This window comes from Pagrus major, chromosome 13, assembly GCF_040436345.1.
Source record: "Pagrus major chromosome 13, Pma_NU_1.0".
Classification (NCBI taxonomy): Eukaryota; Metazoa; Chordata; class Actinopteri; order Spariformes; family Sparidae; genus Pagrus; species Pagrus major.
The window spans coordinates 2,699,330-2,843,508 of record NC_133227.1 but is presented as its reverse complement, the minus strand read 5'-3'; the positions used below and the strand labels follow the sequence as shown (position 1 = coordinate 2,843,508).

Genomic DNA, 144,179 nt, shown 5'->3' with positions numbered 1-144,179 from the left:
CTGCCTCTCACCAAGCCCAAACCCAAGATGAAAAAAATGTCACTACAGATAGGCACCAGCTGACTCAAAATGGCCCGAAACGCGCTCCTAAACACCTCCTGGAGGAACATTTGAAAAATTTTGCCTCTGAGACTTTGTCAAATTTCCCCTCTGATCCATCCCATTCACTTTGCAAGCCTGCCTCTCACCAAGCCCAAACCCAAGATGAAAAAAATGTCACTACAGATAGGCACCAGCTGACTCAAAATGGCCCGAAACGCGCTCCTAAACACCTCCTGGAGGAACATTTGAAAAATTTTGCCCCTGACACTTAGTCAAATTTACCCTCTGATCCATCCCATTCACTTTGCAAGCCTGCCTCTCACCAAGCCCAAAACCAAGATGAAAAAAATGTCACTACAGATAGGCACCAGCCGACTCAAAATGGCCCGAAACGCGCTCCTAAACACCTCCTGGAGGAACATTTGAAAAATTTTGCCCCTGACACTTAGTCAAATTTACCCTCTGATCCATCCCATTCTCACAAGCCTGCCTCTCACCAAGCCCAAAACCAAGATGAAAAAAATGTCACTACAGATAGGCACCAGCCGACTCAAAATGGCCCGAAACGCGCTCCTAAACACCTCCTGGAGGAACATTTGAAAAAATTTGCCCCTGACACTTAGTCAAATTTACCCTCTGATCCATCCCATTCTCACAAGCCTGCCTCTCACCAAGCCCAAAACCAAGATGAAAAAAATGTCACTACAGATAGGCACCAGCCGACTCAAAATGGCCCGAAACGCGCTCCTAAACACCTCCTGGAGGAACATTTGAAAAATTTTGCCCCTGACACTTAGTCAAATTTACCCTCTGATCCCCCCCATTCTCACAAGCCTGCCTCTCACCAAGCCCAAAACCAAGATGAAAAAAATGTCACTACAGATAGGCACCAGCCGACTCAAAATGGCCCGAAACGCGCTCCTAAACACCTCCTGGAGGAACATTTGAAAAATTTTGCCCCTGACACTTAGTCAAATTTACCCTCTGATCCATCCCATTCACTTTGCAAGCCTGCCTCTCACCAAACCCAAACCCCAGATGAAAAAAAATGTCACTACAGATAGGCACCAGCCGACTCAAAATGGGCCGAAACGCGCTCCTAAACACCTCCTGGAGGAACATTTGAAAAATTTTGCCCCTGACACTTAGTCAAATTTCCCCTCTGATCCATCCCATTCACTTTGCAAGCCTGCCTCTCACCAAGCCCAAAACCAAGATGAAAAAAATGTCACTACAGATAGGCACCAGCCGACTCAAAATGGCCCGAAACGCGCTCCTAAACACCTCCTGGAGGAACATTTGAACAATTTTGCCCCTGACACTTAGTCAAATTTACCCTCTGATCCATCCCATTCACTTTGCAAGCCTGCCTCTCACCAAACCCAAACCCCAGATGAAAAAAAATGTCACTACAGATAGGCACCAGCCGACTCAAAATGGCCCGAAACGCGCTCCTAAACACCTCCTGGAGGAACATTTGAAAAATTTTGCCCCTGACACTTAGTCAAATTTACCCTCTGATCCATCCCATTCTCACAAGCCTGCCTCTCACCAAGCCCAAAACCAAGATGAAAAAAATGTCACTACAGATAGGCACCAGCCGACTCAAAATGGCCCGAAACGCGCTCCTAAACACCTCCTGGAGGAACATTTGAAAAATTTTGCCCCTGACACTTACTCAAATTTACCCTCTGATCCATCCCATTCACTTTGCAAGCCTGCCTCTCACCAAGCCCAAAACCAAGATGAAAAAAATGTCACTACAGATAGGCACCAGCCGACTCAAAATGGCCCGAAACGCGCTCCTAAACACCTCCTGGAGGAACATTTGAAAAATTTTGCCCCTGACACTTAGTCAAATTTACCCTCTGATCCATCCCATTCTCACAAGCCTGCCTCTCACCAAGCCCAAAACCAAGATGAAAAAAATGTCACTACAGATAGGCACCAGCCGACTCAAAATGGCCCGAAACGCGCTCCTAAACACCTCCTGGAGGAACATTTGAAAAAATTTGCCCCTGACACTTAGTCAAATTTACCCTCTGATCCATCCCATTCTCACAAGCCTGCCTCTCACCAAGCCCAAAACCAAGATGAAAAAAATGTCACTACAGATAGGCACCAGCCGACTCAAAATGGCCCGAAACGCGCTCCTAAACACCTCCTGGAGGAACATTTGAAAAATTTTGCCCCTGACACTTAGTCAAATTTACCCTCTGATCCCCCCCATTCTCACAAGCCTGCCTCTCACCAAGCCCAAAACCAAGATGAAAAAAATGTCACTACAGATAGGCACCAGCCGACTCAAAATGGCCCGAAACGCGCTCCTAAACACCTCCTGGAGGAACATTTGAAAAATTTTGCCCCTGACACTTAGTCAAATTTACCCTCTGATCCATCCCATTCACTTTGCAAGCCTGCCTCTCACCAAACCCAAACCCCAGATGAAAAAAAATGTCACTACAGATAGGCACCAGCCGACTCAAAATGGGCCGAAACGCGCTCCTAAACACCTCCTGGAGGAACATTTGAAAAATTTTGCCCCTGACACTTAGTCAAATTTCCCCTCTGATCCATCCCATTCACTTTGCAAGCCTGCCTCTCACCAAGCCCAAAACCAAGATGAAAAAAATGTCACTACAGATAGGCACCAGCCGACTCAAAATGGCCCGAAACGCGCTCCTAAACACCTCCTGGAGGAACATTTGAACAATTTTGCCCCTGACACTTAGTCAAATTTACCCTCTGATCCATCCCATTCACTTTGCAAGCCTGCCTCTCACCAAACCCAAACCCCAGATGAAAAAAAATGTCACTACAGATAGGCACCAGCCGACTCAAAATGGCCCGAAACGCGCTCCTAAACACCTCCTGGAGGAACATTTGAAAAATTTTGCCCCTGACACTTAGTCAAATTTACCCTCTGATCCATCCCATTCTCACAAGCCTGCCTCTCACCAAGCCCAAAACCAAGATGAAAAAAATGTCACTACAGATAGGCACCAGCCGACTCAAAATGGCCCGAAACGCGCTCCTAAACACCTCCTGGAGGAACATTTGAAAAAATTTGCCCCTGACACTTAGTCAAATTTACCCTCTGATCCATCCCATTCTCACAAGCCTGCCTCTCACCAAGCCCAAAACCAAGATGAAAAAAATGTCACTACAGATAGGCACCAGCCGACTCAAAATGGCCCGAAACGCGCTCCTAAACACCTCCTGGAGGAACATTTGAAAAATTTTGCCCCTGACACTTAGTCAAATTTACCCTCTGATCCCCCCCATTCTCACAAGCCTGCCTCTCACCAAGCCCAAAACCAAGATGAAAAAAATGTCACTACAGATAGGCACCAGCCGACTCAAAATGGCCCGAAACGCGCTCCTAAACACCTCCTGGAGGAACATTTGAAAAATTTCGCCCCTGACACTTAGTCAAATTTACCCTCTGATCCATCCCATTCACTTTGCAAGCCTGCCTCTCACCAAGCCCAAAACCAAGATGAAAAAAATGTCACTACAGATAGGCACCAGCCGACTCAAAATGGCCCGAAACGCGCTCCTAAACACCTCCTGGAGGAACATTTGAAAAATTTCGCCCCTGACACTTAGTCAAATTTACCCTCTGATCCATCCCATTCACTTTGCAAGCCTGCCTCTCACCAAACCCAAACCCCAGATGAAAAAAAATGTCACTACAGATAGGCACCAGCCGACTCAAAATGGCCCGAAACGCGCTCCTAAACACCTCCTGGAGGAACATTTGAAAAAATTTGCCCCTGACACTTAGTCAAATTTACCCTCTGATCCATCCCATTCTCACAAGCCTGCCTCTCTCCAAGCCCAAAACCAAGATGAAAAAAATGTCACTACAGATAGGCACCAGCCGACTCAAAATGGCCCGAAACGCGCTCCTAAACACCTCCTGGAGGAACATTTGAAAAATTTTGCCCCTGACACTTAGTCAAATTTACCCTCTGATCCATCCCATTCTCACAAGCCTGCCTCTCACCAAGCCCAAAACCAAGATGAAAAAAATGTCACTACAGATAGGCACCAGCCGACTCAAAATGGCCCGAAACGCGCTCCTAAACACCTCCTGGAGGAACATTTGAAAAATTTTGCCCCTGACACTTAGTCAAATTTACCCTCTGATCCATCCCATTCACTTTGCAAGCCTGCCTCTCACCAAGCCCAAACCCAAGATGAAAAAAATGTCACTACAGATAGGCACCAGCTGACTCAAAATGGCCCGAAACGCGCTCCTAAACACCTCCTGGAGGAACATTTGAAAAATTTTGCCCCTGACACTTAGTCAAATTTACCCTCTGATCCATCCCATTCACTTTGCAAGCCTGCCTCTCACCAAGCCCAAAACCAAGATGAAAAAAATGTCACTACAGATAGGCACCAGCCGACTCAAAATGGCCCGAAACGCGCTCCTAAACACCTCCTGGAGGAACATTTGAAAAATTTTGCCCCTGACACTTAGTCAAATTTACCCTCTGATCCATCCCATTCACTTTGCAAGCCTGCCTCTCACCAAGCCCAAAACCAAGATGAAAAAAATGTCACTACAGATAGGCACCAGCCGACTCAAAATGGCCCGAAACGCGCTCCTAAACACCTCCTGGAGGAACATTTGAAAAAATTTGCCCCTGACACTTAGTCAAATTTACCCTCTGATCCATCCCATTCTCACAAGCCTGCCTCTCACCAAGCCCAAAACCAAGATGAAAAAAATGTCACTACAGATAGGCACCAGCCGACTCAAAATGGCCCGAAACGCGCTCCTAAACACCTCCTGGAGGAACATTTGAAAAATTTCGCCCCTGACACTTAGTCAAATTTACCCTCTGATCCATCCCATTCACTTTGCAAGCCTGCCTCTCACCAAGCCCAAACCCAAGATGAAAAAAATGTCACTACAGATAGGCACCAGCCGACTCAAAATGGCCCGAAACGCGCTCCTAAACACCTCCTGGAGGAACATTTGAAAAATTTTGCCCCTGACACTTAGTCAAATTTACCCTCTGATCCATCCCATTCACTTTGCAAGCCTGCCTCTCACCAAGCCCAAACCCAAGATGAAAAAAATGTCACTACAGATAGGCACCAGCTGACTCAAAATGGCCCGAAACGCGCTCCTAAACACCTCCTGGAGGAACATTTGAAAAATTTTGCCTCTGAGACTTAGTCAAATTTCCCCTCTGATCCATCCCATTCACTTTGCAAGCCTGCCTCTCACCAAGCCCAAACCCAAGATGAAAAAAATGTCACTACAGATAGGCACCAGCTGACTCAAAATGGCCCGAAACGCGCTCCTAAACACCTCCTGGAGGAACATTTGAAAAATTTTGCCCCTGACACTTAGTCAAATTTACCCTCTGATCCATCCCATTCACTTTGCAAGCCTGCCTCTCACCAAGCCCAAAACCAAGATGAAAAAAATGTCACTACAGATAGGCACCAGCCGACTCAAAATGGCCCGAAACGCGCTCCTAAACACCTCCTGGAGGAACATTTGAAAAATGTTGCCCCTGACACTTAGTCAAATTTACCCTCTGATCCATCCCATTCTCACAAGCCTGCCTCTCACCAAGCCCAAAACCAAGATGAAAAAAATGTCACTACAGATAGGCACCAGCCGACTCAAAATGGCCCGAAACGCGCTCCTAAACACCTCCTGGAGGAACATTTGAAAAAATTTGCCCCTGACACTTAGTCAAATTTACCCTCTGATCCATCCCATTCTCACAAGCCTGCCTCTCACCAAGCCCAAAACCAAGATGAAAAAAATGTCACTACAGATAGGCACCAGCCGACTCAAAATGGCCCGAAACGCGCTCCTAAACACCTCCTGGAGGAACATTTGAAAAATTTTGCCCCTGACACTTAGTCAAATTTACCCTCTGATCCCCCCCATTCTCACAAGCCTGCCTCTCACCAAGCCCAAAACCAAGATGAAAAAAATGTCACTACAGATAGGCACCAGCCGACTCAAAATGGCCCGAAACGCGCTCCTAAACACCTCCTGGAGGAACATTTGAAAAATTTCGCCCCTGACACTTAGTCAAATTTACCCTCTGATCCATCCCATTCACTTTGCAAGCCTGCCTCTCACCAAGCCCAAAACCAAGATGAAAAAAATGTCACTACAGATAGGCACCAGCCGACTCAAAATGGCCCGAAACGCGCTCCTAAACACCTCCTGGAGGAACATTTGAAAAATTTCGCCCCTGACACTTAGTCAAATTTACCCTCTGATCCATCCCATTCACTTTGCAAGCCTGCCTCTCACCAAACCCAAACCCCAGATGAAAAAAAATGTCACTACAGATAGGCACCAGCCGACTCAAAATGGCCCGAAACGCGCTCCTAAACACCTCCTGGAGGAACATTTGAAAAAATTTGCCCCTGACACTTAGTCAAATTTACCCTCTGATCCATCCCATTCTCACAAGCCTGCCTCTCTCCAAGCCCAAAACCAAGATGAAAAAAATGTCACTACAGATAGGCACCAGCCGACTCAAAATGGCCCGAAACGCGCTCCTAAACACCTCCTGGAGGAACATTTGAAAAATTTTGCCCCTGACACTTAGCCAAATTTACCCTCTGATCCATCCCATTCTCACAAGCCTGCCTCTCACCAAGCCCAAAACCAAGATGAAAAAAATGTCACTACAGATAGGCACCAGCCGACTCAAAATGGCCCGAAACGCGCTCCTAAACACCTCCTGGAGGAACATTTGAAAAATTTTGCCCCTGACACTTAGTCAAATTTACCCTCTGATCCATCCCATTCACTTTGCAAGCCTGCCTCTCACCAAGCCCAAACCCAAGATGAAAAAAATGTCACTACAGATAGGCACCAGCTGACTCAAAATGGCCCGAAACGCGCTCCTAAACACCTCCTGGAGGAACATTTGAAAAATTTTGCCTCTGAGACTTTGTCAAATTTCCCCTCTGATCCATCCCATTCACTTTGCAAGCCTGCCTCTCACCAAGCCCAAACCCAAGATGAAAAAAATGTCACTACAGATAGGCACCAGCTGACTCAAAATGGCCCGAAACGCGCTCCTAAACACCTCCTGGAGGAACATTTGAAAAATTTTGCCCCTGACACTTAGTCAAATTTACCCTCTGATCCATCCCATTCACTTTGCAAGCCTGCCTCTCACCAAGCCCAAAACCAAGATGAAAAAAATGTCACTACAGATAGGCACCAGCCGACTCAAAATGGCCCGAAACGCGCTCCTAAACACCTCCTGGAGGAACATTTGAAAAAATTTGCCCCTGACACTTAGTCAAATTTACCCTCTGATCCATCCCATTCTCACAAGCCTGCCTCTCACCAAGCCCAAAACCAAGATGAAAAAAATGTCACTACAGATAGGCACCAGCCGACTCAAAATGGCCCGAAACGCGCTCCTAAACACCTCCTGGAGGAACATTTGAAAAAATTTGCCCCTGACACTTAGTCAAATTTACCCTCTGATCCATCCCATTCTCACAAGCCTGCCTCTCACCAAGCCCAAAACCAAGATGAAAAAAATGTCACTACAGATAGGCACCAGCCGACTCAAAATGGCCCGAAACGCGCTCCTAAACACCTCCTGGAGGAACATTTGAAAAATTTTGCCCCTGACACTTAGTCAAATTTACCCTCTGATCCATCCCATTCTCACAAGCCTGCCTCTCACCAAGCCCAAAACCAAGATGAAAAAAATGTCACTACAGATAGGCACCAGCCGACTCAAAATGGCCCGAAACGCGCTCCTAAACACCTCCTGGAGGAACATTTGAAAAATTTTGCCCCTGACACTTAGTCAAATTTACCCTCTGATCCATCCCATTCACTTTGCAAGCCTGCCTCTCACCAAGCCCAAACCCAAGATGAAAAAAATGTCACTACAGATAGGCACCAGCTGACTCAAAATGGCCCGAAACGCGCTCCTAAACACCTCCTGGAGGAACATTTGAAAAATTTTGCCTCTGAGACTTTGTCAAATTTCCCCTCTGATCCATCCCATTCACTTTGCAAGCCTGCCTCTCACCAAGCCCAAACCCAAGATGAAAAAAATGTCACTACAGATAGGCACCAGCTGACTCAAAATGGCCCGAAACGCGCTCCTAAACACCTCCTGGAGGAACATTTGAAAAATTTTGCCCCTGACACTTAGTCAAATTTACCCTCTGATCCATCCCATTCACTTTGCAAGCCTGCCTCTCACCAAGCCCAAAACCAAGATGAAAAAAATGTCACTACAGATAGGCACCAGCCGACTCAAAATGGCCCGAAACGCGCTCCTAAACACCTCCTGGAGGAACATTTGAAAAATTTTGCCCCTGACACTTAGTCAAATTTACCCTCTGATCCATCCCATTCTCACAAGCCTGCCTCTCACCAAGCCCAAAACCAAGATGAAAAAAATGTCACTACAGATAGGCACCAGCCGACTCAAAATGGCCCGAAACGCGCTCCTAAACACCTCCTGGAGGAACATTTGAAAAAATTTGCCCCTGACACTTAGTCAAATTTACCCTCTGATCCCCCCCATTCTCACAAGCCTGCCTCTCACCAAGCCCAAAACCAAGATGAAAAAAATGTCACTACAGATAGGCACCAGCCGACTCAAAATGGCCCGAAACGCGCTCCTAAACACCTCCTGGAGGAACATTTGAAAAATTTCGCCCCTGACACTTAGTCAAATTTACCCTCTGATCCATCCCATTCTCACAAGCCTGCCTCTCACCAAGCCCAAAACCAAGATGAAAAAAATGTCACTACAGATAGGCACCAGCCGACTCAAAATGGCCCGAAACGCGCTCCTAAACACCTCCTGGAGGAACATTTGAAAAATTTTGCCCCTGACACTTAGTCAAATTTACCCTCTGATCCCCCCCATTCTCACAAGCCTGCCTCTCACCAAGCCCAAAACCAAGATGAAAAAAATGTCACTACAGATAGGCACCAGCCGACTCAAAATGGCCCGAAACGCGCTCCTAAACACCTCCTGGAGGAACATTTGAAAAATTTTGCCCCTGACACTTAGTCAAATTTACCCTCTGATCCATCCCATTCTCACAAGCCTGCCTCTCACCAAGCCCAAAACCAAGATGAAAAAAATGTCACTACAGATAGGCACCAGCCGACTCAAAATGGCCCGAAACGCGCTCCTAAACACCTCCTGGAGGAACATTTGAAAAATTTCGCCCCTGACACTTAGTCAAATTTACCCTCTGATCCATCCCATTCACTTTGCAAGCCTGCCTCTCACCAAGCCCAAACCCAAGATGAAAAAAATGTCACTACAGATAGGCACCAGCTGATTCAAAATGGCCCGAAACGCGCTCCTAAACACCTCCTGGAGGAACATTTGAAAAATTTTGCCTCTGAGACTTAGTCAAATTTCCCCTCTGATCCATCCCATTCACTTTGCAAGCCTGCCTCTCACCAAGCCCAAACCCAAGATGAAAGAAATGTCACTACAGATAGGCACCAGCCGACTCAAAATGGCCCGAAACGCGCTCCTAAACACCTCCTGGAGGAACATTTGAAAAATTTTGCCTCTGACACTTAGTCAAATTTACCCTCTGATCCATCCCATTCTCACAAGCCTGCCTCTCACCAAGCCCAAAACCAAGATGAAAAAAATGTCACTACAGATAGGCACCAGCCGACTCAAAATGGCCCGAAACGCGCTCCTAAACACCTCCTGGAGGAACATTTGAAAAATTTCGCCCCTGACACTTAGTCAAATTTACCCTCTGATCCATCCCATTCTCACAAGCCTGCCTCTCACCAAGCCCAAAACCCAAGATGAAAAAAATGTCACTACAGATAGGCACCAGCTGACTCAAAATGGCCCGAAACGCGCTCCTAAACACCTCCTGGAGGAACATTTGAAAAATTTTGCCCCTGACACTTACTCAAATTTACCCTCTGATCCATCCCATTCACTTTGCAAGCCTGCCTCTCACCAAGCCCAAAACCAAGATGAAAAAAATGTCACTACAGATAGGCACCAGCCGACTCAAAATGGCCCGAAACGCGCTCCTAAACACCTCCTGGAGGAACATTTGAAAAATTTTGCCTCTGACACTTAGTAAAATTTACCCTCTGATCCCCCCCATTCTCACAAGCCTGCCTCTCACCAAGCCCAAAACCAAGATGAAAAAAATGTCACTACAGATAGGCACCAGCCGACTCAAAATGGCCCGAAACGCGCTCCTAAACACCTCCTGGAGGAACATTTGAAAAATTTCGCCCCTGACACTTAGTCAAATTTACCCTCTGATCCATCCCATTCACTTTGCAAGCCTGCCTCTCACCAAGCCCAAAACCAAGATGAAAAAAATGTCACTACAGATAGGCACCAGCCGACTCAAAATGGCCCGAAACGCGCTCCTAAACACCTCCTGGAGGAACATTTGAAAAATTTTGCCCCTGACACTTAGTCAAATTTACCCTCTGATCCATCCCATTCACTTTGCAAGCCTGCCTCTCACCAAGCCCAAACCCAAGATGAAAAAAATGTCACTACAGATAGGCACCAGCCGACTCAAAATGGCCCGAAACGCGCTCCTAAACACCTCCTGGAGGAACATTTGAAAAATTTCGCCCCTGACACTTAGTCAAATTTACCCTCTGATCCATCCCATTCTCACAAGCCTGCCTCTCACCAAGCCCAAAACCAAGATGAAAAAAATGTCACTACAGATAGGCACCAGCCGACTCAAAATGGCCCGAAACGCGCTCCTAAACACCTCCTGGAGGAACATTTGAAAAATTTCGCCCCTGACACTTAGTCAAATTTACCCTCTGATCCATCCCATTCTCACAAGCCTGCCTCTCACCAAGCCCAAAACCCAAGATGAAAAAAATGTCACTACAGATAGGCACCAGCTGACTCAAAATGGCCCGAAACGCGCTCCTAAACACCTCCTGGAGGAACATTTGAAAAATTTTGCCCCTGACACTTACTCAAATTTACCCTCTGATCCATCCCATTCACTTTGCAAGCCTGCCTCTCACCAAGCCCAAAACCAAGATGAAAAAAATGTCACTACAGATAGGCACCAGCCGACTCAAAATGGCCCGAAACGCGCTCCTAAACACCTCCTGGAGGAACATTTGAAAAATTTTGCCTCTGACACTTAGTAAAATTTACCCTCTGATCCCCCCCATTCTCACAAGCCTGCCTCTCACCAAGCCCAAAACCAAGATGAAAAAAATGTCACTACAGATAGGCACCAGCCGACTCAAAATGGCCCGAAACGCGCTCCTAAACACCTCCTGGAGGAACATTTGAAAAATTTCGCCCCTGACACTTAGTCAAATTTACCCTCTGATCCCCCCCATTCTCACAAGCCTGCCTCTCACCAAGCCCAAAACCAAGATGAAAAAAATGTCACTACAGATAGGCACCAGCCGACTCAAAATGGCCCGAAACGCGCTCCTAAACACCTCCTGGAGGAACATTTGAAAAATTTCGCCCCTGACACTTAGTCAAATTTACCCTCTGATCCATCCCATTCTCACAAGCCTGCCTCTCACCAAGCCCAAAACCAAGATGAAAAAAATGTCACTACAGATAGGCACCAGCCGACTCAAAATGGCCCGAAACGCGCTCCTAAACACCTCCTGGAGGAACATTTGAAAAATTTCGCCCCTGACACTTAGTCAAATTTACCCTCTGATCCATCCCATTCACTTTGCAAGCCTGCCTCTCACCAAGCCCAAACCCAAGATGAAAAAAATGTCACTACAGATAGGCACCAGCTGATTCAAAATGGCCCGAAACGCGCTCCTAAACACCTCCTGGAGGAACATTTGAAAAATTTTGCCTCTGAGACTTAGTCAAATTTCCCCTCTGATCCATCCCATTCACTTTGCAAGCCTGCCTCTCACCAAGCCCAAACCCAAGATGAAAGAAATGTCACTACAGATAGGCACCAGCCGACTCAAAATGGCCCGAAACGCGCTCCTAAACACCTCCTGGAGGAACATTTGAAAAATTTTGCCTCTGACACTTAGTCAAATTTACCCTCTGATCCATCCCATTCTCACAAGCCTGCCTCTCACCAAGCCCAAAACCACGATGAAAAAAATGTCACTACAGATAGGCACCAGCCGACTCAAAATGGCCCGAAACGCGCTCCTAAACACCTCCTGGAGGAACATTTGAAAAATTTCGCCCCTGACACTTAGTCAAATTTACCCTCTGATCCATCCCATTCTCACAAGCCTGCCTCTCACCAAGCCCAAAACCCAAGATGAAAAAAATGTCACTACAGATAGGCACCAGCTGACTCAAAATGGCCCGAAACGCGCTCCTAAACACCTCCTGGAGGAACATTTGAAAAATTTTGCCCCTGACACTTACTCAAATTTACCCTCTGATCCATCCCATTCACTTTGCAAGCCTGCCTCTCACCAAGCCCAAAACCAAGATGAAAAAAATGTCACTACAGATAGGCACCAGCCGACTCAAAATGGCCCGAAACGCGCTCCTAAACACCTCCTGGAGGAACATTTGAAAAATTTCGCCCCTGACACTTAGTCAAATTTACCCTCTGATCCATCCCATTCACTTTGCAAGCCTGCCTCTCACCAAGCCCAAACCCAAGATGAAAAAAATGTCACTACAGATAGGCACCAGCTGATTCAAAATGGCCCGAAACGCGCTCCTAAACACCTCCTGGAGGAACATTTGAAAAATTTTGCCTCTGAGACTTAGTCAAATTTCCCCTCTGATCCATCCCATTCACTTTGCAAGCCTGCCTCTCACCAAGCCCAAACCCAAGATGAAAGAAATGTCACTACAGATAGGCACCAGCCGACTCAAAATGGCCCGAAACGCGCTCCTAAACACCTCCTGGAGGAACATTTGAAAAATTTCGCCCCTGACACTTAGTCAAATTTACCCTCTGATCCATCCCATTCTCACAAGCCTGCCTCTCACCAAGCCCAAAACCAAGATGAAAAAAATGTCACTACAGATAGGCACCAGCCGACTCAAAATGGCCCGAAACGCGCTCCTAAACACCTCCTGGAGGAACATTTGAAAAATTTCGCCCCTGACACTTAGTCAAATTTACCCTCTGATCCATCCCATTCTCACAAGCCTGCCTCTCACCAAGCCCAAAACCCAAGATGAAAAAAATGTCACTACAGATAGGCACCAGCTGACTCAAAATGGCCCGAAACGCGCTCCTAAACACCTCCTGGAGGAACATTTGAAAAATTTTGCCCCTGACACTTACTCAAATTTACCCTCTGATCCATCCCATTCACTTTGCAAGCCTGCCTCTCACCAAGCCCAAAACCAAGATGAAAAAAATGTCACTACAGATAGGCACCAGCCGACTCAAAATGGCCCGAAACGCGCTCCTAAACACCTCCTGGAGGAACATTTGAAAAATTTTGCCTCTGACACTTAGTAAAATTTACCCTCTGATCCCCCCCATTCTCACAAGCCTGCCTCTCACCAAGCCCAAAACCAAGATGAAAAAAATGTCACTACAGATAGGCACCAGCCGACTCAAAATGGCCCGAAACGCGCTCCTAAACACCTCCTGGAGGAACATTTGAAAAATTTCGCCCCTGACACTTAGTCAAATTTACCCTCTGATCCCCCCCATTCTCACAAGCCTGCCTCTCACCAAGCCCAAAACCAAGATGAAAAAAATGTCACTACAGATAGGCACCAGCCGACTCAAAATGGCCCGAAACGCGCTCCTAAACACCTCCTGGAGGAACATTTGAAAAATTTCGCCCCTGACACTTAGTCAAATTTACCCTCTGATCCATCCCATTCTCACAAGCCTGCCTCTCACCAAGCCCAAAACCAAGATGAAAAAAATGTCACTACAGATAGGCACCAGCCGACTCAAAATGGCCCGAAACGCGCTCCTAAACACCTCCTGGAGGAACATTTGAAAAATTTCGCCCCTGACACTTAGTCAAATTTACCCTCTGATCCATCCCATTCACTTTGCAAGCCTGCCTCTCACCAAGCCCAAACCCAAGATGAAAAAAATGTCACTACAGATAGGCACCAGCTGATTCAAAATGGCCCGAAACGCGCTCCTAAACACCTCCTGGAGGAACATTTGAAAAATTTTGCCTCTGAGACTTAGTCAAATTTCCCCTCTGATCCATCCCATTCACTTTGCAAGCCTGCCTCTCACCAAGCCCAAACCCAAGATGAAAGAAATGTCACTACAGATAGGCACCAGCCGACTCAAAATGGCCCGAAACGCGCTCCTAAACACCTCCTGGAGGAACATTTGAAAAATTTTGCCTCTGACACTTAGTCAAATTTACCCTCTGATCCATCCCATTCTCACAAGCCTGCCTCTCACCAAGCCCAAAACCAAGATGAAAAAAATGTCACTACAGATAGGCACCAGCCGACTCAAAATGGCCCGAAACGCGCTCCTAAACACCTCCTGGAGGAACATTTGAAAAATTTCGCCCCTGACACTTAGTCAAATTTACCCTCTGATCCATCCCATTCTCACAAGCCTGCCTCTCACCAAGCCCAAAACCCAAGATGAAAAAAATGTCACTACAGATAGGCACCAGCTGACTCAAAATGGCCCGAAACGCGCTCCTAAACACCTCCTGGAGGAACATTTGAAAAATTTTGCCCCTGACACTTACTCAAATTTACCCTCTGATCCATCCCATTCACTTTGCAAGCCTGCCTCTCACCAAGCCCAAAACCAAGATGAAAAAAATGTCACTACAGATAGGCACCAGCCGACTCAAAATGGCCCGAAACGCGCTCCTAAACACCTCCTGGAGGAACATTTGAAAAATTTCGCCCCTGACACTTAGTCAAATTTACCCTCTGATCCATCCCATTCACTTTGCAAGCCTGCCTCTCACCAAGCCCAAACCCAAGATGAAAAAAATGTCACTACAGATAGGCACCAGCTGATTCAAAATGGCCCGAAACGCGCTCCTAAACACCTCCTGGAGGAACATTTGAAAAATTTTGCCTCTGAGACTTAGTCAAATTTCCCCTCTGATCCATCCCATTCACTTTGCAAGCCTGCCTCTCACCAAGCCCAAACCCAAGATGAAAGAAATGTCACTACAGATAGGCACCAGCCGACTCAAAATGGCCCGAAACGCGCTCCTAAACACCTCCTGGAGGAACATTTGAAAAATTTTGCCTCTGACACTTAGTCAAATTTACCCTCTGATCCATCCCATTCTCACAAGCCTGCCTCTCACCAAGCCCAAAACCAAGATGAAAAAAATGTCACTACAGATAGGCACCAGCCGACTCAAAATGGCCCGAAACGCGCTCCTAAACACCTCCTGGAGGAACATTTGAAAAATTTCGCCCCTGACACTTAGTCAAATTTACCCTCTGATCCATCCCATTCTCACAAGCCTGCCTCTCACCAAGCCCAAAACCCAAGATGAAAAAAATGTCACTACAGATAGGCACCAGCTGACTCAAAATGGCCCGAAACGCGCTCCTAAACACCTCCTGGAGGAACATTTGAAAAATTTTGCCCCTGACACTTACTCAAATTTACCCTCTGATCCATCCCATTCACTTTGCAAGCCTGCCTCTCACCAAGCCCAAAACCAAGATGAAAAAAATGTCACTACAGATAGGCACCAGCCGACTCAAAATGGCCCGAAACGCGCTCCTAAACACCTCCTGGAGGAACATTTGAAAAATTTTGCCTCTGACACTTAGTAAAATTTACCCTCTGATCCCCCCCATTCTCACAAGCCTGCCTCTCACCAAGCCCAAAACCAAGATGAAAAAAATGTCACTACAGATAGGCACCAGCCGACTCAAAATGGCCCGAAACGCGCTCCTAAACACCTCCTGGAGGAACATTTGAAAAATTTCGCCCCTGACACTTAGTCAAATTTACCCTCTGATCCATCCCATTCACTTTGCAAGCCTGCCTCTCACCAAGCCCAAAACCAAGATGAAAAAAATGTCACTACAGATAGGCACCAGCCGACTCAAAATGGCCCGAAACGCGCTCCTAAACACCTCCTGGAGGAACATTTGAAAAATTTTGCCCCTGACACTTAGTCAAATTTACCCTCTGATCCATCCCATTCACTTTGCAAGCCTGCCTCTCACCAAGCCCAAACCCAAGATGAAAAAAATGTCACTACAGATAGGCACCAGCCGACTCAAAATGGCCCGAAACGCGCTCCTAAACACCTCCTGGAGGAACATTTGAAAAATTTCGCCCCTGACACTTAGTCAAATTTACCCTCTGATCCATCCCATTCTCACAAGCCTGCCTCTCACCAAGCCCAAAACCAAGATGAAAAAAATGTCACTACAGATAGGCACCAGCCGACTCAAAATGGCCCGAAACGCGCTCCTAAACACCTCCTGGAGGAACATTTGAAAAATTTCGCCCCTGACACTTAGTCAAATTTACCCTCTGATCCATCCCATTCTCACAAGCCTGCCTCTCACCAAGCCCAAAACCCAAGATGAAAAAAATGTCACTACAGATAGGCACCAGCTGACTCAAAATGGCCCGAAACGCGCTCCTAAACACCTCCTGGAGGAACATTTGAAAAATTTTGCCCCTGACACTTACTCAAATTTACCCTCTGATCCATCCCATTCACTTTGCAAGCCTGCCTCTCACCAAGCCCAAAACCAAGATGAAAAAAATGTCACTACAGATAGGCACCAGCCGACTCAAAATGGCCCGAAACGCGCTCCTAAACACCTCCTGGAGGAACATTTGAAAAATTTTGCCTCTGACACTTAGTAAAATTTACCCTCTGATCCCCCCCATTCTCACAAGCCTGCCTCTCACCAAGCCCAAAACCAAGATGAAAAAAATGTCACTACAGATAGGCACCAGCCGACTCAAAATGGCCCGAAACGCGCTCCTAAACACCTCCTGGAGGAACATTTGAAAAATTTCGCCCCTGACACTTAGTCAAATTTACCCTCTGATCCATCCCATTCACTTTGCAAGCCTGCCTCTCACCAAGCCCAAAACCAAGATGAAAAAAATGTCACTACAGATAGGCACCAGCCGACTCAAAATGGCCCGAAACGCGCTCCTAAACACCTCCTGGAGGAACATTTGAAAAATTTTGCCCCTGACACTTAGTCAAATTTCCCCTCTGATCCATCCCATTCACTTTGCAAGCCTGCCTCTCACCAAGCCCAAAACCAAGATGAAAAAAATGTCACTACAGATAGGCACCAGCCGACTCAAAATGGCCCGAAACGCGCTCCTAAACACCTCCTGGAGGAACATTTGAAAAATTTCGCCCCTGACACTTAGTCAAATTTACCCTCTGATCCATCCCATTCACTTTGCAAGCCTGCCTCTCACCAAGCCCAAACCCAAGATGAAAAAAATGTCACTACAGATAGGCACCAGCCGACTCAAAATGGCCCGAAACGCGCTCCTAAACACCTCCTGGAGGAACATTTGAAAAATTTCGCCCCTGACACTTAGTCAAATTTACCCTCTGATCCATCCCATTCTCACAAGCCTGCCTCTCACCAAGCCCAAAACCAAGATGAAAAAAATGTCACTACAGATAGGCACCAGCCGACTCAAAATGGCCCAAAACGCGCTCCTAAACACCTCCTGGAGGAACATTTGAAAAATTTTGCCCCTGACACTTAGTCAAATTTACCCTCTGATCCATCCCATTCTCACAAGCCTGCCTCTCACCAAGCCCAAAACCAAGATGAAAAAAATGTCACTACAGATAGGCACCAGCCGACTCAAAATGGCCCAAAACGCGCTCCTAAACACCTCCTGGAGGAACATTTGAAAAATTTTGCCCCTGACACTTACTCAAATTTACCCTCTGATCCATCCCATTCACTTTGCAAGCCTGCCTCTCACCAAGCCCAAAACCAAGATGAAAAAAATGTCACTACAGATAGGCACCAGCCGACTCAAAATGGCCCGAAACGCGCTCCTAAACACCTCCTGGAGGAACATTTGAAAAATTTTGCCCCTGACACTTAGTCAAATTTACCCTCTGATCCATCCCATTCTCACAAGCCTGCCTCTCACCAAGCCCAAAACCAAGATGAAAAAAATGTCACTACAGATAGGCACCAGCCGACTCAAAATGGCCCAAAACGCGCTCCTAAACACCTCCTGGAGGAACATTTGAAAAATTTTGCCCCTGACACTTAGTCAAATTTACCCTCTGATCCATCCCATTCTCACAAGCCTGCCTCTCACCAAGCCCAAAACCAAGATGAAAAAAATGTCACTACAGATAGGCACCAGCCGACTCAAAATGGCCCAAAACGCGCTCCTAAACACCTCCTGGAGGAACATTTGAAAAATTTTGCCCCTGACACTTACTCAAATTTACCCTCTGATCCATCCCATTCACTTTGCAAGCCTGCCTCTCACCAAGCCCAAAACCAAGATGAAAAAAATGTCACTACAGATAGGCACCAGCCGACTCAAAATGGCCCGAAACGCGCTCCTAAACACCTCCTGGAGGAACATTTGAAAAATTTTGCCCCTGACACTTACTCAAATTTACCCTCTGATCCATCCCATTCACTTTGCAAGCCTGCCTCTCACCAAGCCCAAAACCAAGATGAAAAAAATGTCACTACAGATAGGCACCAGCCGACTCAAAATGGCCCGAAACGCGCTCCTAAACACCTCCTGGAGGAACATTTGAAAAATTTTGCCTCTGACACTTAGTAAAATTTACCCTCTGATCCCCCCCATTCTCACAAGCCTGCCTCTCACCAAGCCCAAAACCAAGATGAAAAAAATGTCACTACAGATAGGCACCAGCCGACTCAAAATGGCCCGAAACGCGCTCCTAAACACCTCCTGGAGGAACATTTGAAAAATTTCGCCCCTGACACTTAGTCAAATTTACCCTCTGATCCATCCCATTCACTTTGCAAGCCTGCCTCTCACCAAGCCCAAAACCAAGATGAAAAAAATGTCACTACAGATAGGCACCAGCCGACTCAAAATGGCCCGAAACGCGCTCCTAAACACCTCCTGGAGGAACATTTGAAAAATTTCGCCCCTGACACTTAGTCAAATTTACCCTCTGATCCATCCCATTCACTTTGCAAGCCTGCCTCTCACCAAGCCCAAACCCAAGATGAAAAAAATGTCACTACAGATAGGCACCAGCTGACTCAAAATGGCCCGAAACGCGCTCCTAAACACCTCCTGGAGGAACATTTGAAAAATTTCGCCCCTGACACTTAGTCAAATTTACCCTCTGATCCATCCCATTCACTTTGCAAGCCTGCCTCTCACCAAGCCCAAACCCAAGATGAAAAAAATGTCACTACAGATAGGCACCAGCTGACTCAAAATGGCCCGAAACGCGCTCCTAAACACCTCCTGGAGGAACATTTGAAAAATTTTGCCTCTGACACTTCGTCAAATTTACCCTCTGATCCATCCCATTCTCACAAGCCTGCCTCTCACCAAGCCCAAAACCAAGATGAAAAAAATGTCACTACAGATAGGCACCAGCCGACTCAAAATGGCCCGAAACGCGCTCCTAAACACCTCCTGGAGGAACATTTGAAAAATTTCGCCCCTGACACTTAGTCAAATTTACCCTCTGATCCATCCCATTCTCACAAGCCTGCCTCTCACCAAGCCCAAAACCAAGATGAAAAAAATGTCACTACAGATAGGCACCAGCCGACTCAAAATGGCCCGAAACGCGCTCCTAAACACCTCCTGGAGGAACATTTGAAAAATTTCGCCCCTGACACTTAGTCAAATTTACCCTCTGATCCATCCCATTCTCACAAGCCTGCCTCTCACCAAGCCCAAAACCCAAGATGAAAAAAATGTCACTACAGATAGGCACCAGCTGACTCAAAATGGCCCGAAACGCGCTCCTAAACACCTCCTGGAGGAACATTTGAAAAATTTTGCCCCTGACACTTACTCAAATTTCCCCTCTGATCCATCCCATTCACTTTGCAAGCCTGCCTCTCACCAAGCCCAAAACCAAGATGAAAAAAATGTCACTACAGATAGGCACCAGCCGACTCAAAATGGCCCGAAACGCGCTCCTAAACACCTCCTGGAGGAACATTTGAAAAATTTCGCCCCTGACACTTAGTCAAATTTACCCTCTGATCCATCCCATTCACTTTGCAAGCCTGCCTCTCACCAAGCCCAAACCCAAGATGAAAAAAATGTCACTACAGATAGGCACCAGCCGACTCAAAATGGCCCGAAACGCGCTCCTAAACACCTCCTGGAGGAACATTTGAAAAATTTCGCCCCTGACACTTAGTCAAATTTACCCTCTGATCCATCCCATTCTCACAAGCCTGCCTCTCACCAAGCCCAAAACCAAGATGAAAAAAATGTCACTACAGATAGGCACCAGCCGACTCAAAATGGCCCAAAACGCGCTCCTAAACACCTCCTGGAGGAACATTTGAAAAATTTTGCCCCTGACACTTAGTCAAATTTACCCTCTGATCCATCCCATTCTCACAAGCCTGCCTCTCACCAAGCCCAAAACCAAGATGAAAAAAATGTCACTACAGATAGGCACCAGCCGACTCAAAATGGCCCAAAACGCGCTCCTAAACACCTCCTGGAGGAACATTTGAAAAATTTTGCCCCTGACACTTACTCAAATTTACCCTCTGATCCATCCCATTCACTTTGCAAGCCTGCCTCTCACCAAGCCCAAAACCAAGATGAAAAAAATGTCACTACAGATAGGCACCAGCCGACTCAAAATGGCCCGAAACGCGCTCCTAAACACCTCCTGGAGGAACATTTGAAAAATTTTGCCCCTGACACTTAGTCAAATTTACCCTCTGATCCATCCCATTCTCACAAGCCTGCCTCTCACCAAGCCCAAAACCAAGATGAAAAAAATGTCACTACAGATAGGCACCAGCCGACTCAAAATGGCCCAAAACGCGCTCCTAAACACCTCCTGGAGGAACATTTGAAAAATTTTGCCCCTGACACTTAGTCAAATTTACCCTCTGATCCATCCCATTCTCACAAGCCTGCCTCTCACCAAGCCCAAAACCAAGATGAAAAAAATGTCACTACAGATAGGCACCAGCCGACTCAAAATGGCCCAAAACGCGCTCCTAAACACCTCCTGGAGGAACATTTGAAAAATTTTGCCCCTGACACTTACTCAAATTTACCCTCTGATCCATCCCATTCACTTTGCAAGCCTGCCTCTCACCAAGCCCAAAACCAAGATGAAAAAAATGTCACTACAGATAGGCACCAGCCGACTCAAAATGGCCCGAAACGCGCTCCTAAACACCTCCTGGAGGAACATTTGAAAAATTTTGCCCCTGACACTTACTCAAATTTACCCTCTGATCCATCCCATTCACTTTGCAAGCCTGCCTCTCACCAAGCCCAAAACCAAGATGAAAAAAATGTCACTACAGATAGGCACCAGCCGACTCAAAATGGCCCGAAACGCGCTCCTAAACACCTCCTGGAGGAACATTTGAAAAATTTTGCCTCTGACACTTAGTAAAATTTACCCTCTGATCCCCCCCATTCTCACAAGCCTGCCTCTCACCAAGCCCAAAACCAAGATGAAAAAAATGTCACTACAGATAGGCACCAGCCGACTCAAAATGGCCCGAAACGCGCTCCTAAACACCTCCTGGAGGAACATTTGAAAAATTTCGCCCCTGACACTTAGTCAAATTTACCCTCTGATCCATCCCATTCACTTTGCAAGCCTGCCTCTCACCAAGCCCAAAACCAAGATGAAAAAAATGTCACTACAGATAGGCACCAGCCGACTCAAAATGGCCCGAAACGCGCTCCTAAACACCTCCTGGAGGAACATTTGAAAAATTTCGCCCCTGACACTTAGTCAAATTTACCCTCTGATCCATCCCATTCACTTTGCAAGCCTGCCTCTCACCAAGCCCAAACCCAAGATGAAAAAAATGTCACTACAGATAGGCACCAGCTGACTCAAAATGGCCCGAAACGCGCTCCTAAACACCTCCTGGAGGAACATTTGAAAAATTTCGCCCCTGACACTTAGTCAAATTTACCCTCTGATCCATCCCATTCACTTTGCAAGCCTGCCTCTCACCAAGCCCAAACCCAAGATGAAAAAAATGTCACTACAGATAGGCACCAGCTGACTCAAAATGGCCCGAAACGCGCTCCTAAACACCTCCTGGAGGAACATTTGAAAAATTTTGCCTCTGACACTTCGTCAAATTTACCCTCTGATCCATCCCATTCTCACAAGCCTGCCTCTCACCAAGCCCAAAACCAAGATGAAAAAAATGTCACTACAGATAGGCACCAGCCGACTCAAAATGGCCCGAAACGCGCTCCTAAACACCTCCTGGAGGAACATTTGAAAAATTTCGCCCCTGACACTTAGTCAAATTTACCCTCTGATCCATCCCATTCTCACAAGCCTGCCTCTCACCAAGCCCAAAACCAAGATGAAAAAAATGTCACTACAGATAGGCACCAGCCGACTCAAAATGGCCCGAAACGCGCTCCTAAACACCTCCTGGAGGAACATTTGAAAAATTTCGCCCCTGACACTTAGTCAAATTTACCCTCTGATCCATCCCATTCTCACAAGCCTGCCTCTCACCAAGCCCAAAACCCAAGATGAAAAAAATGTCACTACAGATAGGCACCAGCTGACTCAAAATGGCCCGAAACGCGCTCCTAAACACCTCCTGGAGGAACATTTGAAAAATTTTGCCCCTGACACTTACTCAAATTTACCCTCTGATCCATCCCATTCACTTTGCAAGCCTGCCTCTCACCAAGCCCAAAACCAAGATGAAAAAAATGTCACTACAGATAGGCACCAGCCGACTCAAAATGGCCCGAAACGCGCTCCTAAACACCTCCTGGAGGAACATTTGAAAAATTTCGCCCCTGACACTTAGTCAAATTTACCCTCTGATCCATCCCATTCTCACAAGCCTGCCTCTCACCAAGCCCAAAACCAAGATGAAAAAAATGTCACTACAGATAGGCACCAGCCGACTCAAAATGGCCCAAAACGCGCTCCTAAACACCTCCTGGAGGAACATTTGAAAAATTTTGCCCCTGACACTTAGTCAAATTTACCCTCTGATCCATCCCATTCTCACAAGCCTGCCTCTCACCAAGCCCAAAACCAAGATGAAAAAAATGTCACTACAGATAGGCACCAGCCGACTCAAAATGGCCCAAAACGCGCTCCTAAACACCTCCTGGAGGAACATTTGAAAAATTTTGCCCCTGACACTTAGTCAAATTTACCCTCTGATCCATCCCATTCACTTTGCAAGCCTGCCTCTCACCAAGCCCAAACCCAAGATGAAAAAAATGTCACTACAGATAGGCACCAGCTGACTCAAAATGGCCCGAAACGCGCTCCTAAACACCTCCTGGAGGAACATTTGAAAAATTTTGCCTCTGAGACTTAGTCAAATTTACCCTCTGATCCATCCCATTCACTTTGCAAGCCTGCCTCTCACCAAGCCCAAACCCAAGATGAAAAAAATGTCACTACAGATAGGCACCAGCTGACTCAAAATGGCCCGAAACGCGCTCCTAAACACCTCCTGGAGGAACATTTGAAAAATTTTGCCCCTGACACTTAGTCAAATTTACCCTCTGATCCATCCCATTCACTTTGCAAGCCTGCCTCTCACCAAGCCCAAAACCAAGATGAAAAAAATGTCACTACAGATAGGCACCAGCCGACTCAAAATGGCCCGAAACGCGCTCCTAAACACCTCCTGGAGGAACATTTGAAAAATTTCGCCCCTGACACTTAGTCAAATTTACCCTCTGATCCATCCCATTCACTTTGCAAGCCTGCCTCTCACCAAGCCCAAAACCAAGATGAAAAAAATGTCACTACAGATAGGCACCAGCCGACTCAAAATGGCCCAAAACGCGCTCCTAAACACCTCCTGGAGGAACATTTGAAAAATTTCGCCCCTGACACTTAGTCAAATTTACCCTCTGATCCATCCCATTCTCACAAGCCTGCCTCTCACCAAGCCCAAAACCAAGATGAAAAAAATGTCACTACAGATAGGCACCAGCCGACTCAAAATGGCCCAAAACGCGCTCCTAAACACCTCCTGGAGGAACATTTGAAAAATTTTGCCCCTGACACTTAGTCAAATTTACCCTCTGATCCATCCCATTCTCACAAGCCTGCCTCTCACCAATCCCAAAACCAAGATGAAAAAAATGTCACTACAGATAGGCACCAGCCGACTCAAAATGGCCCAAAACGCGCTCCTAAACACCTCCTGGAGGAACATTTGAAAAATTTTGCCCCTGACACTTAGTCAAATTTACCCTCTGATCCATCCCATTCACTTTGCAAGCCTGCCTCTCACCAAGCCCAAACCCAAGATGAAAAAAATGTCACTACAGATAGGCACCAGCTGACTCAAAATGGCCCGAAACGCGCTCCTAAACACCTCCTGGAGGAACATTTGAAAAATTTTGCCTCTGACAGTCAAATTTACCCTCTGATCCCCCCCATTCTCACAAGCCTGCCTCTCACCAAGCCCAAAACCAAGATGAAAAAAATGTCACTACAGATAGGCACCAGCCGACTCAAAATGGCCCGAAACGCGCTCCTAAACACCTCCTGGAGGAACATTTGAAAAATTTCGCCCCTGACACTTAGTCAAATTTACCCTCTGATCCATCCCATTCTCACAAGCCTGCCTCTCACCAAGCCCAAAACCAAGATGAAAAAAATGTCACTACAGATAGGCACCAGCCGACTCAAAATGGCCCAAAACGCGCTCCTAAACACCTCCTGGAGGAACATTTGAAAAATTTTGCCCCTGACACTTAGTCAAATTTACCCTCTGATCCATCCCATTCTCACAAGCCTGCCTCTCACCAAGCCCAAAACCAAGATGAAAAAAATGTCACTACAGATAGGCACCAGCCGACTCAAAATGGCCCAAAACGCGCTCCTAAACACCTCCTGGAGGAACATTTGAAAAATTTTGCCCCTGACACTTAGTCAAATTTACCCTCTGATCCATCCCATTCACTTTGCAAGCCTGCCTCTCACCAAGCCCAAACCCAAGATGAAAAAAATGTCACTACAGATAGGCACCAGCTGACTCAAAATGGCCCGAAACGCGCTCCTAAACACCTCCTGGAGGAACATTTGAAAAATTTTGCCTCTGACAGTCAAATTTACCCTCTGATCCCCCCCATTCTCACAAGCCTGCCTCTCACCAAGCCCAAAACCAAGATGAAAAAAATGTCACTACAGATAGGCACCAGCCGACTCAAAATGGCCCGAAACGCGCTCCTAAACACCTCCTGGAGGAACATTTGAAAAATTTCGCCCCTGACACTTAGTCAAATTTACCCTCTGATCCATCCCATTCTCACAAGCCTGCCTCTCACCAAGCCCAAAACCCAAGATGAAAAAAATGTCACTACAGATAGGCACCAGCTGACTCAAAATGGCCCGATACGCGCTCCTAAACACCTCCTGGAGGAACATTTGAAAAATTTTGCCCCTGACACTTACTCAAATTTACCCTCTGATCCATCCCATTCACTTTGCAAGCCTGCCTCTCACCAAGCCCAAAACCAAGATGAAAAAAATGTCACTACAGATAGGCACCAGCCGACTCAAAATGGCCCGAAACGCGCTCCTAAACACCTCCTGGAGGAACATTTGAAAAATTTCGCCCCTGACACTTAGTCAAATTTACCCTCTGATCCATCCCATTCTCACAAGCCTGCCTCTCACCAAGCCCAAAACCAAGATGAAAAAAATGTCACTACAGATAGGCACCAGCCGACTCAAAATGGCCCAAAACGCGCTCCTAAACACCTCCTGGAGGAACATTTGAAAAATTTTGCCCCTGACACTTAGTCAAATTTACCCTCTGATCCATCCCATTCTCACAAGCCTGCCTCTCACCAAGCCCAAAACCAAGATGAAAAAAATGTCACTACAGATAGGCACCAGCCGACTCAAAATGGCCCAAAACGCGCTCCTAAACACCTCCTGGAGGAACATTTGAAAAATTTTGCCCCTGACACTTAGTCAAATTTACCCTCTGATCCATCCCATTCACTTTGCAAGCCTGCCTCTCACCAAGCCCAAACCCAAGATGAAAAAAATGTCACTACAGATAGGCACCAGCTGACTCAAAATGGCCCGAAACGCGCTCCTAAACACCTCCTGGAGGAACATTTGAAAAATTTTGCCTCTGAGACTTAGTCAAATTTACCCTCTGATCCATCCCATTCACTTTGCAAGCCTGCCTCTCACCAAGCCCAAACCCAAGATGAAAAAAATATCACTACAGATAGGCACCAGCTGACTCAAAATGGCCCGAAACGCGCTCCTAAACACCTCCTGGAGGAACATTTGAAAAATTTTGCCCCTGACACTTAGTCAAATTTACCCTCTGATCCATCCCATTCACTTTGCAAGCCTGCCTCTCACCAAGCCCAAAACCAAGATGAAAAAAATGTCACTACAGATAGGCACCAGCCGACTCAAAATGGCCCGAAACGCGCTCCTAAACACCTCCTGGAGGAACATTTGAAAAATTTCGCCCCTGACACTTAGTCAAATTTACCCTATGATCCATCCCATTCACTTTGCAAGCCTGCCTCTCACCAAGCCCAAAACCAAGATGAAAAAAATGTCACTACAGATAGGCACCAGCCGACTCAAAATGGCCCGAAACGCGCTCCTAAACACCTCCTGGAGGAACATTTGAAAAATTTCGCCCCTGACACTTAGTCAAATTTACCCTCTGATCCATCCCATTCTCACAAGCCTGCCTCTCACCAAGCCCAAAACCAAGATGAAAAAAATGTCACTACAGATAGGCACCAGCCGACTCAAAATGGCCCAAAACGCGCTCCTAAACACCTCCTGGAGGAACATTTGAAAAATTTTGCCCCTGACACTTAGTCAAATTTACCCTCTGATCCATCCCATTCTCACAAGCCTGCCTCTCACCAAGCCCAAAACCAAGATGAAAAAAATGTCACTACAGATAGGCACCAGCCGACTCAAAATGGCCCAAAACGCGCTCCTAAACACCTCCTGGAGGAACATTTGAAAAATTTTGCCCCTGACACTTAGTCAAATTTACCCTCTGATCCATCCCATTCACTTTGCAAGCCTGCCTCTCACCAAGCCCAAACCCAAGATGAAAAAAATGTCACTACAGATAGGCACCAGCTGACTCAAAATGGCCCGAAACGCGCTCCTAAACACCTCCTGGAGGAACATTTGAAAAATTTTGCCTCTGACAGTCAAATTTACCCTCTGATCCCCCCCATTCTCACAAGCCTGCCTCTCACCAAGCCCAAAACCAAGATGAAAAAAATGTCACTACAGATAGGCACCAGCCGACTCAAAATGGCCCGAAACGCGCTCCTAAACACCTCCTGGAGGAACATTTGAAAAATTTCGCCCCTGACACTTAGTCAAATTTACCCTCTGATCCATCCCATTCACTTTGCAAGCCTGCCTCTCACCAAGCCCAAAACCAAGATGAAAAAAATGTCACTACAGATAGGCACCAGCCGACTCAAAATGGCCCGAAACGCGCTCCTAAACACCTCCTGGAGGAACATTTGAAAAATTTCGCCCCTGACACTTAGTCAAATTTACCCTCTGATCCATCCCATTCTCACAAGCCTGCCTCTCACCAAGCCCAAAACCAAGATGAAAAAAATGTCACTACAGATAGGCACCAGCCGACTCAAAATGGCCCAAAACGCGCTCCTAAACACCTCCTGGAGGAACATTTGAAAAATTTTGCCCCTGACACTTAGTCAAATTTACCCTCTGATCCATCCCATTCTCACAAGCCTGCCTCTCACCAAGCCCAAAACCAAGATGAAAAAAATGTCACTACAGATAGGCACCAGCCGACTCAAAATGGCCCAAAACGCGCTCCTAAACACCTCCTGGAGGAACATTTGAAAAATTTTGCCCCTGACACTTAGTCAAATTTACCCTCTGATCCATCCCATTCACTTTGCAAGCCTGCCTCTCACCAAGCCCAAACCCAAGATGAAAAAAATGTCACTACAGATAGGCACCAGCTGACTCAAAATGGCCCGAAACGCGCTCCTAAACACCTCCTGGAGGAACATTTGAAAAATTTTGCCTCTGAGACTTAGTCAAATTTACCCTCTGATCCATCCCATTCACTTTGCAAGCCTGCCTCTCACCAAGCCCAAACCCAAGATGAAAAAAATGTCACTACAGATAGGCACCAGCTGACTCAAAATGGCCCGAAACGCGCTCCTAAACACCTCCTGGAGGAACATTTGAAAAATTTTGCCCCTGACACTTAGTCAAATTTACCCTCTGATCCATCCCATTCACTTTGCAAGCCTGCCTCTCACCAAGCCCAAAACCAAGATGAAAAAAATGTCACTACAGATAGGCACCAGCCGACTCAAAATGGCCCGAAACGCGCTCCTAAACACCTCCTGGAGGAACATTTGAAAAATTTCGCCCCTGACACTTAGTCAAATTTACCCTCTGATCCATCCCATTCACTTTGCAAGCCTGCCTCTCACCAAGCCCAAAACCAAGATGAAAAAAATGTCACTACAGATAGGCACCAGCCGACTCAAAATGGCCCGAAACGCGCTCCTAAACACCTCCTGGAGGAACATTTGAAAAATTTCGCCCCTGACACTTAGTCAAATTTACCCTCTGATCCATCCCATTCTCACAAGCCTGCCTCTCACCAAGCCCAAAACCAAGATGAAAAAAATGTCACTACAGATAGGCACCAGCCGACTCAAAATGGCCCAAAACGCGCTCCTAAACACCTCCTGGAGGAACATTTGAAAAATTTTGCCCCTGACACTTAGTCAAATTTACCCTCTGATCCATCCCATTCTCACAAGCCTGCCTCTCACCAAGCCCAAAACCAAGATGAAAAAAATGTCACTACAGATAGGCACCAGTCGACTCAAAATGGCCCAAAACGCGCTCCTAAACACCTCCTGGAGGAACATTTGAAAAATTTTGCCCCTGACACTTAGTCAAATTTACCCTCTGATCCATCCCATTCACTTTGCAAGCCTGCCTCTCACCAAGCCCAAACCCAAGATGAAAAAAATGTCACTACAGATAGGCACCAGCTGACTCAAAATGGCCCGAAACGCGCTCCTAAACACCTCCTGGAGGAACATTTGAAAAATTTCGCCCCTGACAGTCAAATTTCCCCTCTGATCCATCCCATTCTCACAAGCCTGCCTCTCACCAAGCCCAAACCCAAGATGAAAAAAATGTCACTACAGATAGGCACCAGTCGACTCAAAATGGCCCGAAACGCGCTCCTAAACACCTCCTGGAGGAACATTTGAAAAATTTTGCCTCTGACACTTAGTCAAATTTACCCTCACTTTAACCCAGCCTAAACTATTTGAGTTTCTATGGTCATAGATTCCTCTGAATGATTTGTGAATTTTACTTTACATTTGACAGTTTTTGATTAGATGTATTATGTTCTTGTATAGGTTATAATATCCTTTCTCATCTATTTTTAGCCTTTAAATAGACGCATGCTTTGTGTTATCCAGCCCTTCTCTAATTAGTTCAGTCTCACTGTAGATCGCAACCACCTGAGTGATGAATGTGTTTATGTCTATACTGTATATTACTTGACTCTATTCTCTAATGGTTGTTTGACAATGCCTGATAAAGATATCTGCTTGATGGAAACATTGTTCTCTTAAATAAAATGTTCTGGGAGTTACACTGTGTTGATCTTCTGTCTTACTTCTGCCAGAAGCTGTCTTTAAGAAATAGAATCACACTGGATCAATAAAGTCAGAACAACCCAGGAAAAATAATACATCATCATTGTGTTTTAAAATCACATGTATCTGGCTGCTTTCTAATATGTTTAACACTGATTTACTGAATCTCTGAAGGGTTTGAATAAGACGAAGATAACTGTCTAGGTACAGGTGACAATATGGATATTTTACCTACTGAAAAAGAATATTTTATTCCTTCAGCTATGTGTCTTTGTTGCTAAAACCAATTTAATATATCATTTAAAAAAGAAAAGATTGACATTTATAGAAAGGATGCTTAATTTAGAAACACTGTTGAAAATATAATGAGTATATGAGTATGAGGTGAGTGTATAAGAGGGATTTCCAAATTCCAAAATGGACTTTGGTGTGTAAATGTAAAGAATGTGTCAGACAGACTCATAGGCACGTTGAGGAGAAATCGTTTTCACATACACATTTTATTTTGCATCAAAGGATTGAAAAACGGCCCTACTGTATGTGGCTGTGTATTCCTGAGGGCAAACCAATCTGGCAGGTAAAGATTCTTCAAAGGGAGAGAGCCGTTACCGGAACAATGATCAGAACAAAACCATCCAAACAAGTGTAAAGACATGGCATCATGAATCTCATTGGCAGAAAATGCTAATTGGAAAGCTGGAAAATGTTTTTAAATGATCTTAAAATTTGGCAGTCGTTCTAGGTTATACATCTTCGTAAGGTGATAGTGCCAATCTCTAACCACTCAACAGTGTAATACATAAGAACAAATCTAGTATAATTTATTTGATGTTTAACATCATATATAGTTAAACTCTGCATCTCATTTGTCTTGAGGTGACATCAGGACATTTTGGCCTGTGGCTTCCACTGACATTTCCCTTTACTGTCATATTGCCCTTTCAATATTGCACTGTCATTATGTCACTGTATGTAATTGGAAAAAAATTACCAAAAACAATATATAGACATTTTTTATTAACATACTCTTTTTGGGAATGGCAGAGAAGTGACACATGCCTATTTTCCTTTGTCTTTGCTTTGGATATCACAACTGATGTGTTGCCTTGTTACCATAAAAGTGTTCTGGTAACGATCACTGAGAACCATCGCTAGTATAATGCATAATAGGATCCCCAGTAGAATGAAACACAGTTTGTTATATTGGCATATCATTCTCAAGTAATTAACTGTGTTTTTCTCCGTGTAACTCTCAATATATGAGTATTTGTCAAAACAATTACAGCACAGCCAAGTATATATCTTCTGTTTAGGTTCTGTTTAACATAGACGTCCCTCTTTGCCATTATTGATTCTCCTCCTCAGCTCAGCTGACAATGGGTTTGTGCTTATTTTTACCAAAACGCTCTGTGCAAAGTACAACAATACAGTAGCTTCATCAAAATAAGCTAACAGTTTGAGCATTAATGAAAAATGATTCACAGTAATAAATCACAAAAGAGACGACATTGGGTTTGGCTTGCATAGCAAAGCAAAAGAAAGAGAAAAACATTAAAAAATATATTTACAAATTATGCAAGTCCTTTTTCTTTTTAATTAGTCATTTTGTTGTGATTTTCTTCTTCTTCTTCTTCTTCTCCACAGTGTGAATCTTTGTACAGCGTGTGACAGAAAATAGAAGCGGACATATAACATACTGTTTACTCTTTTGAAGAGGGGGGATGAAAATAACACTGTGTGTGAGACTGGTGTCTGTGTCTGTACATGACATTTACAGCTCTGCATTTTTATCTCGCACTCTGCTTCTTTGTCTCCATTCTGTCTCCTCTCCGTCTTCCAGACATCATTCTGTGTCACTCGCAGAGAGAAAATCTCATAGCGCTTACAAACAAGGTGTCCTGGGACAGGCAGCAACTGCAGGGAATGATGCTTCACAAAGACTCTGGAAGAGAGACACAGCAACAACAACAATGTAAAATCTTGCCGATTTTGAACACTTCATTCTCAATATCTCCATCTCAATTTCACAGTCTCAGAGTGTATCTCAGTTTGGGTGCAAGTTTAAAATTGAAGGGATTCCAACTTTCATTCTTATTAAAATAGTGGAGGATAATTCTTCTAAATCTACAATTATGTCAGAGTGACAGTCGAAATTGAGAAACATTTTAGGAGTTTTTCCTCTGTAAAATATGCTAGTTTGGGGAAAATTAAACTTTATTCTCTTTTGTTATTTTTTGTCAAATCAAAAATCATGGATATAAAGGATAAATAGACAGTTTCAGTTAAACCTGCATATTATATCTCTCTGCAGACAGATCGCATTGGATTGCATCCATCCTGTGTACTGTTACCGATACGTCCTCATGAGGATTGACACTTACAGTGTTCCCTTTTCTCTGTGCTGTTTGTGGAAGGATGCCCGTTGTGGGAGGGATCTGTGCCAGGTCTCTTGTGGGATCCCCTGGTCAGGGTGGCCCGGTTGGATGTTGTCGTGCCGCTCCAGGAAGCCATATGCTGCCGTTCCAGCGTCGACACAGTCACCATGCACTCCTCAGAGGGGTCTGAGGCTGCAGCTGCCCACGAGCTGTGCATGCGGGAACCCACACTGTGCAGGGACTTCATGACCGGTGTGTGGGCTGTGGAGTGGATGGTAGATGAGGGTGTTTGGCAAAGGATGCAAATGAGGCACCGTGATAGAGGCACTCCTCGTTGAGTTTACAGTAATCGAGGAGTCTCTGATAAATAATGTCTGAGGGTGTAAAAGACTTACCGTCTGTGTTGGTGTCTCTTCGTCTGGGCAGAGTCCCGACCTTGTCTGTCTGCGGTTTGAGGCCAGTCAGTGGTGCCATCTTGTGGCCAAGGCTATGTGTACCCTGTGCACCGTGGTCTGGTGTCCCAGAGCTGTCTGAGCGACAGTGCTGCGAGCTTTTACCTACAATGAACAACAAAGAGTTCACGAAGATAAAGATTTTGTCTGAACAAGTATCAGGCTCACATAAAGTGGATTGCGACAGTGAAGTGTGGATATTTATGTAAATAAAATTGAACTACTTCGTACTTACTACTTAATTTACAGTCTTCAAGTTTCTAAAGGCCTTAAAACCATTTTTCTTCAAAACTTACAGCAGCGTTTGAATGTTTTATGTCAAACAGACCTCATGGAAATGTGTATTAAGAGACGTGCCATTCAAAGCATAAACCACAACTGCAATATGGAACCCCCTGTGGAAATACTGCCACCACACTGGTTTGTTGAAGATATTTTCTCAAAGTTTCCCCTTGAACGCACTTCTGATACGACTCACAATATGTGACAGCTAAACATGAGACAATAAAATGTTTGCATTGCTAATTGTTTGTAAATATTTTTAGTCACACTGGCCTGTGTTTTGGCCTGGTTATCAGAAGTACTGAAAAACACATATTCTCAATGCACAAGTCAATCTCTTAACCTATCAAACAATGGAGTCTAAAAATGGTACACTTCTGTCCCTGTGGGAGAAGCCTTCAAGTGTCTCTCTAAAGAAATGCTTTCAGACAGAAACCCTATTTATAAATGCATCAAATCTTAAATGTAAGACGTGTGACTTCTCGCTACAGCACTACTAAAGTTTGTAAAATATTCTATGTTATGGTTTTGATGTCTAGGCAAGAACGTCTTCAAATAACTTTCAACACACTGTCTGGATATCTCTTTGACAAAGAGAAGTGAAAAAAGGGTGCCCATGATTTAGACGAGGATATCGGAATATTCTGGAGCTGATCAAGGAGTTTTACTTCTCACTAATTAGGGTTTCTACAACACCTTTGAGTGTCAATCACCGTCCCTGCTGACTACATAAACATGTCCCTGATCTGCTATGTAATACCCTAAAAGACAACCACTAGATTACTAGCATGTGGAGGCTTGTGTGTGTGTGATTAAATAGGCTATTGTATGCCTTGTTCTTTGTTCTGTGCAGTGTGTCTGTAGGTGATAGTTCAGCCAGCCAACAGACTGTGTTTTGTGCCTCAGTGGCCCAAACCCTATTGGCAGCCAGAACGTAAATATTGGTCAATTGTGCAAAACCCTGGTTTGTGGTAAAAGATTGCATTTTGAACATTCAATGCTAAACTTTTTTTTTTTTTACACTATTTACTCCTAGAATATCTGTGCATGGGGACTAAACACATTCACAAGGGAAAGCTTGTAGTTATGGTAAAAAAAAAGAAGCCAACATTGTTGGTCAATAACACACAATCACTGCATTCACTACCCTGACCGCCACACTTTCCCTTTTATAACTCTATATATACACAAACACACACACTTCTTCCTGCACTGACACCAAACATTGTCAAGAGAGTTAAATTGCCAACTGCAAAATCATCCAATATGAACAAAATTCCTAGGGGTACCAAGCTGAGTGGCTGCAGCCTCTTCAGCTACATGGGGGAGGCAAAAAAAGGATTGTGTCTGCACTTTTTTAATGTTCTGTCCACAGCTATTTTACACAAATGCATGACAAATTCTGATAAAACATACATTTATTTGTTTATATTCTTACATCTGTATCTTTAGGGATATGTTTTGAACACATGCTCCATTTGTTAGTGATAATCGGACGATAAAAGAATCCATTTTGCTGCACAGGGATCAATAAATATGTCCAAATCTGCATATTCTGTGGTGCAGTGAAGAATATTGTAAATACATCCTTAGATAAAAAGCTTTGTCCTTTTAAATAACAATGAATCAAATTATGTGTAACATTTTTAGATATACTCATACATCTGTCATCCATTACAATTTTTTGTTTTATACATTTATAATCATATTCTATTGTTGAAATGTATTGGCGTATGTATTAGTGTATGTTAATAAGTAATGCGGGCCTTATAAATCCATGTGACATGCTTGTAATAAACATTAATAAGACTATATAAGTGTTAATAACAGCATAATAAACGTTTATGTTTATTGTTAGACTACAAGACATTATAAGCACTTGTAAGATACTTGTCAACAGTGTATAGGTGCAGAATTTCTTATAATTGTTTGTTATAGCATTACAAACGCAATTGAGTTTAACTCAATAAAATTCTTAATAAGTGCATAATAAAAGATTTATTAAGCTTAATAAGGCATTGTTCTCGCTTGAGCTCCAGTGGCTGCAAATGTCTGGTTAACTGCTAATACATGTAAAACAGAGTATGTAGTAATGTTAATAAAAAAACATAAACGCTCAGTAAAGGTAGTTAAGTGAGTTGAACTCAAATGTTTTTATAATTCTATTATAAATAAGTATAAGTATAACAAATAGGGCTTTGATTGATGTTCTTAAGCAGTTTATAAACTGTAATAATGATCCAATAACTTATAAATGTGTTAATTGTGCTATTATTAGCACTTAAGCATCTCATAAGGGTTAGGGTAACCCTAACCCCCTAACCTATTATAACTATAACTAACGCTTACTACAAGGACCTTAATATAAACCTTTACCAATATATTTAAACAGTAACATTTTCTATGAAGCCCATGTCTATAATGCATTATATCACATTAAGAACATACTTATAAAACATTATAATGCACCTGCAGCGCCGTGTAATTGTAGTTATACCCTTATCTGTTATGCTTTTTATCTATCTACAGTTATCTGCAGCTGCATTGTCCAAATTTCAAGCTATCTTGTGCAGCAGAAACGATGTGGTGATGCAGCCAGTTAACTGTCGGCGTGCCTTTTCTACTGTCCATGACCCGTTGGTCTATTCACATAAAAGCATTGATTTCAGTCAAATTACCACATGCAAAACATACCTGAGCCATCAAGGTTGTCCACGCTGTGACCAGGTGTGTATTCAAAGCCACACAAATTCTTTGACACCACAGCGTATCTTTCCTCCTCCTCCTCCTCGTCTTCTTCAGAAAGGAGAGTGGCTCCCAAGTCAGAGCCCAGTGTACCAGACATGAAGTCCATCGGAGGGATAGGGGTGTTGGACACATTTGGACTGCTCTTCATGTGCCTAATTAATTGTAGGGAAATACGGTATATTAATGAACAAAATACATACGAAAAAGCAACGGAGGTCAGATAATGAGCAGGGAAAATACTGCAAAACAAGTTTCAGAATGCAGAATCAGTGTATATTCAGAAAGGTAGCAAAGCAGAGACTGTGAATGCCTGCAGTGATTTCACTGATTACTTTCTCAGCGCTGCTGTGTGTTGTGCTAACACAATGGAGTTGTAATTGGACTGGATAAAGGATATCTGGATGGGCAGGGCTGTCACCAACATGCCTGTTATCTCCCCCACAGCTGTCCTCCGTGATGGCTCACATCCCGCCATAGAGGAGATGCATGCATAATTACCAACTCTATTTACTGATGTCAGAACAGCATGTTAGACTAAACCCAGTCATTACCCTCCAACACGTGTCGCCACTGACTTGTCAAGTTTTCCAATGCTCCATCAAAGGTGTAATCAATGGAGAGCTGTTTTTATCGCTTGCAAGAAACATAGACTGCAGGTTGGGGGGTGACACATGTAAATACCAGCATTATAAGATGCTCAAACATCGGTCATTGATATGCAAAACCCAAACTATCAACAGAATGAAATGAATAAAATTACAGGTATCTCTCCTACTCTGCCACGCAAATGTATTTGAGCAAAATCGTGATGCATACACACAGTATAACCAGAAAAGACATCAAATTATAGAAGGAAGGTCTTAAAAACTAGTTAACTGGAGCTTTAAAGCAACATCAGGCAAGAATTGTTCATTTTTGCAATGTGACACCTCCACAGGCTCAGATTGCAATTCAGTGTTGGGGGTACAGTTACTACATCCAGCAATGCATTACCACCCTATTGCCAATACACTACCACCATTTATTGATGTTTTATCCACACCACAAAATATGTATATAGGTATACTGCCATTACTTTGAGGACAACAATCATTATCTTTCCAGATTCATTATTAATCAGCTTGATCCTTTGTCTGCCTGCACATGGCTGTTTGTTTATTTAAAAGGTCTAGGCTATATACTTGTTATATATCATCATCACAATATTGAAATATAAGCAGATGATTTTAATCCACGGCATGTGAACGCATGAACGGAGAGAGAGAGAGAGAGAGAGAGCCTTAATTAGGCTATACAATATGACCAACTACTGGATTTGTAATGAAAAGCAATAAGCTTGAGCTTCTGTGCTTTGATTACCCGCTATGAAACAATATTACCCTCTTCCATTTTATAATGCATAGCTGTTATGTATCAGTAACGCATTGCTCTCCACAGACAGAAATACTGTCAGGTAACTTAATACTTTCAAATGAAAGTAACTAGTTATATGTAATACCTAAAATTTTGGAAGTAACTCGCCCAACACTTTACACTAGTGTAAATATGGACAGCTATATATGTGCGTTTTTATGACATTATCTCTGATCAAAAAGTGAGTCAACAAATTGCTAACAAACATAGAGCAAGAGCAAAAACACAAGACACAGCAAGCCAGCTAGTAATAGCACAAAGCTAGTGGTGCAAACACCAACAATCCCCTGATGCTTCATGCTCCCAGTCTAGCCTGACCAGAGTCTGCTAGTTGCACGGCTAACTGAGCTAACTAGCAAACAGCAGCTACAGTAAACAGCAGTAAGTGGTTACTTAAGCAACAAGTAGCGCTTACTGTCCATCAGGAAACGTCGTAAATCACTGATTGTTGAGGAAGATCTGCTGGAAGACGTTTTCTCCATAAAATATCACTTTTTTCACTGATATAGTTGGTGGTGTGTGACAAAGTGCTATCAAGTGTAAGGCGCTTCTCATCTGAGATTGAACCCAAGTCGCATAGTGCATGAACAAGCGGTTGATTCACAAATTGGGAATCAACCGCTTGTTCAAGCCACCTCTTGAATTCCTACTCAACTGTAGCTGCCGTTAGCTAGTTAGCTTTGTTCGCCTGGCAGTAAGCAGTCTGGACTGGAAGCTCGAAGCGGTTTTATGAGAAAGGACAGGCTGGGGCTAGCTGCTTAGCATGCTAACTTCAATAGATATCTCTGTAACACAATACATAGATATCTTTGACATAACGTCAAAACTATTATTTCTTCATAAGTTAAAAAATGTTGTTAATCTTTTAACTAAGATTCTTACATAATCCACCTTTAAGGGAAAAAGTTACATAATATTGCTTTAAAAGATCCTTACCATGCCTGCTTGGCCACCTCATATTGGTAAGCTCTGGTCAGCTCATCCAAGTGGGCTTGTAAAATGGATTGCATTTCCTCGTGGTGGGCAGAGCTAAGGGAGGAAGATGAGGGCTGTCCGAAGGGAGCTGCTGCTGGCGAGGAGGATCTACCTCTCAGGGGAGGAGTGGGACCCCTCTCCTCCTCCACCCCGTTGTCCAGATTCTGGTGGCGGTAGGTCTGGACAGACATAGGCGGGGCCCAACTGTTGCTGTCATATCTGGCATTTGGGCAAAATGATTCTGAATTAATCGTCACATTGCCTGACTGCATTTAGGTTGAAGACAACAGGATATATGTAAGGATCTAAAAATACAAAAAATGTTCTTATCACTTACAATTCTTACGATCATTTTATGATAAAGATAAGAAAAATCTGACCAAACTGATCCTTGACTGATCTTACTCTAATCTAAATTGAATGTTTTTCTTCCACTGGCAATTTAATATTAGTCTGTTTTTCTATATTAGGAAAGTAGGCAGCTGGAGGTCTATTGAAGCGTTATGTGAACTGAGGCTCTTGACCAAGCTCTTCGATAGAAAAACACACAAACACACACAGAGTCTGGCCACAGGTGCAGGATATTGTGACCTCTGTGTTTCCATGTGTTTCTTCTCTCGACGTGTGCTTTTGTGTTTGTGTGCATCTCTTCCGGGGCCGAGATTGATGAGATATGAATGTATCTTACCCTCCTCCGTGGTTTTCCTGAGGGTAACGGTCAAGGTCAACCTCGGTACCAGGGAGAGGGTGCATGGGTGGTGGAGGCAGGGGCATGTTAGCCCAACATGTCCCATTTGATTTAGAGGCCTTTGTTCCACCCTTCACCTTCTTTTTCTTCCCAACCTTTGCACCTGGGGGTAGGCAAAGAGCGAGGGAAGTTAAGTCTTCTCTACACGATACTAAGAAATCCCTGTACGCTTTACACACAAACATTATTCTACACTGAATTTACACACACTGCCCTTAAAGCTATCTTCTATCTGTCTCTGCTATCTGAACGTTTTTAGAACCGTCTCCCACCCAGTGTTCATTATTTCTCCTTTTTGTGTGCTGACAGCGCATTAGGACTTTTTCTAAATGTTGACATTTCTTAAAGAGGCATCAAAACCTGCGGCAAACCACTTTAAGTTGCTTTCGTACAGCTTCCGCACTTGCTCTACTTTATCTCTGACATTTAGCTCTAGCACACAGCCTATTGTGCAGACAGAAATGCCTCCATGACTTCACTAAATGTATATACGCTGCATAAATAACACTGAACACTGAGGGATTTTTCTGCCTCTGCTAATCAAGTTCACCCAAAGAAATGCGTCATGATTGTGTGACATTTCTGGGCTAGATAAGCTCTCAGGGTAGAATTGTGATGAAGATAGAAGAGTAATTAAGAACATTATCCTAAGGGTCCGTTTTCAGTGAATATGTAAATAAATTAACTCTTTTATTTTGCTCTTATTTTCCAACCCCTTTGTAGTATTTTTCCTCCTACCTGAAATTTTTTTTGGCAAAATTTTGCTTTAACTGGGCATTCAAGCACTGCTGCAGCCCACAGACACACAAGATACGTTCACATGAGTGCAAACATCACACAAAAATACAAAAACAGAATTGAGGTCTATTTTCATCACGGCTCGTACCACTGCCAGGGCGTCTGTCAGTTAGCGAGTAGCCCAGGTTTGCTATCTCCTGCTGGGCTTGGAGAGACGCCTTCCAGCGGGGATCTGGCCGGTCCACAGCCAGCTCGTGGAAGCTGTTGGACTGGAGTATCTGAGTGGTGGCGTAGGGAGTGGGCTGACTGCCTCGCGCTGGGCTGCTGTAGCCTGCCTTCCCCATGAAGTCAATACTGCTGTAGATGGCACCATCAGACAGCATGGTGCCCGTCTTCTCCACCGCAGCGGACGGCAAAACATCTGCGATGAGAGAGGATAGTGACGGAACGGGGGAGGGAAAAGGGAGAAGGGATCATGGAGAGATGCGCTGGCATGAAGTTAACGATCTTTAAGGTCATTAACACTCCCTGCTGCTCTGGCACTCTGTATTAGTTAAATACAGGTCTCAAATGGACTTGATATAAATGAAAGTGATTATCTACAACCATAATTAGCATGCAACACGCTGTGGGAGCCCGGTGGAGTGTTCACAAGAGGGATATTCAAACAGCGCTAACCTTCAGCTCTACTGTCTTGCACACATAAAGCCTGCAGCTCATCGGGGTTCCAATGGGCTGAGGGAACATGCAAACACACAAATACACAACACATACACATACTTGAACTATTTATCTCATACAAACTTGAAAAAATACACAATGGCAGGGCATCAGAAAGAACGACAGGGAAAAAGTATATGCAAATACCACAACTTAAGCCAAATATCAGGCTTGTCAAATCACATTAGTAAAGCAAAGCCCTCAAAGGCTCTTTTAATTTGTGTGTGTGTGTGTGTTTGTGTGTGTGTTACGTCCTGTCACTGTGCTTCCCAATGGATGAGCATCAAAAGTGTCTGACCAGGCTACGCTAAAGCTTTATTTTCCATCACCCCAGCCTGTTTATGTTTCTTACCTCCCCGGCCAAAGTTGCTGCTGCCCTTCGGACTCCCTAAGCCGCCGTTAGCTGGGAGGCTCGTGGAGGGCCAGGAGTCAGCCAACCAGGGGAGGCCTGGGTCACCAGCTTTCAGCAGCCCTGGCCGGCTGAGAGACAAAGAGAGGTGAGACAGAGAGCCGTTGACATGGTTAAACATCCAGCCTGCATCGTAACACTATCGCTCATTTTCTCCCTGCTGCATCAACAACAAATTGATGTGAAAACTCATTCAGCATATTCTCGCCCGTGGAGCAGCTCAGCGCACAGGCGACAATAAACAACAGAGAGACATAAAATGGCAAGTCTATAAATCAGACTTCTGCCTCCCCTTAACTCCACCACCCCTAACTCTCCCCGGAGATACAAGGCAGGCCTAAATACACACTAAATCCACTTTAGAGCCTTAGCACAACAGAAATTTACATTTTAAATTGAGAATCATGGACAGCCTCTGGCAGATCAGCTACCCTGGTGCACTGTCTCCATAGCAACAGAGACAGCAAAAGCCCATTAGGTGGTTTAGGAAAAGCTACCGTGTCATTTTGTCTTAGTGAAATACAACGGTCATGAATACAGGCTTTGACTTCAAGGTAGGAAAGTTGTGGGCAGCAATTCACGGAGGGAAAAAAAAGCAATTTACAACCTCTTCGTATCAGCTGCTGTAAAAATGGCACAACATTCACGTGCCTCATGCATCCTGTTGGCATATGTTTACCTAATGTGCAGCCACACAGTGAATTTTTCAACTGAGCCTGAATGTGTCAAGGGAATTGTTCACAGCTGACTTGGTGATGGCTCAAAGGTGTTCAAACAATTACGTCAATAATTTCCATTTTAAAATAAATACGCACACACATGCATTTACATACATTTACTTAGAAACACGTGCCAACAGCAACACAATGGCGCGTATGTGAGTTGGAAGAAGAACGCTCATGCACACAGAGGAGTTAGGCAAGAAACTGTTTATTTTTAGTCCATTATTTGCATCATTTGTTCTAGCCCTGGGCTTATCTGCTTGTTTAGGTGTGACAAAAAGGAACGAGGGAATGAATAGGAATAAAAAAGGCGATCCCTTTTCTCTTTTTGCAAAGCAAAATTTGCCATTTTCCCTTGTCGTTTCTGCACACTTTGAAATTCAGTGGCTACAAAGGACGGCTGCACTTGGGCGTTTTGGAGCAGGCCGGAGATTCTCATGGCCACCGAGTGGAGTCTCAAGGTCCAAAGCTTTGTTGTTGCGTCCCCACACACGAGCCATCACAGAATACTGTACGCCAACCTTTTTAAGCAGCAACATTCATCACCTCTCCCCTCCTCCCACGACCTCTCGCTCTGCCAACAACCTCACATGAACCGAGCGGGAGCCAGTGAACAAAAACAGCGGCCCACCTGCATTAATTGGTAGCACTCACTTCAAAGGAGTGATTAATGATTTCATCAAGTGTACATCAGTGCAAATCATACACTGATATGAGCAGGCGAGGGGGTGGGGGGTAGTATTGGAACGTGTATGCAAATTGCATTCATCATGAAAGAACTCTTCATTACAGGTTATACAATAGGCTCGTGTCAGACCCCACACTACATTGCGTGGCAGTCATGTGTCAAATGTCAGGCTCTACGGTAGGGTTTCTTGGTTTTTAAAAAGTTAATTTACATTCTCACCTTCCATTTCTGATCAGGCCTCTGTCTCTTTGGAATGTAACTTGGAGAGAAAAGAGGGAGGACAGAGGAAAAGCATTCCATTACAATTATTCTGTCTAAAAATGTACCACCATCAATTTGAACGACTGATCCATTACTGCTGTCAAGAGGCAGGCAGGTAGGCAGATATTTCAGTATACTATAATGCACGAATGCAGAGACATACCTGCACGAGTGAAGGTGAAGGACTGAACTGCAATTCAAAAGACAGGGAAATTGTTTAGAAGGCAGCACGTGTCATGATGAAAACATATGAAAGGAGACCTATTATGCCTTTTCATTTTCTCATTTTTATATGTATGTGCAATTAAAAGGTCTTGAATGTTAAAAAGGTCAAAGTCCACACCTACAGAAGCTCCTTTCTCCCACAGAAAACACTGCTCCTGAAACACCTCATCAGTAGTCCCGACTTTACATCACACTACGTCACCATGTCACGCATTTGTATAATTTATGCATAGAGGCTAGTTTGGCATGTAAGAAAAGATTTAGCACAGCTATTCTGGTGTTACTAGCGGTGCTGGGTCAGGCGTGTGTGAGCTGACCAATCATAGCAGACTGGCTATTTTGGAGGGGGGGCTTTAAAGAGACAGGAGCTAAAACAGAGCGTTTCAGATAGTATGAGAAAACTGATGTGTTTTTTGAGCACTAAAGCTTTCTAGTAGCAACCCAAAATAAAGCTACGAACCTGAAAATGAGCATAATATGTCTCCTTTAAAATCAAAAAGATGCAGCCATATGAAACAAACAAAACATTCATGAAATCAGGTGTGGAAATGAGAACCGAGGCCTTTCATCTTTGCTTTGTTTGTACATTTATCACTGGCGGTATGTCAGCACCGATCGCATTTTAATGAAACTCGCGGGTAGTAATGAATCCAACTACTGCGTGCCAGTAGCAGTTTCTGAATTATGCTGATTGCCCTGAGGGATAAAGTTCAAATGAAGGTGACACATTTGACCCCCTTTGCCCTGGGGCGTCTGCATCAATTTATTGAATTATTACTTCAATTCTACAAATTGGAGAGAGGAATGAGAGGTTTATTCTGAAATTAATTTCTTATCTGACAAATGCGACACTTCAAAACAAAGCAAAGAACAGGTAACGCTGCCTTCAAGTGTTTGATATAACTGTAATATAACTGAAGTTAGTTCAAGGAAATCATATGATATTTTATATTTGAACCATTCCTGTGAGAATTTGCAATATTTTTTCTCTAAACATGGAAATGCGGTGTTTTGGAATTAAACTCTTCAATTTGTTTTGAGAGAAGGGATCAGAGAAGCAGCACTCAATCATGTAAATCCCTATTGAATTAGGAAATCACAGCACTCTCCTCCCCAAGTCACTACTATGAAAGCTCCAATACACATTATGATAATGGCACAAGGCTATATGCTTGACTCACAGAGGGATACGAATATTTCAGACGTAAACCTAGACGCGCCTCGTGTTAATGTGCAAACAACACCAGCCATGGTCTGATAATGGAAGGGGATGTTAAATTACTTATCTCGCATGAATGTTGAGGTGCGGTGCTGATGGAACTCAGCACAGTTGATGCACATCAGTGCACAGTGAATTAAAGTCAATAGGGCCTATTTCCATCTGCGCTGAATATATTTCCTTTGTTCTGCATTTTAGCCAGCTCAAATGGAGTCGCATCTGTGATGACATCAGTTTTCATTGGAGGGAGAGACCTAGCGTGCTTTGAGATTCTGTGTCGATGCAGAACCATGTAAATTGATTTTTTTTTACCTGCATAGTTGCTGAGTCCCTTCCTCTTTTTTCTCCTCCAGTACAGCCAGGCACTGAAGCCCATGAGGACAATCCAGCAGGCCCCTCCCAAACCAGCAATGAAGGCCGGCTGCTTCACCACGTCTGAGATGCTATTGTTGCCCTCCGATCCCGTCATTATGTCCCTCAGCTCTGCACCTGGGGGCACCCGCACACACAGGAGAGAGACAAGTGAATGGCTGAATGTCAATTTCACTACATCAGGATGAACAAATGATTATATTTCAATAGTTGTTATGAATGAAAATCATTTGGAATAAAAAATAAATAAAGCCGAAAATCAATTCCATCTCCATTGTGGTACAGAACATGTCTTAAATGTGAACCAAACAAACAAAGAGAAAAACCCCAAAATGAATAAAAAATGTGACAAAAGAGGACAATGTGAATAAAAAAACTAATAAAACCAAAAAAACAATTACCAGGGTATTTGTCTAAGTGCGTCTACGGGTTCATTTTATGGGATTACTCACCTAGGGCTCAGTTAAGGGAAAAGGGATAACTAACAAAAAGCAAAAGATCAATTGTTCAGCTCAAATAATGGATTTTGAAGTGAATCAAGACAGCATATATCAAACACAAAGACATGTGGACCACAGGAACAGACAAAAGATGAGGGTGCAACTGTGTTACAAGCAAAAAAAACCCAAAAAAAACCAGCATCAGTATATCCAATATGTAGGCAGAGTAAATCAATTCAGCAGTGCACTTATCAACTTGAGCTGCAAGACACGAGATTGACAGAGCAGCTCTGACAGAGTTTGATTTTCTGTTGTGGCTACTGTGCTGTGAAATTAGATTCACAGTCTCCTGCAGGAACACCCCACAGCACCCCCCCATCATTAAGCCCCAGTCCACAGGCCTGTGTTTCCCTTTCCCCAGCGCGTTAAGGGTGTTATTATATATCAGTCAAAAGTCACAGATGAAGAGCATCTGGCCTGGGCTCCGATATTGATTCTGGGCTTATATACTCTGGGCATCCTTTAGCTATTTGATAAGATGTGATAGTCTGATAAGCTCCTACAAAAACACTGTCTACTTTGTTAGCGCCAGCTGCCCACATATTGAAGAGGATTATTGATATGGCTAACAGTACTTGGCACAGTGTTACCAGACACTACACTTAATGAAACGCTATTGATTTCTCAGTAGACGTCTGCGTTGTAAAGCGCAATCTTCTTTCTTCAAGTGCAATAAATTGATAAATCATTTTTCTTAGACCCCCCCAATCTGTGATGGAGACCCAGGTCCCCCATTATGAGGTCATTTCATTTGACTCAAGGTTCGGTGTGTGTGAGAGTGGATTACCTAAAATGATGAGCTGGGGTTTGCTCTTGACCCCCACCCCTGCGCTGGTGCCCGCAGCCACCTCCACGCGGTACTGCACTCCAGCCTGCAGGCCCCCAACCACCACGGAACGGATGGTTGCGTCCACAGACTTATTGACATGAAAGCGGGTTTCGTTGGCCAAACACCAGATCTGACAAAGACAGACACGCCAGAGAGAATTCATTGTCAGGTTGTACAGTTCATTACTAAAATATTCAGTTTGTTTCAGTGTATCAGGTGCAAGAGTTTGATCCTACCTTGTACTCCTGGATGATGCCGTTCTGTTGGTCGGAGGGAGGTGGGTCCCATGACACGCTGATGGATGTGCTGTTATGGCTCCCGACTGTCAACACTGTCACTTGCTGCGGAGGCGCGCCGGGTGCTGATGGGTCAGAGGGGGGTTAAAAGATTAAAGAAACAAAGGCGATACATAAGACAAAGGAGTAAAATAATTCAGAATATTGTTTTTAACAGAAAAGTGAACATCTCCTGTTTTTTTATCATGTGAAAAAAGGATTTGTCTCACTCACTACCTCACTTCATATTCATACAGCACGCTATACAACAAGGTATTTTCTAAGCCAGCGTGGCAGATGGCTACCAGAGCACTTCATCTCAATTTCTCAATATTAACGGTAGGATTTTTTTTGTATAACTTGGAAGTACTGGGACTTGAAAAATACACCATTCTTCCATTATATTTCCAGAGTTTAAGATTCTGTTATCTTACTGGCATCATAACGTATAGACCAAGTCCAAATTGTACTTAACTAATCTCACAAATGATAGCCGTTCCAAGCAGATGAGCAAGCTTAGATATGAGTGGAATTTCCTCTGCCAAGAAAAAATGGCTGAGCTCAGTAGCTGACATCACTTCCATAATGGATTAGAACCATTAAGGCCACGTGTAAAGGCTTCCAAAGTAGCTGTATCTCATTTTGCATATCTCATCTGAATCAAAACGGTCAATGTCCATGTCCCATAATGAGGATGCTGAGATGGTTTGTCAACAGAAATGTGGCGCTATGCTTCACGTTGCCAAATTTAAAGCTCCTCCGTAATGGGTCATTTTAAATGTACCAGGCCCGTCTGATAACCTGCGCGGACAGATCGGCCATTTAAAGAGACTGCAGGCAGCAGGAGGCAAACACCATGTCTACGCAACTGAGCAAATCATCATCTCTTACTGAACAGACTACATGACTGCTCTGAGTGCGTACTTTCTCATGATTCCCATTAAAACCATCATTATGTTCTGACTGAGTGGATGAAATAACTACTCTGAACCCAATTAAGGAGCTACAAAATAATAATGCTATCTGCAGTGTAATGTAAGCAAGGCTCTGAATGCCACACCGGTGCAGAGAGGCCAGAGCAGGTGGGCTATGACGGTTTTGTCTTGTTTGCCACCTGGCCAGAGAGCAACATGGTTACTGTGACTTAAAGTCTCCAGATGGGATTGGTTCAGTGAATTGCTGGAGAGAAATGCGATGAACATGACCACGGTGTGTCGGTGCAGAGTGGAGAGTGCACAGTGCTTGTACTGGTAGATCGGAGTAATAAAGCCTGTGCCAGTCTTGAGACTGACCTCTGCCGTCTATGTGACATCTGGACATCTGGCTCAGTCACTCTTAAAGTAAATAAAAGCAAAACCAAAGATTTTTTTGAACTGGAAAGATGAAACAAACCCTGTGTGATTTAACTCGTGCTTAAAAGAGAGGCTCTAAACAGATATGGCATGTCGGCAAAATATCTGACAGCCTGCCAGCACAAAGGAATTAAATCTGCCATTTGAGAAGCCGTCTATTTCTATTACATTTAACAAATCGACTCAACCCAGTTTGAGGATATCTATATTCAGCCATTTAAACTGTATTGACTTTCTGATGTAATTGCTGTTAAACCAACTTGCACAGATGTACTATCACAGTATAGTGACAACTAGACTGCTTGGAAAGTAAATGACTTATTAATAACAGGCTAACCAAATATAAAAGAAATGACCCTACACTTCTGATGTCTTACCGTACCATCTGGCATGGACACAAATCATTTTAAAGGAGACTTATTTTTCTTTTTCATTTCCTTCAGTGTGTTCTTGTGTATGTAAAAGATCTTGAAAGTCCACACCAGCAGAAGCTCCTCTCGCCCACAGAAAACACTGCTCCTGAAACGCCTCGTCATTAGTCTTGCCTTTACTTCCGTGACTTTGTGACATCACACTACGCTACAGAGTCACACATTTGTATAATTTATGCCTTGCGGCTAGCTTGACACATAAGAATTGATTTAGCACAGCTGCTCTGTTATTGTTGTTGTTAGCGGTGCTGGGTCAAGCATGTGTGAGCTGATCAATCAGAGGACACTGGGTATGGGGGGGGGCTCTTCTGATAAACAGACTCTTCTGATAAACAGCATCAATGCTGACATACCATTTGGCAAGGACACAATAATCTTAACTCTTTGCAAACAAACATTAACCAGTTAAAATGCAAGTGGACTGAAGTGGAAGGAAGTCAACTCTAAATCATCTGGGATTTCCAATCAAAATTCTGAAAAAAACAAGACCTTCTATGTGGCTCCTTGGCTCATAATTTCGAGCAATCCATCAGTTTTTGTCGTCCAAATTTCACAAAATTAAATCATCATCATCACAAATCTGTTGATGGAAAAAAACAAACAAAAACATCCAGTGGGCTGCCACCCATGTTGGAGCCTTCTCGAGTTAACGGAACCTCAGCCAGGAACAGTTTATTCAACATTTGTCTTTTTGATTCAATTTCCTGACCAAACTAGTACATGGACACAAAGCCGTTCAGTAGCCGAGCTGCAATATCCAGATGTTGGACTTTTGCACGAGCACATGGACACAGAATAATAGCTATGGTTTGAAATAACTAAATGTTCAATTGTGGCAAAGCTAGACAGCTGGAATGTCACCACAATTGGTGGGTTTGGGCCAGAAGCTAGCTGTCTGCAGTTTTTTTCAAATACCTTTCAAAAAAACACAACTAATATCAGTATTGGCAGTTAAATCTCATAATCACTTGGGGTTATATGGCATTTTAGTTATTATTTCAAAGATTTTTAACTTCCTTTTGTCAAAACACTGTCATGAATAGTGCTCGCTGCTGCAAACAGTCCCAGCAAGAAAGCAGTGAATGTACATCCCGATTACCTCTTCATAGCTGCTTCATACAATTCCCAATAGACAGCTGTAAGCATAGAATATCAGCAACTGTTACACAGTGTTTGTGTAAATGAGTGGAATGAACAATAAAGAAAATAGGACGACAGCAAAATGGGAGAGGAGACTGACAGAAATCTCGATGGAAAAGAGGAGATTTAAATATAAGTAACTATAAATACATATTTTTCGGAAGCTATTGTGAAAGCATTATCAACCGTGCAAGCTCCACATTTCCAAATGTCATTCCAGTGTTGCTGTTTCAGCAAACTGATGGAGCTTGCCCAGTCAGTCAGAGGTTTACATCAGGAGAAGACAGGAACCATTAAGTGTAGTTCTGCAATTTCCGCATGTACGAGAACAATCCCAGAGGATGAATAATGGCTACAATACCAGTAATGACTCAGGATAACATTACAATAAATGGTCACAACAGCAGAAAAAGGTCAAAGAGCATGCTCTTAATAATGTGACTAATACTGATATTTGGACTGATGAACACAGTAGCTGGAGAGTAATTTTGAGCAATTAATGCTTCCAGTGACTGAGGGAACATTTTCGTTTTTTACTCACAGCTGTGCAATTAAAAAAAGGCACTTAAGCTGCTTAATGTCCCAGTATACAGGGTATAAAGTGGTAGACATAACCTGTAATGCAAATGAGTGCATCAATTAAGCTAATTCATTCATGAATTAGTAAACATTTTCGTGTCAACATACCTGTCCGTATATGACAAACGTGTAATGTAAATGTATATCTAGTAGGATCAGGGAGCACTGTTCTGCACGGGATGGCCTTGTCTTGTCTCTTCACTGACCCTCCTGCTGTCCTCTCATAATATCAGTGTATCATCTTAACAGCTATATCTGCCTGGGACTTTAGCACACCATAGCATTTCCTCTGATTTGCCATCAGCACTACTAGGATCCTATGGATGACAGTGATGATGGTGACGTCAAACAGCCTACTGCCTCTGGCCACATCGCTCTCAGCGACAACTCAGTGCAGGGTTGTGAGGATCATTAATCTTAACACACAATTTGCCCCCGTATGCAGTGGGACACATCAGCTGTTTTGACCTCCGAGGCCCCAAAGACGCCCTCTGCTAGGGCACCTTCCAAACCTGCCTTTGATGGATATCCAATGTTTTCTCTTGTAATTCTGCACATCAGCACATTTCAGGGCTCTAGAGTAATCTGTAGATCAAGCCAATTTTTCCTCAACCATGATGCCTTGTTTCCAGGATCCAAGTAACTAGAAAACTGTGCACCAGTCCGCAAAGACCTCTGGCAATCCTGTGTGACCATTTTAATTGGGCTACGGTGAGGTGAGTTTCTCTGTTCCTCCACCAGCTCTATCCCCTGTCCATAGCCTGTTCAGAGTCCATATCTTCCTACTGGGAGGAAGATGCATTAATGACCCCAGCATGACTTGCTCCCAGTAGAGGCCATGTTCCACACAGTCCAGCTGATGCAGCAGTTGAAACTACATGAAAATGTCTGCCTAATCAGTGAACAAAACACAACTTTTTTGTGCAAGCATGCAATTTCATTCTTGCCATCGGAAACACAAGTCTGACAAAACAATCTTAATTCTGGCGCCGCTGACTAGCTTTTTTCTGAGCTTTCAACCTTAGCACATGTTCCTCATCTGTGGAGGGAGTTTGCTCAGTTGTTACGGAGATGCATCCGTTACCGTCATCCAGACCTTATCTACACGGCGGCCGTTTTCCTCTGATGTCACGTTCAGGGTGGGAAGCTCAAATGATGGGATAATATTATGCTATTGTGTTCCAGGTTTGAAGTCATATAAATGCAGGGAATCTGACAGATTGTTATCATTTCACCACTTCTCAAATGATCACAAACTAAAGAGAAAATCTGGAGGGAGCCAAATTTCAAGACAAAATTTGAATGTAATAACCCTTCAGCTACCGTTAGCAATCAGCTGATCAATTGACCTGCAGGGCAGGAGGAAAAGTGTTATCACTAATAAAACTCATTGGAGATTGAGACTGTGTGTGTGTGTGTGTGTGTTGGTTAAGGCGAATCATATCACGCAGGTCTGCTTGGTGTGTGACGGAGACATGGCAGCAGGGGTCCACAGAGGAGCAGTGAGAGAGTTGAGCTTATGTCAAAAGAGACAGTTCCTGCCCTCCCCCTTTGCCCACCAACCCACAGAGGCACAGGCTTGTCAAAGACCCCCACTGCGCTGTCTGGGAGACCTGTTTTCACACACTGGGGACATGGCACTGCAGCACTGTGCGTGTGTGGGTGGGTGTACTTGAAATGCCATTATCCATTACTATCTAGCCATGAAGCCATTACTAGCGGCAACTAAATATAAAAGTAGGTAGAATCATTTACACAAGAGCGTCTGCTCATGCATAAGTAACTGAATCTTACATTTCTTGCAACATAAAGTAAGCTGAGAAATGGATTTTTGGTGGGAAATGGGAATTAATTTGTCGCTTACCTTCTTCCATAGTGCGTGCTGTCATGGATTCACTGTCTGCACCCTGGAACTCATTGAAGTATGGCCGCACTTTAATCTCATAGACGATGCCTTTCTTGAGACCAGAGAGAGTTATGTCCCTCTCGGAGGCAACCTTCAAGTCCTGTATCTGCCATGGCCCTGGGGAGGGGAGACCTGACGTCTGCCGGAACAGGACACGGTAGCCTTGAATAAACTGGGATGGATTCTCCACCTGAGAGACGAGGAGAAGGAGAGAGAGTGGGATGAAGACATGCTTTATGGTAATGATGTGGGAGGTTTCATACATCTGTGCCTGAACTGCTTTGGAGCTTCTGGATCAGCATTCAGTTTGTGTCCTCTGTCAGAGACAATGCACGCTTAGTTAATCATACAGTTTAATTAGCAGCAGAGAAACAAGAAAACCACATGAAGAGTGTTGTGGTGTGTTTCCTAAAGCTGAACAGTAATCCTGAGTCAGAGACCTTCAGCAGAATATGAGCACTGAGTCCTGGATCAAAATACTGAATTTTTTTCTCTTTGCGCGGTAAAATATGTAACAGATACAACTCATAGTAATGGCTTGTTAACAAGGACAGAAGCAAGAAAATGCTTTTACAAGTGATATAAAGTGGCTGTTTATTATCAGACCAGTCCAAATATGTTAGGATGGATCCCTTTTTCTTCTCTCTCTCTTACTTCTAAAAAGAATTTACATGTTTGAAGTCGTGTATCAAAATAAATTACCCTCCCCTGTGTTCACTTTCTCACTGTCTTAGAAGAGAGCTGCAGAAAGAATAAAGACTGTCAAACAGAGTGGCGAAATCTTGCATGAAGTTTCTGTAACATGAAACTGCAAACATACAGTATATCTTACAAATATACCTGCAGACGACATTAACAATTTAAATGTATAGTTGTTTAAGTTGTTTGATTCTGCTGCTGGACTGTGGATTTCTTTGTGAAGGACTCAGTTCGGATTTTCTGCGAAAGTCCAAAGGATGTGACTTTATGTATGTTCTGGAGTGCTGCGTCCTAGTGCCTCTCTCCGATCGTAGTAGCTACTGTTAGTTTAGAAATGGAGTCCGCTTATATAAACTTACAAATGGCTTCCAGGACAGCACGGAAGTTCCACAGAGCCCTTTTAATCGGCAGATAGGAAGCAAGAAATGGTTTGGCTTGGGTCTTGTGGACTTGTGGCATTTATTCACTAACAACCAGCCTAAACACACTGCACTGCTACGTTGACCTAGGTAAAGTTACTGCAAACTTCCTACCAGGGCTGTCAGGGTACCAGGTTTTCACTACACGATTATCAGGGCCAAACAAATTCATGATTACAATATTCTCACAATATCAATAGAAATTTGAAAAAAAAAAGAAATGCTGGCAATCAAATGTATCTTTAACTTTGTTCACTGTGTGTTTTGTGTCTTTTTTGGCAAACACATTACTCTAAAAACACGTGTAGGGAGGTGGAGAGAGAGTCTGTAACCATGACTGTAAAAAACAATTGTACAAAAAGAACAATCACTCTCAATTACTTGTTAAAAGACAACCAGATGAACTGATAAGCAGAAGATGCACAAGGCTGATCTGCTGATGTAGATCTTTTAATATTGTGGCTATTGTGAATATCGCAACATTGCAACACCCTCAGGGTCACACATCAGCTCTCCATTTCTCACTCTCTTGGTAATGTTATGCACACGACTTACACGCTGAGTTATTTGTAAGAGGATTTTTTAGTTCGAAAAACAACTTAAAAATTCATTTGAAAAAGACTCCACGACACTTAGGCTCAGCATGCCTCCAGTCTTACAATACACTGGCGTAAACCCTGAGTGTGTGTGTCGACTTGCTGCCCTAATGAAGAGAGAGCGAGAAAGAGCAGCTGGTACCTGCTCATCGATAGTGCAGAAAATGAGTCCTGAAACCATTTCAAATATTCAGAATCAATATGTATTGAAAAGTACTCCAAGTACTCCATGTTTGGGTCAAAGATGAAATCTAGAATGTGGGTTATTGTTACACCTAAGCAACTGTCTGTGGCTGTGTTCCCACCTAACATTAGCTAGTAACAGATTGTCCAATTAAAGTTTACTGAAATATTTACGCTGGTCCAACTGTTCCCACAGGGCAACAAACACTCCAGACCAAATCCAACAGTGCACACAAACAACGTTAATACAGCAACCTTTGCTTGACATCGGGTAATAAATGAATGTTTTCTGGCGAATGGAGCCTGGTTCAGATCGACCCCAAACAAGTTTATCCTGTCACTGTGTCAGTCTGCAGGCAGCATTACAGTACACGGTTGTCGTACTGACAAGCATGAAATAACAGACTAGTGTAAGCCCATCCTAGGTGTGTCATTAACCTACAGCAGCAGGCAATAGGGACACCTTGCCAACAGACAGAAATAACATTTCCCAGATAAAGGGCTGACTGCAAACTCCCTCCAGAAGTGACACATGTACCTCCTAATGGTGATATATTTTTCCCGAATAGAAACATTAGTCTTGATTCCTGCATCACCTCAAACCATTCTAAATTGATGGAGCACCAGCTGTTCAGACTATGAATCCCACAGTGTTTACTTTGTGTGTGTGCCAACAAATCCAAACCGTAGCGACATGCCAAGTATAAAGTTCTCAAACGAGCTTAGACATGGCTGTTTGAGAGTTGTTTGCTGCTCTGAGGGTAAAAGAACCACAACTTCCATGAACCACTGTCAATTTTGCAAATGTTGTAAGTACTCACAGTCCACGTGACCTGCACTGAAGTGGAGCTAAGCACCACAGGGTTATGCATGCTGACCACCACATCGCCCAACTCCTTCTGCACGCGACGATGGTCCACTCCCTGAGCAGTGGGACTGATGTCTGGAGAGAGAAAGAAATGCAGGCATGTAGAGTGGAACAGTGATGCTTCTCACTATAAGCCATTACAATCCATTCTTATTTATGTACCTTGGGTCCGGACAGGCTCAGACATGGGGCTGGGGTCCCCGAGCCCTTGAGCATTGACTGCCCTGATGATAAATAGGTAGACAGTGTTGGGTCGTAGGTCCTTGACTGTGAACTCGGTGGTCTTCACATGGTCTGCAACCGTCTGCCAGCTGTTACTCACTGACTGACTGTAGAAAGAGCATGATGAATTCTTACTTATTAGGAAGAATCTTTTCATTTCTATAGAAATAACCTAGGCACGCTCCTACAGCAAAAATCACATGTCACACAGTGATGACATGCCATACTCATTTGTGAAATCTTTTGAAATACTTCCTGTCATCATTAAAAAGAATAATTAGAATAACAATCATCTATGTCTTTGCAGTCCTTTTAGTCAAGTATTTGTTAAGGAAAGCAAAAAGCTAATTCTTACATGCCAATCATTTTCTGCTTGAAGTGAACCAGATAATTAGCATTCAAATTTAAATAGCAGAACATTCTTCTCTCTTGTAAAACTGTACGAGATAAACCATCCTGAATATTCTGTGTGAAACTGTTCTAGCTTGATTGAATTGCCCACAGAAACACCCCACATCTGTTACTGCCATGAAAAGTTCGGGGTCACTAAATGTGGCTCGAGGCCATAGGTCACAGACATACCCAAAGGCCTCAATGACATAGGAGGACACTGGGGAGCCGGCCTCTGGCCCCGGTTCCCATGACAACGAGATACTGCTCTTGGTAACATCCGTGACCTCAGGCTTGGAGGGCGGCCCTGGGAGGGCAGTTGCATTGTGAGACATGAAGTCTATGAGGTCAGTGGAGTCTGATGAAGGAGAAAAAGTAGAGACACAAAATGAATACCTGCAAAAGCTATGTTATGCTTGATATGCATAGAATTGCGTTCATTTTTCATAGTTCAGTTGAGTTATTTCTACTGAAGCAGACCTCTGACATCCAAGTAGGCACTCCAGGATGTTTCTCCACTCGAGCTGGTAGCAACACAGGTGTACAACCCGAAGTCGGACAGCTAAGGAAAACAGATTATAATGTTATCGTTAATGTTCAAACAAGCTCCCATTTAAAAGTCCCACATTATGCTCAGTTTCAGGTTCATAAGTTAATTTTGGAAAAAAAATGTTTAATGCTTTCGTGTCAGAAAACACATCATTTTCTCATACCATCCATTGCTGCAGCATCTCTATTCACCCTCTGACTGAATGCTCTGTTTTAATACCTGTTTAAGAACCCCCTGCCCAAAAGGCCAATCTGCTCTGATTGGTCAGCTCACACAGGCCTGAGCAAGTACCATCCACTTGGCATCAGCTCTGGGCACAACGGGACTTGTGCATTTCACCATGGATTGAGAGTTTTAATACTCTCACAGTATTTATACAGGACCTGGAATTTATAATTAAAAAAAGACATGGAAATCTCACATTCTACAATATGGGACCCATTTACAGTTGGGTTGATTTCATAGTTGTAAAACAAACCAAATTCAACACTCAAAACCAAATACCCATAAAGTTTTCCTCTGCTCATTGCAAACGATACAGCTTTCAGTCTGTGCTGTGTTGCTGCGTTAGAGTGAATCCAATAGCTTTTGTAGCTCTGATCCCTGATGGTTTCTACAAGCTCTTGCGTCAGTCTGGGCTTTTGAAGGAGGTTCACAGCTAGTTGTACAGTAAAAATGCATTAACCTCCACTGGCCTGCATTTGGCTCGAGAAAAGCCGGAGAGTGGATGAGTGGAAACTTTAACACCGGCCAATGAAAAAAAAAGAGCCCAGTAAGAGCTTACATTAATTTTCTTAATTGATTTCCTCCAATAATAGTCACCCCCCATTCCCAGAGCCATCAACATTATCATCATCAGTGCTGACACAGGAAATAAGTGATATCACAATCTATTCTATACAGCAATGCCTTAGGAGCCACTGATGACTAGCTATCAGTCTCAAGAGAGAGTAGAAGTGAGAGTGACATGGAGAGAGCACTTTGACACTGCGACAGGACACTGTATATTGCCCTTCCTCCACTGTATTAGCCCCGTTAAGACTCCTCTCACAGGTCCCTGTCCTTGAGTCCTTGAGTCTAACTGCGGCCTCTGAGAATCAGAATAAAATAGAAGCATTTAACAACTTATAAAAATCAATACAAGCTATTCATCTTTTAAAAGCAACCCGACTGCACTTGTCCATTTGAATTACATTCAGCTGACATCAGCTGGCAGATAAGAGAATCTCTATTGTTTTTAACATGCAATAGAAGGATGTGATGTGCAGTGCAAACAAGACTTCAGAAGGAGTCCTTTCCCCTGAAGAAGAACAGTTTCATTGCACTGTATCTATGTATAGACCTGCAGGTAAGAGGAATGTGAAATGTGTGCACAGTTTGATTATTTTCAGGAACACATCTAAAAGGTGTTTCAACTGATATGGTGCTTAGTGGAAAACAACTATTTCCATTCTGGGTTAAACATTCTCTTAAAGATCAATTAACAATCCTTTGTTTTTATTAATTAATCCTCAGGTCCTGATGGAGCCATTCCAAGAGAAACTTGCAAAAAAAACAAGCTGCAATTGCCGGAACAACTCAGGTAGAGCAGGGAATCTTGGTTAAAGATTATGTCCTTCAGCAGAATGCTTGTTATCACGCATTTAAGCTCAGAATCAGTTAGCTTAACTGATAATTCTGGCTTATTAAAACTTCATGATTTTGGTAGTTTGGGCCATTATTTCTATCAGTAATAATAAGATTGGAAGTTCATTTTTGAGATCCTGAGACAAACTCTGACAGGGCAACAAACAGGTTTAAAACACACAGGCTTGTTTACAACCTATCAATTTGTCTAACTGACCTTCTCAATTGGACTTCATTGTAGCAACAACAAGAATACAGCCTGGGATCCAGAGGATTCCACCAAGCTCATTTGTTCTTGAAGATGTGTCTGGTCCCCTTGCCATTCTGACAGATTTACATCCATTCTGGTCCGTATTGGGCCAATCACAACCATTTATCTAATATTTGCCGGGTTTAATATGATGGCTGACATTACTGGTCCAGATTTGCACATTTTTGATGCTCTCATTGGGTCTAGGGCTTTCCAGTGGCATGTGAATGAAGATTCTGTAACTGCATTGCCTATTTCTCACCTGTAGGTTTTCAGAAATAAATGTGTAAAAAACTGTGTACTTTTTAGCTGAAATACAAGATCTCTTGTGACCAGGCTGCCATTTTTTTATGCTTAAAACTGGACCAACTTACCTTACCAACCATAACCCCAACAGGAACCCTAACCCTTGGACTCAACAATAACTCACATGTTTCACTGGTCCGATTGGATGTGGATCACAATTCATTACTCTGATAAGTTGCAGGTCTATCCAATTGTGTCCTAACGCATTCTGGTCAGCGTCCTTGGAAATCAAAATACTTTGAGAAGGCCAGACTAATACAAATTTGCCAACTACTCTGGTGATGCCAGGCTAACAAAAATAAGACATTGCATTAATTGGAGTTGTCCTTAAATTCACTATATAACTAGTAGTCTAGTAGTTGTGCCACATAATGCTACGGGTACAATGCTAACTCCTATGTATATCACTGTGATCACCCACCCTGGTATTCTGGATCTGAAGGCTGCCGTGCTCCAGCAGGGAAAACCGCGGGTCCTTTCCAAGCAGACTGACCCCATTCTTTCTCCAGGTGACCGTAGGCTCTGGGTCCCCTGACGCCTGACACCTCAGTAGGGACACACCTCCCAACGCCTGCGTTTGGTTGGACGGGCCCTGCCGGATGATGGGTGGTGGGCGGTCCTTCAGGGCTAAGGATAATAATCAAGGAACAGGTGTTACTATTCACATACAATAGCAGCACTGTAATTTGGATGTCATGGTCTCCGCATAGAACAATGAGTCTCTGTTCTCACTGGTTTGATGTGGCTTGATTTGTGAAAAAATAAAGACATGACCTTATCACAAGGTGTTAATTTGTGATCGCAGTAATTGCATTAGTGGTTGCAGACCCAAGATGTTAGGGTTCAATCTGTTGGGTTTGTTGTGAGAGGAAGTGACTGTTTTGTGAGCCTTTTCCGCAGTAGGGCAGTGCGCTCATGGCACTGCATCACACCTTTGAGCTTTAATTACTAGGTGAGGATTAACGATGCTTCACCCGTGGTGCTAATTACCATACCTTCTTTATAACACCTCTCAACACATTCATGCCTGTCCTCTCTCTTCCTACTGTGACTCATGAATGCAGCCCACCTTCCCCTCCCCAACACAGACACACACGGCCATACACACGAAACTAAACTATGAATTAGCATGCCAAGCAGAACAACAATTCATCTCTTTTAAAGCTTTTTAAAGCATGTTATATCATCCAGAAAACAGCCTCTGCACTCTGCAACAGTAATTTCTGCAGTGTTGAAGCTCTCGAGGCCTTGTAACTACCCCCCCGCTTCCAATTTCCTCACTGCTGCTCTCCACTGTTATCAGGTCTGTCTCCATTCGCACAAGTGTTTACAGCTGGTTCCCCCTGCCTTATCTTTCATCACACCTCCTTCAGCACAATGAGGAACACGGCAACTCAAGCAGAATAGCCGAGAAATCAGGTACAACTACGAGCAGGGATGGTTAGAAGAACCACATGTAATACAGCCAGTTATTATGGAGGCTGAATTGTTTGCATTTATATGAAGACAGAAAATGCTATGAACACAAAATAAATGCTTCACTGACCAGGCCTTCATGTGGAACACTTTTAGGAAAACATATATCTTCTTTTCAGCAAGCTATCATTACCCAAGTGATTAGAGAGCCAACAACATCATAACACTGTTCCTAATTTAGCTGTGAAAAGAAATCCAAAAGTTGCTTTTCAAGATTGTTTATCACTTATCACAACCAGCGGCTATTCACTCTGCAAAATATAATGAATAATTTCACAGAAGTTTTGCAGATAAAGCAAAGCTGGGAGACCTAATTATTAGCTGTGTGCCTGCTACTGAGAGAATGCTGATTATTAAAACATTTATTAGATGAGTATCTAATCTGAGCATCAACTTCTACAAATACCCCTCTACCGCTGCTAAAAACTAGAGTTGAAACTCTCAGGGTCCTGGTGTGGACTCAAACAATTCACCTCAAGGCATCCTCAGTATCAGTAGGAATCTGTCAGACATATGTGAAGTGATACTACACTCAAATCTGGTATCAGACACTCAACCCCCAAAGGCTTGAAATATGGCTTTTGAAAAAAGTGTAGCTTGCAACTGTGTGGAGGGCAGTGGCTATGGTCAGTTTGGACTCTAATGGTGACCCAGTTTCACCTTCTATAGAAAATTGGCAAAATCTCTTGCATCACTGCAGTATCTCAACTGTCCATTTATATGTTCAGCAAAAAAACGCTAAAACAATGTCTTCCTCAGCTTGAAAGCTAGTGTATACAGCGGTGTGTGCGCATTAAAATGCGTGACTGCAGTTCTTACAGTGGTCAGAGGAAGTATGCTGAACTTGCTTATTCTACACAAGCACAGCTTCACTTCCAAGTTGCAGCACATATAGTGTGTCATGTCCAACTGGATAATTAATAAACCGTCAGTCACACATCCAAGGCAACGTCAAGGTTGGAGCACTACTCCATATGTGAAGCCTCAGAAAATGTTGTGCAGGCTTCAAACACTTAACTTGGTATCATGGCAACTATTTGCTTACAGCCATCAATCAAGTACATTTCTCTCGTCCCCCATACTCTGCACCAAACATTTGGATATTGATCCATCTCCTCTGAGTGACAGAACAAGAGTCATTTCCTCTCCAAAAAACACTTCAACAGATGTTAATTTAATAATGTGTGGGAGAAAAAGCCAAGAAACAAATGGAGAGAAGGGCATAAACAGCTCCCAGCTGGCAGCGGCTCAGCACTTAATGCTGACATTAAAGCTTTGTCAAAAAAGTGTAAAGTGTCTCTCCATCAAGGAGAGGTTTATTTTACATCATTTCAGTCTTTTCAGATTATTCAGACTTAGCACAGTGAGGTGATAATGAAAAGGATGATTGTCGTTGATTGGCTTTTAGAACATACTGTAGAGACGTATCTTTATAAGTGTGGGCAGAAAAACAACCTTTGATATGCTGGTATTCAATGTTTTATAAGGTCTGGACAAAGCTTATGTGTGTATTTTTTGTATGATTTATGCATAACAACGTCACACTGAAAAATGCACTAAATCACATACAGACTACTATTGACAAAGCTCTAAAATTATAATGCATGTTGTAGGATGCTGTCCTAGTTTGAACAGCATTGCTAAAACAATGTGACTTCAGGAAGCTGAGTGAAATATGTTGGATGATCATATAAAAGTGGGTATTAGGCATCAAAAATTCTTCAAATCAAGTTCAACAAGGAGTTTACTGTGTGTATGCTGTAAGTACAAACTGCCATCATTACGTTTGAGTATACCTCCCCCTTTTACATTTAATTGCATCAGAAAAGCAGTGGTGTTTCTGTCATCTACCAGCTATTTGGAGAAATCCCTCCAGATGATACCATGTGGGAAAGAAAGTAATGGCTCCATTCAGGTGAAATTACCTGCGTATTGAGCCATGCAATCATGCAATAGTGTTTTAAACATTCACTAATACTGTGCATGTAACTCCCTGATGCATAATATAGCCAACAGGGTGTAACAACAGAAGGCAAGTAGAAAATGTTTATACAGAATTGTTGTTAGTGCATGTTGGTGCTGTTAAATCCAATAACTAAAAACGGTAGCTTGCATATGTTAGCACACTGTATAGATAATCATTTGCTGTCAGTCTCTGTGTGTGTGTGTGTGTGTGTGTGTGTGTGTGTGTGTGTGTGTGTGTGTGTGTGTGTGTGTGTTGCCTTACCATCTGATACCTCAAGCTGGGCCTTGGCCATGATGCTGCCTGCTACAGTGAGCGCCTGGCAGATATAATACCCTGCATCGGAGCGTTGAACAGATGAAATGGTCAACTCCCCGTTCACGGACACCGAGACACGGCTATCTCCTTTTGTCGGCTGGCTGGGAAACAGAAGATCCTACAGGGAGTGAAAGTGGGAGGTAATGTAAACAAAATCGGATTGGTATTCTTGCAGCAAGCCAAAAATGTATAAGCTGGAACATCCTTAAAATAAGTAGTTGTTTTTATCTTTCTTATTGATGACATATTTTCCATCTAAATGTGAAAAATTCCTGGCCTTCTTCTTCAGTGATCTTAATATTGTTCACAATGTATTTGAGGAGTTTTGAAAGGATACACTATCTTTATAAAACCTCATAAACTAGATATTGTGTCCCACACAAACTTCTCCACTGCTTTAAATATTTTCGCTTATTATTGTACTTGTGCATATTTTCATTTTATGCAGATGACACTCATTTCTATCTTCCTGTCACATAGTGACTTAAGCTTTTTTCTAAGTAATTACTTTGCCAAATTAATCGTCGATTTTCATTGAAAACTGAATTTATTGTATTTTATGTATTTTAACTTCACATCATAGGCCAAGTGACTTTAAAAAATCTGCCCAAAATATGCTGACATATTCAAACAAATGTACATTTCAGTTAGAAAACTGGGTCAGTGTCGCTTTCCTACTTTGTCTGAATGGCAGTTTACCCCCAGAGTGATAATCCTGCTGTGATAACCTGCAGTCATGGCCACGAAATTGAGGCATCAGCGTTGTCTGTTTCTGCACCCGAAGCAGACAGGCTGATGGGCAGGAAAGGACATTAGCTAGCTTTCATTATGTCTAATGACTCTAATGCAGCACATGACATTGTTTCTTGCTCAGTGAATTGGCCGGTCGGACTGGTGCAGATTGATGATAAATGACCACTTCATTATCTGTATGTGGAACAGAACCACACTCTGCTGTCCCCTGGTTTGATCCTTTTAGTCAGCTCATTAGCTATTTTTTATACTTTAGATACTTTATTTTGGATGTTGCTGCTAAATTTATTTCAAGGTTGGCCTAAAAGAAAAATAATAAATTCTGCATCATGCACAGATACACACAGGTACATTCTGTCAAAATTGGTATCCTCACCTGGCTACCTTCTCGCTGCCAGAAGACAGTGGGCTGAGGTTTACCCCTGGTCTCGCAGGGAAAGGTAGCTGTTCGCCCTTGCGTGACAATCTGGTCACGGGGTCGCACCACAAACTGGGGCGCCTCTGAGGTTAAAGGTAAAATAAACCATAACACAATAGCAACACATTTGTTCAGACTTCCAAAGTGTGTATTACTGGGAAACTAGCTTGAAGAGAAAAATGCTTGACTGAAGTTCCAGCTACAAACTAAAATATTCATGCATTAGGTCTTTAATCATTAAGTAACTATTTCTTGACTATGCCATTCATTCTGCTGCCAGGACATCAGAATGAATGATATCTAATGAACATCCTAATCAATTCAAGTTCTTGAACTTAGGCATATCAACCAAACTGCATCTAGACCCCCATTTAGAAAGAAGTGTGGTGATAAATCCACTGTTTCTTCAAAAACCTGCCAGGGGAAGTCAGGAGTTGATAGTAACAATGTAGATATGCATGTCCAATATTAGTTTGATGAATGCGTTTGTGGAATGCCACAACAGTCCATGCATACATGTGTGTGATCAAAAACAGAAAAATAGCAATGCATGCACAATGGGATCAGCTCTTACTTACCAACGGGCCGAGCTGGTGACACAACAATGGTGTGGGTGAGATCAACACACAACAAAGAGAGAAGGACAGCAGAGGAGTAGAACAGAGGGACAGAAAAAAAAAGAATGAAAATCAGAAATGAATGAGGTGAAGTCGGGTTTCCATCCATGAAGTTGAGGGGGGAGGAGGGGGGAGCTCAGTCACCAAAAGCAGGTGATGGCATGGGCCTCAAGGAAATAGCACCTTGGCAACATTAGGGGGAATGATAAATGCCAAAAAAACACTGGCTGAGCAATTTATCTGTAACACTTAACCAGCTGAGTCGTCACAATAAAATGTTGGCATTGTACGTATCATACATGTCATATCAACATTTACATTGCATGAAACCACTGGGTCATGTTAATGAGAGACCACTGTTCGAGACTGCAATTTAACATTTGTAACAAGACGTTTAGACATTTTCCTGCTTTGTTAGTGGCAACAAAATATTTTTAATGAGATGTCAGAACAATTTCCAGCTGTGTTAGTGGCATCTGAACTAGGCAAGCCAAAACATAGATTATTTCTAACCATAATCAAGTGTTTTTTGTGGCTTAACAGACCATAAGGACAGAGATGTCACAACATAAAATTGAAAATTTAATGTAAGGAAATGTCAAAATTAACCAATATTGGTGTTTTGCAGAAACGTACATTGCCAACATTTATTCTGGGGATTAGGTTGACCTTACTTTATGTTTCAAGAATAAAACATTCACACAGTTTACAGATCTGATTTATATCAAGTGCCTCATCCAAATGAAACAAACCTTTGTCAAAGGCAGGTTTACAATAGAATTAAATTAAAATGATTAAATAGCCAATTCTCATTATTAAGCAATTTTAATTATTGATATCTGGCTGACTTTCTTTTTGTTTTGCTATGTTTATCTTCAATATCAGTCTAATTATAACTTTAAAAAGGGAAAATATTGCAAAACACATCGAAACCGACAAGTAAAAATAAAACAAAATTAAGTGATACAATTCCATTAGGATCTAGTTTTCCTTCCCTCGAAATAATCACTTCTTTTTTTTTTTTTTTAAATGGACAGCCTTTGTACAGATTTTGTAATAGTGGTCTGTGTTAACTCACTATATACGTATGACCTATAGTATTTATTTTACTTAAACCCAAGCATAAATCTGGCTTAATATAAGGGACATATTGCTCTAAATATTTGTTGTTTGACTTTAACGCCAAACCAAACCAGGTCTTTAGATTGGATCTGGATTGTTTTGAAGATATGACGATTCATGCATGATGGGTAATAGGAACAAGAATAAGAATCCAGTATATGAGTTATATAATAAAGAAGGAATGAACAGTCCATGTAATGAGATTTTTGATGTAGAGTATGTATGACGATGTATGATATACTTATTAAGGTGTAACGGATGTGTTATTGGTTGGTTCCAAGTAAAATGTTACTTATCTTAATGGTTTCACAGACATAGTTATAATGGCAGTTTAAAGAGCAGAAAGCAGAGGGGAGCTGACTCCCCCAAAAAAGCATTATTTGTATTTTTACAATATCAACCTTTACTATGAAATACTGTAGCTTCCTCTGATTGATATTGTGTAAATATGGAGTTAGAGGGCTGGATGGAGAATAAGCCCCTCAGGAGAAGTCATAAGAGGTGGTTGGATTGTTCATATCTGGAGCCTAGCTGGAGATCTGAAACAATCAACTACATCAGCCTGCTTTATGAAAGAAAGGCTGAGGCCAGGCAGAGCCTTTCAGCAGGGGGGCAATAATGCTCGTAAAGTGGGCAATAAAGGACTGATTGTCCTGTGGCCTGCTTTGGGAGATACAAAAAATATCAGGGATGGGTTATGAGCTTTGCCCCAAGTGAGTCCAAAGGCAGTTACCCACCTCTGATAGTAAGGTAGGCAGAGGCCTCCACTTTACCCACACGGTTCTCTGCTAGGCAGGTGAAGGTTCCCTGATCGCTGACTGACGCTTTCTTTATCCTCAGCAGGAAGTCCTCTTTTTCATATCTGATGTCATACCTGGTGACAGAGAGGAGCAGTGACAACAAGTTAAGGTTGACTTCATGAAATGGGAAGATCAATACAATTATATGCATATTGAAATGCCCTTTTTAATCAAGCAAATACAATCAACAAACAATGAAATGAAATCAGGGTTGTGTAAACCTCTGTGATGCTTTAGATGGAAGCTTTTATAAAGGATGTGTCATTTTTGATAGAATAAAGACAGACTTTCTAAGGCAATTAAGACTCCCTGCTGCATACACTCTGCTACAGAGGCAGAAAAAAGGGGAGCAATTATGCTGAGATGAAGGCATGGCAAAATGAAAGGTGCTTTCAGCTGGAACCCTAGCTGTTCCACTATTTCAATATTTATAAAGACGAGCCACCCACTGTGGTGTGGGCTATGCAGTATGCTATGCTATGTGTGTGTGTGTGTGTGTATTTGTGTGGGAGAGAGAGAGGAAAAGAAAGGGAGACAGAGACAGAAGGAGAGACAGACAAACAGTCTGAGAGTAAGGGAGTGGCACAGTCTGACAAACTGAATCTGATGAATGAGCAGAGCAGTAAGAAATGACTAATTCATAGATATGTTCCATGCATCAGTGTGTATCCTCCAGTGCAGCATACTGTAAGGCTGCAGTGGTGCAGTTAGAGCGAGAGAAACATCTCAACGACTAGAGTTTAGATAAGCGCCTCAGAGGGGCTACACACAGAATGAGTCGAGGAGCAAGGAGTCGGGCTCTCCCTCTCTGGGGTCCCTTTTGGCGTGAGAGATCCTGTGAAATTGTCTAGCCAGCCATACTGATTCAGAGATGGGAGGCAAGTCAGGCAGAGAAATGGCACAAGGGGTGAGAAAAAGTCACATCTGAAATAGATGTTCCAAAGGGTGTGGGCAGAATATCGATGGGGGTGGTGGGGTCTGTCCGGAGTCTGCTGAGGACTCCATTCACAGCACATCTCTGACCCAGATACAGACTTCCCAGGAGGCTGACGGGTTTAGGAGAAGAATGAAAGAAGTGGAAGGAGGGAAGTGAGGCGAGGCGGGTCTGAAAGTAGGACATGTTTCTGGAGTCAAGGGGTGCGGTGGTAGAGGGTACAACTCAGGTAGGCAGACAGAGAGACAGACAGTTAATATAGTCTACCTCACAATATATTCTTACACCGTGACACACCAAAGAGGGTACCATTTTGTTTTATATAGCATTAATGGCTAACAGGTGTTTCTCTGTTTTCAGGGGATGAAAGGCTTTTAGAACTCTAATTGAAAGCTGAATAAACAATTTAACATAGTCGATTCACAAGGTTTTGAAGATCACAGACTTAATTTACCTTAGTTTTCTCTGCTGTTAAATCTGGGGTTGGTAAGATTGGAGAAACCAGCGAGAGCAAGCTAAATTTTCAAGCTAAGAACTTCTTTGCCAGCTGCTAGCTACGTTCAACAAACTCTCTTAGCTTTATTAGTCTGAAATATTCACAAACAACTCTATTAATTGCCAAAATCATATAAGCACAAGCAAAACAGCTGTCACGAATGTACCTCAGTCCGAAAAGGCCACCTGGCATGACAGTTACTGCTCTGCTGTGGGTGTGTGCTAGCGTTACTGGGTTAGCCTCTGAACCAGTCTGTCAGGGGCAGTGCATCGTTATCATCGCGAACCACATCCAGCTACCTTATGTCTCATTCACATGTAAGAAAACAGCAAACTTTATCGTAATAAACATGTGCAACAACATGGCTATTGCCATTACTCACTGCTTTCAAGCTAGCATGTTAGTATTGGGAAATTTCAGCTGCACATCTGCCGTTCTTGTGCGGCTAGCTCGCTATTAGCTTTAGCAACATATTCACCTAGCCTCGTGGCAGACACTGGCCCGGTGTCAAAGAGTCACACTGGATTTTTATTTTTATTTTGTCAGAGCATGATTTATTGATTTTCGTTGGGATGCTAAGAGATTTTCTACGACTATAATACGCATAATACTAACACTAATAAAATACTTTAATACTAAACTAATAAAACCTTATTACCTTATTTTATATTTCTAAAATAACTTACCAACCGTAGCTTTAATACCCTGGTATTTGATTTATTGATAGCAATTCTAGTAGTAATTGAATACATATCCAAGAACATGATCTTTAATTAGCTTTAGATGTTAAATTTCCATCAATCACAAGTAGGAGAGCAGTTAAAAGCGATGAATGAATCAGTCCGATTATAAAACTACATGTAAATGCACTACTTCAGCTGCCTGAAACATCAAATATACGGACTGCTTAAACCTAGCCGTTAAATTCAAAGGTTTTGATAGATGGCCAGATTGTATAATGAGACGTGCTGTAATTAAAAGCATAAAGCGCTGAGCATTAACTATTAAGACCCACATGACAGGCTGATAATGACTTGTAAAAATAAGTGTTCTTAATGGGATTGCAATGCAATTAATGTGTGCTTATGATGTGGGTGGACAAAGGTGAACAAAACCACAGGAACATCTTATAATATGATGCAAACTACCAACTATTATTAGCTGTGCTTCAACATTTATCCATTATGACTTTTATTGTAAAAATTCACACACACAAACGTATGCACGCATACCACAGAGCACTAGAGCACTCCACACATCCACACACATCCCTCACCTGCCACGGGGAATATCAACGTCCTCCTTTTTCCAGCGCAGTGTAGGCTGCGGGTCACCATGGACCTGACACCTGAACTCTACGCTCTCGTCAACTAAGACCACCTGGTTCACAGGCCGTTGCACAAACACTGGTCTTTCTGGATGTGGGCAGTAAACATAACATAGATGCTCAGTATACTTCCGACTGAGCGATAAATACTGCATGTGCTAGTGTGCAGTAAATACATGAGAGAAAAAGTCATGTTTCATTCCTTTTGAGCCAGGGAGTGTCTTACCAAACACCGAGAGCTGAGCTTTTTCACTTTCTCTTTCTCCGACCATGTTGGCCGCCACACACACATATATCCCCCCATCAGTCTTCTTGGTATTTGAGATGGTCAGCTTTCCTCCACGAACCTGGCAAAAAAAAATGCATGATTTTACGATGAACCAGTTTATAAAAGAATGATTTCCGCTGTAACAGTTCCAGATAAATGTGAATGGTTGAATCTTAAGGTAAGCGTATAGGTTTCATGTATATTGCAGAAGAGAGCTCCCTAGGGGGGTAACTCACCGTGATTCTGTCATCCTTGAGGTCAAGACGAGCTTTATCTTTCCTCCAGAAGGTCGTGGGTTCAGGATGCCCACGTGGAGCCTGACACTCAAGACTGGCAGTCTCCCCGACCGCCACCACCACATCCTGTGGGTTCAGTCTGAAGTCATCGCGTAACACTACGAGACAAAATAAAGGGAACGGGGGCCGTTACTTTGACTGCAACAAAGGCTTATTCAGTTGATTAGCTTGAAATTTAATCAGATTCCATTATGTGAAGCAGGGAGTCGCTCTGAGACTGAGATGTCTCAGGTTAACTGACCTCCAGGACCTTTTTCTAATGTGAGAATCCAAAGACAATTTTATCAAGACCGCCTCACAGAATCTTCGGCCGTCTCTCAGTATTTAATAATACAGCTGTCCCCCTGAGGGGGAAGGGGCTCTTCTTTGATCTCACTGGCTAAATATAAGACCGTGTTAAGCCAGGTAGGTAGGATTAACAGTACAATATACTGTACATATAGGAAAGACACCTAGCAGGAGAGAGGAGAACATTAAAGAAAGGGGAAATTCAGAAGCAACACAATAAGGGAGGTCTAGAAGATTAAGCAAAAGCAAAATTTGTAGAGCTCTATAATGGCGTCCAGTTTTTCCCACACATTGATTTTACTTGGGTGGGTTGCTACCTTCACCATCTCCCTTCGCTCTACGCTTCCCGTCTATTGACATTCGCACATGATCTGCAGGGACCAGCCCAGAGATGTTCTCTGGTACAATGTCACTCCTGCAAATGCACTTATTGTGCGTTCTTATGCCGCCGTTTCATAAAAGCTTGTAAGCGCACTCGGTTGTTGCTATGTCAGTCTGTATCATGTCGGCTTTGACAATTCACCTGCCCTTGTGAAAACGCTATCATGGGTGAAAAAATCCAACACACAAGTAGTTTTTTAGCCGACTTGTGTGATTTTATAGGTTCATTCTCGTCGTCAAATATCAACATTTTGGGTCGGTCCTCCCAACCATTCTCGCACACACCACCACCACCGCCTGCCACAGGTGGGAAACCCTGGACATCTAAACACAAAGTTCCTGACCTCCGACAAAGTGATAGTGAAGGATGGAAGGAATAACTTTCTGATAATGCTCTTAAGACCATGACCCACATTAAAATGCCAGAGTTGCACAGAGGTGGCAGCAGGGCACATGTTGGGGTGGGTGGACAATTTAACCTAAAGTCTTTTCTAGAGCAAACTTTATGGAGTCAATAATCTAACAGGTTCAGCTCTGGGGAGTATGAATGGGCATTGATTTCAGTTTCTTGTGTTTTCGCAGGAAGTGTATTAATAGTAAAGCCTGATTATTGTGCTCAAGAGGAAGTCAGAGGGTCACCAAATCATTCAAAATCTTCCTCTGGGAACATATTATAAATGAAATACAGTACATGAGAGAGGGTCTTGACTCTCTCATGTACTGTATCCAAGTTTAATGGCCTAATTATGCCCAAAATGAATCTGATGGTTATGAATAGTATTGCATGTCCATCTCAGCCATGAAAGTGAAGAACATCGCATGTAATCTCTGCTACAGTGAAGATTATGTTGCTTATGATGGCTTAAAATTGCAATGTAATGTTAAGATTTGAACCAAGGACTAAGCTATGGTCTACTCTGCAGTATGTGCTGTGTGCTAATTCAAACATTTATTGGACATCTGCAGAATTTAAGGTCAATAGTGATCAATAGTGCTGTGAAATTCACTATATTCAAACTCCAATTTCCAAAGTTATTATTTTGACCAATAAAAAAAAAAACCTGTTCGGCTGAGACCCTTTGGGGATTTTTTGTGAAACCTTGGATGAAAACAGCAGTTTGAAGATGGGCCTGCACTTTGTGAAGGTGAGACCTTGGTTACTTTAAAAGAGGCTGCACTGTCGCATGTACAAATTGGAAGAGAAAGCACCAGTGACCATGGATATTGACTGAATCAAACACTCCTTTATGAAGCTTTATGGAATGACTACAGGGAGGTGCAAGGTCTCATTCAAGACCTGGGGAAAAACGATTTCAAAATATCTCATTAACAGCAGCAAATGTCACTGAGACGTTCCTGTTGGATAGTTAGAATGTTTCTTTTGAGAAATACACTGAAAGTCTGTCATACTTTGCTTGAGAGGAATCAATACTGTTGCTAGCAGAGGGGCAACAACTCTATAATATGAAAAAAGAGCCTGGAATTATGACAGCTACTTGAAATACAGATGGTGAAATATGACAAAATCCCCCTTTTTTAAAACGCACACAGCTTTAGTTCTTTAGAATTCCATTCATGAGCAGTCCTTTCGGCGCTCTATCACTGTCGGACAAGCATTTTAATTTATCCATGCATGCCAAGGGTGTCTGTTTCTTGATTTTGTACGTTCAAAGCCGCGGCAACATCAATAATTGTCAAGCAATGCCCGTAAAAGCCATACTTATGCATTTTGAACAGAAGTATGAGCTAACTGCCGCTAAGTTAAAAGGTTACAGCTTCAAAACTTCCCCATTCTGTCACAATAGTTATACCGAATATCAGTTCAAAGTCGGCTGCTTTAAGTAGCTACAGAAATCACCGCACTGTTAAAAATAGAGATCATGATTTAGATCTTGCAACGAGCTGCGGCCGCTTTGCATTAATACATCGTGACATGTTGTTTTTGCGGAAAGTGTTACTGTAGGCCAAATTTAAATAATAAAGTGCCTGGTGTGACAACAATCGTGACTGCGAGTATAAAAGAAAAATTGTTGCAAAGAACTCCAATTAAGACTTAGCAGCTTGTGATAAAAGATTCACTCATGAGCGTCATTTTAGGTGTGAATGACTGGTGAAAAACTAGTGAACCTAATTATAAATCACACTTGCTGTATGTAGTTAACATCAGTCAAGTATCTTTACCTTTTTTTTTTGCTTTTTAATTGCCCCATTTATGTCCAGCTAGTAAAATGGTTGACAGTGTCACGTCCTGTTTTCCAAGAAATGTCTAATGCAAATCAAATGCATGGTGCAGAACTAAAGCAGTTTGTAAAACTCAGAGCAGCATAGAATGAAAGAAAAACACTGGCTCAGTGTTCAGTTTGCTTTTCATCCTCATTACAGCCATAAGCCGTTCTGCTGATATACTGTAGCATGAATTCTAAGTCCCAGAGGACACCTCTAGTGAGAAAGAAAAATCAGGGAAGGAGCCAAAGGCCCTTTGGCCCAGCTGTCAATCACATGTGCTGCAGTAGTCTCAGTTGAAGACACTGCTTTGGCTCAGGCATATTCCTAGCTGGCTGTCATATGTTGCTATATACTTAATGACCCAACACTCATCCAGTCACAAAACTACCTTCCTGTTTCTGAGTTGTCACATTAAAGGTGCTACTATTCCAACAAAGCTTGTCTCAAGAGACTGTGAAGCCCAGACACGCATAGAAAAACTGGATAATTGAAGCCACTAAGAGAAAACCAAATTCCACAGAATGAAGCAGAAAATTGGTATTGTGTTAGATTTAACAGTGCTGAGAGTTTAACAATACAACAGAGTTTATAAACACTATCTGTGACAAATCTAAAAACCCTATTCAAATAAAAGACACAACTAATAACATGCCGCAGGTAAAGGTCTATCATTTTAAAGTCCTCACAATTCTTACTTCCTCCTGTTTTACTTATTGTCTCAGTTTCAGGGATATTTCAAAATTGCACGTAACCCCTAAGACCCCATTTGTTTTATGATTGGTGGTGTACATAATAAATCATGTCCAAATAAATGGGAAGTGAAAAACTTATTATATACAATCTCTTGGTAATAGGCTACTGAAAATTTGAAAGGGTATGGGGGTGGGTTCCTTGTCCAAATACATAAATTCTGTCCATTTTGCGGTTGTGATTTATTCCATCCCGACAGTATACATTACCGCGCTGCAATGACAGCTATCCCACACCCCCAACACTGCTGTGGGTGCCCCCCCATTTCCTGCTGGCCTCTGCAGGATTTTGTAGGTGGTGTTCATGAAGGCATGTGAGATGCGGGGTGGGGGGTTGTTGTTGTAATCTATTGTTATCAAATGTGGAACCCTGTGGAGGCAGCACCCATGTGTAGGCTGCTGTCGGGTGGCAATTATTTCTGATGGTGGGGCCAGCCACGGCTGCCTAATGTTGCCTGATTGAGTATTGCTCAATTATTCAAACAAGCTATTCACGGGACTCACTCATTCACCAGTTTCATTTATCAAATCAGAAGGAGAATGATTTGTAAATGGGCTTCATTTCATGGCACAATGGGTGGTAAAAATATGTGACAAGGTGGAAGTATCTGAATTCAAATAACTATACAGGGACTCATTATATGATTAATGGGAGAAGCGTGGTAAATTTTGAGATATTCCATCTGAGCATCCTGATTTCTTGAGACCCTCTTCAGCTACAGCAGCACTCTATAACAGAATTTAATCTCTGCATTTCACCACAACATCAAATCCAAGAAGATCCCACTTGAGATCTTGAGGCGTGTTGCTCAGCTTGCGAGCCACAATCATTCAAAAGTGGAAAATCAGATCCATTTTTGGTATCAGGTACTAACAAGGTTTTTGAGCAGCCTGTTCATTCCTATGCAGACTGTGCTGTTTCAAAACGCTGCAGTACATTTAATAGATATTAAGAGACAGACATGCATTTATTATTTTCTCTGGTACACTTAATGTCTCCTGTGTCCATTAAGCTTGCATGCATTTACTGCAGCGTCTCTCTTCAAGGATGCAAGTCAGACTGAGTATCTCTACAACTATTCATGGTCCCTCGAGGGGGGATCCTACTGACTGCTATCGTCTGTCTTTTTATATATTGCCACAAAAAGGTTAACATATTTCATTTCTTAGCAGCACGTTTTGACAACTATTGGATTTATTGTCATGGCATTTGGTATTGTCATGTATTCAAGGTATGAATTGCACGACCATCATTAAAGCAACTACAAGGAACTTTCCTTTTTGTTATTCTGGCGGCCCCTGTGGACAAAAGTGGTACGAGCATCACCGCCTGTGTCTAAAGATTTTGATCTGGCTAGCTTATGCGTTTGTTTTTAAATCAGTGAAAGCAAGATGCAACTGTTTTTTTTCTTTTTAAACAGCACTGTTTACTGGAACATGTTCATGAGGTAATGTATCTATTCATGGCTATGGAAGATTAATAACTAATATAACGACGGTGAACCAAAGTAAACTTTGTCTTAGTGCCATACCACCAAACTACAGAGCAGCTTCTTCTCCCATGCTGTGACCCGGTGACAGGCATCAAGAAAATATATATATTTATGGTTAACAATAGAATGCAAAGTGCCCAGATACAGAACCAATTTCAGCTATAAAATGTCTACGTCTAACTTGAGTTATCTTGTGTATAATGTTCAAAATTAGACACGTGCTCGGCGTATCCATGTATGTTCACGCATCCGTGCAAGAAACAGGAGACTTGGTGAGATGCAAACTCCAAAGCGATTAACGACTTAAATTTTCTAATCATTTTTGACCTATTAATTTAGCACTAATTGAGTCAGTTCAAAACATTAATTTATCGAAGAAGACGTGACTTCATAACTCAAAGTGGTAAATAAACAAGGTGTGACAGACAGATGGTGATGGGTGACAAAGCTGCACCCTAATTAACTCATGCATCATTTTGTTGATTTTGTAGTGATCTACTTGTTTGTCTTTGCATGTGTATGTGTATGTGTGTGTGTGTTTGTCTGTGTGTTTGTCTGTGTGTGCATATGGTGAGCAGGCTGGTGGTCCGCTGAGGAAATATACTGTATAACCTCACACCTTACAACCCCACCCAGAAGAAACGGTTGTGGTAGCTGCGCATTGCGATGCTGGCAAAGGCACAAAGAAACAGAATTGTTTATGAGGAGAGAGGACTGACGAAGACACTAACACCTTGCTAGTGGTTGCATGTGGCAGATGGCTGCATTTCCATCCGGGAGCCACAGATGCAGAGAAGAAATGATGTGCTGCAGGTGGACGAAGCTCGCCACATAGCAGGTTTAAACAGCAATCAGGTGGTTGAAATAGTTAAATAGCAGCTATTTCTTCACATGCAGTGTGCCTTAGCCTAAGTGTCAGGCATCGTGATGCTAAAAGAACCATAAAACTGCTGTAAAGATGTATACAGATAGTGATCTAGTGACAGAAAATGCATTACAGCAGCTCAGTGATTTCTTCTGACAGTGGTCTGCTAAATTGTGGTTTGGAGTTTGCTGAAGATTCTTTTTGAACACGATCGCCTGTAGGGGTGTGTCACTTTCTCAAGGATGTCCCATATCTGTCACATGCATAAAACGCACACTGACGCATACACACATACACACACATGCATAAACAACGAAAACAGCTGCCCTGCTGTTATATCACAAAGTTTGCTGATGACCACAACATATCATCGCTGTTTAGGAGGCAGACGCAGAAACTGAGACAGATATGCCGACACGCACTTGGGGGGGGAGAGCGAGGAGAGATATAGAGTGGAGAGAGGGCGATTTGCATTGGGAATTTTTTGAATAAATAAACAACTTAACATGTCTGTGCCCTAAAAAAGTCATCAGCAATCAGTCAGGACTACGATCAGCGGGGAGATGAGGAGCGTTTACACAATGTCCCCTGAGGCTACGAGCCCAGCACAGGCGTACATTACCTATTATAATTCTGCCTTTACAACAGCAGGACACAGCATGAGTAAACCTAGGCCCACTTTAAAAGAAAAAATATGGTACCAAGCATATAGAATCATGTATTTCGGGTATGGCGCTTAAGGAGAAAAGGACACAAAATGAGAATCAGTTTTTGTTTGGAATTTGAATCTTTACAGTCCCATTGGATGTATAACTACCACCTCTAATTTGCATTATTGGCCACTGCTGGAGTGTGTGGATAAAAAATTCCCCATATTTTATCCAAACATATTTATCAGCAGTTGGTTCAAGCATTAAGACCAAAAATGACCCAAGTTCATTTCCATTTTTGAAACTCGACAAAAAAAATCAAATCTCGAAGGCAGGGTTAGGTCAGTAGCTCCATGGTAACCGAAGTCAGCAGTCTCCAAAATTATAAGCAGGCAGCAACCTAGCACCGCTTCGCTTTGCTTTTTTGGCATCATTAGTGTCGAGTCCAATTAGCGTCAATATGAGGGTTGGAAATAGATGAGCGGTGAAAAGTGAGCATGCCTCTGGCAACCCAAAATTTAGTTTTAAATGCAATTTAGTTTCTCGAAACTGTTTCTCCCGCTGTTTCCGTTAGAAATAACCCCCATAGCTTTGCTCTTAAACATGGAGATGGCTTTTAATTTTTTTTTTTCCTTTTCACCCAAATTTGCACACACACAACCGTAGGGCCCATTTCACCCATTTCCATACTCGCAACCGCTCTTTCCAAGAGATATTTGAATGTGAATTTACACTAAAACATTTTCTTTATGCATTCTTTGGCCTTTTGAGTTAGAAGCCAGTCAACCACCATGAAGGGTTAACAATAAACGCCCTACCGATTGTCATGTTTAATTAACCTCCATTCTCCTGTCATGTAATGTAAATTGAAGTTGTGGATGGTATAGGAGGAGGGTTCTCCCTTCCCCCTCCCCACATCTCCATTCCCCTCATTTCTCACTTGCTATGCCTCTAGTTACAGTAACAGCATTCCCTCAGACCACATTTCCACATCTATAATTAATTACTCCTGTCTCCATGCGTTTCTTCACTAGAACGCATTCCTCTATCTCTCAGACTAGCCTATGCAAATCTGCTCCTTCCTGCTCCCCAGACTATCTCATCTACTTACACCTGTAAATCCAGATGCTCTTTTGTGTGCGTGGCATTATGCAAACATTTGTACATGACCTTATAGTCCATGATTATGCATTTAAGGATGCTAAATCCCTCCTTGTTAACTGTGATTTCATTTCATTGTCTTCTGGAGTAAACCATTCCCAAATCTGACTGGGCTGGGAGGCACATATGACCCCGTGCTCATAAACTTGGAAGCTGCTCTGGTTCTTACTGGAGGAATATTAAAAGTGAGGCGAGGAAAAAAATGGAAGAAAGCAAAATACAGAAAAAGACGATCACATATTTTTTCTCGTAAACCACGGATATCATAGACCCTTACAGCAATATTGTGGAGATGTACAACATGAGCTGGAAAATGAGTCAGGGATCAAAATCTAGCCTTTTATCCGCCTTGTTTCACTAAAGCAGCGGTCACCCAGGGAGAGAGCTTTTTCCTCCATGCACTCGTCTTCTCTAACTGAAATTATGCACGCTGCTGTGTCTCACAGTCATCGTCGTCATCATCACAATGGAATGAACTGGATAAACAAGCACGAATGCAATCCCTCGCAGACCTTTAAAGGTTAAGAAAAGGGCCTTAATCTGTTTTTCTGCACCTTCCCTGTAATTCTAGCAACCACTTCTGCTCCTCTCTCCATGTTCTCATGTGATGATGCTTTCACTGTATATACTCCATAATAGGCTATATCATATTTCCCTATTGTCTTGACTTTTGTGGGATGTAATGGAAGTGATGCTGGAGAAAGCAAAAAATCATCAGTGATAATCTGTGCGCCTACACCACCCGGCATGATCAAACACATCTCATGATGGCCACCAGAGATGGTGGTCCTAAGCTGTGTTTACCACAACATCCTGGTTATATCCTTCTTTGCATGGGTACATACAGATGGGCCACAATATGTGCATGTTTGGATAGCATATAGATATGTATGAATGCATCGGGGGAAAAAATGCTGGGAGCTATGAAGCAGAGCACAGCACCCCCACTACTGCTGGCATTCGGCACAAAAGAAAACTAATTAATATGGTAATGTCATGCTACCACATTAACTGATAAAATATGGTACGCTTTGCTGCTTTGATTGCACTGATTTGACCTTTGATCTCTAAATGAGTAAATGAACTGAAATGATCGAATATGAGTGTAGTGTACAAGGCTCATGTGACCTGGAGGTGAGGCTCCCACCACCCGCACCCATCCACCATGTTACACACAGCACTGACTGAGGGTTCAAATAAAATTAGAGATGGGAATCAAGATCCAGGTCCAATATAGACCTGGTTCCATTGGATTTGTATGCCCCTGGCCTGAGCCTCATTTCCTTTTTTCAATTACGACAGTTGTGCATTGCAGAACAGTGATGTTGCTGGAAACCTGCAACAAGGAGCCATGGCCGGGAGGAAGTAACAGTTCGATGTTGCATCATTTCATGAAGAAAGATAGCAACAGTGCTAGTTGTAATGTCTGTCAAATGGTTATTTCATGTGAGGCTGGAAACACCAACAATATGCTGAAACATCTTTCTATGAAAGCCATGTATTTGACTCATAATAGGAACAACCTCAGGAATACAGCCTGAAGTATACTTCAGCACATGAAATAAGGTAACAAACTCACTAAATCATTCAGTCACTGAATAAAGTTTGGTGCCTTAATAAGTGTGCTCAAGTTTACTTTGGACTATATTCCCAAAGTTTTTCCTGATACTAGAATGCCCTTCTTCTCAATAAGGGAATCAATTAAGAAATTGACTGATAAGCAGGAACGATAATGGCAGTAGTATCAATAAAATATTTTAGCAATGCTTAACAATAAGAATCACTAATAAAGGGTATATTTATAGTTCTCTTGTTAAAGAGATCTTGATCAATGGGACTTCCTGGTAAAAATAAAAGGTAAAAAAAATCCTTAAAAATCCATTTGAGGGCTTAAAATAACGATATATGAGCAGATAAGGAAGCTTTTTAACATAAGAATGTTGATCCCATTTTGATCCCTTATATTAGAATTAAATGCACTGTGATTTCTTCTTACTTATTGGTCAATATATATCTGAGACCTACAGATTGGTTATCCATGATGGGGTCCTAGTCAGGCATTTGAAAGCCATAAGTCACCTTCCACAAGACAGGGTTTCAGGTATACAGTATGACTCAGTAACCATAAGCTCCACCCACCTCCACCCCAGCCCCCATCACCACTGCTCCACTGAGCAGCTTAGAAGATTATTCACCCCAAATCTCTGTTAATCACATCCATGCACACCCCCTGGTGAACCAAAGGCCACACAGCACAGATCCTGTACGTACACAGTGAGCAGCTGTTGGCTGCTGCCGCTGACCTGCTGCTCTCCAACACCTTCCCGGAATCTCTTCCTCCCTCTTCTGCCGCGTAAAGCGTCTAAGCAGATTAAAAATGCACAATCTATCAGAAGAAAGACCGTGGTGCCACTTCTGAAAATGGCATACATTTTTTATATACGACATTTCCATAGACAGATAGGTATGGAAAACCCGTCCAATCTTCCAGTGATCGCCCATCATGGGGTGATCGGTCTCCAGTGAGACAGCACGTCGCTCCCCGCGTGAACACACACATGCATATTCATGCGCTTTCTGGTGAAGGTACACACTGACACACACAGAAGGAGGTACGTGTGCAAACACAATCGCATATAACATCTCTTCCTCTCTCTCTCTTTCTCTCTCTCTAACACACACATGCACATGGAGAAGATAAACCGGCTCAATCCATCAACATCTTTATGCTGCAGACTTTCACGTTTCAAGTTAATCATCTCTGTCTTCATCCCCTGTCAGTCTTCCTCTCTATTTGTTTCACCCACACCTCCCATATATGGTACATTTTGTCAAACAAAGGAGGTGGCCTCCTCCAACTCTTCATATTAGTCCCCACTTTTATGCTTCGCCATCGCAATCTCTCCCTTGAGACATAAAAATACATGCAATGCTTTTCAAAGTGAATCTAAGGCCAAGTATAAGAAAACAGACTTATACAAATATAGCAGTTCATTATTTGAGCAGAGTGTGTGGTGCGCTGGTTGACAAAATAACTGTAAATACTGACATGGCTAATCTCAGCACAGCTGTTAGTATTAGGTCCTTTAATCCTGGTCCAGATCGGTGATGTGCTCACACTGGCTTGGGGACAGATGAGCAACAGCCACCAGGCTGCCAAGTGGGCTAAAGGCAGCAGACTGGCCTGACGCTCACTTTTAGACATGATAAGCTGTGAATCTGTGGGTCCTGGAGGGCAGCTGCAAACAGCACAGCCTTTGTGTTGCATCACACAGCCTTTTGACAAAATATGACGGATTCTGCTGCAATCTCACAGCAAAACTCTGAAAACTCTAAAATTTTTTTTTTCACTTTGCTTTTAAACAGCAACTGTTCCATCCTCACAGGGGGCTCAAAAGTAAAGAAAAACGGTGGTGGCTGACAACAACACCCTTATGACCAGAGAGAAAATTTCACTTTTCGTTGGAACAAGCAATAAAAAAAGAGACAATTTAGCAGAGCTACAGCTTATTACTTTAAATAAAAAATGTGTAAGGTTGTTACACCACTATTGAAGGTGAAATGTGTAAAAATTTAAGTTTTAAACACCCAAGAATGAACTAAAATTATGAACAGAATGTAAAAAAATAAGAGTTTTGACATTTTTTTCAAAGGCATTGATGTATTGTGTTGAGAGATATCTCCTGAAGTTAGCAGGCCAACCAGCTAGCCCCAGCCTGTTGTTTTTTCATAATACCACACTACCAGCACCCAGTCTGGGCCGCTAGCTGCATGGCTAACTGAGCTAACTAGCAAACAGCAGCCTACAGTTAGCAGCAGTTAACGCTTACTCTTGCGATATGCTATTTTGTTTGAGAGGTGGCCAATTCTTACATATTGCACCTTTAGGTCACACTGTTTTTATACCAATAGATGATGGAAACACTGTTTTTCATCAGCCTTTTTTTAAATTAGAGTAAAACGTGTAATATTTGGTTGAAACCTGTAGACCTGGCAGCACACAACTGAGCTGTTGTATAAGTAAACTATTGCTATGATTTATCAGCTGCTTCTCTTTGTCTCTTTCTTTCTCTCTTTATATTAGCTTTATTTAAAAAAAATCTTTTTTAATTCTGCAGGAAACAGCACACAGCTCTGCAAGCAAACACACACTACGTATTATGCATCTCACTTCAGTTTGCTCAGATGTCCTCTGTATGACGAAGGATCTGACCCATTTGATTTTCTAGTCCCGTGTTTTATCTGATTTTATCAAAAATCAAATCAAATTTGTCGATGCTTTCATAACCTGTCAATCACGGCTCTAACTGACAGGCTGTTGCCCGTCGCAGAGATCTCCCCCTGATGAAACACAACACAGGGACGCTTCTCTTTCCTGCAGGCGATGTAATAAGCTTTTAAATCATGGTAAAATGACTGCTGTGAGAGGCTGACTCTGCAGCACAAGGAGCTGCACTTCTCTGCTGCTGACACACTGGAGCCAGTCTGCACTGACTTTACTGTCTGTTCTGCATATGACGCCGTGTGCCAGAACCAATTGTCTATGGTCAGATGTACAAAAGAGAGGAAGAGACAACATCTGTGTCACGTATCGGTAAGAAGAAAGGTCAGAAGTGTAAGACGTGCAATAAATGACTGACAGATGCAAGCATGGACATGGATGCCAACACGTATTCTCTAGGTACGAGGCGTAAGGAAACTGACAATCCCGTCTTAATCTTCTGGATAAGGAAAATCAACCAACGCTCCCACAGCACACAAACAGGCGGCGCAAACAAAACAGACCCAGTTGGCTTCCGCAGCTTGTTCTCTTCAACTCACTATTGAAATTCGAAGATTATTAGTTGAATTGAAACTATTTAATAAAACATGGAATGAAAAAATGATTCCTGTATTTACCTTGAGTTATTTACATGCCATTGAGCAGGGATTAAACAGCCAATCAGCTAAATCTGAAATGTGATGACAGTGGATTAATGAATGAATTGCCTAATAAACAGTTCTAGAAATACCACAAGAAATTAACAGATTGTTTTCCCTTTCATCACTAATTATCAAATGTTCAAATCCTCTAGGCAAGCATCCAAATGCACATTGAAAGAAACTATCATTATTATTATTATAAGGCTTTCTAAGATGGTTGGTGGAGGCGAGAAGTTGTAAAAAGAGGGAGAAAATGAGGAACAAACAAGGGGTCAATCAATAAAAGTTGGCTTTCTATACTTAATAAAGCCATATTCAGCCTGTGCTCCCGACACCACAAAGACCGCACTTATGATTTTTAAGTTGCTCCAATTACTTGCTGGCAGAGGCGTTTGAGAAAAGCACCATTAACCTCGGCATCCGAAGAAACAGAAAACAGCCGGGTGTTTTCTCTCAGGGAATGTAATTGATGAGACACCATGGAACAACACACCCACTGGAGCGTCCAGTCCCACGGCAAATTATTACTTGGCTTACAGTACGTGTGGAGTCTACCTGGTTTCTGTGTTCATGATATTTGGTGCCTGACAGCATAACATACTGTTGTAATACACTCTGAGTCAGAGATGATGAACAGCCCAGTATAGTCAATGTTTCCTTTGGTGCAAAACTATCAAATAATGCTTTCAACTTTCACCATCGCAGTAGTGATTAACACTTCCTGATTGGAGATTAACGTGTGGATGTGTAAATGACGTATTCACATTTTCCTGGCAGCAGAAACACAGCTGCATTCAAAGTGTTTACAGTACACAGCTTAATGAACACAGCAGCAGTGGAATCATCCCTCAGATTGACACACTGAGTCTTGAGCCTCCGAACATCATTAATGCTCTTTTTCCAAATTCTCTCAATCCAAGGCTGCATGTTAATAAACTGTTTCTGTATTAAAAGATTTACTGTATGTATTTCGAAGTTTCTGTCAGAATGAAATCCAAAGGGATGAATGATGTGATGTAAAAAGCGATGCTGAAAAAGACCATTAAGCCAGCACGAAGGTCTCGTACTTGAGTTTGCATGTTCTCACTGTGTGGGTCTCCTCTGGGTGCTCACTTTCCTCCCACAGTCCAGAGACATGCAGGTTAGGTGAAATGGAAAAGCCTAAATTGCCCGTAGGTGTGAATGTGTTTGTCAGTCCGTGTGTGTGTTAGCCCTGAAGACCTGTCCACAGTGAACCCTGACTCTCACCCAATGTGTGCTTAGATGGACTCCATCCTTTTACTCTGGACAGAATGTGCAGTTTAGTGATATTTCAATAAATACGAAACCCACAGAAGAACTGTACAAAGTCGGTCACCAAACTAGACAGGTCACTTTCGAGTCATGTTTGCACTGCTATTATATCTTATTACTTTATTGAACTGTATGGCTTTAGGGATGGCGATATCAGTCTGTCTGTGTTTTGCTCCACCACTTTGGTCCTGGCTGAAATATCTCAACTATTAGATGGATTGCAATGAAATTTTGTACAGACGTTCATCCCCAGAGGATGAAACCTAGTGATTTTAGCTATCTCCTGGCATTTCATCAAGCACCACCATTAGGTTGGCACTTTTTGTGTAATGTTACGACAACTATTGCATGGACTCGCATGATATTTGGTACAGACATCCATGATCCGTAGGGGATAAGTGTTCCTCTCGTGCCACCATCAGGCGAAATCTTAAACTCATCTGGTGAAAAGTCTGCTGCGGTGTTTTTTCAATCCTGTTCCTGGTCCTGAGGGCCTCCTGCTCTACATGTTTTAGATGTTTACCTGCTCCAACACACCTGATTCAAATGATCAGCTCGTCACCAGTGAAAGAAACATGGCGATGCAACATGACAGACCTCGTGGAAGAGGGCCAAGCCCCCAGGAAGTGCTGCATGCTTTGAAGCCAATTTGACCTAGTGACCAAACTTGATAGTTACAATGTCACATGATGCACATGGGCCCAAAAAGCCACACCATTACAGTGTTTTATTCCCATTCAAGTTAGCAAAAGGCTAATCTGGAAGTTAGCTGCTCGACCAGGAGAAGTGTCTTGTGTGTAAGCTCTATGGACCGCACAAAATGGAAGCTATGCAGACAATCTGGGTAATTTCACACCCAGGAAGTCAAACTTTTTTGGCTTCATGCGCCACTGAGCAGCTGTAATAGGAATGAACGGGGCCCCAACTCCGATGCTGAATCCAGATATTCACTTATTAGACCCATGAAGAGGACTCGCTCCTTCTGTCGATATTAAAGGTTCTAAGGTAATGAAAACACATTGATTCTTCTGTCAAGGTGGTCCCAGATTGATGAAAACATAATTATGAATATTATTTTCCATTTCTCTTAGTAGATTCCTGTAAATCCTGCACAGTGGGATAAACACTGCTTTATCTCTTTAGCTACTTAACATCGAGCCATCTGAATGTTTAGTTACATGTAGAAAAATGAATGTTATGCAATGAGGTAGCAAATATGCGTGATGTGCTTTATATACACAGGTTTGTGCGGATTTTAATTCTGTCAGGTTTGTTTGTCAAAATGCGGCTGGTTCTGGAATGAAGCTTCAGCTGTTGTCACAGACACAACCATCTTTAATTGACAGTCTGACAGTGTGTGAAATGCCCTTAGAAAAAGAATTGGGCATGTTGAAATTCAGGGAATGTTATCAGTAAAAGTCAGGTGAGAAGTATTCATGGATATGCTGGGGTACAGCCAGATAGATTACCGCAGAGCTTAAAAGTCTCCAATATGTGGAATCACAACTCTGCCCCTATTGGCTTAATGGAGTGAATCCTATGGGAGCCTTCACTCCTGTGTCACTCTGCTGCACCACTTCTGCCTCGACAAATGCTAAAAATATTACAGCATAAAGGTGAGTGGACTCCACATCCCTTTCAAAAATTTCAAAAGGCTACGATTTATCCTGTAAGAGCGAGAATCTTCTTTCAGAGCATGCTTAAGAGCTCGAGGAATCTCATCCACCTCGTCAGCCATTTGGTGTAGGTATTAAACCGCACCCCCCCCCCTCATAATCTCTTCGCTGGGAGATAGGGGCAAAACGTAATCAGCTCAGATAACTAGGCTATCACAGAGGTGTAGGCTTCCGTATCTATCATTTTTTTTGCATTACATTCTTTTAAAAAGGAGCACTCGGAATTTTTCACTTAGCTTGGTTGTCTTCATCCTATATGGAGGCTGTCAGAGTTATTGCCAAGCAAACAGGACTCTTTTGTTTCCTTATCATTTAATTGATCAGCAGAACGATCTGTAATAATGAATTGTTTCTGAGCAAATTCCTAAATTACAGAGCGCAGCATGTAGTTACAACTTCATTAGCCGGGGCTTGAGGTTTTATCAGACTGAAGCGTTCATTATAGTGTTACCATGCATTCACGTTTCCATCCGCAAAATTAGAACAATATTTCCTGAAAAAAAATTAACATATCGCTTCCTAAGCAATTACAGCTGGATAAATTCTCCCCCAGACTGTTTGTACTCCTACTTCTTTGTTTGAGGAGTGTGTATGAATTAGTAATAGGACCAGTGATCCCCTTGCTGCTAAATAGGTTAGAGGAAAGAATATATAATGATGTATGAGGGAAGTTGGGGGTTGTGAGAGACAGCCCTACAGAGGGAATAACAGACTGCCACATAGCAAGATACAATGTAGAGAGAGAGAGAGTGTTTATTCTGGATGGGTAGCTGTATGGTTTCAACCTTGGTGGGTGTGCTGTTGAGCGCTGCATGGCTGAGTTGAGCTGCAGTGCAACTCGCTGTGGCTCACTCTCGAAACCCTCACCCACAGAGAGATCCCCCAACTGTCACATGCCACTGAACCACGGTAAACAACACACACACATACGCACACACACGTACACGTACACACACGCACACATACACAGCAGAGCCATTTTCATTAACAGAACCACTGGCACACTCAGCCCAGCTGGTCCCTGAGTCGACACTGGAACTGCACATCTGGTGTCAATGCTCTGTTAGAGGGAGGCCATCTGCTTGGATGGAGACGGAGGGAGGTTGGGGGAGACGGGGACAGAGACGGGGAGTCGAAAGAGATTGGGGAGATGAGGGGAAACGGGCCTCTCATCGATACTGCGTCGTTCAACATATATGCACATATAATAAATGGATCTGTTTGTCAGATGCGCTGTATACTCTGCGTGCATTAGTACTCTTCCGGGTAAGAGGATTAGATGTCAAAGTCAGGTTTGCTCTCTGAGCATTTGGAGCTAATGGCAATGAGCAGATAGCATGTTTAATGGCCCCGACTCTCAGCAAAACACACATCTTCTCAATATGAATAATGCTCCCTCTGCATTGTCCTTTGGCTTCCACGGGGAACTTAATATTACATAATACATAAAAACATTAATAATTCTTAAGCGTTCCAGTGTGACGTTGCTGTACATCTGAACTTCCCTGTTCCTCTTGCTGTAATGTATTATGTTATTCAGTGTTGCAGTGCCTACCAGTCTGTTTGTATTAGAACGCTGGCTGTTGAAGGCAAGCCCATATAGAATCCAAGCAACGCTCCAATTAACTCTGTTGAGCCGTGTTTATACTTCACTGGAAACTATACATGCAGAGCTGTGCCGCGGTTGATTGGACATGGTGTTTGACAGTGTCGCAGAGATGCTCCATCTCCAGCTGCAAGCATGAAGCCAATGCTGTCTCTTTCCTCCTGTAGTAACATGGATGAAGTTAAACTACAATGGCAAACACCTACCACTTGAACAATGGGACACTATCAAAATGTATTCGATCTGAACTTATATAGATAAAAGGTGCAATATGTAAGAATTTCAGTTTTAAATTTTAAAATATCAACAGAAATTATCAATAGAATACGAAGACATAGCAGTTGTGATATTATGTCAAAGACACCTATGTACTGAGTTGCAGAGATATCCACTAAGGGTAGCATGCTAACTTTGATGTAGCCAGTTTGTACTTCAAGAGGTGATAGTCCAATAATAAACAACACCACCACCTCCCTCCGAGCTCCCAGTCCGGGAGGAGTCAGCTACTAAGACAGCTAGCTGCACGGCTAACTGGGGTATGAATTTAATTCTTACATATGGTGCCTTTAAAAGGTGCAATATGTACACATTTTAGTTTAAAAGCTTGAAACATTCAAAATAACAGTTTTGATGTTGACGTTTGAATTGTGTTGCAGTGATATCTATTGAAGTTAGCATGAAAAACATTTGCTTTTCATTTCTGTGAAAAGAATCATCCTTATGAATTAGAAACTAAGGAAATTAAACTGTTTTGGTCTGAATCACTGGCCTTAGGACTTTATAGAACTAATAATAATGGAACATGCAGCCTCGGCCCTGCAGGGGCTTAATAGAGATAATAGCTTCGATGGGACCATGGATACTCATAAAAGAAAATATAAACAAGAGGCATATAATTTGGTTGAAGAGCTGTTTTGAGTGTTCAAGATAAGCCAGTACAATGAATTGGAAATTGAACCTTGGAAGTAGAAGGCAGAAACTCTCTTAAGAAGTTGCCACATTTCCATTAGAAAGTATTGTCCTTGTGTGGTATTGTGTGGTCTTAAAATGTAAAGAAAAAAACAAACAAACCTTGAAGCTAATGTGTAGACACAAGAACAAGCCATGATACAATCATCTTATTCATCTATTGATGCACTGGCACAAGCCCAGAAAAAAGAGGGAAGCCCTGCAGAGGACAGGTGGATAAGCAGAAAACTACCTTCCTGATTACATTACCAATGACTCACGAGGTCAGCTTGTCAATTTTTACTGACCACAGTTTGACCCCGAGGCCGATAGAGACATATAACGCACATTTAAGTTCTACATTTGTGTCAAAGTGAGGCAAAAGGTCAGAAACCCTTGGATACACCAGCAGTAATGCACTTATACTTACCGTTTAGGCACATGTACACACACACACAAATGCCTACAAACACAAAGTACCTCCTGCCGCCAGTGGCCGACTGAATCATGCTCTTATTAAACCTTGATCGGAATTCAAGCCCAGGCATTATCCACTTACAGTTATTAATGCCGCTGCTCTCTTGGGAGGACAGGGCAGGCAGCGAGGGAGGGACGCATACCACACATACAGATGCTGGCATAAAAGCTCTGTGACTGGAGGTAGGATTGTTTACATTACATGCATGGATGAGGTTTGCATTATTTCAATGGGTAGAAAATTGCTGCTGCGCCCGTTAGGTGAGGAAGTGGACAAATGCACATCCACTTACAAAAAGAGATACAAAAAGCAGAGCAGGAAAATGTAATCCTCTAACAGACACATTGTTATCAAACCAATCAGGAAAGTGGTGAGTACCCAGATACTCTCACCCTGCACTAGATGCTCGATGAGACATAACAAAATTGCTCCTAAAATCCCCGCCTCAAGGGAGACAAAGAAATGAAGATTCTCATTTTACTTTTTTCCAATATACTTAAACCTCTGCCTCTGTTAATTAGAAACCCAAAGACATTCCTTCTTTTGGCAAAAGTTAATTAAAAATGTGCACACTTTACCACCACTATGTATGCAGAAAGAAACATAAGAGTAAGAGACGGCTAAACGAGAGGGGAAAGGAAGGGAAATTAATGAAGAGTTCATGTTGCACGTACAGTAATGGCAGACTGAAAGGCAATTAGAAGATGTTAAGTGGTTGGCTGATTGAAGGTCTGTATGTTCGTGATAGAATATGGAGAGGTATAAGAAAAAATGCAAAATTTATGCAACATCGGTACACGTTGCCATGTTACGGAACCGAGATGAATTTGCATTGCTTCCAGGCATATGAGCTAAGAGCTGCGTTCACAGAACAGAGCGAAGTAGAAAGCTTGGCAGGCGAAGAAAGAAAATATTAGAGGCCAAACTGCGTGAATCCATTCAGTCTGTGTTTGTGTGAAGACTGTTGAGCTGTTTGCGGTGAGTCATACTCAATAGCCTTGAATCTTGATCTCTGGTTTGACACAGAAAATCGACAAGAATTTTGATAACCAATTAACTGTTGCAATGCCGAAAGATTTTCTGGTTCCACCTTCACATTTTGCCTGTTTTCTAAGTCTTCTAAGTCTGAACATTTTTCTCAATTTGTACACTACATGCTGGCTTGATGAAGAGTGATCATTAGCTGCAGCTCTATTTGACAAAACTACAGATGCAGAAGTTACCTCAAATCTTAGACTCCTGCAGCAGCTATTAGAGAGGATTTAAAGTTTTACTTTTGCTTTAGATTTGTTTCTCTAATTAAAGTCCCTCTTAACTGTACTGTTGTGTTGTTGTGCCTGAGGGAGTCTGTTTACAGTGTAGGACTGGAGATTTAAATTGTTGCCACCTACACAGATGCCTTTTAATTGGACAGGACTGACAATGTGGGTGTTTTTGTTGTGTTTTAGGGAAAAATGTATTTCTGGATTGTTTTGTAAGGACAAAGGTCATCAATGTCATCACAATCATAAGATGGCTGCAAACAGATAATGTCCCTTGTCAACAAATCAGGACAAAATGCTGTTCTTCTGATTTTATGAGCTATTGCATCAATCAGTGTCAATTTGTCTAACTGTATGTCAATAGAAGAAGAGGTTAGTGGAGGGTGGTTACTTTGTGCTTAAGTATATGAGGTAGTGTGTCCCCTCAGAGTTACCATAAGACTGGAGTTGCTTACCAGCTCAGCAGTGTAGGCGCCGCCACTTCCCAATATGGTTCTGCCAGCAGCCTCTAACTGTCTCACCCAGCTGAGAAAATAGTCCCCCATCACAAGCGAAGGGAGTCGGTTCAACTCCTACATCCCTGCCTGGTGAGCATCCCACATACATCTCTGTGCAGGGTGTCTCAAAGAGAGACAGGGCAGAGTTAACTTGCTAGCTAAACTAAGGTAAGAAAATGCAAATAAACACACTAATAGCAGCCCGCAGAAAAGTGTGTGTCAGGTTTAAAGGGGCTCTTTGTAACAATTTGTAGCAATCTACCCGTATTAATCACTTTTTATTGTTCATATGTGAGCGGATTGTAACGTGACATGAAAGATGAGACCTTCCCGTCTCTCTCGGATGGCTTTACAAGCCTGTGGACAATTTGTTTAAGTTGTTTAATGCTGCTGGACTGTGGATTTCTTTGTGAAGGACAAATTTTCCCTGACACGTTCCTCTGCTCCGCTAACAGACAGTAGGTAATGTTAGTTAGTAAATGGGGCCCGGGGTGCCCCAGTAGCTCGGTTGGTAGAGCGTGCAACCCATGTACAGAGGCCTTGTCCTCGCTGCAGTGGCCATTTGGTGGCCATTTGCTGCATGTCACCCCCCCCCCTCTCCCATCCCGCCTCCTGTCATCTCTCAAGCTGTCCTGTCAATAAAGCCACGAAAAGGCCAAAAAAATACAAAAAAAATAAAATCTAAATATGGGGCCTGCTAACATAAACTAATGACCGGCTTGCAGCTTGACACAGAAGTTCCACAGAGCCCCTTTAATAAGAAAAAAACAAACAGGACCACAAACAACAACTTTTCAACAACTCCTACCTTACGGCAACGCTCAGAGGACACATTACTTTTTTGCACTCTCTGGCGGGGCGGATCTCTAGTTTATTCGCTCCAAACCATTAATTCACATATTCTGTTGTGTTTTCACATGAAAATTAGATGGAAACATGGACACTTGGATAGCCGAAACATCTGTTTTGCACCTGCACTTTGCAGTAAAAATGTCTTTCCCTCCTGTGCCACAAACTTTAGGCTTTGTGCTTTCAGCAGTTTGCAGCCCTTCCTAATCCTTAATAGTCCTTCCAAGAGTTACAGCACCTGTATGTACATCCGCCAAGCCGCATGAATTTTCCTCCCAGGGATCATATGATACCAGTGAGGTCTTACTGCTTGGACAACGGCGATACAAGGGGAGCGGCGGCTGTTGAACGCGAGCCAGACCAGCTTGACGGGAGGGGGGGGAGGGTAACAACGGCAGGGAAAGGGAAGCGACAACTGTGGCTGGATCTGGCTTTGATGAGGAGGCATGAGAAGAGGGGAGGCTCAGTCTTCGAGGGAAGCAGGTGTGTGAGGAGGTGATAAGGACGCTGTGGCAGGCACACACACACACTAGCAAGCACACACACATACATGCAAACAAATAAACATACTCTGCAAATACAGCACTTGCCGAAACCGCTCATTCAACTTCAACACTAAATTGAAATGGCATCCCTTCAAATAACTAAGCTTGCACTGGTGCAGTCCCTAACTCTTTCTGTTCGCTCTCATCATAAGAAGACAGACAGAGAATTGTGGTGTAAGAAAAATTAAAGAGCGGGACGAAGATGATGAGAAAGGGAAAGAACGGGAGACAGGTTGATTTAAGGAGCTAATATTGTGGTAAACACCACAGAGGGTGTGGGTTTTATTTTGTGTCTACTGTAAGTGTTTCCGCTCGCACACGCACTATACCACACGCATATATATTAATGTGCGAGCGTTAAAGCGTCCCTGAGGAGTGCTTTGTGGCAATGTGCGGTACGGAACAGAAGAAAAGTAATTTATGGATAAGATTTTTTTTCTTTTCTTTTGGCTGGCTTATTTCAGAATCCATTAAGATTAATTAAGTGTTGCTAAATGCGGTGCTATAGAGTTCAGATTTCGCAGATGCATTCTAATCATTAGCTCACAGTTTATTCAGCCTGCTTAACAGCTGCTAATAGCCTGAGTGAAGCCAGTCCAGAGTGTTCTAATGGTTTCAGAACAGCGCGTTCGACCGCCGGACTGGCGGATGGTGAATTAGTGATTGAGGACGTCTACTGCAGCGTTAATGTATAATCCACGGTGTGTGAATGTAAATCTAAAGCCCACGCATATCAACATGGTACGCACCTGTCCGTGCTTGTTAATCAAAGGCAGGGAGAGAGTAAGTGAGACAGAAAGGAGGCAATTAGACACTCTGTCATCAAATATTTGGCGTGTTTGGCAGGAAGACTGCATTAAAGAGTGAAAGAGACACACTGCCAAGCAGGCTCAGCCTACTTCATACCCACTGTTGTTTCAGATAGACTTTGCACAAGCAATTAGCGCCAATCAGGGATTAATTGAGCTAACACAGAAGGAGAAGGGCGGTTTTGGAATTGTTCTGCTTTAGCGTTCGCTCCTGAGGCAATTAAAACATCATCGAACTGATTGCCTGTCTGTTCACCAGAACTGTGCATGCATTTGTCAGCACACACGTATAAAAGTGTGTATGTTCGCATGAAGCAGTGCGTTTATGCCTTAACTCTGTTAAAATGTCTGTGATAGTGTTGAATGCTTCAGAACAAGTGAGTAGGTGGACGCTGAGCTGTGATTGCTTTGACAACTGCCTTTTCAGAGGTCATGTTTGCAGTTCTAAATACTTGCTTTGTCTTTACTGTTCATTTATGTGCGGTGTCTTTTTGATATCTGCTTATGAGAGCAGCAGAAACAATATCTGAAAAGATCAACTTGAACGACACTCAGTAGAGTGCATACCTCTGCCAAAGTCCAACAGTCCCCTTTAATTCAGTTAAGCCTCATCCAGCATCAAACTCTATAGCCCCGTATCACTAAATTTTAAACCACCCACAGCTGCTTAACCATAATTTAAGCTCACCAGATCTGAAACAATGCAGATGGAATCATAATCTCCATTGGGTTGTGCAAAAATAACAGGCTGAGCTATAAAGAAAAATGCCTTTTTAACTATTTCAGATCACATCAATAAATGCCAAATTTTATTTTTTAATCCCTTTGTTTTTTATATTTTTATATCAAAAAGTGCTTACGTAAGCTTTAACCAACCAATTTCAACCAATAATACCATGCTATCCACCCATCAATCAACCTTCAACCATAGTCAACTAGTGGTGAGTGAGTGGCACAGACTACTATCTCATATCAGAGACGTGTTTCGAGAGGTCAGTTTGACACCTGTTTTGAACTTTATTCACTTCACTGATTTGGGTGAAAGTGGATCATATTTTATGGAGACCATGTTTTCTGGTTTTCCCTCTAATGTCCTCCGGCTGCTCTGCCTGAACCCTCTCTGATCTACAGACTTTCCAGACGAACAGATGGCTTTACTTGTGGCTAAAGTGACCTCTAACAGCGGCTAACTGTACCAGGCTTCGAGTGAACACACCGGTGCCGGGGCCGAACACAAACTCAGAGTCTAACGGCTGCCAGTTTGACGACGGGGAATCCAGTGCCGAGGTGGATTAAGGACTTGCTGCTGTTAGACTGTTACCTTGCTTGCTAGTTTGGTCAGGCAGCTAACGTCAGCGGTCATATTAGCTGATTAGCATTTGGTTTCCAGGAACCAAACCGGCAAGACGACCCTCTTGGTACTATATTCTCTGTTGTCAAATTTATAGAAAGGAGTCTCGCATGCTGTAAAAGGTCCTGCTCGGGCCGTGTTTGGCCAGCCCTCTCATCACTTAACTTCAGTCGGCCTCGAGAGAGAGTCGGCTACTTCGACATGTAGCTGCAAGGCGGGGGGCGTAATTCACATTCTGTGCCATCACTGTTGGTTACTACAGAGGGCAATCAATTCCTACCTGACCCTTTTACAGGAAACACATAAATACGCGAAAGCAAATAACACTCTGCCTTCCATCTCATGAAGAGAAGAAAATCCTGGATCTGTCGTTTCATCTGGAGCCGCACAAGTATATGTGGTCTATTCTGGGCCGAGACCCATCGTCCATCAGAGGTTTATTGAAATCTGTTCACTAGTTTTTGTGTAAGTCTGCTGACAAACCAACCAACCAACCAACCAACTTACAAATTGACACAGGTAAAAACACAACCTTCTTGGCTTGACAAGTATTTGAAGCAGGTATGAAGTTCTGTGGTTTAAAAGGTATTTCAGTGGGTTAATTAACACTACAATGGAAGTTGCTTCAGGGAAGGCGCTCTTTGAAGGATACCTGATCTCCTCTTGTCTTTAAACCAGACTTCACAATGGACAAGACAGCTGTTCCCGACAACAAACTGAAACTGCTTTGATCGGCTGTTTAAATCTGAGAAGTAGCTGCTAGTCCGCTCTAACAAACCCTTAAACAGTAATCGGGTCACAAAATTATTTTAATAATCCGCCCTTCTGCATGGGAGATAATGAATTCAAACACGCTTACTCATAAGTTAAACTACATTTGTCAGGAATTATTTTGGTTAATTAGAATTGTCCTGCTGAGTCTGGGCAAGACTATAAATGAATCCATTTTTAGAATAACACTAAATATTTACAGCCATTTCTCTTTCTGTGGCAGCGTGGCACAGGACACTCAACTGAGCACAATCCTGTAATAAAAAATATAATATTGTAAATACTTAATGCAAACATGAATTAATTCAATAAAATATGCAAAACAGACAGGGAAAAATGTTCATATTTGATGTTGAAAAACAGCCTGTGTGGATGACTGCACATGGATAGGCTTGCGATCTAACTAAGTCATGACGGGAGCTGGTCATCCGAGGCGATATTAACCGAGCTGGCCGAGAGAAGGAAGGAACGGCATCTTTACAAGTGCCCTCACACAAACTTGTAGACTGAATTGCATATTCTGAGCTTTTTACACTACCAGTAATGTCGCTTTTTACAGTCACTCTTTATGTAAGCTCCACCAATGTTTGCAGCTGTTTGAATTTGGCTCAATGAGTGAAGCTGGCAATGCAATGACCCCCTCAGGAATTGCTCTTCGGAAAATTCCATGTAACTGTCCCCTCCAGAGTTAATATCAGGCTTTCGCCTCTGGCCGTGTCACTAGTGAATGTCTTCTAACAATGATGGTACCCTCTGTACTCAACTAAAAACATCACGTGCTTGACTCTCTAAAGAGCCACTTTGCACTTAAAATAAGGACTAACCAAGCTGGAAATGTGACGGACTTTGATGAGATTAAAACAATAATAATCTTTATTTATAGAGCACTTTTCAAAAACAAACTTACAAAGTGCTTCACAAACACACAAGTCATAAAATCATCAGGTTTTAAAAGAAAATAGATGAAAAACAATACAGAGCTAGAAAAAAAGGTAAGAATGGGAAAAGGAAAACATTTTTTAAGAAATTCAGTTCAAAGCCAAAGTCGTACTTGATGCCAATTATCCTCGATGTACAGTAAGAGAACTGCAGAGTCTTTATTTTGTTGTGTCTATAATATCATTTTGGGGATAAGTAGATTTCCAGCCACAGTTTAATGAGCAACAAACCGGCTACTTCCATACTTTATCCACTTTAGTAAAAATGGTCAACAATGACACAGAAATTAACTATATTGTATAAAACTGACCAAACATATAAGACAAAAACACACTTAAACTCAAAAACGTCCCCATCAGCCATTTGTTCCCATCCCTTCCCTTCAGGTATTTCCATTTCACCACACAATGAGCAAGCAGTTTAGTAAACACATCACTTAAATCCACACAAACACTGCTTTTTGGCTTAGCAAATTACATGAATTGAGTCATTTTGTTAATCTTCTCATCCATTTTCCACTCAATAAGTGACACACCTTAAAAATACAAATTAATTATGTTAAAAGGCCTGTGCCTGTGTTCCTTCCATAATAGCATTAACATGCAAAACTGTGTCTACACGTGGATGATGAATTACATTCTTCATTTCACAAAATGCTAAAAAGCCCTTTAATGTCTGACTCTAATAGTAGTGAGGTAAGCTCCAGCGGACTGTCTGGAAGTTTAATAAGAGTGATTGCGAACGCTTCGGCTGCGCCAGCAACATTCAGAGGAGATGTTTGATTTCAAATCGATAGAACAGGCAGGTCAAGTGTTAAAACTGTAATTGTCTTGCCATTGTAAGAAAACGGGTTTGATATACAAAACACGTCCGTATTTCTCTTTTTTAATTGTCCTTGAGCAAGCTGTTACTTATAAGATTGCAGTCCAAATGTACAGAATCACAACAAAATGTTTTGTTTTCATTCATTCATCCTTACTAAATCACAATCGATGAACTCCCACAATTCAGTTCCATAGTGTATTGAGTAAGAGATGTTACATGTCATTCACATACATTTTACACATAATATCAAAAACATAACACTGAGCTGAGCCAAGAAGTTGCCCTGCAGATCCAAAACATACTTAGACAAGCAACACCACACAATCCTTATGATTAGTTAAAGATGCAGTATGTAAGAATTGGCCACCTCTGGAACTCAAAACAAATGGGGGCAACATTTCACTAACTGTAACTGCTGTTAGCTAGTTAGCTCAGTTAGCCGTGCAACTAGTGGTATTATGAAAAAGGACAGGCTGGGGCTAGCTGGTTAGCATGCTAACTTAATTAGATATCTCTGCAACACATTACATCAATGTTTTTAAATAACGTTAAAACTCTTTATTTATTTGAATTCTGTTAATAGTGTTTAGTTGTTGAATGAAAATTTGCTTTTTACATATTGCACCTTTAAAATCAGTCATGAAAGAGTAGCTTTGCAGTTAATGATTTGATGGTCAGTGTAGGAATCTGTAGTCTACTGTGGCAAGCAAAATATGCAGAAATTGTTTCATGCAAAAGCTCTCTAATAGCATTAAAGGCGCAATATGTAAGAATTTTAGTTGAAAACATAATAAAAAAATATGCATTATCAATAAAATGTTTAAAAAATTACCGGAAACAATTAACAATTAATAAAAAGAGTTTGTGATTAATTTTCTTTCTTTCAACTAATTGATTAAGTGGCCAATTGTAACAGCAGACTTGAATGAAGTTCGGTGAGTATACTGAATTTAAGTTGGGACAGTTTCCACAAACGGTTGACTGTATGGTCTGGCTCCATTAAATATTTCCAAGAGAAGTGTTTACAACAGCTCTGGCAGTAACAGTGAGTGAAAGAGACAGAAAATGAATGTCACTCTTTTGTCATTGGGATTTGTGTGAGGCCCAGATCACAGCCATCGCCTGGGGCAAGGCTCAAAGAACTCAACTGACCACAAATTGCTTCATCTGTTGGCTATACGGAAGTGCCTGTTACCCAGTAGGCAGGCAATTCAAACCAACAACCTGATTGTTTCAGGGGCTTCATGACCCCTTGTGACAACCGCCTCCCCACCCAACATCCTTCAAGGGAAATGATGAGGTGTATGTTTGTCTCTATTTTATATGCATTTCTGCACACTCTGACAGAGAACTGTCAGCTGTGTGGGCTGGAGTGATTTTCCACTGGCATCCATGGAGAAAATCCTGGTTGGATTCTGAGCTGCCTGGCTTTTCTGATGTGTAAGAGTGCTGGAGACAGGCCTAGCAGGTTTAAGCAGATTAATTAGGGTGTAGCGAAGACTGTGAAGAAATCTCTCTTCCATAGATGCTATATCCACTGACACAGCTTTGCATAGCTGCTGCAAGTCCCTGAAATGTGCACAGTACTGCACACATCTCGCACACAAATACACTGCACACACGCACACATGGAGGAGACACTGTTGGAGGGCAAAAAGTCTGCCGTGGCCCCCACTCATCCTGTCTCTCTCCAGGGTTAGTCCAATAACCGTACCCCTCCCCTTTCCCCTGAATGTGTTTATCCTCCCTGTTTTCCCTCTCACTCTGAACATATTTCCCCTTGTGAGGAAAATGCTACTCTATTAAGGATGATTTTCACTTCCTGTCTCTTCTTCTGAACGTGGTGTTCATGCAAACATGGTTGCTCACGACGCGAACAAAAGAAACAAAACATCCAATATGAGAAGAAAACAGACGATTCAGGGATTAGCAGCTGTGAAAGTGGTGCAGTTCTGGCTGGTCCTTTTGTGTAGCGCACTGCGTGTTGCTCCAACGATACGGAAAGTGAAAGGGAACCAAACTCGAACCGAAACTTGTTATTCCGTCTCCACTTTCTGTGAACACCCAATTATTCCATCTTATCTCACCGCCCTGATTGATATTGAAGAAAAGACAAGGGCAGAAAATAGAAACAACCCCCCCCACTCTCCCCACTCAACCCCTGAATCCTCATCACCATCATCATTTTCATCATTACATGAAATATGACCGAGAGCATAATCCCACAATGCCGTGCAAGTGTCGACGTGAGTTAGCATCAAGAAGACACAAGAGATATGCATGCATCATCTGGCCAGGAGAACATCACTTGTGGGGAGACAGCCAGAGGCCCTACGGAGGGGAGGCAGAGAGGAGGAGGAGGAGGAGGAGGAGGAGGGTGGAGGGGGTGAAGAGGAGAGAGAGAATCTTAGAGGGAGAGGAGTTAAGGGTGCAGAACAACAGAGGGGAATTGAGAGGAAAGTGAAAAGAGAATGAGGTACAATATTAGGGAGAGAAGGGATGGAATGAGTGGGATGTTCGCTGTGACACAGGCAGGGAAATAACACAGAGGCAATCAGAGAAAATGGAGGCATAATATCCCAGAGCTGCATAATCTCCACAGATTCAAGCATAATGCATAATCTCCACAGGTTCAACAATACACCATGTGCCCTAATTCTGAGCCAATTACAAACTGTGTGCTGTTTGGTTGCTTTGCATGTGTGCCTGAGCATGGATTTGACGAGGAGGAGCTTGAATATGGGAGTGAATTTAGGATTTAGGTGTGTGTGTGTGTATGTGTGTTGGGTGGCGTCCGAAGGGTGCAGACAGCTGGGGTGCCCGTGCACGGCAGCATCCGTGAGCCTTTGCCTTCTATATACTCTAATGCCCTTCAGTGACCAGATTAAAGCCCAAATGACAAACGCACAAAGGCTGGTAACATCTGTTCTGGAACACACTGTCCATCCCTCCCCACGCTGAGCTCCGTTGGTCACTCCTCAGTCGCAGTCCCCATGCGGACAACATCTGCAGCGATGGACTAGTGCACATTAACTACTGGAGCATGAGAACCAAGCTAACCCACTAACCATGAGAGCATCACCCTTTACACAGCAACACATATGAAACTGTTTTACACATGTTTGTCTTGTGTATAATTAAATCGATGTATTCAATTATAAAGTGTGCTTAGATCTTTCTGCTATGGTTTTCTACATGATGCATATGAATAAGTTGTTATCTTCCACCATCTTTCCCTCCCCGGTACTCAGCCTAGGATATAAAGGATAAAGGATAAAGGATAAAGTAAAAATAGGGGATAGCACAGTGTTGTGGCTCCTATGATCCACCAACTGCTGCTATTGTGCAACATCCACTTAGTCTTGTTATGTCTGCGTCACAGTTACACTCAACTCAGCCTACAATAACCTTTTTTTTTTCTTACCACCCCACACAGCAGCCAGACACTCTTTGGGTGTCTGGCTGCTCTTTGAGTCTTTGGTTAAAAAAAAAAAAAAAAAAAAAGCGTTTCACTTCGACAACAAATGCAATTACACGCCATGCCATCCTTCACTGTGAACTAGTGTAAAGTGTCTTTAAGTATGAAGTTAAGCCAGTATAGGCTCAGCAGCTCCACGACACGTGCTTCCTATCACTTTTAATTCAGATAAGGGAATTTTACAACTGCAGAGAGGGACTTAAGAGTCCCTACAGCATACAGCAAATGAAGCATACTTAAAGTGCACAAAAATCCATGATGTGGAAGGCAGCAGATCCATACTAACAACTTTCTCTTAGAAATTATGTTTTTATTGTTGGAGATGAGGTAGTAATCTAGTGAGTGGAGTAGTGAGGGAATATGGTGCTTATTGAGGAGCAGTCATAAAATGGAGGACTGTGAAAGTGAATGAGACTATTTGGTGTAAAGGACAGAAAGTAAAGCACATTGAGGTTTGTAAAGGAAGGTAAACATTAAGGCCCTCCCCTTCCATTACATATAGTGAAAGTAGGGCGTCCTGATTCTTGTTGGGATAGAGGGGTTGGGCAAAGGTTAGGGCTACATGGCCCTCCAAACAGAGGCACACTTCAAACTGTTGTTTCAATGTATAATGGTCAAGCGGAAAACAATTGCTACTAGTTTGCTGTAGTCTCGGTAGCTAACTAGCTAGCTAGCTAACATTACACTGATTAGTGCAGTCCCGCATTTTGCTGTTTATCAAAGTTGTAGTCGCCCTCCTTTTGATGACATGTGATGCCTGAAATTTAACTAAAGTCCAACAGTGAAGTTGCTGCTCTTGGTCCGGCTCCTCTAATATCAGTGCAGACTGGCAGGATTTTTGTTAAGGCAAAAGTTTGTGAAGTTTTGACGTAATGTCATAGATGTACAGCATATGTACTGTGTTGCAGGGATGTTTTTTGAAGTTAGCATGCTAGCCAGCTAGCCCGTAGCCACTTTGTACATCAAGATGTGACAGTCCAATAGTAAACAACACCAAAACTCCCCGAATGTGCTCCCAGTTCAGGCAGAATCGACTATTATGGCCGCTAGCTGCATGGGTAACTAAGCTTACTAGATAACAGCAGCTATAGTTAGCGGTTACGCTGATGATATGCTGCCCTGTCAGTATGAATTTGACAGGTGGCCAATTCCTACATATTGCTCTTTTAATGTCAGTTTACATTGTGGAAATATCAGTAATGCAAGAGTCATCACAGCATATTAGAAATGTCCAGTTGCATCTGTTCACATAAATGGTATTAGTGACTACTGATGACGTATGAGTAAGTATTCTGAGGGGCACTCAAAAACAAGAGGAAGGGGTAAAAATTGGGACTGGAATTGAGGCTTGGTATGCTGGCTCTGAATCTGACATCCAGTCCAACCCTCTTTCCTCACAACACCAACAACAAGTATGGCTTGCTTCACACAAACAGACACATGTCACATGGGATGGAATCTAATTTGCTGCCTTGTTGCAATTACATCCTGTACAAGAGTGGAGAATGAATTGACACACACTGGGGTGCAGCACTTTGAGGCTTCGTCGGCATAAAAAGCAACGACAGGCCGCAGAACAGCACTCTCTGTTTTGTAAAAAGCATTTATTTATGAAATAACCTAGGCCAGGTAAAAAGCAGAAGAAAACAGATGCTTGAGTGTGTGGGCTTGGGGGGTGAATAAAAGTAAGATACTACATTCAGTGGATTTCATGAATTAATCAAGCTACCGGATATTCCTTTTCCTTTTTACTCACTGAGGTGTGTAAGGGGGAAGTCTGATGTCATCTTCTTGCTGCCCTGGCCTTGACACTCTCCGCTTCTTGTGAATCGGGAGGATGCAATGGATAGAGTTGTTGACGATTTCTGGGTAAACTGACGTGATGGAGGTGAATGAATGGGCGAACGGAAGTCTGGAAGATGACACTTAGCAACTATAACAGCGCTTTGGCCTAGATTGGTGAAATGTTGTGTGGGCCACATGAATAATAAACCAACTGCAGAGTCCCTCTGGCTGGCTGGTGATGTTCTTCACTCTCATCACCCAGCAGACTAGAGACCACTGAGGTAGTTTATATATTTACTTAAATTAGGGGCAGTACACCATGAAAATACAAGGTATATTCCAACACAATGACTAGCTTCCAGCCCAGCATAAAATACCAGAAAAGAAAGATTCTGTTTGTATGCTACATTACAATGCTACTGCATATGAAAGTGCAAAAGTCCCTCCATGTTGTCTTTGTTTCATTAGTAACAAATGTGCCTGAAGATGCCATCTTGCGAGGCTTACGTTTATGCAGAAACTGCACATCAATCACTGCACAGCTACAATTATGAGCTATTATCATTTTGCTGAGAGACACATGACTTAGCTTTGTCACACTCAGATGCACACACAATCACACACATTAAGACGCTCATGTCCCTGCACAGACATACACTGGAAAAAATGCCACTTCAGAAATAAGTTAAAAAAACAATGAATAGAAGATGTTTCTTGTTTTCAAATACGTTTTAAAGTAGAATTTCCAAAAACTAATCTCTATATCTCACTGAAATGTTACTTCCTAAGTCATTGTGTCTTATATTTAAGGTGCAATATGTAAGACTTGAATTCATTCTCCCCCCAAAATAGGTGCAGCATTTCACCAGAGTAACTGCTAACTGCTGCTAACTGTATATTATTTATACACCCATGACTGTAGCTACTGTTAGCTTGTAAGCTCAGTTAGCTGTGCAGCTAGCCGGACTACCAGGGGAAACTTGGTGTTGACACCGCTATCACATGCTAACTTCAGTAGATACTGTATCTCTTCAATGAAAAAAAACATGTCAAAACTGTTATTTCTCAAGGTTATTAATAATTTTAGTTAACTTTTGAAGTGTTTTAATTACAATTCTTATATATTGCACCTTTAATCATAATTTGATATCTTAACCAGAATTAGGCGCATGCAGTATATTTGGCAACATTACGATTTTTTTGCAACGTACAAAACAGCACATTGCCAAGCTCAGGGCCAGTTTGAAAATTACTACTGTGATTTTACTGTTTTTGTTCCTATTATCCCTTCTATGAATCCTAATAATGATACCTGACTTTATATAGTGGTTATGAAACATGTCTGGATGCAGCTCTCAGAAAACAGAAGGCAACACCCAGCTGCAGCTCCCATCGATGACAGCAGCAATAAGTTACAGCTGTATCCGTAACAGTGTGAAGGCCTCATTCAAGGTCTGCTAATGGAGTAGCTTAAGCCAGCGCCAACTCATCTAAAAGGAGATGTGTAGCCATATTTCAAATTCAAATGTTGAAACACGACTGCATTAAACTATAGCAAATAATGTACGGTGTGAGGCGGCACAATATATTACCTTGAAAGGTAGACAGCGGTGTGTAATGAATCATTTTGTGATCCATCATATTGAAAATGCATTGTGTCATACGGACGGTGGCAAGTCCCAGCCCAGACATGTACACACAAAATGATCAGATGTGTTTGTATATATTGCATGGGAGGATGTCAATATATCAGTTATTAACACGTTCAAAAAAGGAATGTGTGGATTCATTTTTATCTCTCAGTCTTCTCCTGGACTATAATGTTCAAACTCAAGGCTGCTTTGACAGTAAACATATTTTTTTCTCACTGCAGGAGAAGCAGTGTCTGTCAGAGAGGGACGGAGGAGCTGGCAGCTGAACCCGTCCACACTGTTTTGCTGGAGGATTTTCAATTTGTGGGCAGGACACCTCAGGCAGACGGGAAGATTTGGTTTATTCATAACAGGGATCCTCAGTCAAGGGCTGTGACAGGTGCATGTGAGCAGCTTGACCCAATATGACCTTTACCAGAGTTTTGCCAGTGACTTCTTAGACATAGCCACTGTTATACTAATGGATCTGACTGATGATATCATTAGAGTGGACTTCACAGTGAATACAGCCGAGTCTAGTTTCAGCCATACACTTTTCATTGACGTGTCAAGTTGCACTTTTCATGAACTCTTTACGCAACCTTTCACCAGGCAGCAATACGCTATATTTAGTCATGTGTTTTCTTCTGAAGGAAGTCCAACAACAGCCCTAGATGCATTTGATAAAACAATATATCCAGTCGGGTTGAGCAAGTACATGGCTGAAATGAGTATCCAGTGCAGATCATTTGCTTTACGAATATCATCCCAGTAAAATGTGTCATTATTCGGATGAAGATTATTCATTCAAATGTATTAAAAACTTGTTGTATAAATCGTTTTCTTGCTCTTTAAATCAAAAACATTGGTCTGAAGCTCAATTCTGAGGCTGTTCTGTAAATATATTTTCTATATGGATATAAGTAAAGCAACTTCTGATCAGCCCACTTCCAGTTTAAGCCCCACCCGCTCCAAGTAAAGATATGGATACAGATAATTTAGTTAAACAGATATAGTTCAGATAATGGTGTACTCGCTCATCCATGCTATCTAGGAAGCTAAATAATTCATATGAGGACAAATAAAAAAAATAAATCAAACCAGCTAAGCCAAATGCACTCTGGTTATTCCCTTGGGAGAAAGCTCACCGACAAATATCTTTCATCATAATTTTGCTTGACAGCACTTTATTGCTTGTTAATGGGGAAAGCAAGGTAATGGTGACTTGACGTATTATTGAAATGGAAATCAAAATTCTATATAGATTAAGTAGAACTATTATAGCGACGTAGGTAGTTGTGCAAATTGGAGACTCTTAAAATAAAAGCCAAATTCAAATTAAATATGTAGTAGGAGTTTGTTCAAGTACAACACCTTTAAATGGCAAAACCAGCCCCCACAAAAATTCAAAATGACTGACTTCCTGTTGGGTTTAGTTCATGATACGAAGAGGCTTTTTTGTAGATCTAGGTCTAATACACATGTGGACCAAATTTCATCCATGTAGGTAAAACTTGTCAAGGGAGGCGCTCTTTAGGGGGAGCTAGCGAGTCATTTGTCCTGTCATGTCTAGGTATAATATTGATAATAATCTTAATAATAATTTTAATACTTGACATATGTACAGTTAATTATATATTTGGGTCATAGTAGGTGATGGTGTTGTACTGGACTACAATATACTTTAAGGTGGCTTTATTTACATGCATGAAGGGGAGCAGAATATTAGAAACATCATCCCAATACTATGCAGTCCAGTACAACACCAGCACTAACTGCCTTATTTCATTTTTTTTTAAATTTTATTTTATTCACAGTCCACCTTTATCATAGTCTTCACAGAAACTTGAAGGTAGACTTTATGGCAGAGGTGTTTTGCATTAGAATGTAAATGTGTACAGTAATAAAGTGGCCACTGAGTGTAGAAAACCATTTTGGAAAAGACATAAAACTTGGGAGTAAATTTGTTAAAACAACACTAATTGACTGCAAAATGTAACATGTTGAACTTACTCATACATACAGCTGCTTCCGAAAAGAATTTAAAAAAGCTACAACAAGCTGCAACAGAGTGAATCCAGTTAGTATGCTTCTTCACACCAGGCATATGTTTCTTCCAACCGACTGTAAGAAAGTGCACCAGAGCTCTTAAAGGTGTTTGCATGGTCCAATTAACACCAGATGCTAGCCCTTAGCTAACTTACCGAACCTCATAATGCACAGACCTCCGAGGAGTGAGCATGGTCCAGTTAGCACCAGATGCTAGCCCCTTATCTCACTGTCTTCAGCCAAAAAATATGCATAAATTATTTCCACTTGCCTGGCCTGGCCACCTCTATATTCGCACTGTTATACACATCAGCCCACCTTAAACAGATGAAAACAAATCTCCTATATGTTTCTGGTATTGTTTTATTATTGTCTTACACTGACAGAACGTATAATTTAACAAATGATGAGATATGCTGACCTGAGGTTGTGTGCCATCAGCCATATTAAAATATGCTATTACAATCAGCCACTGCAGTGGACAGCAATTTCAGCAAGTATGCACAAAATGCAAATAGTACATTTGTGATTATGCTGCTCTGACTGGATAGAGAAGACAGATGGCAATCAGCTATACATTATTATTATACATACATCTGAGTTACATTTGAGGGATGCAAATGAAACAGGCAAGAGGGGATATGTATGCAGACAACTGCTCACAAATGTCATCCTTTATGATTATATTCATCCCAGTACACCGCATTATTGTGAGGCTATTCTGAATTCGACGTGCAAACCGGCAAAAAATGATAACCATGGGCTATATAACTGTCATTTGTCGATCAATATGTCAGAGTTTTGAGCGTTTTTGTGTGTTTTGTGTGACTCTCTGAACAGATCCACGCTCTGGGGCACTGCAGCTTTTTCCTCTGCTGCCCAATCGCAAGAGCTCAGGGGTCGCTTCTCCCAACAGCAATGTCAACGACAAAAATGGAGAAAACAAGGCTAGCAGTGCTTATTACTGACCACCCGGAGCTACGGTGTCTGATTAAACGGACACAACTTGCCAGACATAAACAACAAACATCGAGTTTAGAGTAACATTAGTGGAGCACTCGAACCTTCGGGCAGTTTTATTTAGATTTGTGTTTCAGTTGCTGTGTTTTGCCTTCATGTAGCTGCTGTAAATAGTCATGTGTAGCTTGCTGGCACACAGGACATGGATATCTGATTATGTGTTGCCTAACCACAGCAAGATGTCCCAACTGCAAAAAATGCCTCAGTTTGAGTAGGATTAGACATGCTGGGTGGAAAAGTATTGCGATGCCTCACTTTTTCCAGTGTGATCACCACCTAAGGCTCTTGCAGGTATATTGACAGCTATAAACATCTTAGTGATGTCTGTGCTTGAGTGATACATCTTTTACCATGGATCCAAATAGATACCCATCATTTAAAGCATAAGAGATGATAATACTATAAACTAATCCTCCAATTATTTCGAAGATTGGTCATTTCATCGTTTATGCTATAAAATGTCAACGAAAATGTGAAAAAAGCTCATCACAATTTCCCAGAGCCCAAAGTGACGTCTTCAAATCGCTTCTTTTGTCCAACCAACAGTCCAAAACCAAAGACTCTTCATTTACTATGATGACTGACAAAGAAAAACAGCAAATGCTTAACTTAAAGAGGCTGGAAGCAGCAAACATTTGACACTTTTGATTGGAAAATGACTGCAATGATTAATGAATTATCAAAATAGCTGGCGATCAACTAATCAACTAATTGTTGCTGGTCTGTCCTCATTCCAATACACTTTTCCATTTTTTATACATACACGTGTAAGATTCACATAATAATGAAGGTTGAAGCCCCATCAGTGTGTATGTGAAGCTCACGAACATACAGGGCGCTTGTGTGGGAAATTTATGTTTCAATTTGAATGGCCAAGATAACTTATATTGAACAGTTGTTAACAAAAATGTACAACATTGTGAAAATATTTTGCATTACAGCAGACAGAAAACATGAACACCGGCAACTCCAGTCGATAATGGCAAGGAGATGAAGAGGGAGGGAAATTCCCCAGACTCCCTTATAAAAACCTCTCAATTTTGTGAGTTGTTCAATTAGGAGAAATTTAAACGCTTGTGAAATGCTGTCTATCAAAATTTTTAATTATTTAAGCCTTCCTGAAAATTTGGCTAATGTTATACATGTAGTCATTTCTTTCTTTGAGACAAAAACATTGTGTCTGACACGGACATTTCATGGAGGAGAAGGAGCGTATAACGCTGATCTGCCTGTTTGCCACTGTTAACAGAGACTCCAGTCTGCAGTGTAGTTGCATTTTAAGTGTTTTTTAACTTAAGTCAATCAATTTGTATACAATATAATTTCATAATAATGACTGCGAATGATAAATATAATGAGAACGTAAACTTATCCCCGACACCTCGATGGCTGAGAAGGATCAGTTCTGATTATCTGAGTTCACAAAACTCAGTACTCTGCACCGGCTTAACGAGAGCAAGGCAGAGGAAGGCAAACAGGGGATAAGTACACAGGAGGGCTGTTGGACTGGCAACAGATGGTGCAATGTGGCCAACCTATCTACTCACAGAAAACATTGACAATCTGCCTGGGAACACACAGGGCTGGCAGCCACTAACTTTGGATGTTGTCAATGGGTAAGAGTGAAATGCATGATTAATGGCAACTCGCCACTTTCCAAAACACCAGAGAGTGCCTCCCAGTAGACGTCCTTCTGAACCGTACTGTAAGTGGTGTACTACATTTTTACTGAATCTCACTACTAGTGGTAACTAGGTGCCTAATAATATTACTGGCGGACCACAACCTAATTTCTAGTATCACAACAAAAATACCACCCAGAACCGAGGCCTGGATCAGGATGCTTGACCAAGCACAAATACTTTCTAATCCATTACCCACGCTGTGTATGCCAGTTGCAAGGCACAAATATGGAAGTGAGGATAAATGATTCCTTCCATGTGATGCATTTTGGAGGGGAGATGCTTTCATGGTTGGAGAAAGCATGGTTAGACTCTCAAATTATCCAAATTAGGCTATTGTTGTTTACAGCATAGTCTTCGGGGCTGAAGAATACTCAGTGACAAGGAAGCAGAGAATGAGGATTATTTCTCAACAGGGAAGAGACACATCACAAGCTGAGGTCAAAGCTAGATCATTTTCTGGCAACCTTTATGGCCTCAATTGAATAATGTTAATAATAGCAAAGCTCAAAATTCACATTTCACTTCTCCACACATGTATTTTGCCAGCGATGCAAACACACAAGACATGGATGGTAATGTCTGTCTGTTGGATGGTCTATATCTCAAAAACTATAGAAGAGGCTGAGACAAACACCCCTGTCTTCATCACTGGAGCTGAGGTGGAGCAGGTAACCGGTTTTAGTTTCCTGGGACTCAACATCACAAACAAGCTGTCGTGGTCACCACCGCGGTAAAAGCCTGTTCACCCTGCCTCCATCTGGCAAAAGCTACAGAGGTATCCGCTGACAGACCACCAGACTACATAGCAGCTTCTTTCCTCAGGCTGTGAGACTTCTTAATTCATCCCCTGCACTCAAAAATAGTTTATCAAATATATATAGTAATATCAAATATGTCTATCAAATACTACATGCTGGGTTAGGCTCCATCTAAAAGTTACATTACTTCTGTTCAGCATCGCAAGCACTAGTAGCTCGATAACAAAATTGGTGGCACTTCTGAAGCTATTGCTATTTATTACAAGCGCCTTTTCGTCCACAACTGCACATCAAGGAATGAAACTAAAGCATTAAATCAACTAATTCTATAAAAAAATTCAAATAAATCTCCAGCGTGTTTAATCTCTCATCAAAATAATGACTACAGTGCACTAAAAACACAATCCAGATACCAGATTTATCCAGCATTGTGGTTAGTTTGTTGGCCGCCTTTAACAGGGAAGATTTAATTGATGATTGTCTGGCTGAGTGACTATACTTCTAATTCACTTAGCACAGTCAAACAGAGGGGGGCCCATCTTGCTCTCCAGTTTTGTACTAATGAACACCCTTGCATCCGCCGCCCCTCCGCCCACACCTCCCTTCAACACATCACTGTTTATGTCGTTCTGTCCCTTCTTAATAGTTTGAGGGAGCTGTTCTAATTCCATCAACAGCCACTCACTCTGATGATTAGTGCCAGTCCACTGGTGGCCTGGAGGTCGCACAGTTGTTTGTTGACGCTGCTCTGAAGTAGCGCTCAGCTGCAGCGTCTGAATAAACAGACCGAAGATGTGAAAAGCTGGCTCAGTGGTTGGCCATGTGTGATTGTACACATTGACAGCAGGTGACTGTCGATTATTAAAATTACATACTTGGATGTGAGGAACGTGACATGCTGCAACAGTAAGAGAAACACAATGAGTCTTGTTTCCCAAGCAAAAATACAAGACCTTCTAATAATAAACAGACATGGCCTCATTTCTTTGTGAAATGGCTGATGTTATCATTCGTGTCAAATATGCACCCAACAAGACTGCGCAGGAAATAGAATTTCAACAAGGGTGAAAATACTCCAGATTTGTGCCCAGTGATGGTCTCTCAGCCGATACAGAACGTGGCCTTGGATCAAATTTGCTTCCCTCCAGTGTCTCTCTTTTGGCTTTCTTAATTTTAGCCGTCGAGAAAAGCACGGCTGGGAATCCTTATGTTCAGTCTCTTTCAACTAAATCAAGCTGTGCGTTCAATGTAAACCACTTCAGTTGCAAACCCAACTTCCTGTAGTTTAGCTCAAGTGTGCTACAAGACGTGAAATAACCATGCAGATTAATTTAAAGTCCCTCTGTGAAATTGCTCAAAACAAGTTCTGTGGATTATCTTGAGTAACCAGGTCACGATTTCTGGAAAGAGACATTGCGGTTGAGTTTTTCAAATGTGTTTTTTTTTTTGGTGCAGCACCACAAGCAGAGTGCCATCTAGTTAGAGAGAAGGCAGACATCCCTATGGTCAATATCTCCAAAACTCAGCAAATCACACCAAAACAATCTAGATGGATAAATAACACCACCGGTAAGAGAGAAAATACATGTTTTCCATTTTGTGTTGAACTGTCCCTTTAATGTACATCATAGTTGTATTGAAGTGAGCCTGAGGGAAACCAAATGTGTTAGTATGTAATAAGGGAAATAAGATAATAAAGGGAGGAAGGAAGAAAACACACGTAGTTCTTTGTCACGACCTCTACTTTTGCAACATGTATGGAAAATTCACAGTTTAGAAATAAGTGTTTTTCCAGTGAGGCTTGGTAAATTTATAAGATAAACAAATATTAGGAGGTGTATTATCTGGTTTTGCCAGGCTGCCGGCTGTAGATTTGTCAGCCATATCTAAATAATTTACATATTTTAAGCTTCCCTACCATCTTAAACAGCTGAAGTGTTTTGCACCACATGGAATGAATAATGCCCCTTCAAATTTCAGTCAGACTGAGGCTCATAAAATGCACGACGAACCACCAAAATTGAGCTTGTACAGCACAAATGCACCCAAGGGAGCGGCGCCCCCTCTAGTTAGCTACATTTTCTAAGCCACTGGTCGAGATACAATACTACAGCCCATTAGAAAATTTGAGGATGTGTGTGGACTCCGAGGAAACAGACCGTTTTTTGAGCCAGGCTCACTGTCAGAGCCTCCCCACAGCACTTTCATCTACCGCTTGCTCCCACCCGCAGCATTGCATGACAACTTTGGCTGCAGCAGTACTGGCAGGATCCTGTAGCCCCTGAAGGAGTCATGCGATTATGCATCCCTGTAGCCATGATATTCGAAATTACACAAAGAAGGCTTGAGGCTGCCATGGTCGTACTGTCTTTTATGTAAGAGAAAAAACAACCTATTGACACTGTTTGCACAAGAGGAGACAACACAGAACTAAATTTTAACTGGCAAGAAGCTTCATTTGTGGGTAAACTTTTGAAAAAGATAAATGGATGTAACTTCTTCTATGAGGTAGTGAACATTAAAAATATATGGAGTTATAAAAAACAATGCAAAGGGGAAAATTAAATTTGGAGCAACTATATTCCAAAGCCTACACAGTTATTATATGGCCATCCAGCTTTAAAGTGAAAATAGCATTTAAAAGTGCAATATGTAAGAAGATTTGTTTAACACATTCAAAAAATAAATACAATTATTGATCGAATGTGATGAAATAACAGTTTTGACATTATAACAAAAATGTCTCTACTGAAGTTAGCATGCTAACAGCTAGCGCCCAGCCTATCCTTTGTCAGAAATCCACTCCGAGCTCCCAGTCTGGACTGCTAGCTGCACGGCTAACTGAGCTAACAAGCTAACAGCATCTACAGTTAGCAGCAGTTAGCGGTTACTCCGTTGGCATGTTGCCCCCTTGCTGTATGAATTTGAGAGGACGACAATTCTTACAAATTGCACCTTTAGCATACTTATTGCAGTACAAATTGCACTCTGACATGCTCATACTCATCCCGAAAATGTTATTGTCCCCATACAAAGAGCAAAATGCTTAAAAATTGATGAAGAGATCTGAACAAGGCTTCAAGAGTGATCCAATATTCTCCAACACATCCTTCAACACTCACATGACAGCATTTTAAACACTGAAGCAACTCTGGAGCCAAAATGAAAACATGTTCCATATTTATTTCCTCATATTTAGATTTAGTTCCTGTCTGTTTAGTACACGATATTTCCAAGAATATAATGCATCTGTTATTTCGCCCTCCATATGTGTTGCTGATACATAAGTAGCATACCTCTTTTCCAACAATAGAGAAAAACGATTTATCAGTAATAATTGCAGCGCCTACACTTACAATAAATGTGACAATTAACTCAGAAAATGAATTCAGGATGCCCGTTTGAGCTGCAAAATACAAATGAGCTTTATTGCGAACCAGAAAATCCCCACAAAATCACTCTGACACAGTCATTGTGTTCATAAAGTCGGCGTCTATTCAGTCAAGGGAATCAGTGGAGCAGCTATAAAATTTGTCTCCTGATGCTGTAAAGACAGTTTTGGGTCTCTGGTTTCTTTATGAGGGAGAATTATTAAGGATGTTCAAATACAACTGTACTGTTCAAGATGTGCGATGTAAATGTGATGTATAGCACAGGCTGAAATCTGATACTGTTTTAGTCGGTTTGCACGAGATCATAATCAACTAGAATACCAAATACCACATTGTCTAATTTTTATATGTCAAAGCTAATCCTGTATTCTGGAACAGAACGTACACGAACACAAAGACACACATGGACACACAATTTCTGTATAGGAGAAAATCTGTGTCCTCTCAAATAACCAGCATCTCCTCAAGCATTAGTATTTCCAGGACAGTTCACCACTATTGATTCGGGAAAAAGGCGAGGAAACAGCACCAGTAAAAGAAGACAATAGAAATACAATTGTCTAATGTGGAAAAGGCAATAAGACAAAGTGAGGATGCGGTGCACAAAAACACACAATGATCTCAGATAATGTCTCCACTCTGCCTCTATTAGGTTCAGGGCTCTTGTCTCAGTTTTTTTTTTCTTTTTTCTTCCTCTTCCATGACTTCTTGTTAGAGCCAAACACAGATCCGGAGTGGGTGACACATCTGCACCAGCCACAACAGGGGCTTCATTACAGAAACGTCTTACAGTAAGTCTGAAATCCTATCTTATCTCAGTTTAAGATGACATATAGGAACATGTTTCCTACTTACTGCATTGAATAAAAAAAAATCCCTTCTCATCTCGGGATAGCAATTTAGCTATTATGGAACACTCCTTACTGGAGAATTTCTCCAAGTTAGGAATCCTAAATTAGGATGGAGGCTATCAGCTACATCGACTACATTTGTTCAAGGGCCAGAATTGGTTCTGAGCAGACACAGAGTAAGCCAGACTTTTAAATTAAATTAGCTTAATCAGGCATAATTAGTCACAATTATTATTCTGTTATATTTCACATTCTTACACAAATTCATGATATTTTTATTAGACTACATCATTTATGGTAGGTAACTAGATAATATGCTCATATATCCACTAAAGACGCAGTCAGTGATCAATACAAAACCCTCAGTTCAACTACCAATGAGTTGAACTGTGAATGAGTCCTTATCTCAATGAAAAAACTCTTTGGGATCCCAGGACACAACACACACAAAAAAAGAGTTTGAGACTAAATACAGTAGTTGGCCAACAAAAACCCCCCAAGTGACGCTTCTTGCTCTGAGAGACAAGCATTGTAATTTTCCGACTACATGCGCTGCTCCGCTGGAATGGCCACTTGGGAACAGAGCAGTTTTGATGGAGTACATGGGATGAAGTTGGAGAATAATCTTTAAATAACTGACTTTTTGGCTCATTGTCAGGGGTCTGCAAGGTAAGCGACATAACCTACTGGGTCTCTTCCACTGGTCCATATTCTGCAGGGTGGACGAGAAGCCTTAGTCCGCTTGATGTGGACTGAGGCCAGCCAGTTGATGATCTCTGGTATAGACCATGTCCTATATTCAATAAAACTGCCAAACATACCACTGTACTACTGCTGTTAGGTTTGTTCACCCACTGACAATGAAGATGGGGGAAAATACAAAGACTGATATAATGATTGAAAGGTTTCTTAAACTGTATGGTGATGCTTTAAATAGACATGTATTAACCACGGGTATACATGTTTATCGACTGCAGAAGCGATTAATTTTGAGTTTGATCAATGTGTTGCGTCCAGCTCTGGAGAGGCCCCCAAGGGAGCATGGGGCTCTGCCAGAGATGACAAATGCACTCTGTTTTTTTTGCTAAGTATGACTTCCAGACTGAGGTTGCAGATCTGTCTTTAAAATCCTGGGCTTGCATCTCACGCAACCCCACAGAGGTCACCCAGGCTATCTGTTTTCTGCTTCTGCAATATACTGTAGAGGTTTCCCACAAGGAGAGAAGGTACTACAATTTAAGGACAGAGAGACAGAGCAGGATGCTGGAGGTAACTGTGCTTTTTGATGACAGTTTGCTCTTTCTGGTTAAAGTGCCAGTTTTGTTGGCAATACAGACTTTTGGGGGACCAAAACATGGTCAAACATTATTTGGTAGCAATGTGGCCTGGATCCACCCGTGATTCATTCGTCTTCAATACCATGTAGGTCCTATAATCCTAAAGCTGTGTATACTGACGTGACAGCATCTGCCGCCTCTTGCCATTTCAACTCCTTATCCTTGGCCAACATTTGAGAAGAAATCTTCCTAATAAGATGCAATTTCCTCTCGTCCACCGACATGATTAATGTCTCTGGCTCATCGAAGCTAAAATTGAACGCCCACCTTTTCTTGTCCATTACTGCAAGCTAGCTAGCCAGTGAGAAGTGAACTGAGACAGCCATTGATATTGCATTTTCATCATGGATACAGGCAGACTCATGTACACTCTAGACATAGACATAATCAAGTTTACTGTTCTAGTAGGGATTGAGATAGGAAACAGCAATGAGATGTGGAATTGCTTGTGTGACAGAAACCTAGGATCGTTCCTCTCGTTTAAACTTGAATTCCCAGAAAATCATTGGTACCCATCTACCAAGCATCAGTGATATCGATGAAGTGAGGTGTCAGTCACAGTCTGACCAGTCTGTCACAGTCTGTTCACCCTGCTGCCATCTGATAAAAGATACAGAAGTACCCGCTGCCGTACCACCAGACTACAGAGCAGCTTCTCTCCTCAGGCTGTGGGACTTCTTAACACTCCATCACAAAAAATTTGTTTTTCTTGGTTAGCATAAAAGGACAACAACCTGCATTTTAATGTGTTGTAGAATGACTCATAAATGAACCTATAACCTTAATCTAGGACAAGCCGTTAGGGAAGTTTTTTCTATAATGAGGCCCATGGCACTGTAAAGACCATAAATCTGATACGGAGTGTCCCTTCCAATTAGTATTACATGTCATATTTAATGGTTCAAAACAGAACAAAAATGTCTACAACGGGAAAATATACAGAATTGCTTGGGCGGATAAATCTTTTGTAAATTTCAAATCAAATTGCAATATACCATTTGCCAGGAATTCCCTATTTCCTGCTTGTGTGCAACATCTCTGCGAGAGTGAGAAAACAGAGAGCAGGGGAGACAGTGTGGGTGTTTGTGTGTGCATGCATGTATATCTGTGTGTGCGTCCGAGCGTGTGTGCATCTTGTTCATGGCAAGAAATCAGCTCAGTTTAGCACATAATGGAAATGTGAATAGCCCAGAGCGCCTCTCTCCCACACAGGGAGAGAACTGGCTGGGAGCATGCTGCATCTTTCCAAATCCAAACAGTGAAAGCTAGGTTAAAATCCTGCCCCCTTTTCTCTCCCTCCCCCGAGCGATTCACATCTCCACACATACATTACTCAAACAGGTCATCCAGACAGGTCTCACTAGCAGTCTGAAAGCATATTCACACACATGTGCGCACACATGCTATACACACGGCTAAGCATACGCGCGCACACTTGTGGGTTCAGTGGATAGGTGACGCTGCTCTTATTATGACAGATGACATCTTATATATGGACCCCTTAGCACAACAGCCCCAAAAGGTTATGCTTAATTTAACATAAACTCTACCTTTTTCAGATTCAACATTAACACATTTTCATATTCTCATACACCCCGCAAAAGGTCAACAACCTTAATACATACTGCATTACATTTTTTTCTTCCTGTGTCATGCAACACTGAGATTCCTTTGACCAGGCCACTACCTGAGACATGATAAAAACTTACGTGCAACTTCTAAAGAAGCGTTCCGGCTTACGGCCTCTCCCAGATAGTTTCGGGCCACGCACACGTAGCTGCCATCGTCGGGCTTGCTCCGTCGCCCGTGGACGATGCGTAGGAAGAAGAGGGACCCGCTAGGCAGCAACATGCGGTGGGAACGGGGGTTGTCACGGTCCGTCTCAACGCGCTCCCCATCTTTGTACCATTCCACCGTGGGGGTTGGACGGCCCTCTGCCTTGCAGTTGAGAGTGGCTGGTTCCCCTTTGGACACAATGAGGTCAGAAGGGTGCTCCACAATGCGGGGAGGGGAGTCTTCCTGGCGAAGACGAGACCCTGGAGGGAAACAAGAGATTCAGAGAGACCCATTAAAGGAATTGCCATAATATTTACAGACATAAATAATGCATTTTAATTTTGCTGCGGCCTCAACAGCAGTATGTTTGGGATGAGTGCATGGAACTATTTAGTTAGCAAAAAAGCAGCTCCCACTCTGAGTGCTGAGCATCACCAAAATAAAAGCCTCAAATGAAAGCAGTTTGTTTATTATCATATGACTGTTGATTAGAAGAAGATGACGGCCAGAAATGTCGAGTCACAGCTCTGAGGAAAAGAAACTAGTTCCCATCTCTCATTAACATTCTGTGTTCCCTACTTTCAAAATGTATATTAGAGATGCACGGACGTTTTGTAAATGTGATCGGCAGAAAAAAAACAAAGTATAATTTCATTACAGTGCTCAAAAGGGAAGTGATAGGTTCTTGCTGGCTGTGTTACTACACTCGGGCTCACATATTTACTTTCACAGACTGGAGCTGAGGAGTCATTACATCTCATTAGCTTTTTCATTAACACGTTCCATCAAACACTGACATCATCAAACATGTTGTCTCGCTGTGCGCAGAACAGCGACTGCTATTTGGGATTTTTCACTTTGTACTGTGATGGTGCAGACATGCAAAGTTTAAATGCAGAACATTTAGATTTTAAAAAGAGGATTTGATAGCAAATGTCAAGACAATTCTGAATCCTGACTATCAAGATGAGAATGTCATAATTTGTGTAACCTCAACTCAGTTAACAAACCTCCCTTGGCCCATTCTTTCCATTAATTTGGCCGTGTGAACACCTTTGACGCTGTGACTTAAATTCCACCTCTGAATGACCCAAATGTAGCGCCGTTGTGTTTGTTTCCTGACATGACACCACCACAACTCTCATCTGCTTCATGGTGTATGGGCACATTATAATATCTGTGTTAAAAGGTCTCTCTTTTCTGTAGTGCGCAGGCAAACAACCCTTGAGTTTAATTCTGGAGTCACTAAAGAGCAGACTTTTTGGACAAAAAAATAAATAAGATATAAATAAATGAAAATGATGTTACACGCTCCCATGTCTTTATCCCTCTGACGGTGACAAATCACACAAATTGCAAAGGCAACCATGAAGATTGGCTGGAAATAAAGCCCCACATGTGAGTAAAACGGATGTGACAGTCTATAATGTTAAGAGGTTTGTTGACAAAAAGGATTCCATTAGCTGGCGCCAACGCACCAAACCATGGCGATATATTATGGTTTTAACCCGACACATGTGTCTCTTGGTTAAGCAACATTTCTGTGGATACACAGTGAGGCACAAATACTGACTTCTTCTAATTGGTCGTCCCATTACCCAGTCACCATTGTGGCTAATGCAGACTTTGAGACTTGAGCTGACAGACAACAGAATTGAAATTAGATGATTTAAGTTGTGGGTGGCTCAGTGGCTCAGTGGTTGGTACTGTCATCTAAAAGCAGGAAGGTCCTGCAGGGTCCTGTCACTCAGTTAGCTCTCGATTGGCAACCGGTCCAGGGGGTTTGCTTGCTTTCTGCTCGATGCATGCTCCAGCACCCCATGACCCTGAATATGAATAAATGGGGATGGGAAATGAATAGATGGATATTTTGATTTGTTATGCGAGTCCTTGGATTAAATGTTGGCATTTAAACAGCTGAACAGTCCTCGAATGATACCTGCTCAGGTTGTAAATGAAATGATAATTTAGCTGGAGTCTTGGTGAAGATGCATTGAGAATAGCCTAGACAGAGGTCCTTTTTTCTCTGCCAGTTGGTCTGTTTATAAGGATCTATCCATGGTGCTGAAGCTGAAACTCAAGGCCGCCCAGAGAAAAGCTGAACAGAAACATGCCAGGGCTTGTAAGCAGGGACCACTCTAATAAAAGTCACTTTGAGGTGACATCTGTCTACCAGCAGAGTTCAGGGGAACTCAATTTAGGCTTATAACCAAGGATTCATTTGATTGTCGAGCAAAGAGAACCTGTCTTTCAGGTTCTTTCCGTCATTTGAGAATTAAGTTTGAGATGTCACAACCACAAAGTCAGTCAGAGCCCTGCAGAGTTGAAATCGGTGCTATTGATTAAAGACTTAGGATGGATACAAACAGTCAAAATGGGCACACTGTCCGTGTAATATAAATCGTATTGTGCAAGGGCTGCAAACTCCGAGTATTATCCTCTGATAGATCGCAGATTACCTACAGCATTGCCACTGGCATATTCAGTCAGACAGCATCTATCGGGATTATTTGTGCCTCCTTCGCACATATGTTTGAATTCTAACTACTGAAGAGAAAAAAGGGCTGAAATGTGAACCCATTTATTACATTCATCTGCAGAATCAATTCAAGGCAAGGCAACAGCCCTGCGATCGATCCTATTTTTGTGAAGCCTGTAATGTTTATGTCAAGACTGTGACAGAGATGTGTCGATTAAAGCCCCCAATGGATGTAAAAGGGGGTCGGAACATTCGAAACTTCTTTCAGCAGCAGCTCAACACAAACTACAGCCTCCAAAGTGACCTTATAGAGGACTCTTTGCACACCACTGCACTGTTTTTGCTTTAGATTCCAGTTGTGCTGCACCAAATAAACCGGTCACATATTTACTCCAACCCCCTGAATCTACAACCACTCCACGTGCAGCTCGCACTTCCACTTTATTTACTACACTGACACAGATTTATGTTCTATAGGCTCCAGGGGACACCGTAATACAAAACACTCCATGATAAGGACGCTTCCTGTCAAGAATCTTAGAAATGTTTCTTAAGTGCAGCTGCATTTGAACATCTGTACAGTAGGTTTGTGCACTGTATGAGAAACCTGTGGACTCATTGTATGAGTAAGCATCTTCTCTGTGGCACATTAGACACTTTAGCTATAGGACACACAGTCAGCTCCATCATCCGCCTGAGCAACCTTTCACACAAGGCCACACTGATTATGACCCCAGATAAGTCCCATTACAGCAAACTGGGAGCACAGGCTGATAAATTAAAGGGTTTAAAAGGTCTTTACAAGCACAAGACAACCTAAATATGAGATCTAGGGAGTTTTAATTAATAAAAGATATTAATTTCCTTAGAATATAATAAAGTCTAATGTTGAGTGTGGATTTTTTTCTATTCATTTCACAGCACTTCCTTCTAAAAAAAAATACTGGCAATTTTAAAGCTGCCAAAGATCGTATTCAAGTTACAAATGTGTTCAATTATGGCAGCCCTTATGAATAAATGAGCAACTTTCGTCTGGCCAAGCCATTAAATAGTTGGCCTGGAACAATGTCTTGTATCAAGACTAAATGAAGCTGTGAAATGGCGCATGGGGCCGGCGCATTTATGATTTCAAACACGAATTTAACGAAAAACAACAAATCCACTCTGAATCATGAAACATAAAACACTCGGTTTCTTTCTTGACGCGCTTGAACTGACAAGACTGTGGGTCGGACACGCTTCAGGTCACAGCCCAGTGTGTGTGTGTGTTTTTACAACACTTAATTTCAACCAAAAACATTCAGTAACAGATGCATTCACAAACTTACCGTGGGTTTGGGTGTACAGAAGTCCACAGAGAAAGAAATACTGTAGAGGACCCATTCTGGCATATTGGCCCCGTGAGCTATCGGCGCATGAATTCCTCCTCAAGCGAAAAAAAAAAAAAAAAAATGAAAAGAAAAGAAAAGAAACCCACTCAATGAATCAATCAACCTTCTTTTCACTTTGTGACAATTGACTGTTACGCGGGAGTGAACCAAAACAGTTATTTCAGCCGCTGAAAGGACCCGTTCTCATCCGCATGCCCATTCTCCTTCCTCTCTCCAGGAGCGCACCAGTAAAGCAGTGGTCTGTCTGTCGACTCGCCGACACGTTAGGGGAGATTTCTGCAGTCACCAATTGCAAACATCACCGACGCCCAAAGACGCTCCGACGCTCTCCCCCCCGCATTCTTCTCCTGACACTTTACCGGGTCCCGACGCGGGGGAACGCATCCATCCTGACGCGGGACAAGTTGAGAGATGAAAGGTGGAGATGGGGAATCAGTCAGAGGTGAGTAGCTGCACGGTGCAGCAGCACAGCACAGCCCCTCCTCTCCTCTCTGCTCTCCTCTCCTCTCCTCTCCTCTCCTCTCCACCACCACTCCGCTGCTGCCCTGGGAGAGAAACTAACCGGCGGAGAGAACATACACAATAGATGTGAGCGCTAAAAGTCAGGAGCACTTTACATTCAGGACAATCGGAGGCTGATAATGATGCTCATTAGTGTCTCCCTGCCTCTTCTTCTGGGAGGCAATTTAACACGAGCAGCTGATACATCCACGAGACACAGTCTTTGCGAGCATAATCAATACGTATTTAAATGAAAATGATGCTGCTTTGGCCATATGTTGGGGTGGTTTTGTTGTCTTTCATTTTTTTTTTCTTTCTCGTGGACAGATTTCCTTCCTTCCTTCGATTTTTAATTGTATTTAATTGCTCTGCTGTCCATATCAGCTCACAAATAACCAAATGAAACCATTAAAGGTGCACTGTGAGGTTTGGGTCAGAAGAGAAATATCTTCTTTTTTACGTCTTAACAAACTAAATAAACAAACTCTTTGTTTTCATGACTGAATAAACAAACTGACCTTAAAAAGACAACACAATTCATTTTACTTTGTTTATATTTGGCGGACCCTGCCACCTTTCTAACTTCAAACAGTGTTCTGGAGACCTTATTTTCCTCTGAGAACAGTTTGTTTATTCACTTATGGAAAACAAAATAAAACATTTGAATTTACACTTATACTTTATACACACAATTGATATTGTAAATATTTAATTATTTAAAAAAATATATTTTGAAAAGGAGTTTGTATTTCTTCCCCCAAAACTAGATAGTGCCCCTTTATGCAGAAGTGTTTCTCTATTTAGTTTCTTTTCATCTGCTCCCAACCTTTGTATTAGTGCAGCATCAGAAAACCAGAAGGACAGCCTGCCAGGTTCACTTTTACACATTCAGTAAATATGAACAATACAACTGAAAGAAAAGAAACATTCCCAAGCTAACGCTCTGTTCTGCATTGCAACATAACCGTAACTTGAGATGCAGTTAGTGAGATTTATCACTGGAGCCATTTTGTTTGTCCAACAAACAAACAAGCCTCCTCAGTCTTGCAGATCTGATCTAGCAGAATTGGATGCGTTATGTATCTATTGTTATGTCTGTGCTTTTTTTCTCCAAACCCCTGCTATTCTATAGATTTGTCTGCACCATCCTGTCAAAAAACATGATGTGTTGAGTCAAAGAATTTAAACAAAGCCCTCTGGTTTTAACCAGGCGGCGTTTTATTTTCATGTTCACAGTTGAAAAAGCTATTACAAAGGAGTACAGCTGTTAAAAAAAAAAATGGCACTTCAATCCTGCCCTCTGCCCGAGGTGCTTATCCTGCCTTGTCATCAATACTGCTCAATACCGTCGATAGCATTATAAATGCGGTGCCTCGCCATGAGACGAGAATGAGACGGGGCTGCATCAGGTGCTATCGATCCGGGGGGTGAAATTAAACCATTTTTGGCACAGTGTTCACAGCAGTAGATCGAATAATAATTGTGGACGATGGCTAAATCGAGTCTGTATGAAGGGGGTGTGAAGTGAACACAATCATTTAAATTGGATAGATCTCATCCATCAGAGTGATGTTTTCAATGGAATTTTCCTGTCCGATTGTTCTTATTGCAGCTCCGCTCAGTTCATGGTGCTGTGAGGACCTCTTGCCTCTCACTGGTGTTTTGTTTACACTTGGCTGGAATATATACTGTGTGTATTTTTTGGGGAAAAGGAAGGAGTATTGCATTTCCGTTCCTACACTACCACAGTGCGGTGGAGGATTTTAGTAAGTCCTCACCAATTGTTTTTCAGTTTTTATGCAGAGAGTGACCTTACCTCGCTGCATGTCCTGTCTTTCAGAAGAGCAAGGAGATAATAAATAGGCTTTTCAAGAAATTAATGACCTCACAAAATCCATCAAGGTGAACTTTAATGATGTTACGAAGGAAACTTCAAGAACATACTAATGCTAATTGAGCCGAATGACTTTATACACATTACCGCTGCTATTCATCACGAGCAGGAAGACAAATGTTAGTATCAATCTCATGCCTGAGATGCCTGCCTGCAACTGCTTGTAATTAATGCTCCTCTTGACAGGTATTTATACATATTTTTTTTATCTAGTCCAGTATGGTACTGATATTCCATTTCTTCATTTAAATTCAGGTATCCAGGTTAAGTAAACTGCTTTTTCTACAGCTTCCTCTTTTGAAATAATGCAGGCTGTATTTGGTGACTTCATTTTTACAACTAATGACATTTTTGCTATTACAGAGAGAGCAAAGTACAGAAAAAAGGTACCGTTAGGTACCAGTACCGTATTCAAGGTACAGCACTGGTATCAGTGTCAGTTCAAATGTGAATGGTACCTACCCGTACTAAATTATCATCTTATGTTTCCCTAGAAGTTTTAGCGACAGACGACTAAATAAAATGCACCATTACCTTGATTAAAATTACGTACACAACTCTACAAAATATATAGCAAATGTATTTTTGTTTTAATGCAGTTTGAGACAGTCTTAACTCTGCAAGGTAAAACAATCAGATATTGGTAGTTATCGCTGGTATCAACACACAAACACATCATCTGTAAATAACACAAATGAGAGATTTCTGAATAAGGCATTAACATGTCACAGGATTTGGTTACATCTGTCGGGCCCAGTGCATTTTTAGCTTAGTGACAACCTAGAGCTGATTATATTATAGCATCTCGTTGTGTTATACAAGGCTTATAATTCAGTATATATGATGTATTTAACAATCAACCATTCTGTTTAAAAATTATGCTCTGCTGTAGTGCTGTTTTCAAGCTGAGACGAGAGCTCCAGTGCGTCACCACATTAATGTGGAATTGTATATCACTCATTCTACTTTAATGTTATCCTGCTGAGAGAGCACTCTGAATGGTTTACACAAAGATAAAAATATTACTTGCTATAATAAGTAACTAAAACCTATGTTCAAGCATTACTTGCTCGCTTACTGCACTCACAGAACCCAGTCTGATGTATCAAATCCAGCTATTATTTTTGTAAATTATAATACTTGAGATCAATTGATGCTAAGATTTATGACTGAGCTGGTCTTTCTTACACCTCAGTAGTGGCTAGAAGACAAGAACTGCCACAACCTTTGAAAATACTGTTCGTATGGTGCATCTGGGAAAAGTGCCTTCATATGTAAGGTTGGGAGGCTGAAAATAGCATTAAAATGGAGAAATCCAGGAGAAAATGGCATGTGGCATGAGTAATTGCATAATGGCATTTCATGTCTAGCATAAGGTCAGAAAAGAGAATGTACGTGTATTGAGTGAGGTGATTTGACGTTTATCTTTGAAGTTGAATAAGATAAGAGGCAGAGAAAGCCTCCATCTCTCATCGCACACTGAGACAGACATGTTTCTAGGCAACATAAGACGTTCCACTGCCTTTTCTCTCACAAACCGAAATCAAAAGGGCTACTGGCTCTCATTAATCTACCTCTCTCTCCCTCTCTCTGTCTCTCTGTTGATCACACTTAGGAGACAGTGTCAAGGTCGCAAGTTTTGTCCGCACCATTACCTACTCATAACCATGTTTGTCCAAGCCAGGAGTGTTGGAGGTAACAGATGGTGTGTGTGACAGTGTGTTCAACACCAGGCATGCTCAGCCTTAGTGAGAGTGGACAGAGTAGACATGTGTCCTGACCACAAAGCACAGACCTGCACACAAGTGACAAACGTCTGTCTAACAGCTTTAAGGTGTTCACCGCAGTGGATGCCTGAAACAGCGTCTTGAAATTTACACCAATGAGTTAGAGTATTTTCACATTGTGCTCAACTAAAGACATTTTAAAAGCTGAGGCTTTGTCTGGGTTTATTTCTGAGGAGGCGAGTAACTTTTTGCTGTAAAATCTGTAGAACCGGTTGTAAAAATAAATATTTCATATACACTGTGTTGACACTGTAATAGAAACATGACTTTTTCAAGGTTCAAGGTGATTTTACACAACTATACATTATAGAAACACAGGGTTTCATAACAAAATGAAAGTTTGTAAAACTAGAGCATATATACAGTTATTTATACATATATAAATAAACATGTAGTGCATTTTAGAAATGTGCATCTTTGTGAATGTAAACAGCAGCAATACGGTAATAATACGGTTGGCATTCTCACATTAAAAGTCTGACATCTGGGAAACACTGTCCACCCACTCTAAATGTGTTTGAGCATCAAGCATCAATAATATTAACACGGAGTCCACCTTTCCTCATCCTGCTGTAGGGACTTGTTTTAAAACATAAAAAAAAGAAACTGGAAAGAAAAACATCACAATGGCTCCATACAGCTTGTCCGGCATAATCCAAGTCTCTGGAAGCACCAAGATCCATTATTGACATAAAAAGACATTATTTATCCTTGTTAAGCCAAAATCTTTACTGTAGTTGCTAAGCTAAAAACGTCAGCACGCACCCCATCTGGTTGCATGAGCTTGACCGCATGTCAAGGGCATAAATGACTTTATCCTTTTACCGTTTAATATGAGCTGCATTAACATGGCTCCTATCCTGGATCTCTCTCCTCTCTTCGGCTGGTCAGGTTGGATGGTCGAAAGCATACATGCTAGTTCATTTTCCACGTTATGGGATACAATATAAAACATTCAATAAAACCACTGATTTATAATTCAAGTACCCCGGCCTTTTCCTTTTCCATCAATAAAAAGTGCATTTTTTTAATATATATATATATATATATATATATATATATATATATATATATATAATTGCTCGACTGTACTTTTATCGTGTACCAATATCTTGTTTCAACAAAGAAAGACATAAAATGCTGGAAAGAGGAAGAACTCGATATTGTTCCACTGTGACTCCATATAAACTGCATTTAGCAGGCTACTGGTTTCCGCTCATCAATTTAGATTGCACATCACTGAGTCACTCTGGATCTCAAGTTGCTTCATGCGATAAATAAAGTTGAACTGTAAATTGTTCCATATGAGATCAATTATGTTGTAATGTATTGCACAATCCATCAGATGCAGTCACTTGTGCCTCTGGTGGCTGCGGTTGGTTTCCGCCTTGCGCTTCTCCCCCTATTGTTCAGATTGGCAGAGTTCCAAATGTTATTAGGATAATGTGTGGGGGTTTTCTCATGCCTGTCAAGGAAACGTGTGCTGTGATTCCTTACGAATGCAGGTAGTCGGGGTCGGACCAAAGAGAGACAGTGCAACCTGACTTTGTAAGTGGGGATGGTCCAGCTGACTGTTCAAGGAGCAAATCCCAATGGAGGATTTCCTGCTTGACGAGTCTCAACACAACAATGAACAGCAGACTTTGAACCAAGTCATGAAAATTGATAGTCACACGGCAGCCGTTTGTACATTGTACTGATACTTAGGCAGTATCACTGTGATACTGTAAAGCCTTATGGATTGAAAACATGACAATGCTGTTCCAATGGCTGTTCTACTGCTGCAAGAGAAGATGCTAAATCAGCTGATGGGCCAATTTTCTCTGAAAATCCAACATATGCCTCTATGTTGTGAGCTAGTGCCTCAATAGGTTGTACGGTAAGTTATTTTCTGACTCATCATGAACAAATTGCTTCCTAATGGACACTTCAGATTTTGATATGTTTTATACTCTTTATGTGTAGTATCAAAGGTTCCCCAAGCAGGAAGCATCTTTCTTTAAGACCGGCGGAAAGTAGACCACTGGAACTTGCATACCTTGCCTTTTGATCTCACACATACATGATTTATATGTCTTGGTAAGCCTCCAGAGTTCTTATGGATTAGCAATAGCTCCTGAGTTCAAACATGCCGGACGTGGCAATCACCACGGAAAGAGGACTAGAATAATTGCTCAAGTAAAAGTACTGTTCCTTTAAGGAAATTTGAGTCAAGTACAAGTAAACACTTACTTTTTAAGGGGAATTAAAGCACCGGTACAGGCAATGTAATGTATAAACCATTCCCCAACCTTAAATATGTAACTTTATTATTATTATTTTTTCCACAACCATCTGGTGACCCCTGGAAATTAACTTGCAACCCCCATGGGCGTTATGACGCCAAGGTTGAGAGCCAAAGCACTCAGATAAAGGTTATAAGTAGGCCAATTAAAATGAAGTCCGGGCAAATGTTACTGCACTACATTTTAAAAGGAAAAAGGGGGGTATAAAACAATTGTAAACTGCATTAGACACAGAGCTTTCATGTCCAATAACATATTCCTTTTCTATACACAGCAGCACACAGTGCAGCCTCACTAGAATCAACCAGAGAGGAAGCCAAACTAACTAAAAAAGAGCTATGGACGCTGCAGCATGTGCAACGAGCTTCTGCTAAATTAAATTACCTCTCGTTATAGAATTAACAGCAGAATAAATCATCACAAAGGTAGACAACATGACATGCACAACGAGAGCTGCAGAGTTCTTGCACACAGGCAAACAATGCTGTGTTGCCTAGCAAAGTTGACGTACCACTCAAAGAGAGAGTTGAAACCAGAACTGAGTTTGTTGTTCAACTCACCTGTCTGAAAGTCCGTAGGCCTTGAGCATTGTGAAGTCCTCCACAAGCAGCTCCAGGTTTAACTGTTTTTGCTTGCTTGAGTCTCAGTGTGTGCTGTAACCCACTGACCCATGACCCACTGTGCTCCACATAGTTTTCACACATTTTAGACTGAAAGACCTCACACATTTCACCAAAGGCAGTTCCTCAGTTAAGATTGAAGAATCCACCATAAGCATTTTAGCATTCAGCATGTTAGCTTTTTAGACCCAGCATGCGCCTTTTAATTCAGCAACATCTTGGCTGTGTCTGATTTTGGTCACTAGCATTAAACCAGTAATTATTAATTAAGGTAAATATAACATTATTCTTTTTTTAACCCATTCTCCAGTGCAATAATGCTAACCATAATGACATAAATCTTCACTAATGCATCATGTTACTGTTTACTGAGTGGGCTTCTAAGCCAGGCCCTGTTGCGACTGCATCTCTCACCCCCACCCCCAACCCTCGGCCAGTGAACCTTTACATTTAGAACATGTATCTTTTCCAGAGTGTCAGCTCTCTGGAGCTCTGCTCTCTCGGGGCTGCAGACACACCAGCAGCCTCTGCCCTGCTGCAGCTGCTGATTTGGCTAGTTTTTGTTCCGTTCTCAGTCAGTTTCCTATTATGTTTTACACATGACTTTTCACTCTGTAATGGATGCAACTTGAAATGTAGCAAAGTAGCCTACAATACTTAAGATAAATAAAAAAAACTAAACATTTTTTAGTGTAACCATACATCTACGTGTAGTGTTGCAGAGATATCTACTAAAGTTAGCATGCTAATCAGCTAGAATGTACCTCAGAAGTAGATAGTCTGATAGTCGCTCCGGTGCTCTGAGCTCCCAGTCCAGGCAGATTAGGAGCCAATGGCCGCAGTTGGCGCTTACTCTCGTAGTAAGCTGCTCCTTATTAGGCGTATGAATTCCACAGGTGGCTAGTTCTTACATATTGCACTTTTCAGAGAAAAAACATCACAAAAGTACTGTTATGGACAGTGATCAGAGATTCCCCCCAAGGCCCTATTGTGAACAGAGATTTCCCAACATCTTGGTCACAGGTCATCAGGAGCTATTGGATGCACCTGTTCTGTTCTCCCTCAGGTGACTGCAATCAGTCAGCTGGGAGGCTGTAGAAGAGGGTTGCAGTTCCCCTGCTCAGATGGTTGTGTGTCTCCAGGGAGTCAACACCATCAGCTGGAGCTCTGTGTTTTCTGTTTGAGTGAAAGTCTGAGTTGAGTGTGTTTAAGATTTTTTATTTTGGCCAGTTTCCATAGATTTTGTTTCCCCCCTGTCCAGCGACTCCCACTTCACCTTTGGTTTTTGGGTCCAATCCTTTTGTTCATCTATCATTTTGATAGAATCAGTGGGCGGCTGTGTGTTTTATTCCCACTGCCACCTTTTAGACACCGAGGGACCAATTAGCTATGACCCTTTTTGTGGTTTGTTTAGTATTTTGTTAGTTTCCCAACCTGCGACCCCTGTCCTTCAGGTCTTTCAAGTACTTGTACACAAAAGCAACTTCAGTACAGTAATTATACTAAATGTAATTAGTTATTTACAACCTGTGATGGAATGTACATTTACTCAAATACCATACTGAAGTGTACTTGTACTTAAACTTGATTATATTCATTCTCTGCTTCTTTATACTTCCACTCTACTAAATTTTGGGGGCAAATATTGTACTTTTACTCCAATACATTTGTTTGATTGATGTAGTTATTAGTTACTTTGCAGCATGACATGCTACATCTGAGCAAAAGTAACACATTTTAAATTACTTTATTGGCAATCAGATTAAAAAAAGAAAAAACACTAATTCTGATAATCAGAGTATTGGATTCAATCATTTTCTGGGCATGATCATCAGTCGACCCAGATACATACATGTAAATATATGGATAATTTATTTCTACTTGTATTTTTGATACTTGAGTACATTAAATATTAGATACTTAGGTTTGGGTACTTTTTACAACACTGGTTCAACAATTATTGCAATTATAATTTTGAGTTGCCATTATAGTGAAGTTAGAATGAAATAGGCTATCTATCAGTACCTGCAGTTTGAAAAAATGTATGTGTAGAGAGATCACTTTATGTCACATCACCAGAGGAAGTATTATTTGGACCATACAGGGTTTTCCATTGCAAAGCAAAGAGAATATTTAACAATAAAGTCATGTTAATAATTCACTCTACAATATGGGTTCTGTCAAGCTGTTGTATTTCTGTGGCTTTCTAGATTGAGACTGTTCTTCAAATCTCAAACTATACAATACCCCTCGGATCACGCTTGAAGGACACTTGAATCAAAGCTAGACATCACAAGATGTCTCCTCTCGAGAGACGTAGTTTTCTTTCTTGGAGACGAGTGGTGTTGTCAATGTATTACTATCACTTTATTCTGTTGCAGTGAACGCATTGCTTCCTCTGTATACCTTCATGCTCCACAAAACACCATTGAACTTCTGACACACCTTGCTAAAGTAGAGAGAGAAGGAGCCAATCCTTCCAACTCCATTTAAATGCTTTCAAGGTGAAAAAGGCCCCATTCAGCTTCTGGAAGTGGAAGAGGTACTCTGGAGGACACTAGTGAGATGTCTCTCTAGCGACATAAGCGTGGAGTAGAAAGAAGGGCTTGTGTTTAATCAGGCGCAAGGACATTTACACCATTTGTTTTTCCTCTGGATGAGCACAGGAAAAAAAAATATAGAAAAACAAGGAAGAAAAACGCTGAAAGCAATATGAAGGAGAAACCCCAGGAAGCACTGTGCTCTTAACATTTTCAAATGGCAGATAATAGACTTCTCCCATGCGTGTAAACATTGCATTTCCATAGAAATGGCCTCTTTCCGTGTCTCAAATAGGTAGTCATGGGTGAGAGAGTTATGTAGCACTCACCTCCTAATCTCGTTAGATGTTTCTATAAAGGCACTAGTTCTTTGCTTTAAAGATAAATAAAAACAAACAATATAAGCCTGAGTCGAAAAGAGTGACTGTGTCAGTGCTGGCGCTTTGAATACTGCTTCAAACAGTGTGGTACTTTCAATCAAACGAATATGATTTATTTATTCTGTTGATACAGCTGACCAACAGGCTGCCGGCATGATGCCACGCTTAAATTAAAGTCAAAGTTTATTATAGCCCAATATCGCAGAGCATGCCTCATAGGGCTGTACATGTAGTAAAAATGGCAAATAAGCAACATTTAGCGCAACACACAAAGTGCAGTATTTTGCAAAAGCATGAGTAAGAGAATTTTATGTACAATATGCAAAATAAAACATCTTATGTATATACATATTCAAAATTATAATGCAAATCCAAAATATTTAAATGTATCTACGGCATCTCTTCTAACAAATGGGTTGCCGCAATTTATCATTTTCAATATTTTGCTTTAAAATTGCTTTGATTCTATTAAAAAAGGACTTTTTTGCGTTCTTAGCAGTTGATTAGGTGAATAGTTTTATGCAACTATTCTTTGTATGATCCATAAAATCCAAGAATCACATATTTTATGAACGCCTGCTATTGATAATGCATTAAACATCAATGGTTAAAAAGTAACTAACTCTGAGCAGCGTATGAGAATAATACTTTGTTCTTTTACCTAAGTATTACTCATTATTAAGTATCAGTGCTCATACTTGAGTACAGATTTTCCACCGCTGGATTTTATAGATATGGAACTTAAAAATGTGTCAAGCAGAACTTGTCCTACTTTTGTATGAATAATATGAATAAATAATTAATTTTAATGCATCTAAGGCCAAGCATTTGGTGTTTTTCAAATTACATTTTGAAATAAGATATGTTTTATTTTTACATTAGCCAAACCTACAGTGTCAAACCGAGTCTAAAGGAGAATAATATTTTAATCATCAAGTTTTAATATTATTCTATTGTTTTGTGATGGAAGGATAAAAAGATAAAAATTATAGCTTTCTTTGAGTTTGGTGAAGATTATCCACCATCCATTTTCCACATTTAGACAGTTTATGATGACTGAGTTGGAACTGAATGGCAATTATGATTCACAGATCTTTATTAAAACAGGGCTCAGACAGTACCCACAAAGACAGAGGGGAAGGAAAAGGAACAGAAGCACATCAGGGGAGCACTTAAACACTGTGGCTACCCAAACTGGACCTTTGTCAAAACCTCTTAAAGGTCCAGAGCAGACAGAGAGGAGGAGAAGGAAAAACGTAACAATATCGTCATTCCTTATGTCGCAGGAATATCTGAGAAACTCAGGAGGATCTTCAATAAACATCATATCCCAGGCATAAGCAGAGTAATGTAGTTTAAGCTGTTCAGTGCAGCCAGGACTGCACAGATGTGTACATTGGGGAGACAAAACAACCTCTCCATGAAGTTTAAAAGCCTGCAACTCCCCTCCAATTAGTTATAGCTTAAGAAGCCTCTTGGATGAGAGGTGAAACGTCTTCAAGAAACTGAAACAAGTCCAGTTGCACACGATACAGCACTTAGAATTACCATGACCTGGATGACTGAGAACCTTCATCAACATTTCAAGTTTGTCATCAGTACACAGTACTCCTCTGATCATATCTATTAAAAATATATAAGCCAGTGAATTCAACTTATAAGAACAGAGCAAAATGTAATGAAAGTTATGTTGTATATTTGAGGAATGATTACCAGACATTGTGTCTCATTTTAGAGTAGCAGGTGTGGGACTGTCTGTGTAGGCACAGTCTTCAGAAAATAATAACTTAAGAACAATACATGCCAGAAACCTAATACATACACCACAGGCTGCCCCTAGAAACCTGTCGTGCACTAGTAGATGATCTGATTAGATTTTGGAAGCCTTTGCTGCATAAATTTGCATTTCTTTGAAGGAAAATACATATATTTAAGACTAGAGTCATGCTCAGGCAGCCCCTCCGTTTCTGAGGACATTGTTCTCTCCTGGATGGGCTGCTCCATTAACTGGTTCCTGTGATCCAAGCAGCAGAGTTCAGGTGTGTCAGAGAGTGGGAGAGGAACAGCGAGTACCTTGACCGCAGATTTTGTGCATCACTTCCAACTCTGTGTTTTCTCGCCAGCCTTCCGTGTGTCCCTGGCCTATGAGGCTTCTGGGTAGTGACCGAAAGAATCCGATTGTGGATACAAGTGACCGGGGGTTTATGGCCTCACTCTGCGTGACAGGGTGAGGGATTTAGTGATCCGAAAAGACCTTGGTGTCATTGCTGCTCCTTCACATTGGCATTAACTGCTAAGGTAGTTCAGGATGCACCCGGGGGTCCTGACAAATCCAGTAGGAAATGTAGTAAAAAAATGTTTTTATTTCACAGTAAAAAAGCTATTCCATCATATTAATAGCCGGTTGTTACTACTTTATAGCAGTCGATCCTATCAACTGGTTGTCGCTGTCACCTGATTTTCACTGTACTGTCAAAATAAGATGCATGAGAACAGCAGGGATCCCCAGTCCAGTCACCAGAATAAAATGTTGGTGGTCCATGTTTCTGCAAATCACTGTTGTGTTCACATTAGTATGTGTCATATGTACCATATTGAGATTTCTATTACATTTGTCATATCAAGTTCACATTACATGTTTATGACCTGAATTTATGCCAGTGACTCCCAAAACCACACATATCACCATTCCCAAAAAAACATGACCGGTGCAGCGCCCAGACACACTGGACCTTCGTCGTCTGCTTGCAGTTAGGTTGGGTTTAGGCAAGAAATCTAGTGAGGTTTAGTAAACAATGTGGTTTGGGGTTAAATAGATGTGTTATTTATGTAAGTTCCGTACATAACTAGACTTAAGTTAAATTATGTGCATCACATATGTTAACTATGTTATTAAGTTAAAATAACTTCCCGTTGACTTTTGGTGTCATGCGTAAAGCAGTCTCCCACGTTTGTTTTCCCTAAACCTCCACCCCGACTCCTCCTTTGCTGCCGCTATAATTACTTTGAGCACTGGAGGTTGTCGACTAACAAGAGTACATATAAGTATTACTATAATAAGCTGCTTGCAAAGTCAACCTATATGGAAGTTTTTCTGATGAAGATGGGCTGTTTTGATTTGGCCTATTCAACTGCCTGATTTGTCCGCAAACGTTTCTTTTTACACCTTGTATCATACTGGCCTTTCTAAGATAGCTCCTTGGTGCTTCAGATTCAGTCAGCTTTGACAACTGTGGTCAAAGCATTACATTAGAGTCAATCATAACCCGGGTGATGATAGGAACATAGAAATGAGATGGAGCTTAACATTCAGGTGTGTCACACTTGCTAAGAAAAATTCAATACTCTTGACTCTTAGCCTTGGAAAAAACTTGTGTACTACACAGCCAAGGGCACTGTATTGTACCGTGTTGCTGTGCATGACACAAATGGCAGCAGAACTCAGACCTATACTCACATTAAGCCTACTACATCTACACCACCCTGACATTACTCAAACACTTGCATCGACTCGACGTTGAAGCCAGTCATTTTGGATCTCACCATCAGTCTTTACAAAAGAAACGGGACTGCAGTTCTGATGGGGTTCCAGCAGAACAGAGGATGATGTATGACTCATCATGCAAACATAGCTGTGCCATTGTTTCACATACATAATGATTCATATCCCATGAAACAGGCCCAGCAGTGCAATTCAGCTGCAGGATATTGAAATTTAAAGTGGTTGAGAAAGCAGATATAAGTGTACAGAAAGTACAACCCTACTTTTTTGTCCACCTAAAAGTGAGTATTGAAAACCTAAGTGTTTGAAGGAGGCTCACTAGGGGTACTGTTGCTGGAGAAAATGTCACCTTCACATTATTTATATAAAGTTTTCTATTTCAATGGCAAAGTAAGAGGATTGAGAACTTGTAATATATCACTCATTAAACCTTGAGCAGCAACGCACAATCTGTAGTGTACTTTTTTGTGATTTTTCTTTATTGAGTTTTTGTATGAGTATGCATAACAACATAACTTAAACCACATAAACATGTTGACGGATTGTTGTACATCATATTGTGTCCACACTGCATAATATTCTCTGAGCTGTTCTCCAACTCATCCATGTCCTCCATCCAATCTCCAAATGGAAGAAAAAGAACAAAAGAAAAAACCCAGAGGTAACTCTTTTTGCATGTGTGCGGACATGCACACCCACATACATATGTATGCTCCCATGTGCAACAGAAAGCTGTATAAAATATACATTAACAGTGTCTATGTACACAGTGCTTGAAACATTGCTCCCAACATATCTTCTCAAGTATAGATGTGTATGCATGTGCGACTGAAAACCTTGTAAGAATGATAATCTACCCCCAGTCCAAGCTGCTGCACTCTTCTTTGAAGTTTAGTTTAATACATTTTTTGGTGCTTCACATCAGAGAGAAATACATTATAGAGTTTGCTGCACTGATTGAAGTATTTAGTGTGTCTCTTTGATTGTGAGGGGCTGTGCAATACAATTAAACTCATAACTAAACCTGTTAAACCAACAATATGTAACTTCTGCTGCTAGGGGTCTCTATCAAAAGGCGTACTGTCGAGTGTTGTGTGTGGAGGACCGGGTGGGGATATAGCTGCTGCACAACTGATCAGAGCTGGCCAGCTCTTGAGGAGAGAGTCCATGCAGACCTACTGGAGGAATAAACACCCGGAGTCACATTGGCTTCTGCACTGATCTGGAGCTGTTTACTGGCGAAAGGAGTTTTTAGGGATTACTGCTGAATTTCTGGGATTAAAAGTGGATTTATCTTCACTCCCATTTATCAACCTGACTGCAGCAGTGATCCACGGAGGTGACTGTAAGTAATTTATGTACTGTAAAGTTTACTTTTGACTTGAGCTGGAGGGTAAGTGTGTTCTACTTTATGAAGAGAGGAAAGGGAGTTTAATGAGAGTTGACCTGAATTCAAAAACACAGACACACACCCTTGGTGCGTGCCATTGCTTGCTGTTTTACAGACATTTTAATGTCTTACATATTATATCTTGTATGGTCAAAAGTCAGGACTGATTGCATTTATTCTTTATGTCAATGTTCTACTCTAAGGAGCTGTAAGTGTTTTAAATGGAATAAACAGCACAGGAATCCCTCTTATTATAGTCAGTTTGATCCACAACATAATGACCTCTTTTTTTCATAAAATACATTAAAGGAGGTTTAAAGTTTAGATTTGTTGTAAATTTGTTTTGTAAAATCTCTACATGTTAAGGCGTGGCCATGTAGATGTATTCAAATTCAAAACAGGTAGAGTGAATTTGAGTTTGAGGATTAAAATTAATCGACAATTCAAACTAAAACATTTAAATATGGTGCATTAACTCTTACCGCAGTGTAACTATACTCATCTTACCAGATCCTTGACTCCAACCACATTGCACAAAATTAAAAAAATGCTGAAACTTGAAACACTATCTGGGATTTAAAAGTTAACCAGCCTGCTGCTCTTTGGTGCCTGACATCAAAACGATCCTTGCAGCCTATGCAAAATGCATGGCGGTTAGAAGGGCAGAGAGAGTATTTCAACTAACGCTGAAGAAAGAGCACAAGGCTCTTTCTTCTTCCCGAACTCTTCTCTTGTCTCTCAGTCAGTTCCATCATCATACCTATTCATCTCTATCCATGAGAGCAGATGAAAAATGCAGTATTGTTCACTGTCTAAAAAGATTATGCAACCATTGCTTTGTATTTCTACAAGCTATCAATTGCCAATGACCACGAGAAGTTCAATCATGGTTAATTCAGTTAACATTTTGGCTTATTTTGCCTAGTTGTAAAACTGTAGCTTACCTTACAGTGCGGCTTCATGATGGTCTCCTTTTCCCTCTCGTTGGATTTCTTTCCTGTGTGTATGGGAATGGGCACCAATAGAGCTCAAACAGGAAGGCTGTGATATAGCTGGAGGGTTTTTTAGACAGGTCTAGGTAGATCTTCATTAAAGAGATCAATGTCCAAGGAGAAGTTCATTACTTGTGGCTAAATCAGGTAATAAACTTAGATTAACTGATAAGGGATTAGGTTTAGAAAAAGAGGAACTTGTGAGGCTGTTCAACTGAGAACATGCACGTGAACGTGAGACGTTTAACAGGACAGCAATGGGCTATGCATGCAAAACTGTTCTGAATCTGTGATATATATCTTTGTTCCTGGGCTTAGTTAATGCCACAACTTCATTTGTCAGCTCTAATAGTAGACGTAGCTATGTTGATGGCCCCAGGAGTCACTGCAGGAACTTAACTATAGTTCTTCCACGATCCACTTGATGTCAGAGGAAGCATGAAGTGAATGGCAGAGGCAGCTTCTATGGCTGGCCTTGGTGATAGAGAACATTGTCAAGTATTGTTAGTGTCACATGTCATCCCTAATACTGTACACAGGATTAAATATTGGCTGAGTGAATTCTTGTAATAAATGAGAGCGCATTACTTTTTTTTTTCTCTTGACATCAGACTGATTTGTATGATGAGTGATATTTTTGTAGGCGATGTTTGTGAGAGATGATGATAATATGAGCAGGCAGATGGATTATTTCTGTTCTTGTCATTAGGCCTAATTTTCTTTTGCTGTTTTAAATTCAGATAACGCAAAGCTACCTGGAACACAAAGCAATGTCAGTGCTGGGTATGAATGAGAACGGCTAACCAGAGGAATACGCTACATTACAACAGTGATTGACAAAAGATTTGGCAGTACACATCAGGTGGCTGGCGTTTTGAGTAAGATTATACTGATGTACAATATAATGTGCTTTACATTCCTATTGAACAATAAACATTAAACATAACTTTATAGAAGATTTTTAGTCATTACAAACATCCTTAGTTTGAAACATGGCTATACAGCTAAAGTAGCTGATAACTTATTTATAAGTAACTACCGTATTTACAACACTGTTGAACTGTTTCCCCAGGGAGCAACATCTGTGCCAAAAACTGCAGTTCCCCCAATGGCCACTTGAGGCTGGCTCAGAAAAGCAGTTCAACACCACAGGCCCTAATGTTAAAATGCCCAACTCTAGCTGCTAGCCTTCTAGCTAGCTGTAAGCAACCCAGCTTCTTTCAGCTTGCCTAGGCTCCACCTGCTCTCAACGTCTTTGCCCATTTTTGGATTAGCTGGAGTTAAGATGGCGACCACCATACTGAGCATTACAATGGCTCTTCTTAAGAGACCTACGGGTGACGTTGCAGAGACTAGGTCCGCATTTTATACAGTCTCTGGGTTTTTTATTATTATTTTCTTCTGTATCCTATGTGTTGAATATACAACACAATTCAAAAGTGTCGGAAAGTATTCATCATCAGAGGTCAAAAGTGCCAGTTCCTGTTGCCCTCTGTTAGGTTCCGGGACCAAGCAGCAAAGGCGGAAACTCAATGATAATTTTGGTAAGTTAAAACTAGTGTTGGTAAGTCATTTTAGAAGCATTTTTGTTGCATTTGTAGAAAATCTCTTGATGTCCAGAAAGAAAAACAGAATAAAATCTGGTGTCTAGGGCTGTGGAAGCCAATCCAATCAATTCATTTGGCCCATATGCATTCATTGTGCATGACCGGAGTCTTTCACAAGGCTAGGTGGATATATTACTAAAGCTATTAGTAGAGTTAACCACACAAGAATGGAGGCCAAAGAGTGCATCCAGAATTGTACTACCAATAGCAATGTTTGTTGTTTACATACATTACAAGATCTTCAATGATTTCTTACATGTGAGTGAGAGCGACAGATTTGTACAGCAGCTAACCCGGTGATGTTAGCATAAAGCACACACTGACAGCAGTAAGGAGAAACTGCCAGACCTGGTGGCCTTTTCGGACTGAGGTATGTTCATGATGGCTATTTTCTCAGTGTTAACATAATTATGGCATTTAACAGAGTTGTTTGTTTATGTATTTTTAGACTAGAACAGCTAAGACAGCTTGTTAAACGTAGCAAACTAGCCACTAACACACATCTGGCCAGTGCGAGCTACAGGACAGTTGGTGTAGCCAGGCTTTATTAATACAAGTCAAGCATTTAATCAATAGAAAAGGCAATGTTGACACATTCAAGCAAAGAAAACAATAATGGAACAGAAAGTAGCAAGTACAGACAGGAATTGTACTGAAAATACTAATGCAACCAAAACCTAAAAGAAATGTCTACATGCTGCCATTCTTTAAGAAAGTGTTTTGTAGTTCAGACTCCCCTTGTCAACCAGATAAGGCCGTCACAACTCTCTGTGATGCTCCAATGATTACTCCTATCACCAGAGTGAATAGTATGAGAGAGAATGAGCACTCTGCGATGATACAGTGTTTTGAAGCATGTTTGTATGTGTTGGAAATATGCCTCCTGCAGATTTATGATGACAGTTGGTATTCTTAAGAATCAAATGCCAAACAGAGATTTGTGGCACTGAGCCATCTTTTGAGGGTCTAGGAAAACAAACACAAATGTAGTGTCGATGTCTCTCTTCTATTGTTTTGAAAACTGTTTTGTGACCCATAATACGTTTGCATCCCATATATACTAAAACGTACATAGTGCACCACATGTGACTGTTGCTTTTTTCCGAAAGCCACACAAGCAATCATCCAATTATCCAATCGGCATAGTGTGAAATCACCCTATTCTGACTGGCTGCAGTCCTCATGTTGGTCAGCTTAGTGCAGCTTATCAAGTCATACACTGGACTTTCCACAGACTCTTCCACATACTGTATACGTCATGCCTTTTTTTGTAAAGAGGTTGCTCGCCTTACCTTGGGACCAGATTTAACCATGAAATAACTTGTAGTGCTGATGCTGACCCTGAAACACTATGATGACCATAAGAGTGTAACTTTCATAAAAAAAAAAAACTGCTTTGCAAATATTTTATGAGGAAGGAAATTCTTTTGAAACATTGGTTAGACCTCAGGGATACACACAATGTGTTGTGGTGAAGAACACTGAATTCAAACCGACAGTAACTTTTGTCTGCCAGAAAACTCCACTCACTTTTGTGCTTGTATACTGAGCAGAAAGAAACGTTTTCCCTTCAGCAGATAACGGTATAAACAGCCTTCAAGTGTCAGACTCTGCACTTCTTGCGTCATCTTGCATTGGAAGACTCAAACATCACAGTCATCAAGGAAGAAAATAAACACATTTTTGAGTGGACAGGCACTTGAACTGAAATAAACTGTTCTCTGCAGTTGAAACAAACTAACCACACATTACTCCCACTTACCCATACAAGTTATGTATCAGACTGTAATGGCACTGATTGCTTGTGGTCTGCCCTCTCAAAGTCTCTGTGACCCTGTCTGCCCATCAGTCCACCACCAACACAACCTCTCCAGTTGTAATGGCGTCAGCACTGGAATAAAAATGTGGGACGTCATCAAATCTTGAAGATTTGAGAAATGCCCTTGGAGCCTCCAATTGGGTGGATGCATTTTCTTCTTCTGTATTAATCTTTCAAAACAGATGCATACAAATTCAGAATCTGCAGGCGAAGGACAACATTTTGGAATCGGAAGCCTTCTTGATTCCGATTGTAGTCCGTACGCATCGGTCGAAATGCAATCACGGAACCCATTAGCCAGGGCCGCAATCTGACTTGGTCTTCTTCTCTATCAGCAGCCCTGCCATCAGCTATCATCTGACAATGATTTAGCTTTGTTTATCTGTATTCATAGACATACTTAAACTCCATTCTCCAATCGGGCTACAAACAATGAACAGCACATGCTATGTCTTGGCCCGGATATCTGTTACACCGGAAGTCCAAAAACATTGGCTGTTGACCCCAAAGGGCTAAATCATCATTAGACGATAGCCAATGGGTTCCAAGATTGCTCCTGCACTGCAGCAAGAAGATCAGCAAATATCATAAGAGGAAAAACATATTCTCCATGGTTTAATGGAGACTGAATTATATCCATTCTATCTCACCACAGGAGTAAATGTGGACGCTAGCAAGTCAGAGGAAGTTTGCAACTTTCAAGATCCTTCAAGATAAAAAAAAAAAAAAAACGGGCAAAGTAAATAAGGTTTCTCTAATGGCAAGCAGCATTTGACACCCTTGTTTACCTATGATGGCACCCTCCAACTTCAACAATCCCTTTATTCATTAGCCAGACAACTGATCTTGGGAGGAAGTCCTCACTTTTTCCACCTGCAGACTGATTCCAGCTAACTATCCTGCTCCTGAGTTGAAATGCTTAGCACTGCTTGTTGCTAGAGATGTGGGGGATACACGTGGAAGTCTCCTCTTGACTGTTGTAACAGTGCATGAATCCCTCCCTTGGGTGTTTAAAACTCCCCAAAACACACATCACATATTACTCTAGATGGACATTCATACCTTATGAATTTACTTTCAGTGTTTGATAGAGGATAAGAAAACACAACACATGATAGATCATCTCCTGAGCCTGGAGACTAAATGTTGGTACCTTTTACCTTGAGCTTCCATCATCAGCATTTGTTGCCAAAAGAGCTCCCAATCTTCAGCCAGGAGGAGATGTTTCAGACCCTATGTCGAACAGCTTCATTCACCGAAGTGGAGTACCTTACTGTGTTGTTGCACTTCCCTACAAGACCTAATCAACATGGTCCATCTGATAGCACTGTGTTAGTGTTGTTACTGAAACATCATAATTAATGTTGCTCCAGCAATGTTGCTTGGCTATGACATTACAATAATGTGCTTGGTCGGATACAATGATGGTCCTTGAGCAACAATGATTTTGATGGATTTATTTACCTAGATCTCCAACTGAAATATGTACCTCTTGGTTGTTTGTGGGTGTTTTTCTGCAGGTACAGTAGGTGGCATTTTCAAGGAAAGATTTCATCTTTAGCACACGGTCAGCATGCTGTTCTGCATTGATATAGCTGAATTTACCATGTTGTCAGTTAAAACTAGAATGTATGTAGAACCTGCTGCACCTAGTAGGGAAACAGTAGCTTTCCCTAGCTGTGAATTAACTACATCTCCTTTCAAATCAAGCTCCCTTTAAGTGCTCTATTTAAGACGGGGGCAGCAGAGGATGCATTTCAACACAGCTGGATTTCCTTCCATTCTGTCTACACAAAGTGTATGCGAAGAAATTACGAAGCCCTACTGTATGTTTACTGGAAGCATGTTTGTGTGATGCACAAAGGATTTTCAGAGGTAATCAAAGAGAATGTGCCACAGCTGTGGCAGCTGAGCAGCTGTTGAAGTACTTATTTAAAAAATTTGTGGACACCATTGGCTCACTTTACTTCTTTTTTTCATGGCTTTGTTTTCAGAACAAATCATATTGTGTACTAATCTGCATCTAATTATCTGAAGTGGCACATAGTTATATATGATGGTATGTTAGGGTTGCCGCACATTTATGATGCACATTTATTAACTATTTACAGTTGCATTGAATACCACACATTACATTGTTTATCCAACCTCTGCCACAAGCATTTGCTTTGTTTTCCTCTGCTGTTTTAATAATCTCCTCTCCAATGCAGCAATTAAAAACAGCAACTCACTCTCTGTACTGCACTGCTGCCCCCTGCTTATGGGCTGTGGTAAACAAACCATGTGGGAGAAATGTGACAGCCTTTTTGTGAATGCAGTAGGTGAGAAAGACATCTGTTTCTCAAAAGCAAAACATTTGCTGCCTCCACCACCCCAGTGTTCACTAAGTTGTACAAAATACTTTGCAGACTTTGTTTGCGTTTTTTAAGAAATATTCCAGACTTCAGACAAATCTTGCCATTTCCATAAAAATCATCCATTCTATTCCAAACAACATACAAAGGTAAAAATGACAGAAGCCTTCTTTAGCAGCCTCTAGGCACTTGCTCAGTCGGTGCTGTTGTTTTGGGTGTCAAACAGACAGGAGAAAAGCCGATACATAATATACAATAGATGGCACTCTCAAGACTGCAAAGATACAAAGGAATATATCCAGCACATTTGCATTCATTCCCAGGAGAGGTGCTACTCACGGCACATCTAGCTGGAAAATCAACCTATTCTTAGATTTCTCAGAAAAAGATGTGCCTTTCACATAAATAAAATATGGTGTTGTCCTCAGAAACAAGAAATACTCTGTCATTTCACCTCCAATGGAGAGATATTCTACTGAAAAAATTACTCTGTTGAGCTGACAGCTCATATAGTTTTCATTTGGATAAGACACATTCTGTACTTTCAGGTAGACTTTGAGAAGGACAGCTGTGTATGCTGGACAAACAATCAGTAAGATCTACTTGCATAAAACCACCAGGCTCTGGTCTTAACATGCAACTCGACGATTGGGGGGGGGGAGCTTAACGGGTCTGCTTGAAGTGATCAGTGCACATGGCTGCTGCATGAAAGGTAAATAGATGGGTGGCAAAGAGAGGGAAAGGGGGTAGTCTGCTAAATCTACACAGCAGCCAATACTAATAAGGGAAAGCTAAGCCGTTAGTGAGGCTTAAAGCAGCTTACAGATGAAGAGAGTCTCAATTTGGCTGCAGTACTTTTTTTTTTTTTCTCCAAAAACTAAAATCTTGTGGGGGCTTACTCATTTCTTCACATATACTGTATGCCATGACAGAGTGAAAGGAAATCCAGCTGCGTTGAAATGCATCCTCGGCTGCCCGCAGCTTAAGTTGAGCACTTAATATGTAGTAAAGGGAGCTTAATTGGAAAGGAGATGTAGACACTTTAATTCCTGGGTGATGTAATTTTAAACAATGTTAACATTAATGCAAGTGTACCATCCATATCCAGCCATGTCCTTGCGAGATTTAATTTTCTCTAGGTGATGTACAGTATTTTGAACTCCGATTGAGGTTGGCACTTAATAACACACAGCCTTGTACGAATCTGCAGAACCTACTTGCAGAAAAATCCAAATAACTTCACATCCTCAATCCAACTTCATTTCCCTCTTGCTATCATTATGTACTGTTTAATCAATAGTGTATTATGTCTTATGTCTATGTGCAGGACTTGACATTGCCCTCATCTGCTTACCTTGCAGTCATTGCTTTATTACACTGCTACTAGTCATCATGTTGCCTACATTTAAGCATAAAAAAACATTCATACCCCAATTTAAAAATGGGCTATGCATATTTAACTTAAAGGTTCAATATGTTAGAATTGGCCACATGTCTAATTAGTACTAAAAGCTGTAGCTGCTGTTAGCTAGTTTGCTCAGTCAGCCATGCAGCTAGCAGTCTTGACTGGGAGCCTAAGGACCAGGGGGCTGTTGGACCGGGGCTAGGTGGTTAGCATGCTAACTTCAGTGGATACCTATGCAACACAATACATATATGGCATAACATTCATAGTGTTCCCTTCCCAAGTTTGTTTTTACAGGTAATCTACGACTCATGCTTCCAATGGTTGCATCACATCTGGTGGTGTGCTAATTGTCACTCCTCCTATATCTAAGACCAGCTGTTTACAACCTCCTTATCAGCTAACTTTGCAGAATTTTGTCACATCCTCACAGCCAATGAATATGCATATCTAAACAACAGCACACACAGATTTAAGACCTGTCAGCTTATGCAAGCTGCTCATCATTTGCTCTAAGTATCTCAGAGTAAACCAGGTAGTTTTTTCTGTCTCTCTACTTTTTTTCGGTGATGCAAGCACCACCTTCACTTTCATTTCCTGCAGAATACACTACATTTGACACTTTCTGCACCAGTTTGGATTTATTCTCCATTTCCTGTATCTATAGTTGGCATCTCCATCTGTTACAATATGTACATGAGGATTTCATTTTCCATTTCTTTACAAGTTGAAAAGCAGGCATAAACCAAACTCATCAGAGTTTGTTACATTGTCTCTATTGGCTCCATAGAGCATTACCTGTTATACATCAGCATGTTAGCAGTGTCATTTTGTGAGTTCAAAACACTGCTGTGCCTATACCACCAAACTGCCAAGTAAATGTTGGTAACGTATATGTCTGCAAACCAGATATGGTTATTTATGTTACGACTAGGGAGGTCAGTTACGATTAAGTTTGATTTCTAAAAGCCGACGCCCATTAACTGGTAACTAACTGGTTTATTTTTAAGCAAAAAAAAAAAAGCAAAATTACATGAAATACAAGAGGCGCTTTCTTTTTAGTGTGGTGCTCAGTTGACCTAATGAGCTCTGGCACACCCCGTCAGCCCCTGTGAGGCTGTCTGTCATGTACCGGATCGGGGGGCTCTGATCGAGGAGCACAACAGTGTTGCATAACTGGACTTATTTATACACTTTTTGTCACTGTGTTGGCGCTGGAGAAAGGAGCTGGACTGCATCCCCCCAGATAGTTGTGAAGTTAACTTAAGCTTGTGAGAGCAGTCACTTGACAGAGCTAACGCTAGCCTGCCCTGGCTATCTTGACTTTTAGCTCATCATTCTTCTTCTCAAAGTGCTTTTCCATGTGTTTAGTCATAGTAGCTCTCAAAGTTAACTTTCTTAATGTTACCAAACTAGCTCTTTGAATCCCACACCCCCTACCACACTGGTTGGCAGCATGCAGTATATCTCCTCCAACCGGCTGCCAGCAGTGACGTAATCTTCCATTAATTAATATAATAATAATATAATAATATTACTGTAGTACTGGTAAACTAATCTTACACAATTTAACTTTCATTTGTTGCCATTCTGGAGGAAATGTTCCCATACTGAGCTTCTTTTGGCGTGCCCGACAGCTGTCGCGAAGCCGTTAGCAGACAGTATGTTTGTATGTATGCAAATTGGCCTTTTAGACCAACATGCATAACCGATCTCTGCAGTTAAGCAATATACTGTTGACAGATATTTTCCATTTAATGTTGTGACATTGTTCTGCTTATGGTCTGTTTAGGTTTAGGCACAGAAACCACTTGGTTAGGATGAGGAAAAGATCATGTTTGGTGTAAAATACCTGGTACTGCCGCCACAAAAACAGCTGAAAAAATGTTGACATCTCTCTAAAAATATCCATGTTGAAACGCCACCTTGAACATTGGCTTCCGGTTTGTTGTTCATATCACCCAGCTGTCATGCCACCACTGTCACCTCCTGCTCCTGACATAAAAGTCAGCTCATATACATTTAATGTATGACACGCACAAATTTGAACGTGTCTGTGGTTTGCAGAAATGTTAAATGCTCCTTAGATATCTCAAAGGCAAACTTGTTTCTTGAAAAAAAAAAAAACCCTGAAGGATTTCTGGGTTGTCCTTATGATCTGTTCCAGCCAGCAGTTCTTTTCAAACTATTTTATTTTGTGTTAACTCAGTTGGGATTTGATCCAAAGCGCACAGTGTTCTTAAAAGTGCAAATACTCTTCAGCGGGGAAAAGGGGCTTCCAAAAGGCTCAAGGAGAAACGACAAAGAAAAATGGAAGGACCTTGCCTGGAAAAAAGGAAATATTTGAAGCTTCTGAAGAGCAGAAATCACATAGAAGAAAAGACAAACATAAATGGCTTTAATGTACATACAGATGGGCAACGCTCTTCGCTTAGGGCTCTTTCTCAGGCAGCCTTACAGAAATGTAGAAATAAGAAAAGGAGGGATAACAGAGGAAATGACTTCAGCTCTCCTGGGACATCACATCAAGTCACTATACGGAGGAAAATAAGCACAACTCAATATAAGCAACATCACGTACCGCAGTAATAGGAAAAATAGTGAGGAAGATTGTATTATTAATAAAAACCAGCATTCACCAACCTCCTCCAGAGTGCTCCCTTGTTCCAGACACTGCCAATTTGACTCTCCCATCAAGCGTGACAAGCTGCTGGATATATGCTATCAAAGAGGTTGAACTCATGCGACCTACTATCCCTAAGCACAAAGTAGCACCCTCACAAGCTGACTTAGAAGCACGAGATAAAGCACAC

At 41.9% G+C, this 144,179-nt stretch overlaps 1 protein-coding gene across 2 annotated transcripts; it reads right to left on the bottom strand.

The window, feature by feature from the left end:
- Positions 1-30,298: 30,298 nt before the first annotated feature.
- LOC141007716 (roundabout homolog 2-like) lies at positions 30,299-114,593 on the bottom strand. 2 transcript variants are annotated; one of them, XM_073480103.1, is made up of 28 exons: positions 114,354-114,593; positions 68,014-68,171; positions 67,736-67,856; positions 67,459-67,597; positions 64,690-64,826; positions 62,792-62,803; positions 62,172-62,296; positions 60,989-61,160; positions 57,707-57,912; positions 55,034-55,115; positions 54,746-54,911; positions 54,104-54,270; positions 53,895-54,016; positions 51,135-51,366; positions 45,730-45,854; positions 45,452-45,623; positions 44,105-44,281; positions 42,512-42,538; positions 42,307-42,346; positions 40,621-40,748; positions 40,227-40,283; positions 39,697-39,969; positions 38,751-38,913; positions 38,024-38,281; positions 35,621-35,826; positions 32,588-32,749; positions 32,199-32,453; positions 30,299-31,759 (listed from the first exon to the last, which is right to left on the bottom strand). In XM_073480103.1, coding segments are annotated over exons 1-28 (4,026 nt in total). In that variant the 5' UTR covers positions 114,496-114,593; the 3' UTR covers positions 30,299-31,757. The 2 variants fall into 2 exon arrangements, with proteins under 2 accessions (XP_073336204.1, XP_073336205.1); XM_073480104.1 differs by lacking the exon at positions 62,792-62,803.
- Positions 114,594-144,179: the final 29,586 nt, after the last annotated feature.

What these genes read in the sequence shown, in the direction of transcription:
- LOC141007716 (XM_073480103.1), bottom strand. Translation starts at nt 114,495, where the DNA reads ATGTTGCTGCCTAGCGGGTCCCTCTTCTTCCTACGCATCGTCCACGGG. An exon ending in TATGTCATTGAGGCCTTTGG is followed by an intron (nt 54,271 to 54,745) that starts GTATGTCTGTGA and finishes CTCTTTCTACAG; the next exon opens with TCAGTCAGTGAGTAACAGCT. An exon ending in GAGGTGGCCAAGCAGGCATG is followed by an intron (nt 35,827 to 38,023) that starts GTAAGGATCTTT and finishes ACAATTAATTAG; the next exon opens with GCACATGAAGAGCAGTCCAA.